Source organism: Heterodontus francisci, chromosome 2 (genome assembly GCF_036365525.1).
Source record: "Heterodontus francisci isolate sHetFra1 chromosome 2, sHetFra1.hap1, whole genome shotgun sequence".
NCBI lineage: Eukaryota > Metazoa > Chordata > Chondrichthyes > Heterodontiformes > Heterodontidae > Heterodontus > Heterodontus francisci.
In genome coordinates, this window is record NC_090372.1 from 16,574,478 (window position 1) to 16,692,605 (window position 118,128).

The window sequence follows — 118,128 nt, forward strand, 5'->3', positions numbered from 1 at the left end:
GCTTGCATATGGGTGAAGATGCCTTTTGCATAATTACACAAAATACAACTAGCTTCTTTTTAAACCACATTTCTGTAGTGTTTATCAGGTGTAACATCTGTTTGATACAATTATTGTCAGCAACACAGTGTGCTTTGGGATACCACCGAGAGCAACAACTCACAGGGATTGTTATTGGTGCATACTGACACTTAACAGATCCTAGGATAAGAAGCAACACAGATATAGAAGACTTTACTGTGAAGTTCAGCAGAAATAATTCTTGAAAGTTAAACCATCGGAATGAGCGAAGAGCTACATAATTACCACAATTCTATTATGCCACCTTTGTTCCATATCCTTTGAAACCCCTATGGAACAAAGGTCTACTGATCTCAGTCTTCAACTCACCCACCATCTACAGCCTGTCTGGGGGAGAGAACTTCAGATTTCCACGACATTTTGTGTGAAGAAGTGTTTCCTAATTTCACTCCTAAATGGCTTGGCTGGAATGTTAAGGTTATGCCTTCTCATTCTGGATGTCCCCACCAGAGGAAACAATTTCTCTGCACCTTCCCTATCCGATCTCTCATTACTTTCTTTGGTTCACTTTTTCGCTTTTTAGATCTCACTCAGTCTGCTGGATTTCCACCTTTCCTTGCGTCAGTCTAAGTCTTTTATTTTAACTCGATACTGTCTCTTCCCTCATTTGTTGATCGTGGTGCTTAACCGCACGAGCCTTTGCTTTTTAGTGTTATACTGATTCTGTGTCTAAGTACTAAGTACTGTATATGCATACTAAATAGTTCCTTGAAAACTTCCCAGTGTTGGTCTGTAGATTACTCATTAAAAGCTCAGCCCATTTTACTGTGGTTAATTTATTACTCATCCTTTCAAAGTCTGCTTTACTTAAATTTAAACCGTTAAATGTGCGACTCTTCCTTCTCCCTCTCAAACCTAATATCAAATTCAAACATATTCTGGTCACTATTTACATGATGCTTCCTAATGTCAGATTGTTAACTAATTTTGGTTCATTACTCGCACTATATCCAGTACGATCTGTACCCACCAGTTCTGAAACATATTGTTCTGGAAACTATCCATTGCCTTTACTACTTGAGCTGTTCTACTTCTATCAGTCGATGTGAAAATTAAAACCTCTCATTATCACTGCTCCATGCTTCCCTGATCTCTGTATTCAAACATTCCTCTGCGCCCACCATCCCCCCCATCAGCACTATCATTAATTCTTTTTTTTATTTATTAATGGCATATGGGCATCGCTGGCTAGGCCAACATTTATTGCCCATCCCTAATTGCCCTCGAGAAGGTAGTGATGCGATGCCTTCTTGAACTGCTGCAGTCCTTGGGGTGTAGGTACATCCACAGTGCTGTGAGGGAGGGAGTTCCAGGATTTTGACCCAGCAACAGTGAAGGAACGGCAATATAGTTCCAAGTCAGGATTTGGTGTGGCTTGGAGGGGAACTTGCAGGCAGTGGTCTTCCCATGCGTCTGCTGCCCTTGTTCTTCTAGGTGGTAGAGGTCGCAGATTTGGAAGGTGGTGTCGAAGGAGACTTGGTGTGTTGCTGCAGTGCATCTTGTAGATGGTATACACTGCTGCCACTGTGCGTCAGTGGTAAAGGGAGTGAATGTTTGTGGACGGGGTGCTAATCATGCGGGCTGTTTTATTCTGGATGGTGTCGAGCTTCTTGATTGTTGTTGGAGCTGCACCCATCCAGGCAAGTGGAGAGTATTCCATCACACTCCTGACTTGTGCCTTATAGATGGTGGACAGGCTTTGGGGAGTTAGGAGGTGAGTTACTTGCCTCAGGATTCCTAGCCTCTGATCTGCTCTTGTAACCACAGCACTTATGTGGCTGGTCCAGTTCAGTTTCTGGTCAATGGTAACCCCCAGGATGTGGGGATACAGCGATGGTAATGCCATTGAATGTCAAGGGGAGATGGTTAGATTCTCTCTTGTTTGAGATGGTCATTGCCTGGCACTTGTGTGGCACGAATATTAGTTGCCACTTATCAGCCCAAGCCTGGATGTTGTCCAGGTCTTGCTGCATCTGGACATGAACTGCTTCAGTATCTGAGGAGTCACAAATGGTGCTGAACATTGTACAATCATCAGCGAACATCCCCACTTCTAACCTTATGGTGGAGGGAAGGTCATTGATGAAGCAGCTGAAGATGTTTGGGCCTAGGACACTACCCTGAGGAACTCCTGCAGTAATATCCTGGAGCTGAGCTGATTAACCTCCAACAACCACAATCATGTATTCTGTGGTTTTGTAGCTGACTCCCAGCAGAGTCTTGCATCCTTTGCTGTTCCTCAACCTACCCATCGTATTTCCACTGCCTGATCATTCTCACTGAACTCCTTTATTTCCACTATGGTAATTTTGCCTTTTACCAGTATTGCTCCTCTCCTTCCTTTCCTAATATCCTGTCCCAACTAAGAATATTACAACCTGGAATATTTAGCCCCCAATCATGTTCAGGTTATAGCCATGTATCTCCAAAGGCTACTACATCAGAGTCGGGGCTGGTGGGAGGAGGGGAAGGTGTGGGAATGCAGCCTTCTGAGGAATTATGGAGAATGATTCTGGCTCTTTTATCCCTGCTGCTTTGTATGTTAAAATTAAACATCTTGTGTGATGCCTCACTAAATTACTCCAACTTTTCTCCTTCTGTTTCCTCCTTGACCTTTTCTTCATAGCATGGGAAGAGTGAATTTGGGAAATCCATTTCTTCAATCCAAAAAATGACTTTCTCCAGCACTCAATGTAACTGGCAAGAGAAAATCCAGTGCAGCAAAGAACAAAAGTCGAAGTCCAGGCAAAGCTTTCTCAACTGAGAAGGCCTCCTTGGGGATATACAAACATATGAATTAGGAGCAGAAGTAGGCCATTCGGCCCCTCGACCCTGCTCCACCATTCAATAAGAACATGGCTGATCTGTTTGCATTTCTAATTCTACAATATCATCTACCCCGATAACCTTTGATTCCTTTTACCTAACAAGAATCTATCTACCTCCACCTTAAAAATATTCAACGACCCCGCCTCCACCACCTTCTGAGGCAGAGAGTTCTAAAGTCGCACAACCCTCAGAGAAAAAAAATCTCATCTCTGTCCTAAAAGGGCTATTGCTACTCTGCCACTTATTGGGTTTAGAGATTGGCAAGGAAAATTGCACAGAAACCTTGCCATCTATTGCCAGGTACGTGTGACAGGGCGGGAAGTACTGCAGCCTGTTAGGTTCTATCAATAATTTGGGTGCAGCCTTTTCTAGTGCAAGGCTCACAAATGCTGCTCCTGGCACCAAAGAAATCTGCCAGCCTGTTGCCAGCACGTCTGCACAAGCCCGTTGTGTCAGCAATTATTACACCCCCACCACGCATCAGAGTCGTCTGAATTCCCGCCCACACCACCCCCAACTCTATCAACAGTTTGCCTGGAATAGCTTTCACAAATCAATGGCAGAGACCATTGGATCGCTTAGGGAAAAATTGGATCAATATTGTCAGCAAAAGGAAGACACAGGTTATGAGATGTTGCACGTGGTGCAGTGGGATTAGTCGTGGATTGCTCCAGAAAAGAACAGCATAGCCACAATGGGGTGAATGGCCTCTTCCTGTGCTGTACACTTGGATTATAATTCATTATTTCCTCTGGAATAAAGGACCACACAAAAAAAAACACACAGCCGTAGTTAAGAAAACCCTCGGGCAGATTTTTTGACAGTCAGCCTGCGGCCACCCCCCGCACCCCCACCCCCAACGGCTGTGATCCTTTTTTGTTTTAGATTTTTCAATGCTGCTGAGAGGGTTCCTCAAGCAGGTGTCTTCTCTCTCCCTTGTATGTAACAGAAGATTGCAGCTCCTCTGTGCTGGAGGGGCCTCCCATTGGCTCTCCAGCGTCAAGAGAGTGGCCGCCATCCTTAATTGGGTGACTAGCAAATCCTCTGGCCACTAATTAGCCAATTCAGGAAAATCGCTGTTGGGTGACTGCTCGCAACACAGCACAGGGTCGGGACCCCTATTTGACCCTAACTTTGGGGTCACGACCCAAAATGCAAAATCCTGCCAGTCATATCCCAATAACATCAAAATTTACTCAAAATTTAACCCACAAAACCAAAACATTGATTGCACCAATATCTAATTGTGGCTGTTTAATAATTCTTTCCACCTTGATGCTTGCCCTTTTTCGCACACTGATCTGGTGCTTTACCTAATTGGTTTTCCTGAGGCAGAAACCGGGCAGGAGGATGGGAGCTGTGTCACTGTGTCAGTGAGTTTGCACATCAATTGGGCGAAGCTGCCCCTGCCTGCTCTCAGATATCTCCTAGTCAAGGAGGAGAGACTGATGGCGGTGGATGTGGAGAGCCTACCAAAGCCCATTCTGCTCCAATCCGACATTCAAAATTAAGAACTATTACATAGGTAATAAAGTGGGAAAATTAAAAATCTTTCAGGGTTGCATAAAACATACAACAGGAAGTTTGATTGTAGTCAGGATTTATTATTTACATTCATCAATAATGTTACAATCATGCTCTGATTTTCTCCAACGATTATTTAAAAAAAATCAAAGAAAGGTAAATACTAATGTAACCAATGCAATCGTAATCACCCCAAAATCAGTTTCGTTTCTTGGCAATTTTTCTTCAAGCATTATCTATTACTCTATGGTCAAAGGCCCGTTGGGGTTTTCACCAATTTCATGAGCAGAGGGAAAGCTGTTGATCTGTACAAATGATTAAGCAGTTGATCTTTTTATTTCTTCCAATACAAGCCCAAGATGGTTCATAATTGCAGCATTGGTTATTGATCAGAAACTTGAATCAGCAAAGCAAAAAGTGACAGAATAGCATCAGCTTCTGTTAAAAGCAGCAAAAGGCACCATTCTCAATGCTTGTCTTCAAACACTAAGGCCAGAATTTTACGCCTCCAACCACCCCCATCCGGGAGTAGGCTGGGAGGCAGAGAGGGGTGTAAAATCGAGTGAGAGGCGGGTGGTGCTGTTCTCGTAGCCTCTCAGTCCCCACTGCTATTTTACCAGCGGCAGGGAGGTGACAAATGGCCCACCCACCTCAGGCTAATTGAGGCCCTTAAATGGCCAATTAATTGCCACTTAACAGCCTCCTCTTGCCGCTGCTAGTATTTTACCAGTGGCAGACATGCAGTTTAGCACCTGAGGAAGCCGCCCAGTAATACCTGGAAGCCTCCTTGCGGGCTGGGTGGGGGACCCTCCTGATCAGGCACCTTGTGCCCCTTGGACGGCTCCGCCAGCAATACGGGCCGGCCCCCATTAAAACTACCCCCCGCCCTGTTCTCCAGCTCCCACCCCCCTCACTGGGCTCCAGCCGATTGTCCCCAGAAATGCCCAAACCCCACCGACCTTCCTGAACAGCAACATCCATCACCCTCTTCTTACTGGGTGAAGTCCCAGCAGTGGCTACTGCTGTTGAGACTGTGGTAGCTCTTGGAGACATTCAAGGCATTTGGATATGTCTTTTATTTTTGTTATGCCGTGAGGCACTTGTTAATATCTCCTGCAGTTCTGTTCATAAGCAAAATGTAACCAATTGCGTTGTGGAGCAGCGTGTGGAGCGCACCAGCTGGTGAAGACGAAGGACATCGGTACAAAGGGAAGAGAATTCTGACCGAAGACATCATCGCTGGGGTTCATATTGGACTTTTTAAAAATAAAAGACAATGTAAGTGAAGTACAACTCCCACCTATACAAACAGACAGATGCATCAGAACATGCCAATGATGTAATATCCTGGGCTGTTAAAACATCAAACAGCCTGTCTATAATTACACTCATGGACAATGGCCTTTTGAAATATGTGTGAACGGTTTCCTTCGTGCCTCATCAAGTTGCAGATATCACATCCATGGATGGTATGCACCTAAGAACTCCCACTGCTGAGAGCAGGATATGACCACATGCAGGTGGTCTTGCATAGCCAGGGTGGGATTGATAAGGCACTGAAATGCAGTTGGATGACCCAACTCAAAACATTACCTTATATGTCGAGAGACCAGGGTCAGAAAGGGGTATAAAGCCACAGCGCACAAGGACATTGTTGCTGCAGCCGGAAAGTGTGACTTGGTCAGTCATAGGAGGTTGTGCGGAAGACATCATTCAGCGGACTTGATCACCCAAGAATAGGTTTCTGTACGTGGGTATACTAAGCAACTGGTGTTGTAAATATATACTATAGCTTGGTGAGTTAATAAAGGCGTTCCACATAAAGTGGAAATTGTATTCAAAGTCCGTTTCGTGTGATTTTTAAAAAAATATCTGATTGATACTCAGTACGGGGTCAGGGCCTTAGAGGGAAGTGAAACCCCTTATTAAAGAGACTTACAGGTGGGTCTTCCTGCATCAGAGGGGCAGAAGTCCCAACCGAGGCCAATTAAGGGCCTGGGCCACACAGAATTGCTGGATGACTTCCAGGCCTGGTGGAGGTGAGCTCACCCCCGACTTTTTAAGCCGGTGGGCATGGCCACGCAACAACGTAAAATTCTGGCCTAACCCTTCACTTCAGATCAATAATATTAAACATTTAGTTCATTCATGCCAAGAACGCTTTTTGAAAAGACTGCTGTGTATGTTAGTGTAAGCTGTTGTTCCATTCAAATCAGGGGTGTCCACAAATTCCACAGCGCAGGCTGCACTTGGATCTCCTCCACAAGGTGCATTCTCCAGCTCCAGCACCGTAATGTTGTTAACTGCAGAAGTACTAAGAATATGAGCAGGAACATAGAGAGTGATTTGGGGTCCTCTAGTTGGCCAGTAGCGACCCAGGTTGAAGCCATTGATCCACACTTGACCCTGCAAAAACAGTGAAAAACCATTACGACAAACCTCCTGATCGGTGGTTTCACAGTCACGAGATTCAGCACTATGTAAATTAATCAGGCTGTGGGGTAAATACCTCAGCTCCTGACTTTGGGCTGCATTTCGCCTATCTCGTGACAGTTTCACATTATTCACATCTCATCATAGCAAACCCCACTTAAACCACATTTTGCTACATTGCATTTGAAAGAACTCCAAATTTCCCTTAGAAAGATAATTCCTGTCTCAGAATATTCTGATGATGCTTGTGCACTTGTAGAAAAGGTTTCACTATGCCACTCTTGGTTCACTGACAACATTCTCACTTCTGAGTTAACAGACTGCAGAATCAAGTGTGACTCCAGAGGCTTGAGCACATACATTGACTACTTCAGTGCTGTACCCAGGGAGTGCTCCACTGTTGGAGGTGCCGTTTTCAGACGAGGCTCTAAATCCTCTGCCTTCTCAGTTGGATGTAAAAGATCCCATGGCACTTTCTGAAGATGAACAGGAAAGTTCTCCCGAAATCTTGGGTAACATTTAGCCCTGAGAAAACATTACTATAACAGATTATCTGACCGTTTTCTCAGTGTTGCTTGAGGGACCTGTCAGAGAAAATTGACTGCTATGTTTCCTGCATTACAACAGTTACTACACTTCAAAACATACTTTTTGTTTTATTTATTCATTCACATGATGTGGGTGTCACTGGAAAGGCCAGCATTTATTGCCTATCCTTAACTGACCTAGAAAAGTTGGTGGTGACCAACTGTGTGGCTTGCTAGGTCACTGCAAAGGATAGTTAAGAGTCAACCACATTGCTGTGGGTCTGGAGTCACATGTAGGCCAGACTGGGTAAGGACGGCAGATTTCCTTCCCTGAAGGACATTAGTGAACTAATTGGATTTTTACAACAATCTGATCGTATCTGTAATGGTGACCAGGAAACTAACTTTTTATTTTGGATTCATTTATTTAACTGAATTTAAATTCCCCAACTGCCATGGTGGAAATTGAACTCATGTTGAAATGGATGGTTAGTCCAGGGCTCTGGCTTACCAATCCAGTAACAACCACTGTGCTACTGGATCTATGTGCTTCATTGGCTGTAAAGCGCTTTGGGCACCCTGCGGGCATGAAACATACTAAATAATAAAAGTATTATCTTTCTATATTAAAAATTCAGATGGTGGAAATAACGGGCTGGAAACAGAATGTAGCACACTTCCGCCTGCCTATTTCTGCATGCCCGCTTCCACCTGAACTTTTGGTTTGGCTTCGAATTATATATTCACAAGTTCCTGCCCACTCACACGGCCAGTGTTTGGAGGATCACATACATGAGGCTGAAATCTGAGAGCTTGGTGGAGATATTTAATGGCCTGTCGCAGACTCCTCTTAACATGGAGAAGAGTCAGGGGTAGAAGAGTTCAAGGAAACGTGCTGCTGTATTAGGTGGGTATCAGGGTGGCGGTACGGTTTTGGATTCCAGGCACTTTTTGCCAGAGGATAGGTCAATTCTGAAAGAATGCACTACACACAGAACATAAGAAATAGGAACAGGAGTAGGCCATTCGGCCCTCTGAGCCTGCTCTGCCATTCAATAAGATCATGGCTGATCTTCCACCTCCACATCACCTTTCTGCACTATCTCTACATCCTTTAATACCCTTAAATATACTCAACAACTGAGCATCCACAGCTCTCTGGGATAGAGAATTCCAAAGATTCACAACCCTTTGAGTATCCCAAATGGCTAATCCCTTATTCTGAGTCTGTGACCCTGTGTTCTAGATTCCCAGCCAGGGGATATATTTTCTCAGCACCTACCCTGTCAAGCCCCTTCGGAATTTTATGCATTTCAGTCAGATCACCTCTCACTCTTCTAAACACCAGGGAATATAGGTCTAGTCTATTCAATCTCTCCTCATAGGGCAATCCCCTTATCCCAGGAACCAGTCTTGTGAACCTGCATTGCACTCCCTCCAGGGCACGTACGTCTTTCCTTAGATTAGGAGACCAAAACTGCACACAGTACTCCAGGAGTGGCCTCACCAATGCCCTGTGTCATTGTAGTAAGACTGCTTTACCCTTTGGAACATAAACTAGCATACCATTTGCTTTCCTAATTGCTTGCTGTATCCTTCTGACACCCAGATCCTTCTAAATACCAACATTTCTTAGTCCCTCACCACTTAAGAAATATTTCGCTTTTCCTTTTAAAGTGGATAATTAAACAGTTTGCCATATTGTATTCTATCTGCTATGTTCTAGCCCATTCACTATCTGACTATATCCCTTTGCAGCCTCTTTGCATCCTCCTCAAAGCTTACTTTCCCACCTAACTTTGCATCGTCAACAAATCTGAATATGTTATACTCAGTCCCTTATCCAAGTCATTAATATAGGTTGTAAATAGTTGCGGTAAATAGTACTGATCCTTGTAGTACCCTACCAGTTACAGCCTGCCAACCCAAAAATGTCCTGTTTATTGCTACTCTGTTTTCTGTCCATTAACCAATCCTCAATCCATGCTAATATTACCCTCAATTCCATGAGTCCTAATTTTATGTAATAGCCTTTTGTGTGGCATCTAATCAAATGCTTTTTGAAAATCCACACACACTACATTTACCGTCTTCCGTCATCCATCTTACTCATTACATCCTCAAAAAACTAACAGATTTGTCAAATACAATTTCTTTTTCAATAAGCTGTGATGACTCTGCTTAATCATATTATGCTTTTCTAAGTTCATGCCCTTAATAATAGACTATAGCATTTTGCCTACTACTGTTGTTAGGCTAACTGGCCTATAGTCCCCCATTTTCTTTCTTCCTCCTTTCTTAAATAGTGGGATCACGTTTGCTACCTTCCAATCCTTGGGAACTGTTCTAGAAACTAAGGAGTTCTAGAAGTTAAAAACCAATGCATCCACCTTCTCTGCAGCTCCCTCTTTTAAAACCCTAGAATGCCGTTTGTCAGGTCCAGGAGATTTGTCACCACTTAATCCCATTAATTTCTCCGGAACTATTTCTTTGCTTATACCAGCTTCTTTAAGTTCCTCATTCTTGCTGGACCCCTGGTTCCCTGTTATTTCTGGAATGCTTTTTGTGCCTTCTACTGTGAGGGAGATACAAAGTACTCGTTTAATGTCTCTGCCATTTCCTTATTCTCCATTATAATTTCAACTTTCTCTTCCTCTAATGAGTCCATGTTTACTTTCACTAATCTCTTCCTATTTACATACCTATAGAAACATTTACAATCAGTTTTCATGTCTCTTAGTCAACTCTCGTATTCTCTTTCCTTATTAATCTTTTGGTCCTCCTTTGCTGAATGCTAAAATCCTCCCGATCCTTGGGCTTACTACTCTTTGTGGCAACATTATAAGCCTCTTCCTTTAATCTAATACGATTGTTAACTCCTCTTGTTACCCAGGGATGGGCCAGTCTTTTTGTGGGACTTTTGTGGTGAACAGTTCTTAAAAACTTTAGGCTTTTGTGCGGTGGCTGTAACCATCCAGCACAGGCCTAGCCCTCACCAACTGCTGCTTAAAAAAATAAAAATAAAAGCTTAACAAATCAGTACAAGGTTTGTTAAGTGCAGCTGCTTTATTGATAATGCTCCATCAAGCAGTTCAAGGAAATAAACTTTAGGGCTATGGGGATCAAGCAGGGGAGGAGGACCAACTCGATTGCTCCACAGAGAGCTGGCAAGGACTCGAAGGGCTGAATGACCTCCCTCCTCTATGCCATAAATGATTTATTACAAATTATGAGCGTCAGCTGTGGCTGAGTTGGTAGCACTCTCACCTCTGAATCACAAGATTCTGGGTTTAAGGCACAATCCAGGGCTTGAGCAAAAAAAGAAATCAAAGCTGACATTCCAGTGCAGTACTGAGGAAGCACTGCACTGTTGGAGGCGCCGTCTTTCGGATGAGATGTTAAATCCCGGCCCCATCTGCCTGCTCAGGTGAATGTAAAAGATCCCATGGAACGATTTCAAAGAGCAGGGGAGTTGGCTCCGGTGTCCTGGCCAATGTTTATCCCTCAATCAAAATCAATAACATGTTGTTTGTGGATGTTTGCTGTATGAAAATTGGCTGTCATGTTTCCTACAACAGTGTTCAAAAGTACTTCACTGGCTGTTAGCACTTTGAGACATCCTGTGGTCATGAAAGGCACTATATAAATGCAAGTCTTTCTTTCTCTCTCTATTAATTCTTTAAATGCTAGCCATTGCCTGTCTACCAGCATATCTTTTAATGTAGTCTCCCAAACTACCTTAGCCAACTTTGTCCTTCATACCTAGGTGGTTTTCTTGGTTAGATTGAAGAACCTAGTCTCTGACTTAACTAAATCGCTTTAAAACTCAATATAAAATTCTATTATATTATGGTCACTCTTCCCGAGAGGCCCAATTACAACAAGGTCATTAATTAACCTTTCTTCATTCCACAATACTAGATCCAAAATAGCCTGTTCCCTAGTTGGTTCCTCGACATACTGATCCAGAAAACTATCCTGTAAACATTCCATGAACTTGTCCTCCACACTATTACTGCAAATTTGGTTTTCCCAGTCTATAAGAAGATTAAAGTCCTCCACGTTTACTATATTACCCTGATTACATGTGCCCCTTATTTCCTGGTTTATACTCTGCTACACACTACAAACTGCTGTTCGGGGCTTATAAACAACTCCCGATGTTTTCTGCCCCTTAGCTCTACCAAAATTGATTCTACTTCTTGATTTTCTAACTATGATCCTTTCTTTCTGCTGTCTTTATCTCATCCTTTACTCTCAGGGCTACCCCTCCTCCTTTTCCATTTTGCCTATCTCTTCTATTAAATATGTTCTTACGTTCTTATAATGATGAGCAGAGGCCATGCAGAGCAGGACAAAAGGCTAGAAAGGGAGAAGGGGAAGAGGGGTTCTTAGAGGGAGGCCATATCTGTCCAGGGAGCAATTCTCCTAACTGAACTGCAGCAACGACCAATGTTGAGATGTCTGCACTTCACTAAGGACGTTGTCACTGATATCTGCTAACAACTGCAGTCACAATGCTGACATCAGAGTAGCACAAGTAACACAATGTCATTGGCTGTGAAGGTGACCATGGTTATGAACATTTATGTGTATGGCTTCTTTCAGGATGTTGCTGGAAATATTAGCAACATAAGGGAGGTCACTGAGGCTCTCTATTCAAAGAAAGATAGAACCAAGAAACAAAACAGGAAGAAGGTTTCAGACTTGTAGAGAACTACGAGGATAAAACAACCCAAAGTGTCCAACACCAATTATTCATGCCACAAACTATCTTCTCAGCCTGTGACATTTCTACTGCTACCCTATGCAAAACACGTAGCCAAGTGACTCTTTCAATGCCTATTTTTAGCTTCAAAATGCAACTTTATGGTCTCACACACTCTTGCAACACTATGCAGCTACGTGCTCATTCAATCACGCACAATCGATTCAGGATAATCAGTCAGCTGTCAAAATTCTTTAAATCACAGCATCTTAACACTACTTTCTGTTTGCACGCCAAATTAGCTCGTGACAGAAGGGAAGTTGTACTAGAGGATACCCCACTAATCTAACAACATTGACATAAGTCATCATCAACAACTAGCACGCGTAGGGAGTGGGGCAAAGTGAAGTCAGAGGCCTCCCTCCAGCTGAGGATTATTATCGTGCCTCTTTTATGTTCGTTGCTCTCTACTTCCTACTATTACCACCCAATAGTGTTACGAAGTGCATGGTCATTGTAGCACTGTTTGAAGCACTGTTCCATCACTTCTTCCATTTCCACTTCAAGGCAAAAAGCAACAGAAGCTAAGTTCCAAATAAATGCCATTCATCACATAAGAGCAGCTACGAGGCTCACACTTGGGGAGTTTAGATAGTAAGGTTGAGGAGGGTATACCATGTCAGCACGAGTGAATGGAAGAAGAGGTGGAAGTGGAAGTGAAGGATCCTTCCACAGCCAGAGGGAATGGGGATTTAGACCTCACAGTGCCTGCTACTATCCAAGCTTGCTCTAGGCTGTGCAGTGATGTAGTCGGGTTTCTTCAGCATTGCAATTTACCATTGAACAAGGGTATCTACTGCTGTGCCCCTGCTGCAAAGATTCTATGCTCACATGGAATAGTTTTCATAGTAATATTTCACAGTCGCTTTCTCAGTTCTCCAGAAGTCTGAAACCTTCTTCCCGTTTTGTTTCTTGGTTCCATCTTTCTTTGAATAGAGAGCCTCAGTGACCTCCCTTATGCAACAGTGAGACGTTGCTCATATCTTGGACCAATATTCAAAGCACAACTTATCGCCGAAGTTTCCTCTAACTGTTACAAAACTTTCAATCTTTATAGAACATAGAACAGTACAGCACAGTACAGGCCCTTCGGCCCACAATGTTGTGCCGAACTTTTAACCTGCTCTAAGATCTTTGTAACTACCGACCCTTCATTCTACTATCATCCATGTACCTATCCAAGAGTCGCTTAAATGCCCCTAATGTATCTGCTTCTACTACCACCGCTGGCAGTGCATTCCACGCACCCACCACTCTGTGTAAAGAACCTACCTCTGACATCTCCCCGAAACCTTCCTCCAGTCACCCTAAAATTATGCCCCCTGGTGATAGCCCTTTCCACCCTGCGAAAAAGTCTCTGACTATCCACTCTATCTATGCCTCTCATCATCTTGCACCCCCCTGTCAAGTCACCTCTCATCCTTCTTCGTCCAATGAGAAAAGCCCGAGCTCCCTCAATCTTTCTTCGTAGGACATGCCCTCCAGTCCAGGCAGCATCCTGGTAAATCTCCTCTGCACCCTCTCTAAAGCTTCTACATCCTTCCTATAATGAGGCGACCAGAACTGAACACAATATTCCAAGTGTGGTTGAACCAGGGCCTTATAGAGCTGCAGCATAACCTCGCGGCTCTTAAACTCAATCCCCCTGTTAATGAAAGCCAACACACCATACGCCTTCTTAACAACCATATCAACTTGGGTGGCAACTTTGAGCGATCTATGGACATGGACCCCAAGATCCCTCTGTTCCTCCACACTACCAAGAATCCTGTCTTTAAGCCTGTATTCTGCATTCAAATTCGACCTTCCAAAATGAATCACTTCACACTTTTCCAGGTTGAACTCCATCTGCCACTTCTCAGCCCAGCTCTGCATCCTGTCAATGTCCCGTTGCAACCTACAACAGCCTTCCACACTATCCACAACTCCAGCAACCTTTGTGTCATTGGCAAACTTGCTAACCAAGCCTTCCACTTCCTCATCCAAGTCATTTATAAAAATCACAAAGAGCAGAGGTCCCAGAACAGATCCTTGCGGAACACCACTGGTCACCGAGCTCCATGCTGAATACTTTCCATCTACTACCACCCTCTGACTTCTATGGGCCAGCCAATTTTGTATCCAGACAGCCAACTTTCCCTGTATCCCATGCCTCCTTACTTTCTGAATGAGCCAACCGTGGGGAACCTTATCAAACGCCTTGCTAAAATCCATATACACCACATCCACTGCTCTTCCTTCATCAATGTGTTTTGTCACATCTTCAAAGAATTCAATAAGGCTTGTGAGGCATGACCTGCCCCTCACAAAGCCATGCTGACTGTCTCTAATCAAACCATGCTTTTCCAAGTAATCATAAATCCTGTCTCTCAGAATCCTCTCCAATAATTTGCCCACTACCAACGTAAGACTGACTGGTCTATAATTCCCAGGGTTATCCCTATTCCCTTTCTTGAACAAGGGAACAACATTTGCCACCCTCCAATCATCTGGTACTACTCCAGTGGACAGTGAAGACGCAAAGATCATCGCCAAAGGCGCAGCAATCTTTTCCCTCGCTTCCCGTAATATCCTTGGGTATATCCCGTCTGGCCCCGGGGACTTATCTGTCCTCATAACATTCAAAATTCCCAGCGCATCCTCCCTCTTAACCTCAACCTGTTCAAGCATATCAGCCTGTTCCACGCTGCCCTCACAAACGACCAGGTTCCTCTCACTAGTGAATACTGAAGCAAAGTATTCATTTAGGACCTCCCCTACCTCCTCCGACTCCAGGCACAAGTTCCCTCCACTATCCCTGATCGGCCCTACCCTCACTCTGGCCATCCTCTTGTTCCTCACACAAGTGTAGAACACCTTGGGATTTTCCTTAATCCTACCTGCCAAGACTTTTTCATGACCCCTTCTAGCTCTCCTAAGTCCATTCTTCAGTTCCTTCCTGGCTACCTTGTAACCCTCTAGAGCCCTGTCTGATCCTTGCTTCCTCAACCTTAAGTAAGCTTCCTTCTTTGTCTTGACTAGCTGTTCCACATCTCTTGTCATCCAAGGTTCCTTCACCCTACCATCCCTTCCCTGCCTAATCGGGACAAACCTATCCAGCAGTCGCAGCAGTGCTCCCTAAACAACCTCCACATTTCTGTCGTGCATTTCCCTGAGAACATCTGTTCCCAATTTATGCTCCCCAGTTCCTGCCTAATAGCATTGTAATTCCCCCTCCCCCAATTAAATATTTTCCCATCCCGTCTGCTCCTGTCCCTCTCCATGACTATAGTAAAGGTCAGGGAGTTGTGATCACCATCACCGAAATGCTCTCCCGCCGAGAGATCTGCCACCTAGCCTGGTTCGTTGCCAAGCACCAAGTCCAACATAGTCTCCCCTCTAGTTGGCCTATCTACATAATGAGTCAGGAAACCTTCCTGGACAAACCTGACAAAAACTGCTCCATCCAAACTATTTGCACTAAGGAGGTTCCAATCAATAGTAGGGAAGTTGAAGTCACCCATGACAACAACCCTGTTACTTCTGCACCTTTCCAAAATCTGCCTCCCAATCTGTTCCTCCATGTCTCTGCTGCTATTGGGGGGTCTATAGAAAACTCTCAACAAAGTGACTGCTCCTTTCCTGTTTCTGACTGCCACCCATAATGACTCAGTAGACAAACCCTCCTCGATGACCTCCCTTTCTGCAGCTGCAGTGATACTATCCCTGATTAACAATGCCACTCCCCCACCTCTTTTACCTCCCTCCCTATTCCTTTCGAAACATCTAAACCCTGGAAGATCCAACATCCATTCCTGCCCGTGATATCGACGTCTCCATAATGGCCACAACATCGTAGCTCCAAGTACTGATCCATGCTCTAAGTTCATCACCCTTATTCCTGACACTTCTTGCGTTAAAATAGACAGACTTCAACCCATCATACTGGCTGCAACTTTGCCCTGTCAACTGTCTAACCTTCCTCACAGACTCTCTGCACTCTGTATCTGCCTGTTCAACAGCTACCCCATCCACTAATCCGTGCCTCCGGTTCCCATCTCCCTGCCAAGCTAGTTTAAACCCTCCCGAAGAGCTCTAGCAAACCTCCCGCCCAGGATATTGGTGCCCCTCCAGTTCAGATGCAACCCGTCCTTCTTGTACAGGTCCCACCTTCCCCAGAAGGTATCCCAACGATCCACATATCTGAACCCCTCCCTCCTACACCAGCTCTGCAGCCACGTGTTCAGCTGCACTCGCTCTCTGTTTCTTGCCTCACTAGCACGTGGCACCAGTATCAATCCTGAGATTACTACTCTGCTCGTCCTGCCTTTTAGCTTCCAACCTAACTCCCTATATTTGCTTTTCAGGTCCTCATCCCTTTTCCTAGCTATGTTGATAATCTTAGAAAATTGAGCGGCTGGGAACACACGGACAATGATATACCTCTTGGGCCCTTTAAAGTTTAACCTGGGATACAGGAAATCAAAAGGATTGTTCCACTGATGAACAATTATAAAATAATAATAATGGTTTCCTGAACTCCACGCAGATGCTAGTCTCAAACTCTACCAAGACCGGCACCTATTACCAATTTCTTTATCTCGAAACAACCGTTTTTAGGACAAACTTGCCTCCTAATAATGGAAGAAAGACCAAGGGTATGCTTTAGTGGCTACATGAATATTCAGCTCAGTTACAATTAAAGAAATTTAACGTGACCAGTCACGATGATGCAATCCCTTTTAAGTTTGAGTAAATTATGTAGTGGGTCAGCTTGGCACAGTAGCACACTTCCATCTGACTCAGAGGCTGTGGATTCAAGTCCCACAGCAAGTTTTGAGCATGTAATTCAGGTTACCATTTCAATACAGCAATGTCCGACATTGTTAAAAGCGATTTAAACTGAGGCTTTATCTGGCTGTTCAGTTGGATGTAAAAAAGTGTTATTATTTACTTCTGCCTTTCTGACCAATGCCACCAAGAACAGAAAAACTATTTGTAGGAATGTGCTGTGCACACACTGGCTGCAGTGGTTTACCTACAGTGAAACAGTGACAACTCCTCACCCGTAATCCATTGGCTATGAAATGCTCGGGGACATACTGAGGATGTGAACTATGCTATAAGAATGCATTGGCTGGCATGATCCTGGCATAACTGCCTTGTTTTGATCTGAAGTGCACTCTAGTGCAATTTCTGGCATCACTTGCCAAATGCCAAGTAAATGCCATTCATAGCCCTGCCCCCGACCCTGCAAATTTTGTTGGGATCAGTAGCAGCGGTCGTGGGCAGACAAATGAGAGCAACAGATTTTTTTTTTCAATTAGGTAAGGGTGCCAAGGGGCAGGGTTCAAAGGTAAGTGGTACAGATTCGCCATGATCTAATTGATCAGGCTCGAGAGGCTGAGTGACCTGCTTTTGTTTCTCTGTGCCACAGATCTGCAGCCATTCATGGCGGAACAACCGGGCATCGATTCCCTCACTCCGTAGAACATTGCCCTGATGCGGGGGTGCTGTAGCGGAGACTCAATATGAGGAAGCAGGAGAACTGCTTCTCCTTTACAATTCAATGATCTCCATAGCAGGATGATTTGGATCCTCGGGTAAAACCACCTCTGGCTGTTTCGTTGTTGAGGATAGTTGAATTGAGGGGCAGCCATGGTACATGGTAGCCACGGCTGATGCCTCATCAACACAGGATCTGCTATATGCGAACAAGCTGGCACCCAAGACCAGAAACCCAGGAGATGCCTCCATACTTCAGGTGGAACTCAAATTTTGAGCCACAGAAGCCAACCTTGGTACGAGGATCTGAGCAATTCATCACAGAAGCTTCACCTATTTTTTTTTCATATTGGCTCATTCCTGACTATAGATGGAGCAAGTGATGTAGTTGGATGAGCACGAGTGAAATGTACGCACAAGCTCAGCTGCTCCAATACTTATGAGAATGCAGAGTGAGAGCGAGGGTGTACGGTTGCAGGTGGCAGAACCCTGAAATCCCGGGAATGCAGAGGTCAGAATGGCTGGAGCCCATTTATCATTTTTTTTATTTCACAGTTAGATCGAGAGACTGGCTGGCTGACGGACGGACAGGAAAGCCAGTGGTAGAAAACCAAAGCATGTAAAGATCAAGGAGTTGGATGATTATATCAGCGAGGAGGGGCCATGATCGGCCGAAGGTTTGCATGAGGAGTGCTCCTCCTAAGCATTCCTACTTCTCCCGAGCCACAAGCACGGCTATTAAATGCTGCTGTAGCTGGCTGCTCCTGTCTCGATATGGCTGCCACGTTTCTCGAGACTGTTCAGTGTTAAATATAAACCAGCCTCTCAACTGCATTGTGAGAGCCTGAATTAAATACTGTAATGAAGTACTCTGCCTCTCAACAGTGGGACACTGACACAAATGGAACTTGCCGCCCACAATGGTGGTGCAAGTGGAGACAATGAGTAATTTCAAAAGCTGCATGGCCACTTGAAGGAAATAAACTTGCAGGGCTATGGGGGTCAAGCGGGGGAGTGGGGACTGACTGGTTAGCTCCGTGGAGAGCCGGCATGGACTCGATGGGCCGAATGGCCTCCTTCTATGACACCATGGCAGTCTTCTGCCATAAAACAGGTGGTAGAAGGGTTTGGGCTACTTTTCACCTTTTTTAACTCCTACCCTCCCCTCAGACTCTCTCCCACCCATCACGGCGGGGGCGTGAGTTCACATCAACCCTAGGAAGTCTACTATGAAGTATTTCTTTGCAATGAATTCTATGTAGCATTTCGGTGCTTTAACTAATTCTTAAAAAGAACCAGGACTTCCCCTGGGGTGTACTGTCTGAATCTGAAAAAGGTACAAATGAGTCAGTTGGATTGACTGTGACGTTTTGAAAAGACTTTCTAGACAAATAGCCTGATGAGCGTCTGGATTTGGCAGTTTTACTCATAATAGGCTTGGCTAATGGAAAAAGCTCTATTACTGGGCCTCACACTACATTCCTGATTGTGCAAGTCTCTGGTGCTACCAGTGAACGTATTCCCAACTTTAACACAATTCCAGCATGGAACTCACTCAACAACAACTTGCATTTGTATATTCACCATAGCAAAATGTCCTAATGAACGTCATACGCGAGTTATCAAATAAAATTTGACACTGAGTCACATAAGGAGATATTAGGGCAGATGCCCAAAAGCTTGGACAAAGGTAGGTTTTAAGGAGCGTCTTTGGGGAGGAAAGAGGGCTGGGAGGGAATTTCAGAGCTTATGTTCTTCTGTAAGAGTGGTGGAAGCAGGTTCAATAGTAACTTTAAATGGGAATTGGTTATATACTTTATAAAAGAGAAATTTGCAGAGTTGTGGGAAAAGAGCAAGAGAGAGGGACTAATTGGATATGCTATTTTAAAGAGTAGATATAATGGGTAATAGCCTCTTTCTGTGCTGTACGGTTCTATGAATGTCTTCTGTACCTGTCTCTCGCCTGGGGTGGGGAGGAGGGGCAGTGATGGGTGGTCTAAATTCTGTGGTCTATGCAATATTTGGGCCTTCAGGTAGACACCCAGAAAAATTACACAGAACTGGATTCTGGAGGCTGGGCCCAGCCCTTTAAGATTGGAGGCTCTGAGATAAAGTCTCCAACCATCTCCTCACACTTCCAAATGAACAAGTGTTTCCTTTTCGACGCCAACAAGGAGGATCAGTGGGACGGAATCAGGCTCTATTTATTTTACCTGAAGCTCCTGAGTTCCAAACTCTGAATGTATTTCTAACCTTTCACTCTTCCAGGTAAATTCTTAATTGTCATCACCACTCAACTGTTCTGCGTGAACGTTGACATGGAGTAAACATTTTGCTGCAACAGGTTTGGGAAATCACTACATCACTGCATCATCCTTGTAGAATTCTCAGTAAATGCAGAACACATTAACCATTTTGGGATAGTGAGCATCAGCCGGTATTAAACCAAGCACGCGACAACATGTCACATAACGAAGTGAAGGATGCACACAGGAAAGCGACATATTGTACAGATAATTAGGTGTTTTCTAAATCCAGCTAAATCAGGAAGTCTGCAATATGTAACACATTCTATTTTGGATTCCTTTATACTGATTTCAGAGTGGTTTTTGCATATGTTTTAAAAAAAAAGAATAGTGCAAACTTGCAGAACAGGTAAATAGACAAGAGGTTGAAAGTAGGTTTCACTGTAAAGGTTGGCTTGTCTACCAGATCCAAAATTGATACTTCTGTATTTTTACAAATTATGAGAAATTATGAACTATGGCGATATTTATATATTTTCTATCATTGGGTAACCACTTTCTGTTCCTCAATCATCAGGAGACAAGAGTGAAGTCAACCGAAACAAGTCAAAACACATGGAAACTACAGTAATTGTAGTCTGGACAGCTAGTTGACTAAGTGGATAAGTTAAAAGATCAGTAATATCAAAAGTAAAAATTAGTAGACACCAAGAATGTTGTTTCATGATATTAGTCTGTTTTGTGATATTACTGTGTGCGAGTTGCATCACGGAAATAGGTGTTACCTTGCAGAGATGTGTGAAACCCAAATATTCTGAGGGTACAGTGGTGAGATGATATCAGATTTATTTCCAAGTATTTGAAAAACACCACCAGCCTTTATTAAGATAATTTTTTCCCATGCTAACACAGAGGTAAGACCTGGGACACGTTACAGAAAGCAGGGTTAGAGATAGAGAGTTTAACTGAATAAAGGTAGGGGAGCTTGGCCGATGAGGTGGGTTTAGAGAAGGGGGTGAGAGGTACAATTATAGAAGTTGGCAACACAGAAAGGAGGCCATTTCGCCCATCATATCTGTGCTGACTTTCCACTAGAGAATTTCAAATAACCCTACTGCTCCACACACTCTCCATAGCTCTGCATCATCCTCCACTTCAAATATTTATCTATTGCTCCTTTAAAGGATGCAATGGCTTCTGCCTCAACCGCTCTCTGTAGCAAAGCACTTCATACTCCAACAACCCACTCTATTTTTTTTTTGACTAACCTCTCTCCTCACTCTGAGTGGAGCTTTTAAATTGATTAGCCCTTGACACTGACTTCCCAATAAGAGGAAATAGTCGTACCTTGCTCACAATATCAAAGTCCTTCATAATTTTAAAATCCTCTATGAAATCTCTGCTCCAGTGCAATTAGTCCTGGCATGCAAGAGCACACAACTGGATGGCTGTTTCATCTGGTATTCTTCCGTCGATTGTGCCTTGGTGGGAGCATTCTCACATCTGAGTCAGACAGTTGTGGATTCAAGTCTCACTCCACAGAATGGAGCTTCAATGCAGTACTGAGGGAATGTTGCACTGTCAGAGATGCTGTCTTTCAGATGAGACATTAAACCAAGGCTCTGTCTTAACTATCCAGTGGACATAAAAGATCCCTTGCATTATTTCGAAGAGTAGGATACTCCTGGCCAAGATTTGTCCCTCAACCAACACTACTGTAAAATACTGATCATCTGGTCCTTGCGGGAGCTTGCTGTGCACAAATTGGTTGCCATGTACCCTACTTCAGAACAGGAAAGTACTTCACTGGCTGTAAAGCGCTTTGGGACAAAGACGTTATATTAATGCAAGTCTTTTCTTTTTTCTTCCTCAGCTAACCAGACAAAGCAGGGATTGGTGACTTCCTTTATACAGCAATGTACAGATAATTGGCTGATCTTTGAACCCCTGGAACAAGACTGTAAAGATAGAGCTGTGGGCAGTTTCTCTGTCACAATCAGAGCTGTCTTTGTTGTGGACCGTGGTTTCAGATCAGGCAACAACAACAAGCAGTGCTTTTCGATATGTTCATAACTAAAGTGCAACATACTGAACTGGATTTGTAGCCGAGGCAAATTTCCTGCACTCCACAAAGTTGCAGATACTGATATATGTACTTCCCTAACCCAGGAATTTTGGAGCCATTAAGTTCAGTTGCATACCCCTTCTATGAGGGTTACCACTTTACTTCTCAACTGAGAGGTTGAAGGCTCTCCTCAAAACTGACTGTTAATCGAGAGAATTCATGCACAACAACATATGGTTGAGGGTGACATGCAATAACCAGGTGCTAGATAAGGCAAAGAGTAAACAAAAATAAAACGTTACTCAAATAATGGAATAAGCGAAAACTTCCATCCAACCAGCTCTTATTTGAGACCATTATCAGTTCTTTTGTTATGATGACAATAGGCTGTATTTTCAGGATTGGTTTCCAGCTCCACTCCCATTTAGAAAGCCATAGATTGGGGTCCTGGATGTATGTACTGTACTGTTAAATGTTATAGATTGTCTTCCATTTCCATTGTGCCACAGTTTTTAACCAGTGACACTCGCCCAAGTCTGTAACCATTTCCAGTTTCTGTGCTGATTTTCTATTTCTTTAATATTGTAGTTAGATTATCAGTAGCTGAAAAGCTCTGGAAAACAAAAGGTTGCTCAAAGAATATTTATCTGATATTATCAATCTTATTGTAAGCGTAAGGAGCATAAAAAATAAAGAGAAATGGAAAAAAGAATTACATGGCAAATACAGAGTATTAATTGTCACTGGATTATTCCGCACTGGATCTAACTTAGTTGTTATCTGACTTGGGTGTGTTTGAATTCATCTCTGAATGCAAGGAAACTTTGGGGTAGATGTTCTTTTTTTTTATTAGAACATTACAGCGCAGTACAGGCCCTTCGGCCCTCGATGTTGCGCCGACCTGTGAAACCATCTGACCTACACTATTCCATTTTCATCCATATGTCTATCCAATGACCACTTAAATGCCCTTAAAGTTGGCGTGTCTACTACTGCTGCAGGCAGGGCGTTCCACGCCCCTACTACTCTCTGAGTAAAGAAACTACCTCTGACATCTGTCCTATATCTATCACCCCTCAACTTAAAGCTATGTCCCCTCTGTTTTACCATCTGTAGGGAGTGCAGAGGGGAAATCAGGCGAGCGGATTGCATGTTCATAACAGAACCTGCCCAGCCAATGCTCAATGCCCTGGTGGAGAAAACAAAAATTGGCTCATTACCAAGCATGGTGATAGACATTCAAATGTCAACACTTTCTGTTCTGAGTCACAGTTCATAGATGCAAGCCCCGCTCTAGGACCTGAACACAGAATCTGGACAAACAATTAGCATTGAGACATTAAAAGCAAAGGCCTGTCTGCCTGCTCAAGACGAAGTGGCGCAGTGGCTAGCACTGCAGCCTCACAGCTCCAGTGACCTGGGTTCAGTTCTGGGCACTGCCTGTGCGGAGTTTGCACGTTCTCCCTGTGACCGCGTGGGTTTCCGCCGGGTGCTCCGGTTTCCTCCCACAGCCAAAGACTTGCAGGTTGATAGGTAAATTGGTCATTGTAAATTGCTCCTAGTGTAGATAGGTGGTAGGAGAATGGTGGGGATGTGATAGGGAATATGGGATTAATGTAGGATTAGTATAAATGGACAGTTGTTAGTCAGCACATACTCGGTGGGCTGAAGGGCCTGTTTCAGTACTGTTTCAATAAATAAATAAACTATCTGAATAACAGCATGAAAGTACTTCATACATCCTGACAACCAAAAATAGATGAACAGGCCATTCAACTCGCTGCTGTTTGTGGAAGCTTACTGTGTAAAAATTGGCTGTTGCAATTACCCACAATAAAACTACACTTTAAGGAATCATTAATTGGTCTTGAAATACTTTTGGACATTCAGGGCATGAAAGGCACTAGATAAATGTAAGTAACTTTTCTAAAATCAAAATTCATGATAATGCACATTATAATAAAAAATAACTTGTGAAGTGGAACAGTTTGTGGATTCCTGTAAATCTAACGACGAGTTTTGGATTTAAACGTTTCTGTCTGTAGCCTCATTACCGAGCAGTGCAGAAAACATTTCACGTTTACTGCAGGGAATGCAACGATAAAACCTTGAAACTACCGAAGTAGAATAGTGCGTCAACTTTCCCAAACACTGCAGAACTTAAAAAAACCACAAGCTTTATCGGCTAAATCAACACATAAACCTCTTAGCCGTCTTAACACCTTGAAGGCACAACTGTGATAACATCTGTAAGTTTGCACCCTACTGTAAAAAGGGTTTCAAATTGAATCTTTTTACATTTTCCTCTACCTGCCATCAAAACTTGATGCTTTGAGTCAAAACTTTCTATTCATTTGATTTACTGTTAATGGGAACCTCACGTACACACTAGCTATCCAATCTTAGACAATCAGAGAGAAACCCAATGATCTTGAAATGCTAAAAAAAGGGGAAAAATTCTATTTCATGTTACAGCTCATTGCTAATGTGAGAAATAATTATGTCTGACCGGTGGAGAATGGGGAGCGCACCATCGATGCGGAAATCAACAGCTTACCCTTGTTAAATATATATGGATTTTAAAACAGAGATATACGTCTTAAACAATACACTGCAAGGCAAAATGCTGATATTGCAGAATGGAGACTGTTCGGCAAAGTGCATAAGATGCTAATCCTATTGGCCACAGTATACTTTCACTAACATGCACTCACCCCCTGACATAATGGGAGCTGAAGGCTGTTCGTGTATCATGGTTAAAAAAAACCCATACGCTCTGTGCAACACGCTCATCCGGTGAGGGAAATGGCAACAACAACCTCGATTTATCTACACTTAACGTAGTAAAAATTTCTAAGGTGTTTCATTGCAGCGTTATGAAAGTTTGACACTGAATCACATAAGCAGATATCAGGATAAAAAACTAAATGCTTGGTCAAAGAGGTAGTTTTAAGTATCTTAAAAGGAGGAGAGGCGGAGAGGTGGTGGTTTAGGGAAAGAATTTCAGAAATTAGGACTGAGGCAGCTGAAGGTTTGGTCATCAATGGTGGAATGGTTAAAATTGGAGATGGGCAAAATGCTAGAATTGGAGGAGTACAGATATTTTTGAGGGCTGTACAGCTGGAGGTTACAGAAATGAGGAGGAACAAGGCCAACGAGGGATCTGAAAACAAGGATGAGAATTTTAAAATTGAGGACTTGGTATTATGGAAGTAGGCTGTCTTGGTGATAGAGTGGATACATGGTCAGAAGCTCATTTCAGGATCAAATACCACACCAAGGTCGCAAATAGTCTGATTCAGCCTCAGACAGTGACCAAGAAGAAGGATGGACTCGGAGGCTAGGGAATGGTATTTGTTTGCAGGGATCGAAGACAATGGCTTCAGTCTTCCTAACCTTTAGTTGGAGGAATTGAGGCACTGTTTAACTGGGAGCCAATGTCGGCCAGCGAGCACAAAGGGAATAGGTGAATGGGACTTGGTATGGAAAACAACTGAGGCCTGTGACAGAGTCTGATTGATTTTTTTTTTTAGATTTGGCCATAGACGACCACCTCTCTCCAGTTTCGCATCATAATAAATCATTTCAAATATAGTTTTAACAGTTTTAATGGAATTGTTAAATACTCCAGAATGGTGTGTTTCCAGCAATCCCTGTGACCAAAGTATACTGTGCCCTATTTAGACAGCATCTTCAGTACTGTGTGCACTTCTAGTTGCCAAAAAACAAGGCAGACATTGTCCTCAGGGCTTTAGACTAAAGAAATACGAGCTTCCTAACCAGGAATGAAGGTGCCTGACAGGTGATATTAGAGGTGCATAAAGTAGCAAATTCTATTAAAAAAAAGATAATTCCAGAAAATTAATTTAAATTAAATTAAATTGTGTGAGTAGAACAAAGATATATGGGCTCAAACCAGTAGACTGATACCTGGAAGCACTTCTGCACACAAAGAATGATCAACACATGGTATGAATTCTAATGGAAGCGAAAACGGAATCTGTTCTGACAGAGCCATCTTCCATACCACAACTGGTGATCTGTTTTCCTTTGTGCTCAGCTGAGGATTCCCCCCCACTGTGGTTGACCAGGCTCTCAACCATGTCTATTTCCTTTCCCTCCCACCCAGAACCATGACAGGGTTCCCCTTGTCCTCATCTTCCACACCACCAAACTCCACTTCCAACAGATCATCCTCTGCCACCTCCAGAGTGATGCCACCCCCAAAAGCATCTTCCACCACCCCCTCCTTCAGTATTCAGAAGGAACGGTTGGTTCTGAGACACCATGGTCCACTCTTCAATGACCCCAAATGCCTCCTCTCCTTCCCATGGCACCAGTGTGTGCAAATGCACGAGATGCAACACCTGCCCTTTCACTTCCTCCCTCCCCACACTCCAGGGCCTCAAATACTCCTTCCAGGTGAAACATCGATTTACTTGTGCTAGTTTCAACTTAGCTTAATGTATTTGCTGCTCACGATGTAGTCTCCTCTACAATGGGGAGACCAAATGCAGGTTGGGCGACTACTTTGCAGAACTATTGCACACGGTCTGCAAGCCTGACCCTGAGCTTCCGGTTGCCTGTCATTTTAATTCTCCGTCCCACTCCCACCTCCCTGTCCTCGACATTGTACACTATTCCAAAGAAGCTAAACATAAGCTCGAGGGAAAGCACCCCATCTTTCAATTAGGCACTTTACAGCCTTCTGGACTCAACACTGAGTTCAACAATTTTAGATCAGAATCTTTACCCCCATCTTTTCAGGCAGCAGCTGTTGTTAATGATTCTGCTATTCCCATTTACACCTCCTCGAGACCCATCTTTTGTTTCTTTCCTTGTCCCATTGCCCTGCACCATCATCCCTTTAGTCATTTAATCTCTCCTGCCTTCCACCCTATCACAGATCTTCCCTTTTGTTCTTTCCTTGCCTCTGTACTTGCTTATCACCTGTTACATCTCTAATGTTTTCCAGTTCTGAAACGTTAACCCTGTTTTCCTCTAATAGATGCCGCCTGACCTGCTGAGTATTTCCAGCATTTTCTGGTTTTATTTCATTATTTCCTGTTGATCAACCAGCTGTCTATCCACGCTGCTACATTTCCTCTATATTATACAACTGAAATTAATGTATTTTGGAAATCCATAATCATTTAAGAAACAATTAAATGCTACAGTGGGGGGGGGGGGGGGGGGGGGGAGGGTGACTGCAGATTTTTTATGGATGGATAAACTAAGATGGGATGAATGGCTTTCTACATCCATAATTACCATGTGATCTTGTGAATTCCATACCCTAGCTAGCACACATATCAAATACCCAACTCCCAAATTTGATTCTTCCATTGATACCTTTTCAGAGTCAGTGGTATCAATCCCATCTTTATTAAATGCAGTCTATGAAGAAACATCAGAGCAGTTCATTAACATCTCACTACTTATTGTCTCAAATCTCCCGATTCTTTCACTTGTGAGAATATACTCGGCCTGACAACACAACATTTAAAGTAAGTTTTTTTTCCAACTCCTTCCTGTGAGGAAATGATCCTGAACCATGGCGCATCTGTCACCCATTTTTGTGACATCAGTAAACTACAATACTGTGCTCCTTTAGTCCAAATCAGCTAGGTGTACTGAAGACAAAAGGTAGACCGAGCACTGACCCTTAGTGCACACCATTTCCAACTCTCTTCTAATTTGAGCAAGACACATTTACCCTAACCCTTTGCTTCCTCTTGGTCAACCAACTTTTGATCCATTTCCACTCTAGCTTTTATGTAAAAAACGTCTTATCAAAATGCATTTTGAAAATTCATTTATATATGGTTTGTACTGAGTACTGTTCATTTACCTGCTTAATATTAAATAGTCGACTGATTTATAGCTGAATTTCAGTGCGTAAGTGTATATTCCATCCAACTATCAAAGATGAGCTTGGGTGATGGCTACTGATATATTCCAGTATGTGGGAGTATAATGACCAGGTTTCATTAACCGGGGGTTAGCCAATTTGAATAATTATCTGTCCATTTGTGGGCTGATTGGGGACGCATGGACGGGCCTTCCATTGATGGCCAAGCCTGGCATGAGGCCTTCTGTTGTTAGCCCCTCCCACTGGAGCAGCATTAAATTAGTGGGCCGCCCAGCTGCAGCCGTTGGCTATCCTGAGGAGATTCCCCTTCATAGGGGTGCCTGGCAGCTGTGGCTAAAGTTTATTTTTAAAAATGTCAAACCTCTTCAGAGGGCGCCTCAAGATGGAGGTGCCCTCGTGATCCTCATCCCACAGCAAGAGCAGCACCCACCTCAGCTGGTGGGGCTGCTGTCCTTCCAAGATTGCAGACCCTCTGATTAGGGCCTACAGCTTCAGGAAACCCATCATCCTTAATTGGATGGCATATTCGGAGGTGGCCAATTAGGAGGCCACCTCCTCGCGTCAGCTGGCATGTTGCCATCAAGTGCGGGGTCGTAACCCAGAATTGGTCCCACCCCTCGATTTTCTTTTAAAGGGCAAGATTCCGCCCTCAGAATGTGCAGATACTAAACCCAAGTCGATCATTCAGTGCCAAACTCAAGAACGTAACAGAACCTCTTCTAGAACACAACAATATTTAGGTCCACAAGCGGAGCCCCGATAGCCAAATGCTTTCCATCGGCAATAACAACAACTTGCATTCATATAGCGTCTTTAATGCAGCAAAATTCCCCCAAGGGGCTAAATATGAGCAAAAGCGATAAAATCTTGTTTATATTGTAATTTCTATGGAGTTGCCTGAAAAGGATCCTATAGGATAAAACGTTAACGTGTACCAATGACAGACACTATCTAAAGATCAAACTTCAACAAATAACACTGTGGAATCGCTGCCTAGACAGAAAACAGGCACTCGACCAATCCAATGAGAGCAGAGACAGACTCATTAGACTGACTGTAACTGGATGGGTGAACAAACAAATGGTATAACTGGATGAAATGTGTTGTATTACACACTGTTCCTGTATTACTGAATAAAGCCTACTGCATGCTCACTGCTTTTACCGAGATTTAATTCAAATCTTGTACCTACCTTGGACCATCCAGGAAATTTAAGGTATGTATCTTGAGGCAGGTCGGGAATTCCATTTGGAATCACAAAGGTACCTAAATAAAAGGATGGCACATTAGCCTCAGCTGGTGCAGTCAGCCTCTGGACTTTACTTAAGTAGCCACTTGCCACAGCTTCATCAATGTTTAATGAGTAGATGGTCCAGCCAGTCAGGATATTTGAAGCCAAAGTAAGATTTGTTACCAGTCCCTGTGGAGGAGAAAAGAGACTTTGGGTGATTTGCCCAGCAGTTCCTACTGATGCAGCTTTTGCCCTGCCACCCACTAACCAAATAGCCACGGACGTCCAAGTACTCAAAAAGAGGTCAGGGCCTTGTACTGAGAACAGGACCTGAAATGTAGATGAAAGCCAGATTGACTTCCATTTACCTTTACAGCTTCAAGCCCAGATTTAGGCTATAAATAGGGCCTATGCGCCTCCCGGCAGATACAGGTATTACTGGGGGCTCTCTGAGCCAAATTCTTGGAGAGACCAGAACGCTCCCCCTCATCAAGCCACTAAACTGCTGGAGCCATGTAGAGGGGGGCCAGGCAGAAGAATCATCGGTCCGTGGAGTGCAGTTTCACAGCTTTTAATCAGTAAGGTGGAAATTTTAGCTGATGCAGATGTGTCCAAATCACTGCCCGTTCTCCAACAATGCCCTAGTGCACCCCAGGCCCAATTGTACAATTTCCAGGCCAGAATCCTTATCAAATGGATTAATACTGCAAACATTCTACTTGGGCCCATGATCATTTACTGCTGAAAATCAAAAAGAGTTTGATTAGATCAGCAGTTCTGGAGGATAATATGAAGTATTTAGCATCAGTATATGAAATACATTATCAAAAGATTCATTGTTGCACCAATACCCTATTATAGCTACATTTTTGCCCCCAAATTGCAAGAGCCATGTTTCTGTCAGTTATAGCGGATCACACCTAGCCGTGCCCTTGAACCTGAAGCATGTAGGGTCAATGGGAGGTCTCCTGGTGGGCCCCAATCCCTGTACAGGTATCCGGCTATGCACACAGGCCAAAAACTCTGGCGCCTAAGGGAGAGGTGGGGTCCTGGCTCCCCTTGGGAAAAACAATTTCACACACCTTCAACCCAATTTGTCAGGGATCTAATAATAAAATATGCTGGGAAAATTTGGGTTTGAAGGGGTCCCTCCGCTATTTAAGAAAGGAGACAGAGGGAAACCAGAAATTACAGACCAGTTAGCCTGACATCTGTTGTCAGGAAATTATGAGAGTCTATCATTAAGGACAGAGTGGCTGAACACCTTAAAAGTTTCAGCTGATCAGAGGGAGCCAGTACGGAATTGTAAAGTGCAGGTCATACCTGATAAATCTGATTGACATTTTTGAAGTGATGACTAGAAGTAGTGGACAGTAGAAAGTCTATGGATGTTATTTATATGGGCTTCCAGAAGGCATTTGATAAAGTCTCTCATCAGAGACTGTTAGCTCAAGTTGAAGCCCTTGGAATTGAAGGCAAATTATTGACCTGGTTGGGAAATTGGCTGAGTAGAATGAGACAGAGAATAAGGATAATGGGCAGGTACTCCAACTGGCAGAATGTGACTAGTGGTGTCCCACCAAGGTCCTGTGTTGGGACCTCAACTATTCACTGTATTCATTAATGAATTGGATGATAGGACAGAAATTAACATATTGAAATTCGCTAATGACACAAAGATAGGAAGCATTGCAATCAGTGTTGACGCAAGCATAAAATTACAAAGGCATATTAATAGATTAAGTGAATGGGCAAAACTGGCAAATGGATTTCAATGCAGTTTTGTTTTTTTAATTCATTCACAGGACGTGGGCTCACTGGAAAGACCAGCATTCATTGCTCATCCCTAGTTGCCCTTGAGAAGGTGGCGGTGAGCCGTGTTTTTGAACCGCTGCAGTCCATGTGGAATATAGCTTTTCCTAGCAGGTTTGATGCAACTGAGTGGCTTGTTAGGCCATTTCAGAGGGCAGTTAAGAGCCAACCACAAGTTTCCTTCCCTAAAGGACAGTAGCGAACCAGTTGGAGTTCCAAGACCCCTCCCTCGGTCATGATCCAACATATGGTCAGCACAGACAGGCATACCTGGCTGAAGATGAGGGGTATGGTTCTGGTCCAGCTGGCACTTCTGGCCTTTTTGGTGAGGGGTTGGGGTGGGTGGAGCCCCAGATATGCCCTAACTGCCAAAGGTCTCATCTCCAACTCCATAAGCTTCAATAGGTTCATGGAGAGGCCACAAGCTTGCTCATCCCAGCACTTACACAGAATTGTGCTCACCATGTATTTTTGGCCAATATACACACCTGTCAGTACCTACACAGCAGGGAGGTTATGATGGAGCTGTATAAAACGCTAGTTAGGCCACAGCTGGAATACTGTGTACAGTTCTGGGCACCACACTATAGGAAGGATATGATTGCAATGGAGAGGGTGCAGAGGAGATTCACCAGGATGTTGCCTGCGCTGGAGCGTTTCAGCTATGAAGAGAGACTGAAAAGGCTAGGGTTGTTTTCCTTAGAACAGAGAAGGCTGAGGGGGGGGACATGATTGAAGTATACAAAATTATGAGGGGCATTGATACGTTAGATAGGAAGAGACTTTTTCCCTTAGCGGAGGGGTCAATAACCAGGGGGCATAGATTTAAGGTAAGGGGCAGGAGGTTTAGAGAGGATTTGAGGAAAAAATCTTTCACCCAGAAGGTGGTTGGAATCTGGAACACACTACCTGAAGTGGTGGTAGAGGCAGGAACCCTCACAACATTTAAGAAGTATTTAGATGAGCACGTGAAACGCCATAGCATAAAACGCTACAGACCAAGTGCTGGAAAGTGAGACTATAATAGTTAGGTGCTTGATGGCCGGCACAGACATGATGGGCCGAAGGGCCTGTTTCTGTGCTGTATAACTCTATGACATCAGTCAATCCTTGCACAAGCGCAGTATGTTCATTGGCCAGAATTTTACACACCCACCCCCTCCCCCCAACAGGAGTGGGCTGGCTGGGCAGGGGGTGGGGGGCAGTGGGGGTCATTCCTGTCATTTTCCCGCCCCCTCTGTAATTTTACGAGGGGCTGCGGTGGCGAGAAACAGCTATTGGCCTCAAGCCAATCAAGACCCTTGTGGCCAATTAACTTCCACTTAAGGGCCTCCTCCTGCCATTGCTGGTAAATTACTGGCAGGTGGAGGGTATCTCAGGACCCCAAGTAAGACCTGGCGGTCTCCTTGTGGGCTGGAGGGGGAGGGGGAGGGGTGCCCGCCTGATCGGGCATCCTGTGCTCCACGGAGGGGCCCCCACAGCACTACATTCCACCTCCTTCCCCCCCAACTGCCCCCACTTGCCTCACCGGGGCCCGGCCAATTTTGTGGGGCCTCACTGGGGACACTTACCCTTTTTCCCCAGGGCCGATGTTCCTCTTGATCCTCCCCCTGGCTGCAGTCCCAGTATTTATTTTTATTTTTTTTTAATTTTATTTTATTTTATTTATTTAGAGATACAGCACTGAAACAGGCCCTTCGGCCCACCGAGTCTGTGCCGACCAACAACCACCCATTTATACTAACCCTACAGTAATCCCATATTCCCTATCACCTACCTACACTAGGGGCAATTTACAATGGCCAATTTACCTACCACCTGCAAGTCTTTGGCTGTGGGGGGAAACCAGAGAACCTGGCGAAAACCCACACAGACACGGGGAGAACTTGCAAACTCTGCAGAGGCAGTACCCAGAATCGAACCCGGGTCCCTGGAGCTGTGAGGCTGCGGTGCTAACCACTGCGCCATTGTCCCTGCAGTGACCACTGCTCCCATGCCACTGCAGGGACCAAGTGCTGTCGGCCTGCTGATTGCCCGGCAGCTCTTGGAGGCGGGATTATCCTGCCTGAGAGGGGCGGAAGTCCCGCCCGAGGGCAATTAAAGGCCTCAGCCATGTAAAATGATAGCGTGGCTCCCAGGCCTGGCGAGGCGGGCTCATCCCCGACTTTTGGCCTCGTGCCCAACGTAAAATTCCAGCCATAAACCTGTCAATACCTACAATAGGTTCACTATGCATTTGTCAGCAATGTGCTGGCTTTACATTTGTTAATACCTACACAGGAACTGAATTACTCTGGGGAATAATGAAGCTCCTATGAATAGATAGACTGAATACGGAAGCACCATCCTTGCTATTATTCTTTTGGAAGCAATAAACTCAATTGGATGGGTGGGACTGGGGCTGGTCAGAGCTAATCGATTGGACATTACTTTCTCCTGCTATTGGCTGTGCACCAATTTAAGAGTGAACAGTTTTAAAATGAGCCGAATGTTTCTGGGAGTCACAGTAAAACAGTGGCCTTGAATTTCTGTAGTGTTGCTCCCAATCCTTTGCCATAACTCCGACAGGAGACTAGGAGAAGCCCCACAATACTGTTGCCTTATTTCTTCTCAAAACTGGAGGCGGCTGTGTTTTGAGATAAGACTGTTTCCTAGTGTGAGCTAACTTAATTGGGCAATCTCATCGCAGCACTTACAAAATTTTCAGGTTTTAGATGTTAAAATAAAAGGAAGTGGGATTATTTTGGCAATTCATTTTGCTCAATTTAAACCATTTGCGCCAATAGCCCCCATATTTAGGATTTTACTATAATGTACTACGATAAAGTTTGATGTAAACTGTTGTCTTTATCGAAGAGAGTCAGTGTTTGGGTACTTGTGCTGTAAGTTTACAAGATGTTTTCCGGTTGATAACATGCTTGTGCGAAAGCGCCCTTTGTTATTATGCAATAATCAGAGCGAACACCCACACTGTCTATATTAGGGTGATCAATGATATTCATAAATAAGAGTATTACTCCAGAGTGAAGCCGGCCTATCAGGTTGACTGGACAGCAACCATAAGTATTTTTCCAAATCATTTTTTTTTATAAAAGGCGCAGTGGTTAGCACCGCAGCCTCATAGCTCCAGCAACCCGGGTTCAATTCTGGGTACTGCCTGTGCGGAGTTTGCAAGTTCTCCCTGTGTCTGCGTGGGTTTCCTCCGGGTGCTCCGGTTTCCTCCCACATGCCAAAGACTTGCAGGTTGATAGGTAAATTGGCCATTATAAATTGCCCCTAGTATAGGTAGGTGGTAGGGAAATATAGGGACAGATGGGGATGTGGTAGGGATATGGAATTAGTGTAGGATTAGTATAAATGGGTGGTTGATGGTCGGCACAGACTCGGTGGGCCGAAGGGCCTTTTTCAGTGCTGTATCTCTAAGATAACTAAGATAAGAAAATGATTGCACAATGTAACAAGTTTTATTTCTATTGCAGGAATGGTTAGTATTGGAAGTAACCTTTCACGATAACAGTTGACAGACATTTAACATATTCATGTGGTATTTTTTGTCAGATATTTTAACAGAGGGCGATACATCATTTATTTTAAGCTTATCTTGTAAAGTGGTATTGAAGTCCGATTGCTACATTTTTATTCCTCTCTAAAGGATCTGTAAATATTCTTATTTTTGCTTGGAAGGCTATTACAGTAAGCTCCAAAAATACCAGAAAATTCTCCAAAGGGAGTGTCAAACATCAAAACATTTCTGGAGTGGGTACTCCCCCTAGAAAATAGATCACTTTTCTAAACCCATCACTGCTAAAAACTGTGCTTCGTGTGCTTTACGTTTCTTCCGCAATTGAGTGCAACTTGGGTGTCCTATTTGACTCAGATGGGTTTCCAGTGCCATATACTCTCCATCATCAAAACCGCCTACCTCCACCTCAGTAATGTCGCCCTTTTGTGCTCCTATTTCAGCTCATCTGCTACTGAAACCCTCCCCATCTCTAATCACCCCAGTCCTGCAATTCTGGCTTTTTGTGCACGCGACTTCCTTCCGCCCACTATTGGTGCATTCGGCTGTCAAGGCATTAAGCTCTGGAATTCCCTCCCTATCCCTCTCTCCTCCTTTAAGACACTGCTTAAAATCTGCCACTTTGATCAAGCTTTTGGTCACCTGTCCTAATATCTCATGTGGCTCTGTGAAATTTTTGTCTTTGATAATGCTCCTGTGAAGTGCCTTGGGATGTTTTACTACATGAAAGACGCTATATAAATGCAAATTGTTGTTGTTGTTGAGTTGCATATACCTGCAGCTTAAGTTATGACCAATGACCTTCAGTCTCACACCTGGTCTTCAAATGTCATCTACATTAAGGGAACTGTCAGCTTTCTTTGGAAGCTGCTGGTCTTATTTCACTAGTTTTTTGTTTTATTTATTCACAGGGTGTGGGCCTCACGGGCAAGGCCAGTATTTATTGCTCATCTATAAATTGCCCTTGAGAAGGTGGTGGTGAGCTGCTTTCTTAAACCACTAAAACTCCCCACAGTGCTGTGAGGTGGGGAGTTCTAGGATTTTGACCCTATGACAATGAAGGACAGGGCTGTGTGCGCCTTTGTCGTGTCTGGTGCCTAGGTTGATGCTGGGTGATCTGTCAGTTTTATTTCTATTAGACTTTTTTTTTTATAGCAGTTTAATACAGCTGAGTGGCTTGTTAAGCTATTTCAGAGGACAAGTAAGAGCCAACCACATTGGCATGGATTTGGAGTCACATAGGTCAGACTGGGTAAGAATGGCAGATATCTTCACTTAAAAGGACATTAGCGAGCCCGATGGGTTTTTAAACAACAATCCAGTAGCTCATGGTCACCATTACAGAGCTAGCTTTATATTCCAGATTTATTTAATTAGCTGAATTTAAATTTGCCAACTGCCATGTTAGGAATTGAACTCATGTCTCTGGATTACTTACTAGTCCAATAACATTGTCACTATGCTATTGTCATCTGGCAGGTGTGCACATCCAGTGCTCGGAAGAAAATTGTAACGCCAGAAAAATGTTGCCGCATCTTTCAATTATATTTCCACACTATTGCGGTAATGGATGAACTTGCCGGCATTCTGGAACAGTTCATCTTGCGCTGTCTTAAACAGGTGGGCCTGGTGGCTTCGCAAGTGCTTGCAAAATCACCCCTTGGTGCCTTGCGGGACCCAGAACCCAACAAATCAATGGCATCTGTTATTTACAGGGTCTCAAGCAAAGCAGTGACCCTAAGGATCATCTTAAATGAGATTTCAGCATCACATATGAGACAACATGTCCCAGCTGACAGTGCGCACTACTGCTCTGACAGATCTGCTTTAATGCAAAGCCTGCAGAGGCTTGCTAGTAAAAAGTATGGACGAGATGCAATTCCAGTCATTCCAGCTAACGAATATATTATGAACAAGCTCAAGCTTTGCAGGGCTTCTGAAATTGATGCAATATACTTTAGAATTTAAGAAAATAGATCTTCTTTCTTCTTTGGCCTCCTTATCTCGAGAGACAAATGGGTGAGCGCCTGGAGGTGGTCAGTGGTGTGTGGAGCAGCGCCTGGAGTGGCTATAAAGGCCAATTCTAGAGTGACAGGCTCTTCCACAGGTGCTGCAGAGAAATTTGTTTGTCGGGGCTGTTACACAGTTGGCTCTCCCCTTGCGCTTGTGTCTTTTTTCCTGCCAACTGCTAAGTCTCTTCAATTCGCCACGCTTTCGCCCCGCCTTTATGGCTGCCCGCCAGCTCTGGCGAACGCTGGCAACTGACTCCCACGACTTGTGATCAATGTCACAGGATTTCATGTCGCGTTTGCAGACGTCTTTAAAGGCGACATGAAGAAAATAGATCACACTCTAGTTATTATTCTTCGGAGCTCGGTGAATATTGTACCCCAAAGAACTGAAGGATAATACACATCCTGATATCCAGAGCAGGAGATATGAATAGTATCATAATGTCAATCTTTTGCTAAAATTATTAGACCTCTGGAGGGTTTGTCTAAGTACATGCGCACACATAGTTAAATGTTCCTCAAAACTACTAAATTAGTCCAAACTAACAGTAACTTAAGTCCTTCCGGTAGCATATGACAGGTACAGTTCTATAAAATGTACCTTAAAATCCCGGATGTCTCTCCCATAATTTATTCTGCCCATGTTTTCCACGAGTATATCGAGCTTTGATCCAGCCCGTCCAGTGACGTTGATGCTGGTGACATTATTTCTTTCTAGTATCCCTTGGAAAACCTAATGAACAAACAAAGACAAAACAGAGACACTTTGAACATAGCACAAAAAAACATGAATTAGAGAGTATGTTGGCCGTGACATTGGGTGTCGAAATTTCATAATGCACAAATAGCATTGTTACAGGATTGGGATGCATTTTCAAATCGTGTTTTTGTTGTGAGGATTTTAGGATTTGTTTCAGTCTCAAAGTTATTTGAGAAGCTCTATATGCTAATGCATCTACCACAGTCTTGAGAAGTTTTTTTTTAGAAGCTCTGTATTGTAATATGTCTGCCACAGTTCTGGGTAGCTCAAAACTGGAAAAACTAATTAGCATTGGAGGGAAAATATCATGCTCTCAGTAATTATTTCTATTTGTAAGAGTTTAGGGTACCTTGAAGCCTACCAGGCTTTTTGTGTTGATGTGATTGCCAAGGTGCATTAATCACAGCCACTTACAGTGCAATGTTTAGGGTGAGGTTTACATAGCTGCAGTAATTCTATCAAACAGAAATCTTAATTATGAAGAAGGTTAGTGAAATTAAGACTCCTCTTTGGGGAAGAGCAGTGCTCGGCTAAAATGATGTTTTCAAGATTATGAAAAAGAGGGGAAATTGGCCACAGTTAAATTTTCCATAGGCTAAGGAGCTCAAACCACAGGAGAAACAAGTTAGTTATTATGATTAGGACCAAGACTGGAAGTCAGATGGCCATAGAGGAACTGATAATGTGATTGCCAGCACCAATTGCATTATTACTCATATTACTGACTGCAGTTGCCCAAGGCCAAGTCCATGCCCCAGTGCTCTGTCTGTGCACAATGTGAGCTTGTGCACTAGGCTCATTACACCTAAATGTATTTGGATCGTGAGATGGCCCTTAATGCAATTGGAAGATAGTAGCAGTATCCTATAGGTTGAGTGCCTCTTTGGGTGCAAGATGAAGACCCTTCAGCTCCCTTCAGTTCTGTCCTTAATGTTAACAGTGCTTTGTCAATGAGCAAGTTATTGTTTTTCCATTCCTTTGGTCTTTTCACCTCAAGATACTTATTCTGCCCATCTTAATACATCAAACTCAAACAAGCCCCCTCATTATTGGATCAAATTATTTCTTTAATGATTCTAGAGTTTTCATTTTTACCTGGATGTCACTCTCTGCATGAAGTTAAAGTTACCATTTACTACTCACACTGTACAATTTAAAGTGATATTTGGATTAACCTTTTCTGTACCATTTACTATCTTCTACACCTTAGATCCCCACTCAAAAGCCTCCTTTCCAGCCAGGAAAGCCCAACGCCTACTTCAAAGAAGGACAAAAACTTGCATTTATATAGTGCCTTTCATGACCTCAGGATATAACCAAGGAAGTACTTTTGAAAGGTAGTCACAGTTGGAATGTAGGAAATGCAGCAGCCAATTTACACAGCAAGCTCCCTCAAACAACAATGATATACGACCAGGTAATCTGTTCCAATGATGTTGGTTGAGAGATAAATGTTGGCCAGGACAACAGGAAGAACTCCTTCCTCATCTTCGAATAGCACCTAACCTTTACATCCACCTGAGGGGTTTAAAATCTCAACTGAAAGGCAGCACCTCTAACAGTGCTGCACTGAAGGGAAAGCCTCTGCTCAAGTCTCTGGAGTAGAACTTAAACCCACAACGTTCTGACTTAGAAATGTGAACTTTACCACTGGGACATGGCTGACATTGCCTGGCACAAAAGGGGCAGCAGCGATGAAAAAATGCCCTTTTATATATGCAAATGCATGTCCCATGAGATTACTATCATCTCAGATGCAATTTTGAGATAGAAAACAGTGATTTGTACTTGTGAATGTCCCCACCCATTTATACTAATGTTATGTGGTCTAACAAGTGGTTCTTGAAATAAATTGCTGGAGGGTGTCATTAGAAAGTGGACAAAATTTATTTTCTAACTTTTATTTTTTGTTAGTCCATGTGAGCAGCCACACCTCTTCCCAAATTCCCCAAACCCCTGGATTGCCTCCCTCCACCCCAGGATCTAAGCCAGCTCAGAATGGGAGCCAGTCTTTTTCCCTGATCTCCCCAACTAATGAGCAGTTTAGAGCACTGGTTTGGCACGATTGCTTCTTGTGAATGAGGTCTGGGTGTCAAAACGTCCTCAACACAACCGTACTCCCATCCACCCTCATTGTTCATCAGTTACAGCTCCTCTCTTTGCATGGGGCACAGACCTGCACTTACCCTGGCACACGATTGGTTTTATCAGCTATTGCCAGATCTGACTGGACCATATCAAACATCATCAGCTCTGCTCTCTCTACCAAAACACGTTACTCCAGGATCATCCTGGAATGTAATGATAATCCTGGACTTCTTTTCTCCACTACTGACCATCTCATTAGACCCCTGCCCCTCCACCCTCATCTCCAACTAAATATGGTCAGAGCTCACAAACTTTGTTGTCACTAAGATTGAACTATCTGTTCAGGGGCTTCTGCCAGTGACCTTTCCCCTTGTCCATCAAGCCAAACATTCCCAAGGCTGCCCTTGCCCTGAATCTGCATCTTTTTCTAGTTTTTCCTCCTACCTCCCCTCATGCCCTTTCCAAGTTTATCTTGCCGATGAGACACGCCACAACCCCTACACTGCTGCCACCCGGCTCTCATCTAGTTGACATTCCTCTCCTCAGGTGCTGTACCCCTCCATTTCAAATCTGCCATCATCACCCCACTCCTCAAAAAACCCACCCACAACCCTTCTTGTCCTTGCAAACCAGCCTCCTCCCACCAACCTCCGTTTCCTTCCCAAAGTCTTTGAACATGTCGCTGCCTCTCAAATCCCCATCCTTCCTGTCTCTCCATGTTTGAATCTCCCCAATTAGGTTTCTACCTCTCCCACAGTCTGAAATAGTTCTAGCAATAGGAATTGCGAGACAGAAAAAGTCCACGATCCATCTAGTTTGTATCCTGAGCAGCACCAAATCCTATTGACACATCACCCGACCTCACATTGACTCTTGGTCCCCCAACAGCTCCAATCTTATCTTCATGTTCAAATTCCTTGATGGCTTTGTCCCTCCTCGTCTCCGTAACTTCCAACCCTGCAATCCTTTGAAAACTCTCCATTTCTCAAACTCTGGGTTCTTACACATTCCCTTTGCCCTACCACTGCCAGCCTGGCATTCAGCCATCTAGTCCTCCTCAAGCTCTGGAATTCCTTCCTTCAACCACTCCACCTCTCTCTCCTCCTTAAAGCCAACCTCTTTTACCATAATTTTGATCTCCTCTCCCAACATCTCATTCTTTGACTAGGAGCTGGATTTTTCTTCCGGGGTCAGGACCCTGATGTTAGGAGGACTTCCGGGTCCCGACCCCATATTGCGTCGGCACCTGAGGCCTGACGTGATTTTTGATCAGCTGGCCAGTGAGTGGCCAGGGTGCCTGCTCACTGGCCAATTAAGGACAGTGGGAGGGCTCCCAAGGCTGGAGGGCAATAAGAGGCCTGTCTGCCTCCACAACCATTTAAAGACTGGTCCCTTGGTGTCAATATTTTCCCCTTGGGACCTTTTTCTACATTAGAGATGCTATGTAAATACAAATTGTTCATTTTCTCAACTCGTTTACTGTATTTAAGCTTAATTTTAACTGTGTTTGGTATTTGATGCCTTTTTTATTGCATCTTTTATCTCTCCGCATTTTAATTTCAGTGCAGTGTGTCAAGTAAAAATAGAGAAAAACAAAGTTTAATTTGAACTATACTGAGGAAGTGGTCAGTCACAATTTCAAAGCAGCGGCCCAGGTGTTTAAAAAAAAAAATTCAAATCAAACATTTAAATGTCAGAAAGGTAATCAACAAACAACAAACTTTAAATATAATTTGCTCTACCTTTTTAAAATGACAAGTAGGCAGCTTTATCAATTGATTGGTTGTCGATGTTTCGAAAGCAGAAACAATCAACAGTTATATTTTTTGATAACTTTTAAACATTCAGTTGTAAACACTCTAACAAATATACCCCAAACTTGGTGCTGTTGACAATGCTGCAGCTATTTTTTGGTTAAGAAAAGCTAACTTTAAGATGTATGGAAAAGACCCCAGTGTGCCAGACACCAGGATCTTGATGTGCCTTTTCTGTATATTGTTTCAACAACTTGCTGTAATCTTTCCATAACTGAACATCTGTTATATTCCATTTGTCTTATCTTTTTTGACTTATGATGTTTTTGGATATGTATTTTGCAAAGTGAGTATAATTTTTTACCAATATTGAAATGAGTCAATTTTTTTAAAAAAAGGAAGAAAGGAAGGACTGATGCAACCCTACAATACAAAATAGGGAGAGGGGTGGGTGATCATTATGAGTAGGTAGAGGAAGGATGGGTGTGAAGTTGTGTTAAGGAAGGAAGGGGTGGGCGAGAGTACAGGGTAGATAAAAATGAATATCATGTATCCTTTCTTTGCCCCTCATAAATAGCCTCTCTGTTTAAAAATGCAATTTAAATTTAACTTGAATAATGCTAACTTAAAGAAATATGCCCCTCTAATTTTAGGAAATAGCTTTGAAAATTTTTGCACAAAGAAATGTATTATCATCAGTGCAGCTGACTGAATAGTAGCAAGTGCACTGGGCGAGGATGCCCAAAGGGAGTCCATGATAAAGGTGGAAATAGGAATTCATTGTAGAAAAGGTTGACCAGCAGTATGTGCAGATGTGATTTTTAATACATCACTAGCCCGTCTTCCATGATGGTGCAGCAGTATGTTAAATAATATCGTCACACTCTTGCCTATCTTTGATACCTGTTGCTGATTCTCCTCTTCAGCTTCGCTTTCTCTCCTTAACCCTTTTGCTCCTCTCTCTCTATCCTCTTCTGCATCTCTTTCCTTTTCTTTCCCAATATACTTTTGGATGGGATGGGAGATTGTGAGATGGGGAAAGGAATCAAATATATTAAAGGCGGACTTTGGGGTGATGGCAGTTCTCAGTGGCTTCCTTCCGATCTCCTCCCACACTCACTGCTTAATCTCTCCTCTTCTCTATCTCCATCTTTCTCTTCCTACCTCCTCTCCTTTTTCTTTACACCATCCTTTCTTATCCATTTCCCGCAGAGGATTGCTAAACTGTCAAAATTCCACAAAATAATCAAATTACAATAGAAAGGAGCAGTCTGCTTGATCTCCTGTCTATTTGTCGTTCTCTCCATCTCTCAGTGTCTAGTGTTCGAATTTAGAATCTCTTTCTCAAAAGGTGTAAACAATTAGCAAATACCTTTTTAAACTGTTCACAAAATGCAGGTGAGATCATCAGCTGCCTTCAACATTCAACTGGCAATTTCCTTAAAGGACTGCATAATGTTTAGAAAGTCCATCCGATCTTTAATCGTTAATAACTCAATGTACACAGGATAGAAACGAACTGTAAATTACTTTTTTTTTTTTAAATTCGTTCCTGGGATGTAGGCATCCATTTGAAATCGTAGTTCATAATGTTTTAACAGAATACAGTTCAGATTTCCAGGCTTCAAAATAACCACTGTCTTTCGTGATGCTTCGTTCAATCAGATTTGCCACTGTTTACCTTTTCTTCAACTGTTGCCATTTTCAATCAATCAGTTTCAGCATTAACAGCACAGCATTAACATTGAAATACTCTATGAATTATGCTTTCATATGCCGCTTACAGTTTACTTCTGTGCAGTGTTCATCCAAAGTTAATGTTTAAAGTTGCCCAAGGACTTCAGAAACATGCTGTGTTATTACCAAGGACACTGACCTTTCAGCAGAAACTGAATTGTGGAAAATTCTGTCAACTGCTCATCCACAAAATGTGCAACAACTTATATTTGTACAGCACCTTAACGTAGCAAAATGTCCCAAGGCATTTTACAGGAGCATTATAAAACAGGAAGTGACACCATGCCACATAAGGAGTTATCGGGCAGAATCTTATGAGACCCATGGAGGGGAATCCAAAAGGTTACCGTCGGGTAGACGGGCTGAGGCTTTCCCACTTCCGGGCGATCCTGCTGGAGGCAGGTGAGCGAAGGGAACAGCTACCTGCCTGGCAGCAGCAGGTGGATAATTAGTGCCAATTAACTGGCCACTTGCAGCCAGTTTGACGACATCACCGGTATCTGACTGGCAACAGAGGCCCCACCCTGCGGGCAAAGCCCAGGAGGCTCCCTGAAGATGGTAGGCTGGAGGACCAGCAATGCCTCCTTTGTTTAACCCCCACCCCGGAGCTGCTTTTGCTACCGAATAACAGCTGCGGCCACAGGCCACCCTGTGGAGGGCAATCTTCCTCCCCCACTGCCAACCCAAACGCCCCACGATAAAGGCCTGGCCATTGTGGCCACAATTAATTTTACACATCTGCCCCCTCGCATTCTCCTACCTGTTGAAGCAGCGCCTGCCTCTCAAGGAGGCTGCTGGCAGGACATCACTGCGGGCCCTCCCACTGGACCAATCAGGTGCCTGTGCCGCCTCGCTGTCCTTAATTGGACAGCGCTCCCAGATGCAGCCTCTTAATTGGCCGTTTCCAGTAAGATCGCACTGGTGGGCGGCCAGGCACCACTAGCAGAGTCCGCTCCCACTTTTGGTCCCAACCTCGGAAAACCTTTAAAGGCGGTGAGATTCCAACCATTAGATCAGACAAGTACAAAACTTGATCAAAGAGGTATACTTTAAGGAGGGTCTTAAAGGATTAAAGTGAGGTGGGGATTTCTAGGGAGAGTTTTCCAGAGTTTAGGGCTCAAAAAACTGAAGGTGTGGCCACCCAACGGTGTAGTGATTAAAATAGGGGATACTCAAGAGCCCAGATTTTGAGGAAAGCAGATATCTCAGAGAGTTGTGGGGATGGAGGAGATTAGAGATTGGGAGGGGTGAGGTAATGGAGAGATTCGTAAATCAAGATGAGAATTTTAAAATAGAGATGTTGCTTGACTGGGAGCCAATGTGGGTCAGCGAGCACAAGGGTGATGGGTGAACGGGACTTGATGCGAGTTAAGACATGGGCAGCAGAATATTGAACGACCTTAAATTAACAGAGGGTAGAATGTGGGAGACCAGCCTGGAATGTGTTGGAATAGTCAAGTCTAGAGGTAATGAAGGCATGAATGAGGGTACGGCAACAGATGAACTGAGATAGGAGAAGTTGGGCAATGTTACGGAGGTGGAAATAGGGGGTCTGAGTAATGGCGCGAATATGTGGTTGGAAGCTCATCTCGGGGGTCAAATATGACATCAATGTTGCAAATGGACTGCATTAGTCTCAGATTGTTGCCGGGACAGTGATGGAGTCGGTAGCTAGGGAACGGAGTTTGGAGCAGGCACTGTGAACAATGGCTTCAGTCTTCCCAACAGTGAAGGTGTTGAGAGAAGTGGTGGTGAGGTAGAGCTGGGTGTCAGCGTACACGTGAAAATGAACGCTGTGCTTTTGGACAATGTTGCCGAGCGGCAGCACATAGACAAGAAATAGGAGGAAGACAAGGATAGATCCTTGATAGTGCAGCACGATTAAAAGCTCAGCCTTAACCGTTGGAGTAAAAACAGACAGTTCAAGCCCAGGATTTTCATACAAGCCGAGGCCTTCAGGTTAAAAACTTTAATGGAGGCATTAAAAAACACTTCAATGATAAATTTATTGTGAAACTGGCAATTTTTCAATTTTGTTTAAACCTTTATTTTGGCCATGAGAAATTTCAGTTACTAAAATAAAACGTGGTATTGTCACTGGACCAGAGACCCAGGGTATTGCTCTGGGGACATGGGTTCGAATCTCACCACAGTAGAAGGTGGAATTTGAATTCAATTAATAAATCTGGTTCACTACTGTCCTTTACGGAAGGAAATCTTCTGGCCTACATGTGACTCCAGACCCACAGCAATGTGGTTGACTCTTACATGCCCTCTGAAATGGCCTAGCAAGCCACTCAGTTGTATCAAACCGCTACAAAGTCAATAAGGAATGAAACCGGACAGACCACTCGGCATCGACCTAGGCACCGGAAACGATAACGGCAAACCCAGCCCTGTCGACCCTGCAAAGTCCTCCTTACTAACATTTGGGGGCTTGTGCCAAAGTTGGGAGAGCTGTCCCACAGAGTAGTTAAGTAGCATAGTCATATTCACCGAATCATACCTTACAGACAATGTCCCAGACACCGTAAACACCATCCCCGGATATGTCCTGCCCCACTGGCAGGACAAGCCCAGCAGAGGTGGCGACACAATGGTATGCAGCTGGGAGGGAGTTTCCCTGGGAGTCCTCAACATCGACTCTGGACCCCATGAAGTCTCATGACATCAGGTCAAACATGGGCAAGCAAACCTCCTGCTGATTATCACCCACCGCCCTCCCTCAGCTGATGAGTCAATACTCCTCCATGTTGAACACCACTTAGAGGAAGCACTGAGGGTGGCAAGGGTGCAAAATGTACTCTGGATGGGGGACTTCAATGTCCATCACCAAGAGTGGCTCGGTAGCAACACTACTGACCAAACTTGCCCAGTCCTAAAGGACATAGCTGCTAGCCTGGGTCAGTGGCAGGTGGTGAGGGAACGAACAAGGGGGAAAAATATACTTGACCTCATCCTCACTAATCTGCCTGCTGCAGATGCATCTGTCCATGACGGTACTGGCAGGAGTGACCACCGCACAGTCCTTGTGGAGACCACGTCCCATCTTCACATTGAGGATACCCACAATTGTGTTGTGTGGCACTATCACTGTGCTAAATGGGATAGATTTCGAACAGATCTAGCAAAGCAAAACTGGGCATCCATGAGGCGCTGTGGGCCATCAGCAGCAGCAGAATTGTACTCAACCACAATCTGTAACCTCATGGCCCGACATATCCCCCACTCTACCATTACCATCAAGCTGGGGGTCCAACACTGGTTGAATGGAGAGTGCGGGAGGGCATGCCAGGAGCAGCACCAGGCAGACTTCAAAATGAGGTGTCAACCTGGTGAAGCTACAGCCCGGGACTACTTGCATGGCAAACAGCCTAAGCAGCATGCGATAGACAGAGCTAAGCGATCCCACAATCAACGGATCAGATCTAAGCTCTGCAGTACTGCCACATCCAGTCATGAGTGGTGGTGGACAATTAAATAACTAACTGGAGGAGGTGGCTCCACAAATATCCCCATCCTCAATGATAGGGAGCCCAGCACATCAGTGCAAAAAATAAGGCTGAAGCATTTGCAACAATCTTCAGCCAGGAGTGCCAAGTTGATGATCCATCTCGGCCTCCTCCTGAAGTCCCCAGCATTACAGATGCCAGACATCAGCCAATTTGATTCACTCCGCATGATATCAATAAACGACTTAAGGCACTGGATACCGCAAAGGCTATGAGTCCTGACAATATTCCAGCAATAGTACTGAAGACCTGTGCTCCAGAATTTGCCGCACCCTTAGCCAAGTTGTTCCAGTACAGCTACAACACTGCATCTACCCGGCAATCTGGAAAATTGCCCAGGTTTGTCCTGTACACAAAAAGCAGGACAAATCCAACCCAGCCAATTACAGCCCCATCAGTCTACTCTCGATCAGTGAAGTGATGGAAGGGGTCGTCGACAGTGCTTTCAAGCAGCACTTGCTTAGCAATACCCTGCTTAGTGACACTCAGTTTGGGTTCCGCCAGGGCCACTCAGCTCCTGATCTCATTGGTTCAAACATGGGCAAAAAAGCTGAACAAGTAGTGAGGTGAGAGTGACTGCCCTTGTCATCAAGGCAGCATTTGACAGAGTATGGCATCAAGGAGCCCTAGCAAAACTGGAGTCAATGGGAATCAGGGGGAAAACTCTCTGCTGGTTGGAGTCATACCTAGCACAAAGGAAGATGGTTGTGGTTGTTGGAGGTCAATCATGTCAGCTCCAGGACATCGCTGCAGGAGTTCCTCAGGGTAGTGTCCTGGGCCCAAACATCTTCAGCTGCTTCATCAATGACCTTCCCTCCATCATAAGATCATAAGTGGGGATGTTCGCTGATGATTGCGCAATGTTTGGCACCATTTGCAACTCCTCATATACTGAAGCAGTCAGTGTACAAATGCGACAAGACCGGGATAATATCCAGGCTTAGGCTGATAAGTGGCAAGTAACATTCACGCCACACGTGCCAGGCAATGACCATCTCCAACAAGAGAGAATTTAACCATCTTCCCTTGACATTCAATGGCATTATGATTGTTGAATCCCCCACTATCAAGATCCTGGGGGTTACCATTGACCAGAAACTGAACTGGAGTAGTCATATAAATACCGTGGCTACAAGAGCAGGTCAGAGGCTAGGAATTCTACAGTGAGTAACTCACCTCCTGATTTCCCAGCATTTACAAAGCACAAGTCAGGAGTGTGATGGAATACTCTCCACTTGCCTGGATGGGTGCAGCTCCAACAACACTCGAAGTTTGACACCATCCAGAACAAAGCAGTCCGCTTGACTAGCACCCCATCTACAAACATTCACTCCCTCCACCACCATCGCACACTGGCAGCAGGGTGTACCAGCTACAAGATGCACTGCAGCAACACATCAAGGCTCCTTAGGCAGCACCTTCCAGACTCAAAATCTCTACCACCTAGAAGGGCAAGGGCAGCAGATGCATGGGAACACCACAAGTTCCCCTCCAAGTCACACGCCATCCTGACTTGGAATTATATCGCCGTTCCTTCACTGTCGCTGGGGCAAAATCCTGGAACTCCCTCCTGAACAGCACCATGGATGTACCTACCTCACATGGAATGGAGCGGTTCAAGAAGGCAGCTCACCACCACCTTCTCAAGGGCAATTAGAGATTGACAATAAATGTTGGCCTGGCCAGTGACGCCCACATCCCTTGAATGTATAAAAAAATTCAAGTGATTTCTGAGAACTCAGAGATCAGATTATGTGATAAGAGTGACAACCTTACGCAAAGTTAGGAAATGGTAATGAGAAAAAAGGAACAAAGATTTCTTAAAATGTGACAAGTAGAAAGCAAATAAAACAAAGAGGAAGAGAGATGGCCCAATGCGCAACTTCCAAAAATTCCCCACCTTCCTGCCTTTGAGTGGCTGATAAGATTCTGCTCAGTGGATGGAATCTTCCTAGACCCCTCAGAAGGTGGGGCCAGGAGGAATTTCACAGAGGTTCGCATCGAGTCAGGGGGCTGCTGCGTTCCCACCTCTGGTGACCTTCCCAGAGATCAGTATCACTGGCAGAGACTACTCTCCCGGCAGCGGCAGGGAGCCAATCTGCATCATTAACAGCCCATTTGTGGGCTGGGCCCCCCACCTACATTAAGGGCTAAGCCTGGCAGGTGCCTGGAGGTGGCTTGCCAGTGGCTGGCCCGGAGGGCTCACGAGGCCTCCTACACTCACCTTTCTCCCAATGCAGCTGCAGCATTCAGTGGGCCACAGCTGCTGGCCTTCCTGAGGAGGGGTTTCCCCTCCACAAGGTTGGCCTCCCAGCTGTGGCCAGTGTTTTTCTTAAACAAATCCAGGCCTCTTCAGAGGATCCCTCAAAATGGAGGCGCCCTCGCATTCCCCCTCTGATAGTGGCAGTGCTGACCTCTGCTGTCCTTCCAAGGATCCAGGCCTTCTGATTGGGCTTCCAGCCTCAGGAACCTACCCGCCATCCCAGATTGGATGGTGGGCCTGGAGGTGGCCTCTTAATTGGCCGCCCTCGGGAAGGTCTCCCAGGTGGGCATGCCGAGTGCCAGTGCAATGTCGGGTCCCAGAAATGGTCCAGCCTCTCAACTACTCCTTAAAGTGCACTAGATTCCGCCCAATGTGTATATGGGATAAGACTAGATTCCACTCTTTTAAAAAAAAAAGCAACAGAACACGCAACAGTTGTGTTGCAAATGTGGGTTCCAAAAAAGAGAAAAGAATGTCTTGCATTTATATAGCATCTTTCACAACCACAGTACTTCCTAAAGCACTTTGCAGCTGATGAAATACGTTTTGAAGTATAGTCACTGTGGTAATGTAGGAAATGCGGCAGACAGTTCGTGCAGAAGTTCCCACAAGCAGCAATGTGAGAAAGACTCAGTAACCTGTTTTTGTGATGTTGTTTGAGGGATAAACATTGGTCAGGACACCAAGGGTAACACCCCTGCTGTTCTTTGACATGGGATCTTTTACATCCACTTGAGGGGGCAGATGGGACCTTGATTTTGAACGTTTTATCTGAAAGACGGCACTACCGACAGTGCGGCACTCAGAAAATTGTCAGTGGGGGAATAATTAATAATGAGAAGCAGGTCCAAAAATCCAACAAATATATACTTTTATGCGATCTTTGCAGAACATGTGATCACTAATACCATTATAGTTTTCAGACTCCAGCAAACACTTTCCTTATATTCATCTGCAAAGGGCACTCCCATAAGTGATTCCTCACTATCTCCAAACTGGAATGCCTGTCCAAGATGCATTATTGATAATACAGCATTGCCCAGGTTTGGACAGACCATGCTGCAATGTCAATTAACAGATACAATATCATATCATTGATCTTTAATACAAAGCAAGGTCAGCTCTGAAAAACCAGACATTAGGAATGACTGTACAAAATCATCCCTAATGTACATCTGTGGACTTTAGACCTGCAACAGTCTATAATAAGGCTGTAGCCCATAGGCCTGAAGTGATTGAATCAAGAATCAATACAGCGAAGGTAATTGCTTTGAGTCACTTGACTAAATAAGACAGACCAGCTCCTTGTTGCTTTGCCAGCCTCACACTCGCAACCCAGAGGATATAGGCTGACAATGAGCAAATTAAAGTGATGAGCAAAATCCTGCCACTTGATATTAAAGATGTAAGTATTGATAAAACATTTCCTCTATAATCATGTACAGAAGACCTGAGGTCCTCAATAGTCCAATGGATTCTGTACAGCACAATGCAGTCAATTAACACTAAAGGCATTGGGAGCTTGCACACAAATATGTGCAAAGCTTACCAAGACTGAGAGAATTGCTTAGATTCCAAGGCCTCAGAGCAGCACTCTAGTCACCACCACCTTTAAGGGTCAGTGAAGGAGAGAGCTTGATTGAAAAAAATTACCTGGCGCTCTCACCTCCCCCAACCCAATTGGCAATTAGGATTCCGTCATTGGCTACTGCAGTCCAAAATTATGAATCCGACCCACAGACATGCTTCGTACATCAGGTACTTTGCACTAAGAGCAGTAGAAAAATATTCGAGAATGAAGCTTGTTCACGTGCATAGAGTGTTTTATCAGCTGGTACCAGTGATGCCGAGTGGGGGCCATCAGCTCAATCAGGTCTTACCTAAAATTTAAAACGTGACCCATCTCCTCAGCAGTCACAATTCCCACCTGGGCAGCAAGGATCAATGGCCAAAAGGTTTAGGCACGCAACATTCGTACATCTCAAACACCGCAAATCGACCACTGTAACTGTGGCAGGAAATAAGCAAAAAGCCAAGAATGCAGTTTATGTGGAACCTCCACTGAAGTTACACCAGTTGAGCGGGAGAACCTCTGTGAAAGTTCAACCCCAAAACATTTGATGGTTTATCAATTTGTTCCGAGTAAACTGATACTGTTGTTGTGCATAATTAGCATATCTATGGGAGAGTAAAAATCTAACATTTTTACAGCACAGAAACAGGCCAGCTAATTGGTTCACGCTAGTGTTTATGCTCCTACCCCTCTTCATCTAACTTTCTCAGCATAACCTTCAAGTCCTTTCTGCCTAGTGTTAATCTGGCTTTCCTTTAAATTAATCTATGCTATTCGCCTCAACTACTTCTTGTAGTAGTGAGTTCCGCATTTTAACCACTCACTTCCAAGAAGTTCCTCCTGAATTCCTAATTGATATTTATGGTCCCGAGCTTTGGGCTTCCCCACAGGGAAGGTTCCTCAGCCATACAGCAAGGTGCTGAGAACATAGGCCTTATAAACCATCAGCTTGGTCCTTGGTGTTATCCCATGCGCGTTTCACGAGTCGGGCAAAGGTGGTAGCTGCTTTCCCTATGCGTGTGTCAAGCTCTGCATCAAGGGATAGACTGTCTGTCACCGTGGACCCAAGGGAGCAGCATTTGCTAATCACTTCCAATAGGGTGTTATTTAGTGTAATCAGGGGTGCAGGTGCAACACCTCATCCCATGACCACAGTTTTCTTGACACTTATAGTCAAGGAGAACAAGTTACAGAACCTTAGTTAGGCCACACTTAGAATATTGCGTGCAATTTTGGTCGCCACACTACCAGAAGGACGTGGAGGCTTTGGAGAGGGTACAGAGGAGGTTTACCAGGATGTTGCCTGGTCTGGAGGGCATTAGCTATGAGGAGAGGTTGGAAAAACTCGGATTGTTTTCACTGGAACGACGGAGGTGGAGGGGCAACATGATAACGGTTTACAAAGTTATGAGCGGCATGGACAGAGTGGATAGTCAGAAGCTTTTTCCCAGGGTGGAATAGTCAGTTACTAGGGGACATAGGTTTAAGGTGCGAGGGGCAAAGTTTAGAGGGGATGTGCGAGGCAAGTTTTTTTTTTACACAGAGGGTGGTGAGTGCCTGGAACTTGCTGCCAGGGGAGGTGGTGGAAGCAGATACGATAGCAACGTTTAAGAGACATCTTGACAAATACATGAATAGGAAGGGAATAGAGGGATATGGGCCCCGGAAGTGCAGAAGGTGTTAGTTTTGGCAGGCATCAAGATCGGCGCAGGCTTGGAGGGCCGAATGGCCTGTTCCTGTGCTGTACTGTTCTTTGTTCTTTCTTTGTTTGTACAGGAGAGACATTCTATGAGTCTTTGTAGCTGAGTTTCCATCTGAGCAACTAGAGCAGAATCACCAGCGTAGAGGAGTTCGCCGATCAGGACATGATATTTTTTGCCTTCGCTTTCTGCCTTGATATCTGACCTAGTGTGCAAATAGACTCCTTTCACATCTGCAGGGAAGGCAAAGGTCAGGAGCATGAAGAAGATGCCAAAGTGGGGGCTACGACACAACCATGTTTCACTCCATTCTTCACTCTGAAACTGTCAGAAGTGGAGCCATCAAACTGTACAGTGCAGTGCATGTTGTCCTGGAAGGAGCGGATGAGACTGAGGAGCTTTGGTGGACAGCCAATGTTTCCCAAAATCTTGTACAGCCCTGCTCTGCTGACGGTGTCAAATGCCTTAGTGAGATCTATTCTTCTTCTTCTTTGGCCTCCTTGTCTCGAGAGACAATGGGTAAGCGCCTGGAGGTGGTCAGTGGTTTGTGAAGCAGTGCCTGGAGTGGCTATAAAGGCCAATTCTAGAGTGACAGACTCTTCCACAGGCGCTGCAGATAAAACTGGTTGTCGGGGCTGTTACACAGTTGGCTCTCCCCTTGCGCTTCCGTCTTTTTTCCTGCCAACTGCTAAATCTCTTCGACTCGCCACACTTTAGCCCTGCCTTTATGGTTGCCCGCCAGCTCTGGTGATCGCTGGCAACTGACTCCCACGACTCGTGATCAATGTCACAGGACTTCATGTCACGTTTGCAGACGTCTTTAAAGCGGAGTCATGGACGGCCGGTGGGTCTGATACCAGTGACGAGCTCGCTGTACAATGTGTCATTGGGGATCCTGCCATCTTCCATGCGGCTCACATGGCCAAGTCATCTCAAGTGCCGCTGGCTCAGTACGGTGTATATGCTGGGGATGTTGGCCACCTCGAGGACTTCTGTATTGGAGATACAGTCCTGCCACCTGATGCCAAGGATTCTCCAGAGGCAGCAAAGATGGAATGAATTGAGACGTCGTTCTTGGCTGACATACGTTGTCCGGGCCTCTCTGCCGTAGAGCAAGGTACTGAGGACACAGGCTTGATGCACTCGGACTTTTGTGTTCCGTGTCAGTGCCCATGCGCTTGTTGATTTCTGCATTGAGAGACAGGTAACTGGTGATAGTTGAGCGTAGGTAGGTGAACTCTTGAACCACTTCCAGAGCGCAGTCGCCGATATTGACGAATGGAGAATTTATGACGTCCTGTTCCATGATGTTCATTTTCTTGAGGCTGATGGTTAGGCCAAATTCGTTGCAGGCAGCCATAATCCTGTCGATGAGTCTCTGCAGACACTCTTCAGTGTGAGATGTTAATGCAGCATCGTCAGCAAAGAGGAGTTCCCTGATTAGGACTTTCCGTACTTTGGTCTTCGCTCTAAGACGGGCAAGGTTGAACAACCTGCCACCTGATCTTGTGTGGAGGAAAATTCCTTCTTCTGAAGACTTGTAAGGTAAAGGGGTATACTGTTCCCTACACTTCTCTTGTAGCTGGTGTATGGAGAGGATCATATCCACAGTAGACCAGCTAGCATGAAAACTACACTGTACTTCCAGGTACACTCAGTCTGCAAGTAAATGGAGTCTTTTAAGTATGACCCCAGCAAAGGCCTTCCCCATGACTGAGATACCTCTGTAGTTGTTGCAGTCTCTTATGTCACTTTTGTTTTTGTATAGTGTGATGATTTTGGCATCACACATCTCCTGTGGAACACAGCCTACTTTCCAGCAGTGAAGGAGGTCATAAAGGTGTGGAAACAGATGGGACTTTCTATGGTTGAGCAGCTGGGCTGGGATTCAATCCTTGCCTGGTGCCCTTCTGTTCACTAGGCAGCCTATGGCCTTCTTGAGGCGATTGGTGTGTCCCTCAAGTTGGCACCTGCCGGCATCTCCTGCAACCAACATATAGGCGTGCGTCTTTCCTCTGGACACCAACCTACAGGGTCGAGAGGCGTGTGCAGATGCTGGGCAAGTCTACACCTCCTGAAACTATGCCTAGGCTACACAGCAAACAAAGAAAGGTCACTTTTCGTTTTGGAAGCTGGAATGTGAGGATGCTCCACAGCTGGTGTACGCAAGACAGCCTGATTGACCATGAGCTACATAGGCTCGGTGTCGACATTGACGTTCTACAAGAAACCAGATTAGCTGAGACAGGCTCTACGCGAGAGGCTGATTACACCTTTGACTGGCATGGAAAGAGTGAAGATCACCGTGAGAACGGTGTAGACTTCAGTGAGCAACTGGTTGACCGTCAATTGAGCACCTGTAGCAACCTTGGAGTGCCTCATCTCCCTGCGGTTATCACCCGATGGAGGCACGGTTAACATCATGTGCGTCTACGCACCAACTCCGAACGCCAGCATCTCTCCCCCACAAGTGGAAATATTTTCCCTACATCTACCCTATCCAACCCATTTGTGATTTTAAAGCCCTCTATCAAGTCACCCTTCGGTCTTCTTTCCGAGAGAAAAAAAGCCCCAGCCTGCTCAGTCTTTCCTGATAAGTATATCTATTCAGTTCTGGCACCATTCTTGTAAATCTTTTTTGCACTTTCTCCAGTGCCTCTTTTGAGAACTTGGAGACCAGAACTGTGTACAGTACTTTTAAGTATGTTGTTCCGTTGTACTATAAGGCTCTGAAAGTCTGCGAGTTGCAATCCTGGCCATTATACTGAGATGCCTCCAGCATCAGAGTTTACAGAGTCAGTGGAAGAGCATCTAATTTGTATGAGGCCAAGCAGGAATTCCTGTCACAACGGAGGCATCTCCAGTGCCTGTCTGCTGCATGAACTAGAAGAGAAAAAAAAAATGGATTGCCTGATCAGCATCAGCAGCTTCCAGGCATCCCCACCCTGCAGGCACTAGCTATGTCCCCTTTGGCCCTTTGCAACTGGGGCCCTGCAGTTTTACAGTGGAGCTCCCTAAGAAATTTGGGAGTTAATACTCCACTGCTCTACTATTCTCAAATACGATGCAATATTCGAATAACCTAATATCCTGGCTGATTTAGCTCATTAGTTTTGACCAGAATATGGGTTTAAGCTATCAGGAAGGAAGAAAAAAAGCAGCTTTAGATCATAAGCAGGTACAGCAACAGACACCTTACCCCGTCCACCATGATGTAGGCTCGGTCATGGACACCATTCTGGGGTGAAGCCAGTGGGGTGGCCTCAGTGCAATTCATTGGCAGGGTATTTCGATAAAGCATATATCCAAAATACTGTGAAGAAGGAAACAATACATTCAGCTCAGCAAAGTTGTAAAAAAAATTGTCCAGTTGCTTTATGACTAAGAGAAAGAGTAAGATGACAGCTGCACTGTGGAGCAGGTACCAGGGGAGGCACAATATCAGACACAACAGCCCCTTTGGGAGTGGAGGGTGCAGACAGAGGCTAAACAAGTGTACCACTGACTCAACTGAGGAAAGAAAACTATTAATATCTTAAGGTACTTTAAAAAATTGCACTTATTTGAATAAAATTGGGGTCAGCACATATAAGATAATCAGAGGGTTAGATAGGGTGGATAGTGAGCGTCTTTTTCCTCGGATGGTGATGGCAAACACGAGGGGACATAGCTTCAAGTTGAGGGGTGATAGATATAGGACAGATGCCAGAGGTAGCTTCTTTACTCAGAGAGTAGTAGGGGCGTGGAACGCCCTGCCTGCAGCAGTAGTAGACTCGCCAACTTTAAAGGGCATTTAAGTGGTCATTGGATAGACATATGGATGAAAATGGAATAGTGTATGTCAGATGGTTTCACAGGTCAGCGCAACATCGAGGGCTGAAGGGCCTGTACTGCGCTGTAATGTTCCAATTCTAAAGTGAAGCTTTGCTAAAACATTTAAACAATAGAACAATCAAAACCTAGAAAAGGAGAAATAGATTGCAAAAAGGTCTAAAATAAAAATAATCTTAAATTTCTAAACTGAAAATTCGGTTTAAAATTACTTACCTGTGAGTAAAAAAAAATTGCTTTGTGAAATGCAAAGTAGAGCCAGAGTTGGGATAGAAGGTTCAATTTAAAATTGAGAAGATCCACATTAAAATTGTGCCAATTAATATTTTTTTTAAAAAGATAAAGCAGGTCACCTGATTACATAAGATCACCTACTGTGTGAGACACGTGGCTCGGTATATCTGTGACAGGCAAGGTGCAACACAATGAAAGTTAACAGCGCCAGCTACAGGCAGGTGAAATTTTTCAACAACTGTACACTCCAATGTACAGAATATAGAATAGATTACAGATATTTTTCAACAGACTTGACCCTGAAACTGTTGAATCTGCATGTGGGTATGGGGGTTAAATAAGGCACAATGCAACATGTCATCTATCTATGGTGGGTTGCCCAATGCATTCCGCTCACTCAAATAACAAAGGTGTGTGAGGGATGGAACAAGACATCTCTAATTTTTGAAGGTTCATTTTCCAGTACTCGTAGTGCTGCTTTTTGTTCTTTTTTGCTTCATTTGTAGAGGTAATGGAGAGGGCTCATGCAATGTATATGGTCTTTTAAAATTCAATCTCCTTAAGCTCACTAACTACACTGTGAAATATCTGTTGCTGTGCTTTGTTTTGTAATTTTGCTGAGTGACAGTGAGCTGTTGCTTTGTTCCGATATGGCAATCTCCACAAGAGTTAAAGGCCTGTATTTCAGAGCCTCCTCCAGTGTAGGTCAGTTCCCAAGCAGAAACATACAGTTGGATTTGTCAAATGACGGGAAGCCCCAATGCTGGGGTCAAATGTGGGTCACAAGTCCGCACAGACGGGTGGCGGGATTTCCTCAGCGATCTCCCCATCTGCATCCAAATAACGCCGGGCAGGCAGGGGAGCCGGCCAATAACAGGTAGGAGAATGAAATTCCGGCAGGTCAATGGAAGGTGCATACTTACAGGCCAGTCTGCAGCCTTCATATAAGCTGCACACAAGAGGGAACTAGAAGGGGTGCAGAACTAGGGAGGCCGTGCAGGAATGGCTGGAATCAGAGGAAGGGTGACTCCATGGTTCAATTACACCTCCCTGGAGGTGAGGGAATGCAGAGAGGAGCTGTTCCCAGTGGACAGGAGGAGGACAGCAATCCTCATGAAGAAGGCATAGCTGAAGGTGGCCAAGGAATTCGGCAGCTGCAGGGTGGTCACACAAACATGGGTGCAGTACTGGCAATGTTTCAATGACCTGCTGCAGTCTGGCAAGATGAGTGGCATTCATAATTGCAAGCTCGCAGCCCAAGAATTGTGAGGCGAGGTGGCTGACCCATGCACCAGGCATGACCGGGGACCAGCGTCCACATTGAGACACAGAGTTGCCAGTTGCCTCATACCAGAGGCCCATGATCAGTCAGAAGTGATCACTGCATTGACAAGACTGAATGGCCCCCCCACCCCCAATGGTGCGATGCTGGACATGTAAAGTTGCCCAGGCTGCCGAGCAGAGCTGGGCTATAAGACAAGACTGACCTTGTATGTATGAGATTGCAGGAGAAGCACATTCACAATGCCAGGGAGAGGACAGTTATGGGAGGTGGTGAGCCATTCATAGCTGTAGTGACGCCGATGGAGGAGAAGGCAATGGAGGTAGGATGGTTTACAGTAGGGCAGCCTGTCGCTGATGGCAAGGTGGGTGTGGAGCCCATTGAGAGCGAGTAACGCGACATCTCCGGGCATTAAACCTTCTGACTAGTTTGAAGTAAGGCTTCTCTATGGGCCTTGATGAACACAGGAAGCTCCAGATCGAGGAGAGGCAGCAGGAGCTGGTTGAAAGTGCAATTCATTAACATTGCTCTTGTCATTCTGCAGGTCCAGTAGTGGATGAGGGACTGATGATGCCTCCAAGACTACCATGGTATGGCCTCATCCATGAGTTGTGTTGAGCGAAGGATAGACAAGATGGCCCCAAGAATCATGGGCCCATTGCCAGGTGTTGAACAATTCCAAGTAAGCAGGGAAGGGCAGGTGGACCTTGAAAGGGTCGATGAGCAGCTGTCTGAAGCCTATCAAGGCTCCTCTCAAGGTGCTCCTTGCATTGACCACATATCCTTGGCCCCTTTGACGGTGATACAAACATTGCAGCCCCGATGACAGAGGCGTCCCTGCACAGATGCAGATGGCCCTGAATGTGCTGGCCCCTCTAGGATCAGGCACCCAGAGGCCGTCTGCTGCGGCCACCTCGTGCACCGGAACAGAAAAGGAAGAAACCGGCTTCCATATTAACTGCAGGGGCTGGGAGGACAGAGCAGGAACCCAGAAGCCTACACATGCACCCACCTAGTATCATTAGAGTCTCACTGGGGGATATTTATTTGCTGAATGCCAAAGCCTTAGAACTTTATTCAACTTTTAAGGGCAATGGTGAATGTAGCCTTAGGAATGATGTAATGATGGGACCACTCAGGTAGTAATGGTGTTTAATGAAAGTCCACCCAGGCTACCTCAGGGAAAAGACTGAATGATTTCTAGGGACATTTAACAGCATTTCAGGAGAAACATGTGCTTATGAATGAATCATGTGTCTCCCTGGCATGCATGTCAATGCCTGTTGACATTGGATGCATGGGTGCATTTCTATTGGCCGTCTGGTCTCGGAGCTTCTCCAAATCATCCTCCGAGGCGGCAGTGCGCTCAATGTGGTCATCCTTCTCCAGTGCAACTCTCCTCTGGAACACCAGGTTGTGCAGGGCGCAGCATACCAACACGACACGAGACCCTCGGCGCATTTTGCAGGGCTCCCCCAGATCGATCTAGGCATCTGAACATCAATTTCAGAGGCCTATGGCCTGTTCAATGGTCTCCATTGTATTGACATGGCATCTGTTGCCAGGTCCTGCTGTGTGAGTGCATGGTGCTGACATTGGCCATGAGGCACACTGTACAGCTGTCCTCTGGGGACAGTGCCCTGGAATACCAAACAGGACAAACCTCCAAACACCCACCTCACGTAAAAGCACCTCCACTCCAACAACCAAAGAGATGCTACTCCATCAGCTTCCCATAGACTATTTCCACATTTTGCCAAACACTTCCTTTGTCCCATACAGACACTGAAAAGGCTGAAAAAATCATTTGCTCCCCTTTGCAGCCGCTTATCTTTAAGCCTTTTAATCTGGGCTGGAACTTAAATATAAAATATGGACAGAATTCAGCACCAGGACCAGTTATACTCAGTTCCCAATTAAATCTTCAGTTAAAATGCTATGAATTCTGAAATAATCAGAATGAGTTTGTTATTTCAATGGGGAATACTTAAATTATAGGCTAGTCCTTTTAATTGATATTTGGACATTCATAGGAAGCAGTTCTTAGATTATACAAACAGTATGCTTGTATTCCTTTGTGTATGGAAGATTAAGGGGTAATCTATTTGAGCTGTTTAAGATGATTAAAGGATTTGATAGGGTAAAGACAGAACAATTTCCTCCGATGGCAGAGTCCAGAACAAGGGGGCATAATCATAAATTGGAGCTAGACCGTTCAGACATGATACCAGAAAGGAATTCTTCGCTCAAAGGGTAGTAGAAATCTGGAACACTCTCTCCCCAAAAGCTGAAATGTTCAATTGACTTAGTCGCAACACTCTCTCCCAAGAATCTGTTGGGACAAAGTCAAATGGAAATTTCAAAGCTGAGATTAGTAGATTTTTTATTAGTCAAAAGTATTAAGGCTTACGGAACCAAGGTGGGTAGATGGAGTTTAAGATACAGATCAGGCTTGATGTAGTTCAATAGTGGAGCTGGCTCAAGGGACAGAATGACCGACCACTGGTCCTGACACTGCGATGGCTGAAGTGGTAAGGTATCAGACTGAGCTGATCATAGTGGATTGTGAGGTAGCCAAAATCCAACCAAATTATAGCTTAGGCACAGAATGGATAGGACGCTTAGGAAAATCATATGATGCTTATAAAAGAAAGATATCAAAATTAAACTTGTTGGGGAAATGCTGTTCTTCAGCATACCTTGCAAATGACCACAAAACACAAACAGATGACCTGCAAAAAAGGGGACAGTGTATGATTTAAAAAATATATATATAACAGAACAAAATTCTTGCGCTGGTCTACTCAGAAAACATGAAACATGCAGCCTTTTAAAAAATATTTGAGTAATCAGCCAGACGGAGGGGAGTGAGCAATGGAGGATTTTACATCATTAAGATTTCCCTTGTCTGAAATGGTAAGGTTTTGCTTCTGGTTGGTCGATTTTGATTATCTCTTCAGGTTCTGACCAATGTGCAGCCCCATTTTTCCATTATAAAAATAACAACCCAGCTTTGCTGCTTTCTGAGAATTGGATGCAGCTGCACTTTGGGTCTTTAACATTATTTTGGGCAGGTTTCCCAGCTGCCTCCAGGTTGGAGTGGAGGCCTCCAAGATGCCAGTAAAACTCGAGAAAAACGTAAGTTTTTTTTGTAATTTTTCTCCTGCTGGATTTAATAAAATTAAAATACCACCCCCCCCCCCCCCATTGCCACTGCAATATCAGGGACAAAATGGTTGTCCCACCTTGCTGGCAGGAAGTTGGGCAGAGCAACGATATAGGTAGGGGAGAAACTGAATGCATCCCGAATCCACTTCCCTTCTCAGTTTCAGCAGAAGATACTGTCCCCATCTCCACTAGACTCCCAGACCTAATGCCTGCTTTCTGCTGGGCTCTTAGCCCAACACTAAGAACCAGAGCTGCACGAATAGTAAGTACTACCAACTCCAGAGCACCTAGACAAGTGAGAAAAAATCATTTTAAAGCTCAATCACATTTTAACTGGAACGTGCAGAACACAAACTGCAACTCCCACATCTCAATTCGTGTAATCGTGAATGCAGATAGTGGGAGGGCAAATAATCAAGGTTCCTCTGTAATGGGGAAATTGTTAACGTGTTTTCTGTTTTTCTGATCGCAAGAATGAATTTGGATAAAATTAAGAACCAAAGCAATATAGTATCCTAACAGCTTTGTGTGCTGCGGGCTAGGGAAAGATAAGTTCCTTTTAAAATGAACATAAAATAATGCCATGTGATCTCAGGCAGCCGTATGTTGTGACTGTTGCTGTTTAATTTGGAAACTCTTGTGATCTGATGAACAGTGTGAAAGAATGAATTGTTTGTGTCTAATTCAATATGACTCACCACTGAAAATACAAAAAGTCTCACCTGTTTCATTTCCACAAATGTCAGCGGGTAAACAGACTTGACTGGGCCAGAGAACGACAGCAAGCTAATCAATTCTGCAACACTCTGCAACTGTAAAATATTCCCAGTCGTTAAAGACAACTTTTGTGTGAAGATTGAGATTATGAACAAAATTCTTAAAATTCAAATGGTAGCTAAATCGAAACAAAATACAAAGCGACAATTAAGGAGATAGATTTGATACAGAACCGCAAAAGATCAAAGCGTTCCATAAACAGAATATTTCACACAAACCACATGGATCCTACTGAGATAGCAATTGTTCCATGAAAGGGAGAAAGAGTGGCCAGTTTTGCCACTTTAGGAGAAAGCCTGGGCAAATTGAGGTGGTGGGCTTTGTGCCCACCCAGTCTGACTGCCACTGATCCTGAAGAATGTTCCTGAATCAGGTGCATTCACATGACCTTGGTGGCTCTTCTCAGATTCCCGTCCACCCTAAGGCGGGGTCATGTTCAGATCAGGCTGCCGCCAGGTCAGCTGAAGAGAAACAGGCTAGATTCTGACAAATTTTCACCACGTTGTGCAAGTGCAGTTGTTTGCCTCACGACCAAGAGAACCCTCCTTAACAGGGAGCCCCTACACCTCTGACACTCCACCTCACTTTCCTTCTTTAAGACTCCCCTTAAAACCTAGCTCTTTGACCAAGTTTTTGGTCATCTGACCTAATATCTCCTTATGTGGCTTGGTGTCACAATTTATTTTATAATGCTCCTATGAAGCGCCTTGGAATGTTTCAATACGTTAAAAGACGCTATATTTGTTGTTGTTATCTTTCAAAATTCAAATCTCTTCCTGTTCATAACAATGGCCAACTAAACATGCAGGCATTCCTTGTGCCAACAATGCTATGGCAGTAGTGACTGAATATGCCTGTCTATTTAGAAAATGGGTGTGAAATTGGTTTTTGCACAGAAAATGGGCAATAACAAATTGGCTTCACTGAGAAAGGAAACTGGGCAGAGTGACTGCCAATTCATTACTGCCACTTTGTGTCACTACACAGGATTAATTTTGCACCTATTGTGATCACATCCCAAGGTGTTTTACAGGAGATATTTGGGCAGATAACCAAAAGCTTGGTCAAAGAGGTAGTTTTTAAAAGGAGGTGAATGCACAGCCACCAACAGTGGAGCATTTGAAATTGGGGACGCTGGAGAGGCCAGAATTAGCAGGTATCTCAGACGGCTGTTGGGTTGGCGGAGATTACAGAGATAGCGAGGAGGCGAGGGTATGAGGGATTTGAAAATAAGGTACTTTCATAGCCACAGGCCACTTCAAAGATTTTTTTTTTTTTACAGTCAACGAAGTACCTTTCAAGTGTAGTCACTGTCATAATGTAAGAAACACAGCAGCCAAATTGCAAAGAGCAAAGTCTTGCAAACAGCAATAAGGAAGCACCGGAAAATCTGTTGAGAGATAAACAATGGCAAGGGCGAACTCCCCTTCTCTTCAAATATCAGAATCTTTTACACCCAACTAAGACAGCAACTGGGCCTCAGTTTAGTTTAGTTTAGTTTAGTTTAGAGATACAGCACTGAAACAGGCCCTTCGGCCCACCGAGTCTGTGCCGACGCAGAATTGCCTTGAACCCATAACCTACTAACTCAGAGGCAAGACTGCAAACACTGAGCCAAGGCTGATGCCTGTCACTAATTCACTGTTATCATATCATGTTTTTTTTTGTACATACATCACTACAAATTCAACCTTATACAACCTCATTAAACCTATACAATCTATTATTACCTTTTTAACTTGTATTAACCCATATGCAAACTTTGGGGTTGCAGGAAGTACTGGACCAGCAGGTAACTTTTTGTACTAATGAAGAAAAGAGAAAAACATGATGAGGCTTTTTACCTCCTTAACAAGTCGAATGCATTACAAGTACAACTCCTGTTACAACGGGCACATCACCATTGAAAAATCATTGAGCAGATCACTTCTATGCAGGCACACACTCCGAGGTAGCGCGAGAATAATGCAATCTTCCCCGTCCCACACGATATAAAGAGCCCTCCCTTTGCCCAGTTTCCCGTTCTTTTTGAAGGAGGCATCAGTGTAGATTCAGACTCTCAAGAATCTTTTTTTATTTCGGTCATGGGATGTGGGCATCGCTGGCAAGGCCAGCATTTGTTGCCCATCCCTAATTGCCCTCGAGAAGGTGGTGGTGAGCCACCTTCTTGAACCGCTGCAGTTCATGTGGTGTAGGTGCACCCACAGTGCTGTTAGGGAGCGAGATCCAGGATTTTGACCCAGTGACAATGAAGGAACAGTGATATATTTCTAAGTCAGGATGGTGGGTGGCTTGGAGGGGAATTTGCAATGGCTCAAGAATGAAATCCATCGCCATCTTCTCAGGCCAAGTAGGTATAAGCAATAAATGCCAGTCTTGCCAACGACACCATATCCAAGAAGGAATTTAAAACAAAATTAAGCAAGGAATTTCAGCTCATGGCTGACCATTCCTGTCCCTGCTTGCATCAGTCCTTTTCAATTAACGTTCTGTGATTACTAATACACCAATCTGAATGCCTGCTCACATATTGTGACTTAATCTGGCAAGGAGCCACATGCCAGCACAAACAGGAGGTTTCGACAGAACCCATAGTGAAGACAGCCAGTGTTATTTGGTGTCAGATACATTGATAATGTTGTGGACATTGTGGAATTGACCTGAAATGTGGAGCATTCTTCTTCAAAGGTGGAAAAAACTCCTGGACAGCTCTCAGACCTCTGTGAAATTATGCAACTCACCAGACTCCTACTTCCATTATCATTATTGGCCATTTCTCCTTCATTCAAAGTCCAGACATCCAGGGTGTGTTAAAGCTCAGATAGTCAGAGTTAGAAAAAAAAAGAGCCAAGTGAAGCTAGGGACCGAATCTGGGAGGTCACAGTTCCAAAATGCAGGTGTATATTCCAAAAATCCAGGAGCAGTTAGGGCCCACCATCAAACCAGGGGTAGTTGGAGCTCCCAGAGTTAGGGGCAGTCATACCTTTTTGATCCAGGGTTTAATCAGTACTTTTCTCACCTCAGAATACTGTGGATCCAAGACTGACTCAAGGAACTCAAGCAAAAATTAAGGCTGCCACTTCAGTGTAGTACTGAAGGAGTGCTGTACTGTTGGAGGTACTGTCCTTCAAATGAGCAAATGAGCTGTTAACCTGAGTTCCGGTCTGCTTTTTCAAGTGGACATAGAAAATCCAGAGGCGTTATCTCTCCCAGTGTTTTTATCAATATTTATCCCTCAACCAACACCACCAAAAACAGAGAAAACAGTCACTTATTGTAATTTGCCCCAGAGTGGCAAGTAGTGGGGAAAGGGCATCGTTGCCATCCAATTAAGGATGGTGGGCAGGCTCTCAAAGCTGGAGGGCGAATCAGAGGCCTTACAGCTTGTAAGCAGCAGCAGGATGCCATGACAGCTGTGTGTGTGAGAGACAGAGAGAAGTGCTTCAAAATGGAGACCCCTCTCTCCAAATGTTTAAAGAAAAAATGGCTTTTGCAGCCAGGCTGCTGAGGGGAACCTCTCTTATAGGGTGGCCTGCAGCTGCTGCTGCACCCAGGCTGGCAGGGAACCTGGAGGCTGACTGGCAAATCCCAGTTGGTCACCTTCAATTGGCCTTAAGTCACTCTTAAAGAGCCCAATCTGCTACTTGCTACCCCCACATCCTGCCTCCTGGAAAATGGTATGGGGTGGGATAGAGCTGGGGAAGCAGCACACAGGCTGCAGCACTATTTTTAGAGCTCGCCCATCTCTAATTCTGACCCCGACGTGGCCTAAAAATCAGGTCCAATGTTTCAGATCTGCGTCTGTCATCTGACGAAAGGTCACAGACATGAAACATTAACTTGGTTTCTCTCTTCAGACGCTGCCAGGCCTGTTGAGTATTTCTAGCATTTTCTGCTTTGACTTGAAGGGATTACAGTTATGAAGACAGACTTGAGAAGTTAAGAGTTTTTATTGGAACGGTGATGATGTTCAAGAGCATGAATGGTTATTGTTAAGGGACAGAGAGCAAATAAAGAACTTATTTTGGATTAAGCCTGAAGGCAGTCTTCACAGAGGTCACAAACAGCTTGAACAACACATAGATTATATTTAAATCTGAACTCTCTCACAAATTCATGAGAGATGTATCTGTCACGTAGCCATGATAAACACCTTCCATGCTTTGCTTACCCTAAACACCAACCTTCTGGACCTCGAGACCATGACAAATATTTAGAGAGCCTGGAACTTCTTGATAAAGACTGGTATAAGCTTGTGGTGAAGTAATTAAAAAGACAATAAAATTGCAAAATTGTCATCCAAGTTTAAAAGATCTAGAAAGTTGAGCTCAAGGACAGTAAGGTGATCTTCCACAGCAAAGCACAACCATGTGTTGTCTGTGTGTATGTTCATGTACAGCACAGTGGCGCAGTGGTTAGCACCGCAGCCTCACAGCTCCAGCAACCCGGGTTCAATTCTGGGTACTGCACTGTGTGGAGTTTGCAAGTTCTCCCTGCGTCTGCGTGGGTTTCCTCCGGGTGCACCGGTTTCCTCCCACATGCCAAAGACTTGCAGGTTGATAGGTAAATTGGCCATTATAAATTGCCCCTAGTATAGGTAGGTGGTAGGGGAATATAGGGACAGGTGAGGATGTGGTAGGACTTTGCGATTAGTGTAGGATTAGTATAAATGGGTGGTTAATGGTCGGCACAGACTCGGTGGGCCGAAGGGCCTGTTTCAGTGCTGTATCTCTAAATCTAAAATCTAAATAAATGTGTAGGTGTTTTGACTTCTGCATCTAGAGCTTTCATTTCTGGTACACAGACAACGACTCCAGCCTCTGCCTATCCTTAGAATTACGATAAGATAAACAGTGACATATTGTTTCCATTGACAAGTACATCAAGCACAAATTTAAGATAATCAGTAAACAGATTAAAAAGGAAGGCAAGGAAAAATTTCTTTACACAGGGCAATCAGAATTTTGTGCTACAAGAAGCAGATGCCAGATTTTTAAGAAGTAATTCGATAGTTTCTACAGAAAGAGGAATTTTTAAGGGTGTGAGGAGCAGCAGGAGATGGCATTAGATAAACAAACCTATACAGCAATTCCCACATCCACAGGACATCTCAAAGCACAATCAACAAATTATTTTTTTGAGGTAGAGTGACTTGCTTTGTTCGCAAATGCAGTCGCCAATTTACAGACAAAGTCACACAGACAGCAACCAGCTGACTGACCAGCTAATCTCATTTGGTTAGGATGCTGGCACAACTTAAATAATGCCAGGCGATCTTCTGTGTCTCATCTGAAAGACAGCACCTCTAACGATGCAGCACTCCCTCAGTATTGCACTGAAAGGTCATCTTCGACGAAGTGTACAAGACCTGGAGTGAGGCGAAAGTTCTATCACTGAGCCAGGCTGACTCTTTGCTTTGGATACAATTGAAGATGATGAAAATAAACATCAATAAAGACAATCAGATGTCCTGTGAACGGGTTCTCATGTTAGCGAAATCAAGGAAACAGCACCTGTGCAAAGCAATGGAAGACGACTGAAGAGTCAAGATCCGTTGACAGATGCATATTCTGATGATGTGCGAGGTCAAAGAAAATTTTCCCTGAACCTCAACTAATTGAACAAACAGGATATAATTTTGCACAGATTCCTGGTTCAGGGGACTGGCAAAAGAGAGGCAACCAGCCCAAACCCGTGACCTCTACCACAGAAAAGGCCAAGGGCAGCAGGCACCTGGGAACACCACCATCAGCAAGTTCCCCTCCAAGCCACACACCACCCGGACTTGGACATATATCCCGGTCCCTTCATCACACTGGGTCAAAAGCTTGGAACTCCCTACTTAACAGACCACACAGACTAAAGCAGTTCAAGAAGGTGGCTCACCACCACCTATTTAAGGGCTGTGAAGACTTAGCTTGCCAGTGACACCCACATTCCATGAATGGATAAAAAGGGTCAACCTAAAATATCTTATATTAGTGAAATTAATGTCAATTATAAAATGATTTATTTTCCAGGAGAGGACAGATTGTACATGGACTTGATCTTGGACACAGAGCACCTGACAACCTAAATGACCTTTTCTGGTCCCATTCTTGTGTTCCTATGTATATTCCACTTTTTATATATTTGCCCATATCCCTGCAAACTTTCCTATACATACATTAATACTTCCAGATCATAAGGAAGCATCCAAGATCATTTAAATTCTTTTGATGTCTTATTTCATTTATTCTCTAACTCTCCAATTTCTCCTCTGTGTGGCTTTACTCATCTTCTGTTTCTTCTTCCTTCTCTGCTATTCCTCTATTTTCCTCGCTCATTTCATGCAGATATAGGGGTGAATTTTCACCCCAATACGGAGGTGAGAACAGAGGAGGTAGGGCAGGTAATTTTGTGCTGCTGGCCAGCGTGCCTGTTGGACAGTGACATCCCTCCCTCAGGCCACTATCCTGGAGGTGGAATCGAGGGCGGAATTGATTAAAAGGCCAATTATCGGAGGCCGACTAGAATTTTCCGCATGCAGTGTCGGGAACTGGACAGATGCCTGGGAACAGCCTCCTGGTGGCAGACTCGGGAGAACCAGCATTCCAGGCAGGCTTTGAGGCCCTCTCCGCCTACCTGGCTGCAGCTGTGGCCAGAGACCGCCCTGTCGAGGGTGGGGGGGGGGGGGGGGGCGGGGAGGGGAGGGGAGGGGAGGTGGAGTCCGCCTCCACAATGGTGGCCCAGCAGCTGTGGCCATTTTCAAATTCAATTTTTTTTTTTTAAGTTGCTGAGGAGGCTTGTCAAGATGGAGGACGCATCCCTTACCTTTCCAATAACTTCCCGAATGCTGAAGTATTTGTCAGTTGGGTCCCCGGCCTCTGATAGAGGGGCGTCGTAGTCATAGCTCGTTGGCTGTGGCAAATAGGGAGAGTTTGCTCCTATAACAAATAAAATTAAAGGTTCAAAAATAGAAAAACATTTTTTTTGACAAATACACAAAGCTCCCATGCTGCTACTCATGTCAAGTTAGTGGATATAATACAAGAGCAAGAACATTATACCATGTAAAGCATGCAAATGATAATGGGCGGGGTTTGCTTCGGGGCCCTATTTCCCTCTTACACTGCCAGCAGGAAACACCATCTCCATACAGGAGGCATTGAGGCCTGTTACTGGCAGCCTGACAGCATTCCCCAGATTAAAGACATAAAGGATTTGGGACACACCCAATATTTAAGAATGTTCAAATTAAGTTTAAAAAAAAAGAATTGCGTTCTTTGATGTTTTTTCAAGAAGTTTCTTATTCCTTCATCAACATCTGCTCATTCGCAAGACATAGGGCAGGATTTTTGTTTTGGAGTTGGGTCCCGTACATCGGGATCATTTCCAACTAAGGACGGCGGCTGGGATCCTGATGCTGGAGGGCCAATAGGGATGCCATCCAGCAGTGAGAAAGCTGCAGCCTGCCAATGCAGGTAAGGGACAGTGTCATGGTCCTGTAGATTTTTTTTCCATGAATATGTGGTTTGCCTTTAAGGCTTACAAAGTATCAGTATTGCTTTAAGAAACAGCAAGCCTCAGGAGTTACAGGAAGGTGCATTTTCGTTGCCTCAGAAACAGCCATTTGGAGATTGTGATTCAAAGGGTGCATGCTCGTTACCACAGATACAGCCACTGGGAGTGAGTATCAAGCAATACATTTGTTACAATTCAATTTTGAATTGGCTTTTTAGTTGAAGACAGTTTGTTCTAACAGAACACAGACACAGGACACAGAGACAGACAGCTGTGGTGTTTAGCACCTGAAAAAAAAGAGCTCTCAACCATTTAAACTGAAGGGAATAGGATTTTAGTCTGTTTAATTATTATCTCTCCAAGTTCTTAAAAAAAAAGTCAAGCCAAAATAGAAATCTCTGATAATTTGAACTGAAGGAAGGGAAGTTAGACTGTGACAATCTTTTATCCCTCAAAAACTCTAAAAAGTCAGATTGATGCTATTGAAAGTGTTTGCAAGTTGTTAATTGCTGAAATTCGCTGGAGAAGGAAAGCATCACCTACTGCTGGAGTTAGACTATGGACTGTTCTACTGTGGAAGAATCTTTTTTCCGCATCGGACAACTGTGAGGACTTCAAGCAACATTCTGTGAGGACTTCAAGCAACATTGGACTATAAATTTGCAAGGACTCTATTTTTTTCTATTTTTAAATGTTTTATATCTTCATAGTGTTTAAGAATTTAGTTCTTCTAATTAAAGAGTTAATTTATTGATTTAAAGACACCTGGTTTGGTTAGCCTCATTCAGGGGTTAATAGATGGTACAATCTGGTTGGGTCTTTCTTTAATTTGGAAAGTTTTAAATGATACATAAGGCGATCTGTGGAATGACGGGATTGAATTAACAGTGCATTTATCCCACCACAATCAGAATCGTATATTTTGATTGGGGGGCTTTGACTGGAGCGGTTGGTCGTAACAGCAGGGAGGGCATCTCAAGTTGGAGATGCCCTCTCAGCACTTTTAAAATCGTTGAGAATACAAATAGCCACAGTTATCAGATGGCCTTTGTGGGTCCGGTGGGGGGGGGGGGGGTGGTGGTGGGGGGGTCCCCTCTACAGAACAGCTTTATGCCCATTTATAAGTCAGCTGCGGGGGGGTGGGAGGGAATGCTTAAACAGTGAAAAAGAGCATGCCCCCCCCCCCACCCCAGTGTGCCACCAGGAGGCTGCCTTCTTTCACTTGCCTTGTTTTGACCACTGCAGGGGGCCCACGTACCAATAGGAAAATTCCAGTCAACGTGGGAGAAAATGGCCTCTGTTGGTTACCTGCTACTTGTGGGCAGGTAGTCATCTCACTCCAGACATGGCCTCCTTAAAAATAGGTTGGAGGTGGGACCGTTCCAAAAAACTGGCACACCAGTGGGAAATTCCGGGCCCGTTAGCCTCCGCCCGACTTCCAAAATTCTGTCAATAAAGACAGACACTAAGGGAGGAGGCCATTTGGCCCATCTCACTTGGGTTGACATCCAGCAAATACTTTCACCCCGTGGGCGTGGGTGGTTCCCCCCTCACTATATGGGTGCGGGAGTCCATGAAACAGAATCGGCTGCTATAACGACAATCGCAGCCATGGAGGGAGCATTCACATGATGTCGGTCTGTCAAAGCTGTGTGACAGTCTGATAGACCCGGTCAGACTGTTAATCAGCCTGTGCATTCTTCCACTGTTCTGCAGGGGAAGAATGTGAAGATACACCAGCAAGTTTCATTGTCGCACCACAGTGCTACCGGAAACAGGACAAAGAGTCAAACTGAATTAAAAAAAGACACCCAGACCACTTCAGCAAGTGACTCATTCCACTGAACCTGAATGGGTACCTGTAGCAGATCCGGGTTTGTAACAATTGGTCCCAAATACCCAGTCTACAAAGTTACACTAATAACAAAGGTAATCCAAAACATTTAAAATCTGAAACAGCAATAAATAATGTTGACTAGATCAAAAAAGGCAGATTGGTAGCTGGGAAAAACCAGTCTCATCATCAGGCTCAGCAGTAAGACATTTCGGGTCAAAATGTTGAAATTGGAGGCAGAGAAAAAGCTGAACCCAAAATGAGGCATGCATGAGGGAGAAAGATCATTGAGAAACACAGTTCCACAGTGATTCCACTATACGAGAGTTCAGAAATCAAATCTTATTTGAAATTTTAAAGGGGGTGACTTTGATGGTTTTATTTGGGCGTTTCATGTGTTAGTCTGTCACCACAAATGCAACAAAAAAAAAAATGGATCAGCAGACTTCGTACATCATGAGGTTTGAAAAGTATTTTCTTGTGTTAATGCTGCCAATAGTACGGACTATGATATCCTGCCACTGTTAAGTGGCAAGATTTATGGAGCAACTCCTGAAGCAAAGAGGCAGAAATTTAAGGCACTAAGAAATAGTCCGGGGCAGCACTTGTAGGGAATGGTTGTTCCACTCGAAGACACTGGCAGATGTGGTTAGGAAGCGAAGGTGCAGCAAATTACCAGAGTCTTTATTATCTAATGTTAAAGACTAGATTCCCGGAAATAGCTCCAGACAATTTAAGAATCGAGAAACTTCATCAAGAGTGTAAAACCCGAGCAGATAGCCACAAGTACTGATCAATTTGCGCCCTCGCGAGCACAGGCAAGGCATCGGACGGCTGGAGTCCAGAAATCTCTCACCATTCTACTGACAAGTTGCTCAGCGAGCAAATGGTGAACCCACCCTGGATGGGAGATTTGCAGAAAGTGAGACTGGCGCCTGCAATTTTGGCAGGGATTTTCCAATCTCCCGCTTAGGCCATTCTTCTCGTGTTTCCGCCAATCTCTGACCGAAGTTACAGCAGGAGATCAGGAGAAGCTCTGTGGAATTTCTACCCCCATGTTTCTTGAATGTGGCAAGGCAGGTCACATGTTAAAGTAGCGCTGGTCACTTGAAAACCCTGCAATGCAAATCAACAATCCACATGAGCTTGTAAGATATGAAATGGCCTGTTATGTGGGTACTGTTGATGTACACAGATTGTCTCCTTCGCTCAGTCACTACAAGTGGGACACAAGCAAGAGGGTTGCAAGATACCAGAGGCTTTTGACAAGTAGCTCAAGGAAGAGGAGATCATTGAGCATGTCCAAGACAGAAATCTGGATACTAATGTCACCAAGGGATAGGGGGACAACGCGGGAAAGTGTCATTGAGGTAGATGATCAGCCATGACCTAATTGAATGGCAGAGCAGTCTCGATGGGCTGAATGGCCTACTCCTGCTCCTATGTATATATGTTGAGATCAGTGCAATGCAGGGCTGATTAGTTGATTAGTCTGGTACGCTTAGCTTCTGAAATAGCTGACTGAATTGCACAAGGTCTGAACAACCCACACCCGAGAGTACGCCAGAGGGAGAGCTTGCAGGTTAACCCCAAGCACCGAGCAGACTGGCAGCAAACAGCACCCCACACCTTGGATAAAGATTTCACAGTCCAGAGACACCTTAGGGGAAACGCTTGTCGATAGTGGTCAGCTGCTCCAGTCAGTCTCGTGTTGTGCAGTGGCAGTCATGAGGGGTTTTAAATGCGCAAATAGGTTGCTGTTTTGAGCCTTTGATGGCTGCCAGTCTTTGAAAAGAAGCCTTTTTTTTTAAAATCAGCACTGATATCAAAAAAAAAAGACAGTGGAAAGGCTATGAAAGGAGTCAAGGCAATAGTGCTGGAGAGAAATAACCTCAGGACTGTTGGCAGGAGAGATAGCAGAGTGAATCTATCTATGTTAAATAAGAATCCCTCCAAGTGGACTAGTGCATGGGGGTTCTTTGGTTTTATAAGGGCACAGGAACAGAAGTTAAACCAATTGCACCACATTGTGTGGGAGTCTTGCACCATGTGAAGCCAAGAGTGGCAATATGATAGCATTGAGCGCTGACTCATTCTGGCTGAGAAAGTGCTCCTGATGCTTTAGAGCTAGAGCTGCAGAAAATCAGGGCACTTCCTGCACCAGAATGAGGTGACCTCACATGATAATGAAGTTAGTTTATTTAAATATTTAAAAGGCACTCTCGACACATGTGCTGGGAGTATCCCGTGGATATTATCTGAAGATGGGGAGAGCATTCTAGGTGTCAACACTACTAAAACATTAACATCTCATTTATCTCATTGTTATTTATGGGACCTCGCTGTGTGTAAATTGGTTGTCGTGTGTCCTTCTAACAATGACTAACTTGAAAAAAGCTTTGGAGCACTTTGGAACATCCTAAGGCATGAAAGGTGCTACATAAATGCAAGCTCTTTCTTCTCTGGTCTTATTCAGTCTTTCTCACTGTTTGCCAAACCTCTGACTTTTGCATTGTTAGCAACTTGAGATTGTGCCCAAGTCTAAAGCACATGTTATAAGGAGGAATTTTACTTTTGCCAACTGAAATGTTTTCCGACCTTTTCGGTGTACTTGTAAACACTATTTATCGCCTGCTGACACTTTGCTTTCATGAGCCAGTTGTTAATTAACCTTCTGCCCTCGGGCGCCTTTCCAAGTAATTAGTACTAGTAAAATTATTTTTAAAACTCCTATTAACCCCAGTAATTAGTGATTGGTACTGTGGAAATTACCATTAGAAGCTCAATGATTTGTACTATTAGTTAAAGTTGTTGAGAGACTCTGTTACCAGTAATCGGTAGCATTAAATTTACTTTTAGACTCTCACCATTCCAGTAGCCAAAGTTTGTTCCACCTTCAAACATGTACCTGAAGAGATCAAAATAAAGATTAGATTTTAAAAGAGAATTGCAACAGTTTTGGAACATCTGAAACTCATTAGAGAGCTCAATGGTAATACTTACATATTAACATTGGCTCCAAGGGCAAGAATTTCATCCAGTGATTTAGCAACAGTTTCCTTCTTAATCACAGAGTGTTTTCGACCCCAGTGATCCAGCCATCCTGTATAAAACTCAGAGTTTACCTAATAAAAAAAAGTAACTCATTCATTACCTCAACATTTGACTCATACTATTTACCCTGAAAAAAATCCCACCTGTAAATGTCAATCACACCCCACTGCAAATTATATCCAAAAGTACATTACATTCACTTGTATATTACATTCATAGATACTTACATCATAAGACAACAAGTGACATATTATGCCAACTAATTGCACTCTCCCCATAGTCGTGCATCTTCCTCTGCTTCAAATATTTATCCAAGTCTCCCTTAGTCCAACTATTGGACTACTCCAACACACTCCTGGCCAGGCTCCCACATTCTACCCTCTGTAAACTTGAGGTCATCCAAAACTCTGCTGCCCATGTCTTAACTCACACGAAGTCTCGTTCATCCATCACCCCTGTTCTCACTAGCCTACATTGGCAATGCCTCAATTTTAAAATTCTCCTCCTTGTTTTCAAATTAACACTTGCCACTAACTTTCCAACCAGAGGAAACAATCTTTCCCTATTCACTATCAAAACTCTTCATAAAAGATAATATAATGGAGAAATGTTATGAAATATCTTTAATTTTTTTGTTCAAATCCATATTTTGCAGTTAGAATCAAAAGCAGTGGATGAAAAGGCTTCAGAAAGCATTTTGAAAGCATTTAAGGAACCCAGTGGTTAGACTGCACAGAGTAATAGGTTTACATTGGCATTTACCATTTTATATTTTGGAGGCAAGAATTTATACTGTTGCAAAGTTGATACAGTAAGCGTGAAAAAAAACATGACAACAGAAAGTTGAGTGGCTCTGACAGGAATTGCATGTAGAGACAGATATTAATATGCTCAGTAGTGCTTCACCCAGTGAAAACCCTTCTAACTCTCAGACAACTTGCCCCCAAGTTGGTGTCTGTGTTGCTGCTTGAACAGGTTAAGATGCCCTGACAGAGTTGGTGAAGAGGCAGCAATTGCAGTTCTGAAAATGGCTGGTGATCAATAGAGTAGCCAGGCTCTTGCTCCACGGCACGCCCCAGGGCTGTGAAACACAGAAGAGCTTGTTCAGCTGTACACACACAGTGAAACTAGACCTTGAAAAACAGGTATGAGAGCTGTGCAATATTTTGAAAAGGCGCAGTTTTCTTGAGAAAACTAAAACAGAAAAAGGTGGAAACATCCTGTAGGTCAGTCAGCATCCGTGGAAAAACAATAAATGCTTCAAGATATTGACCCTTCCTCAAGATCCTTATGGTCAACTTCGATGACCCTTTACGATAACCCTCGCCTTAACTTTACTAACATGTTGCCACCTTGACTCCATGTCCCATGGCCATTTGTCTCTATTATTTGCACAGCTTCACGTTCTCATGGACTGAGTGTTTGATGTTGATGTTCCTCCCCCAGTTTCAGTTCTCTGATCATGGGATGTTTCCCTTTTTCCCTGACACGCAAGTAAGGGCAAAAAAAAAAAAAGAGTATTAGAGGTAGGGAGATTAGTGAAGCCTCCATCAGTAGAAGAGGCTGTCGATTAAAATGAATGCATGGACTTCCCTTGGCCACTGTTGCAGTAATTTAACCTCATTCTGCAACTCTTTAAGATGGAGGAAGTTGCACTAACAGCTTCTGAAATCTCCCTCCAAATTGTCTTATACTGCTACCTGCCTTCAGTGCCCAAGAATTCCCTTCCCACCTTGATTTTTGACAGCAAAACCTCATCAAATGCAACCCAGAATCTGGGATCCCTTCCTACTGCTCATCCCTCCAAGCTTGCTGTTCCATCAGACCCTCTTGTAATTGTGCTTTCTACAGATCAAAACCCTTCAATTACCTTCAGATGAGACAAACTGTCTGGCTGGTTAGGTGGATATCAACGATCCCGTACCACTTTCAGAAAAACAGGGAGTTGCCCAGCATCTTGTTCAGGGAACAACTGCTCTCAGCAAAGATAGCTCAAGTATAATCAATGACATCACCAGATAGGAGATAGAATTTCTCAGCAAGCTAAATCAGCTTAAAACAAATCCCTTGATATAGACGGTATTTATCTCAGATATGAGATAGACAAAGGAGGAGATTTGAGAGGCACTAACTATTATCATGAGGGAGTCAATGGGCATTGGAAAGATACAACTATACTGGAAACAGACTAATGTGCCCATGGTTTGTTACAGCAACAAAACAGACACAGGCAACCAAAGACTCATTAGTCTTAATTCCATGGCAAGTAAAATAATGAAATCAATTATCAGGAGTAAGTTTAAGGATCATCTCTACCACTATAATTTAGTTAACAAAAGCCAGCATTGACTCAGGAAGTTCTGCCTGACCAACCTCCTCGACTTCTTTGAAAAAAGTGATGTCTTTCCACTGTGTCCTGGGTTATGACCGGATATACCTTGACTTCCAGAAAGCTTTTAATAAAAGTTCATTTCAAGCCATTCCCCAGAAATGCACAGGTCTTCAGTCCAATTCCCTTTGCCTAATGCCCCAGAACCAGGTAATCTCAGCAAATTACAAATGTTCAACTGCAAGTCAACTGAATACTGGATTAGGAGGAGTAGGCCATCTGGCCCCTCAAGCCTGCTCCGCTATTCAACCAGATCATGGCTGATCTTCTGCCTCAATGCCACGTACCTGCACTATCCCCATATCCCCGGATATCTTTAATATCTAGAACTATCAATCACTGTAACTCCCCAGCCATCTGGAGTAGCGAATTCCAACAATTCACCACCTTCTGAGTGAAGAAATGTTTCCTCATCTCAGTCCTAAATGGCCTACCTCTTATTCTGACACAATGCCCCCTGGTTTTAGACCCCCCAGCCAGTGGAAACATCCTTCCTGCATCAAACCTGTCAAGCCCTGTGATTATTTTGTATGCTTCAAAGAAGAAGAATTAGTTGAGCACACTATGTAAGTTCATAAAGAAATGATCAGCCTAGTTATAGGTTGTAAACGAGCAAGATATTGCTTCTCAAAGTGAAATGTGTTGGAACGCTGCCAGGAGCAATGTACTCATGGGACAAAGTGCATACTATCTATGCCACTTGAGAGGAAAACTTTTAATTTATTAGGTTAATGCAGAGCACTTTGAGGGGTGAAGGTCAATAAGCAGCAGTCATGGTCCATATCAGTACCAATGACACAGGTAGAAAGAGGGATGCGGTCCTGCAGGCAGATTTTAGGGAGCTAGGAAGGAAACTAGCAAGCAGAACCTCAAAGGTAGTAATCTCCCCATTAAAGGCCTGCTCAAGTGACAAAAAAAAAACCCCGACCAGAACCCGACGGAACCACATTGGACCAGAGCCCGACCCGGCCCGGGTCCCTGAGCCTGACCCGTCCCGCCCACTGGAACGTTCCCTTTACTTACCTTCCGACTCCCAATCTACCGAAAGCCGCAGCATGAGCGTGATGACGTCATAGAGACGCTCACTGCGCAGACTCAGTTTCCTGCTTGACGTCCCGGACTCCAGCTCAGGTAAGTTTTTAAACTTTTAACACTTACCTTGCTGCGTGTGTCCGACTCGGACCTGGCCGACCTGGTCCCGGCCCGACTCGGACCCGAGCCCGAAGGCTGGATCTGGAAGAGCGGCCCGACCCAACCCAACCCCGAAACGTCGTCGGGTTCGGGTCGGGTAGCAGGCCTTTACTCCCCATTACTCCCAGTGCCACATGCTAGTGAGTATAGAAATCAGAAGATAGAGCAGATGAATGCATTGGCTGGAGAGGTGGTGCAGGAGGGAGGGCTTTAGATTCCTGGGACATTGGGACCGGCTCTGGGGAGGTGGGACCTGTACAGGCCGAATGGGTTGCACCTCAACAGGGTCGAGACCAATACCTTTTTGAGGCGGTTTGTAAGTGCTGTGAGGGAGGATTTAAACGAATTTGGCAAGGGGGACAGCAACCAGGATGTAACATTACACAGGAAAAACAAAGTGCACAAAGGACTGGGAGAGCCAGATAGCACTAGAGTAAGAAATAGTAAGGCATTAGGTGGGGGTCGGAGTAAGAGGGAATGTAATGAGGTCTAAATTAGGTTTACAGTGCATGTATGTGAACATACAGTGCGGTAACTAAGGTTGGTTATCAGCAGACACACAGACACGGGTGGATATGTCGTAGAGATGACAGAGACCTGTCTCAATAAAGTATGGGACTTGGTACTAAATATTCCTAGATGCAAGGTGTTCAGGAAAGGAAGGGAAGGAAAGAAAGGAGAAGAGATTGCAGTATTGATTAAGGAGAACATACAGTGCTGGAGAAAGAGGATGTCTTAGAGGAGACAAGGACAGAATCTTTTTGTTTGGAGCTAAGAAACAACAGAACACTATTATACTACCGATTGTAATCTATAGGCCACCAACTAGTGGATTGTAAAGGAACAAATTTGCAAGGAAATTACAGAGAGGTGCAAAAACCCTCGAGTAGTTACAATGGGGGACTTTAATTATCCTAATATAGACTGGGATAGTAATAGATGAAGGGCAGAGAGGGGGTAGAGCTTCCAGAGGGTGTCCAGGAGAGCTTTCTACATCAGTATGTTTCCAGTCCACCCAGGAAGGAGGCTTTGCTGGATCTGGTTTTGAGGAACAAGATGGATCAAGTGTCAGAAGGGGAAACATTTAGGGGACAGTGATCATAGTATCATAATGTTTAGATTAGCTATGGAAAAAGAGCAATCTAAAGTAAAAAATAATTAATTGGGGGAGGGCTAATTTCAGTGGGGTGAGAACAGATCTGGCCCAATCAAATTAGAAGCAAAACTGGAACAAAACAATGGCTGCCTTGAAAGAGGAGATAGTTCAGGTACAGTTAAGGTACATTCCCACGAGGGGGAAATGCAAGGCAAACAAACTCAGAGCTCCCTGGAGGGTGAAAGAGATAGAAAGTAAGATGAAGCAAAAAAATGGTGTATATGACAGATGTCAGGTTGATAATGCAAGTGAGAACCAGGCCGAATGTAGAAACCTCACAGGGGAAGTGAAAAAAAGAGGAGCAAAGAGAGATTATGAGAAGAGACTGGCAGCTAACATAAAAGGGAATCCAAAGTCTTCCTTAGGCATGTACATAGTTAAAGGGCGGTAAAAGGAGAGGTGGGGCCAATTGGGAAACCACAAAAGGGATTTATGCACGGAGGCAGAGGGCATGGCTAGCTACTAAATGAGTATTTTGTATCTGTCTTTACCAAGGAAGATGCTGCCAAAGTCAGTGAAAGAGGTAGTTGGGACACTGGATGGGCTAAAAATTGATAAAGAGGAGGTGTTAGAAAGGCTGGCTGTACTTAAAGTTAATAAGTCACCAGGACCAGATAAGATGCATCTGAGTACACAGAGAGAAGTGGAGATTGCAGAGGCACTAGCTATAATCTTCCAATTCTCCATAGGTACAGGGTGGTGCTGGAGAACTAGAGAATTGCAAGGCTTACACCCTTGTTCAAAAAAGGGCGTAAGTATAAGCCCAGTAACTACAGGCCAGTCAGTTTAGCTTCAATAGTGGGAAAGCTTTTAGAAATGATAAATCAGCACAAAATTAACTGTCACCTGGACAAATGTGGATTAATTAAGGAAAGTCAGCATGGACTTGTTAAAGGCAAATCGTGTTTAACTATACTGATAGCGTTTTTGATGAGGTAACCGAGAGGGTTGATGAGGGTAATGTGATTGATGTGGTGTAACAGGACATCCAAAAGGTATCTGATAAAGTGCCACATAACAGGCTTGTCAGCAAAGTTGCAGTCCATGGAATAAAGGGGACAGTGCAGCATGGATACGAAGTTGGCTGAGTGACAAGAAACAGTAGTGGTGAACGGTTGTTTTCAGACTGGAGGAAGGCATATAGTGGGGTTCTGCAGGGGTCAGTATTAGGACCAGTGCTTTTCTTGATCTGTATTAATGACCTAGACTGGGTGTGCAGGGCACAATTGCAAAATTTGCAGATGACACAAAACTTGGAAGTATTGTGAATTGTGAGGAGGATAGAGATAGACTTCCAGAGGACATAGACAGGCTGCTGGAATGGGCAGACAAGTGGCGGATGAAATTTCATGCAGAAAAGTGTGAAGTGATACATTTTGGTAGGAAGAACGAGGAGAGGCAAAATAAGATTAAGGGTACAGTTCTAAAGCAGGTGCAGGAGTAGAGGGACTTGGGGGTATATGTGCACAAATTGTTGAAGGTGGCAGGGCAGGTTGAAAAAGCAGTTAATAAGGCATACAGATCCTGGGCTTTATAAATAGGGGCATAGAGTACGAAAGCAAGGAAGTTATGGTGAACCTGTATAAAACACTGGTTCAGCCTCAACTGGAGTATTGTGCCCAATTCTGGACACAACACCTGAGGAAGGATGTGAAGGCATTAGAGAAGGTGCAGAAAAGATTCATGAGAATGGTTCCGGGGATGAGAGACTTCAGTTATGTGGATAGATTGGAGAAGCTGGGGCTGTTCTTCTTGGAGATGAGAAGGTTGAGAGGAGATTTGATAGCGGTGTTCAAAATCATGAGGGGTCAGGGCAGAGTTGACATGGAGACATTGTTCCTATCGGTGGAAGGGTCGAGAACCAGAGGACAGTGATTGAAGATGACTGGCAAAGGAACCAAAGACGACATGAGGAAAATCTTTTTGTTAGGCAGTGAGTGGTTAGGATCTGGAACGCACTACCTGAGGAGTATAATGGAGGCAGATTCAATCATGGCTTTCAAAAGTGAATTGAGCAATTACCTGATGAGAAGAAAATTGCAGAGTTATGGGGAAAGGGAAGTGGAGTGGGACTAGCTGAGTACCTCTTACAGACAACTGGCATGGAAATGAAGGACTGAATGGCCTCTATCTGTGCTGTAACCAATGAAAATATTTTTCTTACTCAGCAAGAAACTTAAATTTTCCCATTCTATCTCCTCTTTCATGCTTTTGCTCCTCACTTTAAATATTACAATCTCCATCCAGTAAGCAGTATACAAAACGATAATAGAATTAACTAATAACTCTACCAAGTAGCATGCAAACTCCTTGCAACCAACTATCTTGCAGTAAAATCTGACTGGCCGAAAGTATGTCAGACAGTTGATGCTTACCATTGGTCCGTGAGGTTCTGCATATCTTTGAGCCTGAAATAATTTGGTAACATTTCCACCTGTCAATAGAAAATTGTACAAAGTGAGACATAAGAAGATTCAGGCAGGAATTTAATACAGGCGACGGGAGTCTTGACATCCGGAAAAAGCGAAGGCGAGTACCCCACGTTGCCTCTTCTGTGGCAGGCTCGCCGAATCTAGGACCCCAGCGACAGAAGTCCTGCCCTTGGAAAGCTGTTGGCCAATCAAAGGCCGGCAGCTCTTTCACTGAGCAGTGCCACCTCAAGGGCAGTGGGTGCTGCCGGTGGAGCACCCAACCGAGGCCCAGGAACGGTGCTGGACCCAGGCCACAGGTAAATCAGGGCAGCAGGGGTGGGAGTTGTGGGGGAGGCAGGTGTAGGGGGAGGGGTCGATAGCAAGGGCGGGGGGGTGGGGTGCGGGTGACTCTGAGGGCACCCCCCCCCACCCACCCGCCTTTCCTGATGCTGGGTCACTCATTCAGGCACTAAGTGCCTTTTAACAAGGGACCCACCCCAGAGCCAGGAAGCAGCCTGTACGGTTTTCCGTGCTGTGCTTCCCGTGCGGTGACAGGGCCACCCACTGCACGACTAATTGCAGCAATGGCAGGAGGAGTCCCTTAATTGGGCATTAATTGCCCAGTTAAGAGCCTCAATTGGCAGTGGGGCCAAAGGCCATTCACAGGCCTTCCCGCCCCGGACTTAATTTTGGTGGTGGCGGGAAGGTGGTGGGATCCCCCATGTCTACCCCCCCCCAACGCAGTCACCATCCCACCCAATTTTATGCTCTCCCCACATCCAAACTCACGGCGGGGTAAGAGCATAAAATTCCCCCTTTAATGTTTGATCACTGCACATGTCTCAATGCTTTAAAGTTAGAAGTATAATCACCGCTGCTTATAGCAGGTGTGTTCCCGCAAATGCAATTTGCCGACTATATGCAATGGCCATTGTAATGGGACAGCACTATTTCAGTTGTCAGCCCTGGCTAAGTTGGTAGCACTCTCACCTCTGAGTCACAAGGTTGTGGGTTAAATTTCCATTCCAGAACTTGAGCTCAAAAATCAAGGCTGACAGTCCAGTGCAGTACAGTGCGGCGCTCTGTCAGAAGTGCCGTCTTTTGTATGAGATGTTAAACCGATACCCCGTCTGCCCTCTCAGGTGGATGTAAAAGATCCCACGGTACTATTTCCAAGAAGAGCAGGGAAGTTAGCCCTGCTGTCCAGACAAATATTTACCCTTTCAATCAACATCATAAAAAAAAAACCCAGGTGATCTGGTCATTATCACATTGCTGTTTGTGGGAGCTTGCTGTGCACAAATTGTCTGCCATGTTTCCGACATTACAACAGTGACTACACTTTAAAAGTATTTCATCGGCTGTAAAGCTCTTTGGGACATTCTGAGGTTGTGAAAAGCACCATATAAATGCATGTCTTTCTTTTCTTTTTATTTAATGACAAGGGTCTGAACAGGTTATTGGTAGGGGTTACTAGAGCTCAGGGTGGGATCCTGCCCAAAACCAGGCCATGCTGCTGCCAAAAACTGAATCTAACAATCAAAGGCTCTTTTCTGTGCGTCCAATGGTGTCTGTGGCAGTGTTGGTTACTGTCTGCAGAGGGGCGTCAAGTTGAATTTATTGAATGGTTTTCCTCGTGGTATTTCTCAGCACCCTATCAGTCGTACTATTTCCTTTCTCTGTTAGCGGATCCTCTCTGCGTTTCCTCCCGTCTCAGACTCTGCTTTAACTTAGAGTCAGGGAGATTTCTAAACCCCTAAAGGTATCCTCAACACTCTCACAAGCATGTCAGGAGCAGCACTGACCCCCTCTCACAGTTTAAAATTTAATGTCTTCATTGATTTTAATCTCTCCTCCCTTTCCATATTCCTGCTGTTGGAGGACCAGAGGTTTTATCACAATTAAACAAAAATCCTACAAATTTTACACTGTTCAGAGACAGAGAAATTAACTTGTCTGCATCACAAAGCACATTTAACATAAACACACTTAACATTACTTCAGCCATTAACTTGCTAATTTATCAAATGCTGCCAGACTAGTACAGAATTTTGAACTTCATCCAGTGTCCTGACTGACAGCCCAGCAGAAACCTGCAAGTGGTAAACATCATTCCACATCTACAGTTGCCCAATTCAGAGTGAGACCACGTGTACCCAAGCACTCACCACATTACCTGCACCATTAAATATTTTATGCATCTGAAAGTTCCTTCCTTAAACTCCTTAGAACCTGAGTAAAGAGCTCCAAAAATCTAGCAAAGGTTACTCAGCAATTACAGATTCAACCTCCATCTTACCCGCATCATTGCCTTGCTGTTATTCATTATCTTTTCAGAAAAAAGCTTGCATTTATATAGCACCTTTGACAACTTCAGGACGTCCCACAGCGCTTTAAAACTAATGAAGTAGTTTTGAAGTGTAGTCACTGTCATAATCTAGGAAATATGGCAGCCAATTTGTGCACAACAAACTCCCACCAACAGCAATGTGATAATGACCAGATAAACTGGGGTTTTTTTTGTGATTTTGACTGAGGGATAAATATTGGCCAGGACACTGGGGATTTAAAAAAATTCTTTCACAAGATGTGGGCATCGCTCGAAAGGCCAGCATTTGTTGCCGATCCCTAATTGCCCTCGACATCGGAGTGGCTTGCTAGGCCATTTCAGAGGGCAATTAAAAGTCAATCACATTGCTGTGGGTCTGGAGTTACACGTAGGCCAGACCAGGTAAGGACAGCAGATTTCCTTCCCTCAAAGGAATTTAGAGAACCAGATGGGTTTTTACAACAAATCGATGATGGTTTCACAGCACCATTCGTGAGACTAACTTTCAATTCCAGATTTTTTAATTAATTGAATTAAAATTCCACCGGCTGCTGTGGTGGGATTTGAATCCGTATCCCCCAAGACATTAGCCTGGGCCTCTGGATTACTAGTTCAGTGACATTACCAATATGTCACCGTCTTCCCCCGAATAACCCCTGTTTTTCTTCAAAATAGTGCGATGGGATCTTTTACATCCACTTGAAAGGGTAGATGGGGCCTCAGTTTAATGTTGCTTTCAAACAAGGGCACCTTGTTGATGACTGTATATCTATTGCATGTCAGAGCAAGCAGTGCTACATACACAAACCAATGATACGTGGGACTTTGAAGAACTCTGCTATCTGAGAAAATAGCACAGGCCTCTCATCCTGCTGCCAGCAGTTCACAGAGAAAATGATGAAGGCATTTGTCTTAAAGTCATATCTGAATACACCCGTGCACAGCAGACCGACTGATGTTACTGATCTCCTTGTGCCAACCTAGTACAAATGTTCAGGGGTGCAACAATTATCATATACCTGTCCGGATTTTGGCTGTAGTTCCCAACACGGGAATTCTGAGGTCCCTGCTTCCAGGGACATTAAGAATCAGTATACTTCTGGTATAGACAGACAGAGAAAGGGAAGTCAGGGGTGGCAGGTAGAGGAGAGAAAGAGAGAAAAGGGGGACAAGAATAAGAAGTCCTGAGCCTTAGCTTCAAGTCTCACAGCCTCCCTCACTCACAAAGAAAAGATGAGACCTGTCTCTTTGAAGTACAGCCTTCTGTAGATAGACCTCTCCTGCAAAATAAAGACATCGAGGGTCAACTTTCATCCCTTTCACAGCTGATTGTCTTGAGGAATTTTGGGAATGGGAAAACATCCTCCACTGGCATGGCAGCACTCCCTGTTAACTAAGATCACGACATCCCCACCCCACCTCTGATTTTCATTCAGTACGTCCAGCACAGGAACATTCTTCAGATGTTAACTGCAACTGAATGCGCTCAATGTCACTCCACTGTCCAACACTTACTTCCTGCATTTTAAGGTCTATTAAGCCCAATAGCTGAAGTAGACAGCGTCTTCACTACCTGTTGGTCTCAATTTCCCTCTATTTTGATCAGTCTAAAAAAAAACTTTGCACGTCAGTTTTCACACTAGTTTCTACTTCATCAGAAGTTACTGCTTTTGGTACGTGTCATATCAACATATGAATTAGGAGCAGGAGTAGGCCACTCGGCCCCTCGAGCCTGCTCTGCCATTCAACAAGATCATGGCTGATCTGATTGTAACCTCGACTCTACATTCTCGCCTACCCCCAATAACCTTTCACCCCCTTGCTTATCAAGAATCTATCTACCTCTGCCTTAAAAATATTCAAAGACTCTGCTTCCACCGCCTTTTGAGGAAGAGAATTCCAAAGACTCACAACACTCAGAAAAAATTTTCTCCTCATCTGTCTTAAAGGGGCGACCCCTTATTTTTAAACAGTGACCCCTAGTTCTAGATTTTCCCACAAGGGGAAACATCTTTTCCACATCTGCCCTGTCAAGTCCTCTCAGGATCTTATATGTTTCAATCAAGTCGCCTCTTACTTTTCTAAACTCCAGCAGATACAAGCCTAGCCTGTCTAAACTTTCCTCATAAGACAACCTGACCATTCCAGGTATTAGTCTAGTAAACCTTTTCTGAACTGCTTCCAATGCATTTACATCCTTCCTTAAAAAAAGAGACCAGTACTGTACAGTCCTTTCTGCAAAATAAGACTGTGGAATTCAATCAGCGTGGGATAAAAGATGAGGAAAATATCTTTTTAAAACATTTATGGGATATAAATATGATAAATAAATTGAAATAAAGTAAAAGTAAACCTAAAATAATGAGAGGGGAGAGAAGGAAGAATGGAGAAATCAAAGAAAGGCACAGCAGAAATAGCAATTCTAATCAAAAGTATATATTTTACTTGTCGTCTTCTTTGGCCTCCTTGTCTCGAGAGACAATGGGTAAGCGCCTGGAGGTGGTCAGTGGTTTGTGCAGCAGCGCCTGGAGTGGCTATAAAGGCCAATTCTAGAGTGACAGACTGTTCCACAGGCGCTGCAGATAAAATTGGTTGTCGGGGCTGTTACACAGTTGTCTCTCCCCTTGCTCTTCTGTCTTTTTGCCTGCCAAATGCTAAGTCTCCGACTCGCCTTAGCAGTTTTACTTGTACAGGCTTAAATATTACAGTAACAAAGTCATTTTTGACATTGAACAGCATGATCGAAGCAGCAGTAGGGCTTTGTTTTAGCGGAAAGAGATGTAAACTGAATAATTTCCCCTCGGCCTACTAACAGTCAAAAGGGATTCAGTTCTTCCAGATAACTAAGTTTCAATGTACCTGGACCAAAATCCACTGTCGCATACAGTCCTTGCAGAGAGCCACACTTGAGGTAATTTTCCCCTGCTCCATCTGTTGTAAACAGAACAATCTCATCGCCCAGGTAGTACCGAAAGAGCTTCAGTAGATGCCGTAGATAGTCATAGTCACAAGCAAAGTAACTACCATATTCATTCTCCACCTGAAACAGCACAAGAATTCTTACCTGCTTGCCAATTTTACAGTTACATAAAAAAACATCCAATTGCACAACTACTGTTGAAAGCAACCAGTTTAAAAAAAAAACAAAAAAATGCCATTTACTACTCAAGTACATTAAGTTAATTAATATTTTGCCAGCTACTTAATTCATAACAATGGGACTGTGCAACACAAATGCTGCAAAACCATGTTGACATTTATGCAAAATGAGCTGCAACAATTTATTTCTATTTAGCACCTTTAACATAATAAAATTTCCCAAGGCCCTTTACAGGAGCATTATAAAACAAAATATGCCACCGAGCCACAAAAGGAGATATTAGGTCAGTGCGCCAAAAGCTAGGTCAAAGAGGTAGGCTTTAAGAAGGGTCCTAAAAGGAAGAAAGCGAGGTAGAGGCAGAGGGGTAGAGAGGGAATTCCAGAGCTTAGGGCCTAGGCAACTGAAGGCACAACCAGCAACGTGGAGCAGTTAAAATTGGGGATGCTGAAGAGGTCCAAATTACAAGAGTGCAGATATCTCGGAGGGTTGTGGGGCTGGAGGAGATTACAGAGATAGGGAGGGATGAGGACATGGAGGGATTTGAAAACAAGGATGAGAATTTTAAAATCAAGATGTTGCTTGACTGGGAGCCATCGATTGGGAGTCAGTGAGCACAGGGGTGATAGATGAACAGGACTTGGAGCGAGTTACGACATGGGCAGCTGAGTTTTGGACGGCCTCAAGTTTACGGAGAGTAGAATGTGGGCGAGCAGCCATGAGTGGGATAGTCAAGTCTAGGGGTAATGAAGGCATAAATGAGAGTTTCGACAGCGCACATTGTTGACAAGAATAAAGTTAAAAATGGTTTCTGCTGCTTCATTGAGTTACAGTATACACTCAAGTAAATTGCATTATCGCTGCATGAACGTATCCATATAATTAAACTCCTGTGTCTAGCACATGTTCATAGCATCAAGCTGAAAGTGAGGTCTCACAGGCATCAGATCTCAGGACATCAACGTGTCACACATCTGGAGGGGTTAAAATTCATGACTGCTCAAAAAATACACTCAAGTTCCATTCTGTTTAACTCAAAAATTCCGCAAAATATGAAACAAAAAAAGGTCTAAAAGGAACAAGAGGAATCTACCAATAAAAAAATGAGCAGGCATCACAAAACCATCCAATTTTTAAAATCCTAGCAATCAGCAGCTGCTGCAAAATAAGCCTGTCAAAATGCTCAGCTAATTTCTGTATCTGTTTTAAGCTGTCATTTTTTTTCTTCTTCACTCAGGTAAGTGCATACAGGCAGAAATAACAAAATACAAAACGTAATACAACTTTGGAAACAAAAATCACTGACATTATCCATAAATGGTTGGGTAAAGTTACAAACTGTGTCTTGGTGCTGGACATTTCCACAAACTGTGGGCAAACTCAGTGTGTGTGATAGAGAAATACATCATTGGACTTGCATTTTTTCATCTGTGAAATCGCTATATTCAGAGTATGTCATATGATAACAAATACCAAGTTTAAAAAAATATAGGGGGCAACTCATTTAAAACTGTGCTACCCATATTGAGCCCCACTCATCCATCACCCCTGTCTTTGTTGACCTACATTGGCTCCCAATCCCCAAAACTTCCAAATTAAAATTCCCTTCCTCATGTTTAAATCCCTTGATAGCCTCACTCCCTCCCTATCTCTAACTTTCTCAAGCCCTACAAGCCTCTGAGAACTGTGTTCCTCAGACTCTAGCCTCTCATGCATCCCTGCTCCTAACTCCTCCACTGGCAACAGTGACTTCAGCCATCTAAGTCCCAAATTCCGAAATTCCTGTCTAAGCCCCTCAGTCTCTCCACTTCCCGCACATCCTTTAAGACACTCCTAAAATCCCCCTCTTTGACTCCGCTTTTAGTTATCTCGCCTAATATCGCCTCCTCTGTCCTGGGGTCCAGTTTTGTCTTATTACACCTCCCTGAAGAACCTTAAGTCATTTTTCCAGGTTAAAATGTGCTATATAAATGCAAACTGTTGCTCTTCTTAACCAACTGCCACACCATCGCTAATCGTTTTCTCCTTCAGCACATCACCACCACCCAGCTCTGGGCTTAGCCGTCCACCATTTTCTGTTTGAATTCCTCAGTTCGTTATCTGCCTGACTCAGAAGCAAAATAGACCTGGCCAGAGTCACCAATGCCCTTTATGACTACAAGCAGAGCACATTGCCCCTTCTTTTTCTCTTAAACCTCTCTTTAACCTTTCAACATGGTCTACCACTCCACTCTCCTCCATCACCACTCTTCTACAGTAGCACCCCCACTTGACTCCATTCCTACCTGTCCCAATGCATCTATACAACTCCAGAAATATCTTGTCCTCCTCCCACAAAGTCCTAGCCTTGGCTCCTCTTTCCATGTTGTTACGACCAAGGTGGGAGGAGTGCACTGTTCGTTCTAGACCCACTTCTCCACAGGTCACAACATATATTTAAATTTTCCCACATCCGATACAGTCAGTCAATCATAGACTCTTTATTTTGCCCAGAATAAAATACAGCAACCAGGTTTCCTTAACAAAATGATCAGATTATAAAACTAGTCTTAACCTGTAATGGAGTAAAACATAAACACACAGATTGAAATATAAAAGCTCCTTTTTAAAAAAAAAACACACACACACACGGAAAAATAAAGGGATTTGTGTTTTGGAGCTCTATTACAAAAAAAAAGACCAAAAAACCACCAGGGTTAAATACTTGCTAATTCTTAAAAGAAGGAAGAGAAGATAAGGAAGATGTCCTTTGTTTTAGTTTGGCATCCCAAATGCGTATAGACGGCTGTCACTGGGATCTTCCTAGAACAGTTCTTTCCTGGCAATGTTGAAAATCAGTTTGGGTAGGCTTTCCAAGAAATGCAGCAGAGGTTTCAGATAGGCCTCATAGCAGAAATGCAGCAACAGGGATTTCAGTTCCCGCACATTCAAAACGTAGGGTATCTTCAAATACGGGAGGAAAGAGGAGACCAACTGGAGACGTAGGGTTTCTTTCCAAGGGAGAGAAAGAGATGAGCTGGGTTTCCTTGGGAGGCAAAGACCAACTATCTTTTGTAACATTTCAAAGTGAAACCAAAAACATTCCAGAAGTCAAGCCTCCTGACCTTTATAAATCTTGACCTGTCACTTCTTAGTAAACATCGCCCCAAGTCAATAACAAACCCTGATGGGTAATTATCTGCAGACTGATGCCTTCCAGTAATTGTTTGTTTTCAAGCTCAGTCCAAAGGCTTTCTGCTGACCTCCCTTAAAAAAACAAAGTTCCAGCATCTTCTCAAGCTTCCAGAAGAATCAATGTCTATAATTCAACCACAAGTCCTTAAAAAACATATTTTACAAAAAAAGTGCTCTTGTAACAATGTCTATATGTTGCCCTTGGCAAAATGATCAGCACACAGTCAGTTCACACATGTGTCTGGACAACAACCAACTTCATGGCTCTGCCATCACCACCAGTCTCAACTCCATGGCCACCACTGTACTGACTGACTGCATGTCCAAATTCAGGCTTTAGATGAACCAAGACAATTTAACCTTGGGAAGATCAAAGTCATCCTCTTTGTCTTCTACTAAAACTCCATATTCTCACCCGACTCCATTTCCTTCTTGTAGCTCCTGGCTGAGCTTCAAAGCCTACATCATATCCATTACTTTCATCCCTACAATATTAGCATGTCTATCCCTTTCTCAACTTCACTGTTGAGTAAACTTATTTCTACATTTTTGCTACCTCCATTTTAAACTTCTCGAACACATTACTTTCCCATGATCCTGAGCTCCACACTATAGTCCAAACCATCCAAAATCCATCACCCACATCCTGTCCAGCTCGAACCTGCTCCCCGTTCACAACAGCTTTCACTGGCTCCCCATTCTCAAAGCAGGAGTTTATGCTCTCCAGCAGTCTGCAACATCTGACTTCTGTCACCTCCTCCAGCTTGGGTCCTGCAGTTCTCCAATGTTGGTGTTCTGTGAATTCTCCCCTTCTTCCATTCAATTAGTGCAAAGCCTTCAGGTGACTCAGCTTTTCTCTTGGGGACTCTCTGAACCTCTCTTAGTCCCTCTGTCCCCACTTTAAAAAGCCTTTTTATAACCCATGTCTTTGGTCACCGCCTAAATCATCTCCTTCTGCTACTTGATGTCTATTCCTTATTTGTGAGCACCATGGTACATCATTATGTTAAAAGCACTGTATAAGTTCTTGTGTTTGTCATGGTCACGTGGTGCGACATGGGTGGTTCTCACTGTTCAACTCCCCACCTAACTGCAGCAAGTGCATTTGTATTCGAGTTTGGCCCTTTGGTGTTTTATTTTTCAAATAAAACAGACAGTCACAGGTTTTCTTGTAGTTTTTAAAAACAGAAAGTAAATTGTTAATTGATCAATACGCCTAAACCCGAAATTATCGCAACCACATTCACTCACGCACACACAAGAAACGGATAGAGAAGGGAAAGAGGTAGGTGAGTTTTAGTGGGGGAGAAGGGTTACAATAAACCTGTTGAATTCTCTTCAGACTCAAGTTCTAGATGGTTGCAGGCCTGAGATGATTGTAGATTTCTCTCTTGATTGAAGGTTCTGTTGAAGATGGTGGGTCACTTCCAGCTCCACTGTATAATATTGATGTCATATTTTTTCAACAGGGCACATGCTTTCTGGGTTGCTGGAATGCCAGCTATTATAAGTAGCTTCACCTCTGGGTCAGTCTCTCTCTCTCTCGCTCTCTCTGGCTGTCTTTTTTTTTAAAAAAGGTAAAACTGTGTCACTTCTCACCTCCTGTTAGGAAACATTCTGGTCTCTTTCCCATGGTGATCGCACAAAGTCCCCAAGACGTGGCTACTTCGCACCTCCTTTGTTTTGGAGGAAGACATTCAATTCTGGAATGTTTTTAGGATGGGTGTATGATGGGTTTCTTTAGCACCTTTTGGCTTTGAAGATTTGCCCTTTGTCTTTGTCAGACTGTATGAATACACAAAAGGCTAATCCCCTTTTTCTTCAGTGGCCATTTTGGACATTGCCTTTTAAAATAAAGGTTCATTTTTAAAGACAAAGTCCGTTTTGTCATAATTCTTCAGAGTTAGTCCGATGTGCGTGACAGATCCTCCTAACTCAGCCTCCAAAAATTTAAGATCAGTTTCCATTGCATCCATGTTTCCTGAAAATGGAATGTTTTCGAGATGCAGCCTGGCTAGAGCCTCACAGAGCTACAAAATGACATTAAACTCTCGCGCAACCAATCTGACAATATAGTTCAGTAATCTGTTTGCTTTGTTGACTGTTGCTCTGCAACGATAGCATATGGTTGGTGTGGAGTCTTTCACTCCCAGATTTCCTTCAGCCTCGCTCAACACAATTTGTTGAGTGTATCCCATTTTTCTGGAGTATCTAACACTTTGTATTCATCTGTATGGCAGTTAATCTCACAGAATTCTGTCTACTTACGAATTTTGTCGCGCACCTACTACTCTTCAGTTACCCATTACACTGTGCTCGCTGACCTACGGTGGCTCCTTGTCCAACAACACCTCAATTTTAAAATGCTCATCCTTGTATTCATATCCCACTATGGCCTCCTTGTCCCTATCTCTGTAATTTCCTCCAGCAAAACAACCCTCCGAGAACCCCGTGTTCCTCCAATTCTTGCTACTTGCACATCCCCAATTTCACTTGCCCCACCATTGGTGGCCATGCCTTCAGCTGTCTAGGTCCCAAGTTCTGGAATTCCCTCCCTAAACATCTCTGTCTCTTTACCACTCTCTCCTCCTTCAAGATGCTCCTTAAAACCTACTTCTTTCACCTGTCCTTATATCGCATGTGGCTTGGTGTCATATGCTGTCTGATAACCCTCCTGCAAAGCACCTTGAGATGTTTTACTATGTTAAAAGATGCTATATAAATGCAGGTTGCTGTTGTTACTGCATATCAGGCTGGATTACACCCCACCCCCTCCCCACCCAACCCCCATCTATACTGTCAATCATTGGTCAATATGACTGATCAGTTCAATCATACGTTTCAACATAAAACACTCTGTACCTGTACTGCAATAATTGGTCCATTATTCTGATACAGAAATGGTCTGATCTTGGGCAAGAAAACATGCATCCATCTGTCAACAAACTGGAGATAATCTGGAACCAGAACAACATACATCAGGAAATATATAGAATTGTCCTAATTTTCAGTAAAATTACATGATCAGGTGTGGGATTGGGAGAGGAAACCACCTCAATATGCTGGTCCCTAAACTTAGTGAGGTGCAGTTTTCTTTTATTACTCATTCTCGGGATGAGGGCATCGCTGGTGAGACCAGTATTTATTGCCCATCCCTAGTTGTCCATGAAGGTGTTAGAGGGCCTTCTTCTTGAAACACTGCAGTCCATCTGGTAGAGGTTCTCCCAAAATGCTGTTAGGTAGGGAGTTTCAGGAATTCTACCCAGTGACGATAAAGGAATAATGATCTATGTCCATGTTAGGGTGGTGTGTGACTTGGAAAAAACCTGAAGGTGATGATGTTCCCAGGAACCTGCTGCCCTTGTCTTTCTAAGTGGAGGTCGTCACGGGTTTGGGAAGAAACTTTGGTGAGTTACTGCAGTCCATCTTGCTGATGGTACAGACTGCAGCCAATGTTCCACTAAGTTGCGCATGTGCGCGGCAACGCAGTAGCCTGGAAGGTACCGCGCAGGCCTTGTTCTGTGTTAAATACCGAGCAGGCAAAAAACATTTCAAAGATACTGCGCATTGAAAAAATGCGGCCACACATAGCATCAAAATTTCAAAAGGGACATTGACTGAGGCCACAATGCGCCAGTGAGGGAGGACATCGATGCTTAAGGCGGTGGTTGGGCTGCCAATCAAGCAGGCCAACGTCGTGTCAAGTGTGAGTGTTGTTGCATCTGCACACACCCAGGCAAGTGGAGAGTATTCCATCACACTGTTGACTTGTGCCTGATAGATGATGGAGTCAGGGGGTAGGTTTTGCATGATACCCAGCTTCTGACCTGCTCTAATAGCCACGGCATTTATGGAGCTGGTCCAGCTGAGTTTACAGTCAGTGGTCATCCACAGGATGCTTGTCAATGGGAGGAGGTTGGATTTTCTCTTGTTGGAGATGGCCGTTGCCTGGCACTTGCGAGGTTTAAATGTTACTTGCTACTTATCAGCCCGAGTCTGGATGTAATCCAGGTCTTTCTGCATGCAGGCATGGGCTGCTTCATTATCTGAGGAATTGCGAGTGGAGCTGAATACTGTGTTATTACCAGTGAACAGCTCCGCTTCTGAACTGATCATGGAGCAAAAGTCATTGAGGACTCAAGTTGTGAGAAAGTGTACTGCTATACGGAGTGAAATGCAAATAGAGTGAAGACTTTAAAATAGGAATGTGCTGAAAGTGGGAATTCACTGGTAAATCATGGGGCAAGTGTGTTTTCAACAAACTTGAATTAAACTTTGTTTGCTTACTTTAAAAAAAAAACTGCAAATCATTTGGCAGTTAACTACAATCAATTGGAAGGAGGTCACTGACCTACTGTTTGGCTCGGCATTGACACATGATTCAGAGCCCAATAGAAGGTACATACCAAGCTTACACAAATTTCAAGTCTACTCTAAATACTCTCTTGGATAAATAAGTGGATCCCATTCCCATATGCTCCGGTGTTCTCCTACACTACCTGACATCTGGTTATGTGGCTACATAACTACAGCAGTGTAGTGTGCTATCTCTTCTGGTTCCCAGAAGTTAGAAATAATCACACTTTAGACTTAAAAATGCTGGAAGCTCATTGTGTATTTCCATACAGCTCTCCATGCTGTTTGCTGAAACTGGTATAGACCAGTGCAGTGTAACATGTCACATGACTCCAGTGCAACAGTGAATGTTGCACCCTTGAACACCACTTACACATAACAATTAGTTCCTAGCTCTTTACGAACATAACAATCTACAACATCATAGTTATCCGAATTGGATGCTATAGCCTCCCTTACACACTGACCTCGTAGCTCGTGGGTCATTATTCTCTAGTTCACTGTCACACAGAAAGTTGTTTCCTGTACCCCATCAGGGGATTGGTTAATAAAACTATCAAGCCTGTTGCCTGCTCACCCACACACCCACTTTCCTTCTTTGAAACTTGCTTCATGCTAAGCTAAGAGTGGAGGGAATAGTCCAACCCCATAAAGCAGGAACATTCATTGGGGTTACGTCAGAAAAAGCAACAATGTCCCTACTGTCCCAGTAGTTCTAGTATGTAACTTTAAGGTGGGATTTAAATTTTAGTGAGTTTGTTATAATTTTAAAAAAGCAACATTTCAAAATAAATCAAATCAAAATCCTTCTCCATGGCAAACTGGCTAAAAATCCTGAGAAAGCAAGTCTGATACAGTGCATAAGACTCTTTTTCAATGTAAAAAAAATCATTGATTATTTCTCTCATCTGGCAATTTTCCAGTGCAAATTATCACTTCCAGTGTTTTAAGTTTTCATTTTATCAATTCATAACAGGTGGAATCTATGATTTGATATCTTACCTGGATCTGAAGATCGAAGGACAACTGACTTCTTCTGTAGCAGCCAGGCAGGAAGACCACCCTTTAAAAATGAAAAACACTCAAGCTTTTCAAACCACTTTTTGTAAATTAAAGCGATGATTTCTCAAATGAATTTAACCGCACTCACCATGTCCCATTCTCCACAAATAAAGGGCCCAGCTCGTAAGATGACCAGCAAACCAATATCATTGCATAACTTCAGGAAGGATTCCAAATCTCTATTTCCAGTGAAGTCATATTTTCCTGGTAGGGTCTCATGATAATTCCATGGCACATATCTATATAATCAAAATAGGATTATGAAGAAAAATTATGTGTGCTCACAACTCGAGCAGATTAGTGAGAGAGAATATTAGGATACCAACTGTACATACGGCTTTCCTCATTCTTTAAATATTCTTTGGTCTCAACATGGAAACAAAGCAATCAACAAAACAGAGTCTCACCTGGGACACTAACCCCGAGTTTGAAGCAGAATAGGAATCCCAAAATCAACTGCTGTTCCCTGGCTCTTATCCCAAATAAATCCTCACTCTGGAATGGTACTTTTTTTCCCCCAATGGAGTCAGCAGCATAGAGAACAATTTGATATAGAGATTAAAAAATGCATATAAAAAAATGGAACTAGAGTGGTGCAGGTGGCTGAAAGCCAAGACATTTAAGGAAGAAGCTTTGTGGTTTAACAACAAAGAACAAATGCTGTAACTACAGTGATAACCCAACATTTGTATCCCTTTACCCCAATCAAAAAATGGTTTAAGCCCAAGTGGCTGAGAAAAAGGATGGTGGGTTGTGGATTGGGTGGTGTGGGGGAGTAGGGGTTTGGGTAAGAGAAAGAAAGGAGAAAGGAAAGAAACAATTTCATTAATATGGCACTTTTCACAGCCACAGAAAATCCTGAAGTATTTCATAAGCCATTTCATTACTTTTTATTTTTTTTTTTAAATGGAGTCACTGTTGTTTTGTAGGCCAATTGCTAGACCAGCCTGTAAAACATATACTTATAATTTAGCTTGGAATTTTCAATGAAGACACATGCAAAATAGTCCTTTTTAATAGGCCATATTGCGAGGCAAAAACCCTACAGAAACAGAACGTAGTAAAGTCCTGTAAACAAGCTATCAGCCATGGCTCGGTCAGTCGCATTTTAGCCTCTGAGTCAGGTCTTGGGTTCAAGCCCTACTCCTGAGACATGAGTACATGATCCAGGTTGACACTCCAATGCTGTACTGAAGGAGTGCTGCACTGTCAGAGGTGCTGTCTTTCTGATGAGACATTAAACAGAGGGCCCGTTTTCCCTCTCAGGTGGGAATAAGAGATCGCACATCACTAGTTCAACGAAGAGCAGATTAGTTCTCCCTGTTGCCCTGGCCAATATTTATCACTCAACTAACATCAGTAACACAGATGAACTGGTCATTATCACATTGCTGTTTGTGGGCGCTTGCTATGCTGTGCTTCACACAGTACAACAGTGACTACATTTCAAAAATTGGCTGTAAAACACTTTGGGACATACTGAAGGCGCTATATAAATGCAAATTCTTTGTTTCTTTCTTAAAATCAAAGAACAGATCCTCTTCTGGGAGACACAAGTTCTCTTCCACGTACCTTTGGATGCACTTGCTGGAGCCAATCAAAATCTCTCCTATTAATCTCTGTTAATTCCCAAGTTTCTCTGAAATCCTCTATCTCTCCAGTGCATTAATTCCTACATTCCAATTTTATCTACCTTATTGGTACATCAATTGTGCATTCCAGTGCTAGTTCTACATTCTAATGCATTAGCACAATGACCAAGAATTTGTTGACAAAATAACGGTGAGGCTAATGGCACGTGCTGTAATTTATACGCAAATTGTACAACTTCAGACCAAGGAGCACATGCGCAATTAAATGCCGAATTTCCAAAAGTTGCTGTCCAAGTTGCGCCTCTCTACCGTTACTGTCACGAAAATGCCATCTTGCTGTCTGCCTCACCTTTGAAATGCATTGAATGTCATAGAGCTTCTGTATTTGCGTGGTAGATTTGGATAACTAGACTAAAAGATATGGCGGTAAACAAACAGTAGGAAACAGTTAAACAATTCAAAAGTTCCACAAAAATACATTACATTGAAAATAAAAAAAATTCAGCAAGAAAGACCCATCTGTGGCTCACTCAGGAAGTTAAGGATAGTATTAGATTAAAAGAAGAGGCTTACAATGTTGCAAAAACCAGTAGCAAGACTGAGGTTTGGGAGTGTTGTAGAAACCAGCAAAGGGATACCAAAAAGTTGATAAAAAAAGGGAAAAAATAGAATGAGAGTAAACTAGCCAGAAATATAAAAGCAGATTGTGAAAGCTTTTATAAGTATATCAAAAAGGAAGAGAGTAGCTAAAGTAAACGTTGGTCCCTTAGAAGCAGAGTCAGCAGGAATTACGTTGGGGAATGAAGAAATGGCAGAGGCATTGAACAAATATTTTGCGGCTGTCTTCACAGTAGAAAACATAAGTTTCATCCCAGAAACAGCCAGTAACCTAGGGACTAAAAAGAGTGAGGACAATAATATCAGCAGAGAAAAAGTATTGGAGAAAATTAAGGGACTAAAATCCGACAAATTTCCAGGACCGGATGACCTACATCCTAGGGTTCCAAAAGAGATAGTTGCAGAGATAGCGCATGTTCTAGCTATGATTTTCAATAACTCCTGAACTTCGGGAACAGTCCCATTGGATTGGAAGTTGGTAAATGTTGCACCACTTTTCATGCAAGGAGGGAAAGAGAAAATAAGGAACTACAGGCCAGTTAGCCTAGCATCAGTCATTGGGAAAATGCTGGAAACTATTATTAAGGAAGTCTTAATGCACTTAGCATAGCATAGTATGATTAGAAAAAGTCAATGTGGTTTTACTAAAGAGAAATCCAGTTTGACAAATTTATTAGAGTTTTTTTTCAGGATGTAACTGGTAGGGTAAATTAAAGAAAACCAGTAGATGTAGTATACCTGGATTTCCAAAAGGCATTTGATAAGGTGCCACATAAAAGGTTAATATGCAAGATCAGCGCTCGAGGAGTTGGCGGTAATATATTAGCATGGATAGAGGATTGGTTAACAGACAGAAAGCAAAGAGTGGTTATAAACCGGACATTTTCAAGTTGGCAGGCAGTGAATAGTAGAGTGCTGCAAGGATCAGTGCTGGGGCCTCAGCTATTTAGGGAAGTGTTAAGTTGATCGCAAGAAGAGAAAAGTGCTGCTGCTCAAAGAGACTTGGGTGTGCTCGTACAAGAAATGCAAAAAGTTAGCATGCAGGTACAGCATGTAATTAAGGCGGCAAATGGCATGTTGGCCTTCATTGTAAGGGGATTGGTGTACAGGAATAAAGAAGTCTTGCTACAATGGTACAGGGTTTTGGTGTCACCACATCTGGAGTAGTATGTGCAGTTTTGCTCTCCACATTTAAGAAAGGATATACTTGCATTGGAGGTAGTACAGCAAAGGTTCATTAAATTGGTCCCTGGGATGGGGAGGTTGTCCTATGAGGAGAGGCTGAGTAAATTGGGATTATACTCTCTGGAGTTTAGAAGACCATGAGACGATCTCATTGAAACATACAAGATTCTGAAGGGGCTGGATAGAGTAGAGTTTCCGCTGGTCGGGGAATCTAAAACACAGGAGCACAGTCTCAGGATAAGGGGCTGATCATTTAAGAATGAGATAAGGAGAAGTTACTTCACTCAAAGGGTTGTGAATCTTTGAAATTCTCTACCCCAGAGGGTTGTGGGTGCTCCATTGTTGAATACAAGGGGAGCAGGTGGGAAAGTGAAGTTGAAGCCCAAGATCAGCAATGATCATATTGAATGGAGGAGCAGGCTCAACTGGCCATATGGGCTACTCCTATTTTTTGTGTTCTTTTGTAGATACAGACTAAAACCACTACAGATATTTAGGGCTGGTAATTAGAAGCCAAGTATACTTTTAACAATGTGATTACTGTTAACTATTGCCAATCATCCTTTTTGGCACTGAAAATTATCTCGTACACATGTGGAGTCTCATCTTCAGATTTTGACTTTTTCAGAGATTTTAAAAATATCAAATTTTAATTGTTTTCTTACTTTTTCCTCTCTTTTTCTATCGCAATCTATTCTTTCTTCTCTCTTTTATTGTCTGTCTCTACCTGATTTAACACTGAATTCACCCCCTTTAATTCACCTTCCTTCACAGTCCTTAATGTGTTTATTTCCCAGTCTTAAATGTGATTGGTTAAGGAGATACCCTGTTGGTTTCTCTGTTCACTCAGGTACCTGATTCCTTCGATGTGTCATATCAGCTCGCAGTTTCAGCAACTTGGTTATTTTGAAAGGTGCAGAGGCAAGTCTAACTATTGGTAGACGCCCTTAGACGCACTGTAACAGCAAACTCTGGCCCCATTATGTTCTACGCATTAATTAAATATTCTTCAAAACAGGGCATCAATTTGCACACAGATTAGTCCCACAAACAGCAATGAGATAAATAACCAATAAACAATGGCGGTCCTGGCTAAGGGATGTCATGCTAGGCCCCCACCTGCCAAGAATGAGGCACATTAATTTTGTCATGAGCATTGATTTTAAACTGTTATGGAGTGAAGAAAGAACTTGTTAAACAGATCAGCCATGGCTAGAAAAGACATTTGCATATTAACAGATGGTGCCTGGAAGGACAAAGGACCATTCCCTGACACATTCAACCCACAATGGACCTTGACCAGCAAGTATTGTGTGTAAGAGGAGTATTCCAGAGACTGCTAAGGTGATACAATCCAAGACGCGTTTGTGCTGGTTTCTTTGCCTTAAAATTGGAAAGCAGTGAACGAGGATTCATCAAGGGGGAGCTAAAAACACCGTGTGTTTAAAATTAAACCCTGTTACAGTAAGACCAGGCGAAGACTGAGAGGGACCACTAGACACATTTCTCACCTGGTCGTAACAGGGATAAATGGTGGCCAGGACCCCAGAAGAACGCTGTAAACTTCAGGTCATCCAAAATTCTGCTGCCTGTGTCTTTATACACACCAAATCCTGTTCACCCATCACCCCTGCGCTTGCTGACCTACATTGGCTCCTGGTTAAGCAATGTTTTGATGTTAAAATTCTCATCCTTGCTTTCAAATCCCTTCATATCCTCACCGCTCCAGATATCTCTAATCTCCTCCAGCCCCACAACCCTCCATGACACTTGTGCTTCTCTAATTATGGCCACTTAAGCATCCCTGATTTTAATTGCTCCACTATTGGTGGCCCTGCTGCCTAGGCCCGAAGTCTCTCCGCCTCTCTACCCTCCTTTAAGGTGCTCCTTAAAGCCTACCTCTTTGACAAAGCTTTTGGCCATCTGTCCTAATATCATCTTGTGGTTCAATGTCAAGTGCCTTGGGATGTTTTATATTAAAAGTGCTATATAAATACAAGTTGTTGTTTGCCTTCGAATAGTGCCATGGTATCTTTTACATCCATGTCAGTGGGCAGCCAGGCCCTGATCTCACCAGAAGACCAACAACTTACATTTATGTAGCGCCTTTAATGTAATAAAATAGCTCAAGGTGCTTCACAGGCCCACACCTCTGACCATGAGCTGCAAATCCTGCAGCACAAAGTATCAAAATATAAGAAAGCGTAATTCTAAGTTGTCACACTCACGTTTGAATAGCATTCAGTCCTGCCATGTACATTTTCATAAGGCGGTCCTTCCAGTAGTAGCGAGGTACACGAGAGTAATGTATGCTCCCTGAAATATAGCGGAACTGTTCACCGTCCTTTCGGAAACAGTCATTGTCGTAATCAATCTGAAACATTCTGCTGGCTGAACCCTGCAACAAAAACAGACTGGATGAAACCTCCTGAACCTAATCAGAAAAGATCACATAGTTAGACTCTTATTTACAGAAAATACTTGAACCAAAAAAAGCTTTATATGAAGGAAACATTGAGTGTGGAATTATAATTTACCCTGTGGGAAGGGGTGTGACGCAGGCTCCCTTGCACTGGTGGCACAGGAGCAAGTGTAGCTCAGAGGGAACAGAGAATCAGGATATCTATCCCTGCACCAGTTCTGCACTGGGAGAAAGAGAGCTGCACTACTCCAAGGAGTAAACCGCATTACTATATTTTTATCTGGGGTTTATTTTGCCTCTCCCAGGAAATAACACATCTTCTGACAGATGAAGAGTCTTGGGGCCATGTTGTCTTGTTGTAACAACTGAATGGGACAGACTCGATGGACCAACTAGGAACACAGGAACAGGCGGAGCCCATTTAACTCCTCCAATCTGTTCTGCCATTCAATTAAATCATGGTTGATCTGTGATCTAACTCCATATAGCTACCCTTGCCCATATCCCTCATTATCTTTAGTTGACCAAATCTGTCAATTACAGATTTAAAAATTAACAATTGATCTAGCATCAACTGCCATTTATGGAAGAGAGTTCCAAACTTCTGCCACCCTTCGTGTGCAGAAATGTTTCCTAACTTTACTCCTGAAAGGCCTGGCTCTAAATTTTAACAATATGCCCCCTCGTCCTAGACTCCCCAACCAGAGGAAATAGTTTCTCTCTAGCTACCCTATCTGTTTCCCTTAATATCTTCCATCAAATCACCCCTTAACCTTCTAAATTCCTGGGAATGCAACCTTAGTTTTGTAATCGCTCCTTGTAAATGCAACCCTTGGAGTCCAGGTATCATTCTGGTAAACCCACACTGCACTCCCTCCAAGGCTTCCTAAGGTGTGATCCCCAGAACTGCTCACAGTACTCCAGGTGTGGTCTAACTAGGGCTTTGCATAGCTGAAGCAAACTTGTACCCATTTGTATTCTAGTCCCCTGAGCTTTTTGTCCATCGTGATACAGACACAGCCAAACAGACAGAGACAACTCAGTGTCTGATAGAGAGATATATAGAGAGAACTCAATGCCTGATACAAAGAGAGAGAGAGTGCAGGAACTCAGTGCCTGATAGAGACAAAGTACGTTTTAATGTATCTTGGCTGTTCTGGAGGTGCATTTACACCCAACAGTCCTCCCCTTCTCCCAAAAATTGATTCTGTAGCTTAATAAAGCTGAAATAAATCAATTTCTCTTATTCATCTTTAAACACACGTAGCCAGAAATTGTGCTTGTTCCCAGCACAAGGGCAAAACTGTGCAGGCAGCCACACAGTATTCTTCAAATGAAATGCAGTGCAAATCTCAGAACAGTCAATGTACGTCTGCTGTAGGGAAAAATTTCTTGTACCGGGGCACGGTTTAAGGTACGTGACAAGCAAAATGATCTTGTCCAAAATTTAGTTTTTGACCAGAGTCCAGTGAGGCTGCCTGGTCCGCTGTTGCCAGCATATTCCACTTTTGTTTTGGATAGTGAAGGAACATACAGCTGAATATAAACAGAGAATGAGGGAACAAAAGCTAAATACTACAGATACTGGAAATATAAAATCAAAACAGAAAATGCTGGAAACGCCCAGTAGCATCTGTGGAGAAAGAGGCACATTTCAGGTCAGTGACCTTTCATCAGAACTGGAAGCAGTGAGATTTTATGCAAGTACTAGAAGGTCTCACACTGAAGAGTGCCTGCAGAGTCTCATCGACAGGTTTGCGTCTGCCTGCAATGAATTTGGCCTAACCATCAGCCTCAAGAAAACGAACATCATGGGGCAGGACGTCAGAAATGCTCCATCCATCAATATTGGCGACCACGCTCTGGAAGTGGTTCAAGAGTTCACCTACCTAGGCTCAACTATCACCAGTAACCTGTCTCTAGATGCAGAAATCAACAAGCGCATGGGAAAGGCTTCCACTGCTATGTCCAGACTGGCCAAGAGAGTGTGGGAAAATGGCGCACTGACACGGAACACAAAAGTCCGAGTGTATCAGGCCTGTGTCCTCAGTACCTTGCTCTACAGCAAAGGGCCTGTACAACGTATGCCAGCCAAGAGCGACGTCTCAATTCATTCCATCTTCGCTGCCTTCGGAGAATACTTGGCATCAGGTGGCAGGACTATATCTCCAACACAGAAGTCCTTGAAGCGGCCAACATCCCCAGCTTATACACACTACTGAGTCAGCGGCGCTTGAGATGGCTTGGCCATGTGAGCCGCATGGAAGATGGCAGGATCCCCAAAGACACATTGTACAGCGAGCTCGCCACTGGTATCAGACCCACCGGCCGTCCATGTCTCCGCTATAAAGACGTCTGCAAACGCGACATGAAATCGTGTGACATTGATCACAAGTCGTGGGAGTCAGTTGCCAGCATTCGCCAGAGCTGGCGGGCAGCCATAAAGACAGGGCTAAATTGTGGCGAGTCGAAGAGACTTAGTAGTTGGCAGGAAAAAAGACAGAGGCGCAAGGGGAGAGCCAACTGTGCAACAGCCCCGACAAACAAATTTCTCTGCAGCACCTGTGGAAGAGCCTGTCACTCCAGCATTGGCCTTTATAGCCACTCCAGGCACTGCTTCACAAACCACTGACCACCTCCAGGCGCGTATCCATTGTCTCTCGAGATAAGGAGGCCCAAAGAAAACTAGAAGGTCCTGCTTGTGGGCTGCACAGAGGTATTTAGCAAAGTGATCACTCGAGTTGCATTTGGTCTCCCAAATGCAGAGGAGACCGCATTGTGAGAAACAAATACAGTATACAAAGTTGGAAGTAATATGAGAAAAATCACTTTCACCTGGAAGGAATGTTTGGGTCCCTGCACATTGAGAAGAGAGAAGGTGAAAGGGCAGGTGTGAAAATGCAGGAACTTAGTGCTAAATATAGGAGACTACGAGACAGAGAGAGAGTGAAGGAACCCAACGCCTGATGCAGACAAAGTGAGAGTGTGTGTGAATGAGGGATTTCATTGCTTGATGACTGCTAGTGAGGAAACGTAGTCCAGGACGCAAAAAGAAAATAAGAACACTTACTGCCGAATAGAGGCCGAGGCTAACAGCCAGCAGCAGCCACAGACCCGCTCTCATACTTCTTGTTGCTTCCTCTATCAGCTGATTGGTAACGTCAATCATCATCACGTAGCCCTGCTGCTGCAGTGCTGACACGCCCTGTACCCCAGCCAGTGATCAGCGGAGGAGGAACCGTCCTCGTACTGACCATGTATCGCTGTTTCAGATCCTGCAGCCTTGCTGATCTGCTCCTTCCTGAGGATAGTCTGCAGAATCCCTACCTCCCTCCCCCTTCTGGTTAATACAGGCAGAAATTGCCAGTCGAGGTTAGAGTTTACTCTTCCCCAGCACTCAAATGGTACACTTTAAGACAACTTGCACTGAAATTTTAATTAAACTCAAGATGGCTCATTCCCAACATAAACTGTATTTCTCCTCTCGCAACAGCGCCACTGTAAAATTTGCTGTTGACCATTCTGCACTTTTTGTGCTATTTTCTGGTTTAATACAGTGTTTAGTAGGATAGGACCGCTCAGGGTTGAAGGAGAAGGTTTAATTGTGAAGGTTTGAGGTGTGGGGTGGTTTAAATGATTCGTTTTATCTCCATTTGTACAAGTTATGGTGGAAGTGAAGACATAAATCTACTGCAGACAAATGTAGAACAATTGATGGAACTAACTAGAATAGCAATCAGTTCGGCGAATACGTCAATGGACGCTGATGGACTGCAACCTGCATTGTCGAAAGAAGTCTAAGAGGGGATTACAGAGTCTCTGGCAACTATTTGAGAACCTGGGTATTGCTGAAAAATAGCTGTTGTTGATGCTTTCCGTCTTGCACTCATTAGGACAATCCGCAAGAATACCAATGTAAGGGAAAACAATGACTATATTGCATGAGAAAAGAGTACTGATTGGTTGGCAAGTGAAAATTTGAGCAGCAGGTGAAGCTAGCTGTTTCACGCTGCTACTATGCAGTAGCAACACGTGTGGTGTTCCCCACTAACAGGATGCTGCCGTCAAGCCAAACATAAGTCCTGCCTATCACACAAATGAGTAATGTGATACATGAAATTTCAATGCCAGTGTGATGCTAGGTAAATAGGTCGTACATCCCAAAGACTGGCGGATCGTATCAAACAACATGTCCCTTCCGCTGTTCACAACGGGCAAGTTACAGGCCGTACCCAATCAGCCCATGCTTACAAAATTCAAAGCACAGTGTCCAACATTAGATGTGATTCCACAATTGAACAACATTTGCTAAATAATCCTCAGTGTGCTAAGAATTACGACGACAACCAATTTAAGTTTGTCAGTAGGGCTCACAGTGTGGCACATTTGTGCATACTGGAAGCTACATATATTAATACACAGGGCCTTGTTCTATGCAGACAGAAAGACATGTACAAACATTGCGCCTGTTCCAGCTAAACAAAATAAGTGACAGCCATTCGCTGGTTCATTCCTCAGGGCAATGCCTTGACCAATCAGAGTCAAACTGCCTGGTTTAAATTTCAAACATAGCTTGGCAGTTAACTGTCCATCACCATAACCTGGTGCATTCTCCATGGCAACACCTCTACCAATCAGAATTCACTTGCCAACCAATCAGCACTGTCTTCTCATACAGTATAAAGTTGTTGTTTTCCCTTACATTGGTATTCTTGCGGCTTGTCCTGATGAGTGCAAGATGAAAAGCTTCAACAACATTTCTCTATTTTCAGCAATACTCAAGTTCTGTTCTACCAAACAACTATTTATTTGAGAACCATTGTTGAAGAAGGAAGAATATAGCAAATAATGATATACCATTTAGTCCAACATAAACTGTGGGCAAACTCTTAGGATCTACAACTTGACATAAAATTTGTAAGCAATTTGAAATGCATGTGTTTATTAAGGACAGCCAGAACAGATTTGTTAAAAGGAAACTTTGGTTGACAAATTTAATAGAGTTTTCTAAAGAGGTGACCAATTGGATAGATAAAGGGAATAGTTGTAGTATACATAGATTTCTAAAAACATTTGATAAGGCATCTCAAAAGAGGCTTGTTGAAACAAAAATCAGTCTTATAAGAGAAAAAGAAGTGGCTTAGATAGAAAGTTGGTCAATGGACAGGAGACAAAGAGTTAAGATAAATGGATGTTGTTTGCATTGAAGAAGGGTTAGAAGTGGTGTACCTTACGGGTCAGTTTTATTCTCAGTGTTATACTGATATTTTTAATTCGGGTGTAGGAAAATTTCAAAACTTCCTGATTACATAAAAGTTGGAGTTTCACAAATGGTGAAGAGAATTGTAAAAGACTTGCAGAAGACATAGATGGATTAGAGAAATGAGCAGATATGTGGTGAATTCAATTGATTGTATATAATTGTGAAGGAATACTTTGGAAGATAAAGCAAGGATGGAAAGATATTGAAGCGTGTGGATGAATGGAGACACCTCGGGTTTCCAATCATAATTTCCTGAAAATGTAAACCCAAGTAGATACTTCCATTAAAAAAGGATAGTACAATTTTGAGCTTTATAAATAAGGGCATAGAGTACAAGAGTAAATAAGTAATGTGGCTTTGTACAAAACATTGTTAGACCATAGTTGGAGTGCTAATGCCATCATTAAAGCAAGTGACATTGGTGCCAGGCAATGGCCATCTCCAACAAGACAGAATCTAATGATCTCCCCTTGATATTCAACAGCATTACCATCTTAAGCTGTCTTAAGTAATTTTAATCACTCCACTGTTGGCAGCCGTGCTTTCAGCTGCCTTGACCCCTCTGGAACCCCCTCCTAAACCTCTCTGCCCCTCTACCTCTCTTTCACCTCTTCAAAGATGCTTCTTAAGACCTACCTCTTTGATCAAGCTATTGGCCATCTGTTCTAATGTATCTTTCTGTGGCTCAGTGTTTTTATTGATAATGCTCTTATTAAGCGCCTTGGGATGTTTCACTGTGTGAGATGCGCTGCATAAATGTTGTTGTTGCTATCTGAGTGGTAGAGGATATGTATTGGTAAGAGTACTAAAGCATACCTTGGCTGTCTTTGTTTGATCATTGAACCTCTTCCTTCACTGTGTGACAGTTGTTGGAAGGGTGGAGGTAGCACTAACTGCCTCACGTTAGTCTGCACCAGCCTCTTATGAGGTTTCCTGCCTTCAATGCCCAACAATTTTTGCTTTTTTGGCCTTGAATTCTGTCAAAGGAACATCCACAGATGTCTTTTAAAGGTCGCACCAGAACTATATTTCCGTTTTTTCTACTGGCAGTAAAACCTCCAGCAACATAGGAACAGGAGGAGACCATTCAGCCCCTCGAGCCTGTTCTGCCATTCAATTTCATCATGGCTGATCTGTACCTGAACTGCATTTACCTGGCTTGGTTCCATATCCATTAAAAACCTTGCCTAACAAAGATCTACCCTTCAGAGCTTTTTAGTGGGTGGGGCTACTTTTAGTACTCCAATGTCTGCATAGCAATTGAGGGCCCTTGGAGGAAATTGCAGCAGGTTAGTGGTGGATGCAAATTTGTGAATGGAATCCCCACTCTGCCATGAATCTGCCAATGTAAGACACAGGCCAGTACACCTGCCTCGAAGAAAGCACATAAATCACGGAAGACAAAAATACTTGTGTGAAAAGACAGGAGTATATTCTTGAAAGGCATAGGATTATTGCATGGTGACAAGAATACATCGTTCATCTGAGCCACCTACTAGTCAACTCAGGAACTGCGCTGTTATTGTCTTCTGCAAAGTGAATGCACGTGGACCACACTTTTGTCTGAAATTAATATCGGTAGGATCTCAGAATGCCACTTTCCCCGCTAAAGTCAGTGTGACAAAGGAAATATTTTCAATGTTTACAGAACAACGTCTTCAAAAAGAACTGCAAAATTAATTTCTGCCTTTAAAATATATACTGATGAGAAAGAAGCAAAGTTCCAAATGAAACCTCATTGCACCATGGCTTGTGATAAGGGTTGATTAACCAGGACAAATAGTTTTTCAGATATCCTGAACAGCAGGGGAAAGACAGAAGAGAAGTAGAATCTACTAATAACCTGCTGTTAATTAGTGTTCTTTTGGATTAGATGTTCCAGAAATATAAAGATTGACTTTAGTTTTAAACGTTTGCAAAACCTGCCAAACTCTGAAGTGTCTGCCTGCAGGTTTCTATGTATAAGTTCAGTTTCAAACTTCAAAATGCAAATAAAAACTTAAATTTAAGCCACCTCAAGCGTTATGAAAATGTAAATATAGTGAGAGTTTGGTAAATATGCAGGCACCAATTGAAGCTTAGTTTTAACTTAGAAAGGAAGAATTTTTATTCGTATCAGCCTGTAGTCCTTGCTAACCTACCGCCTACCCAAGCTTGGCGTGCAAACCCGACATATACCTGCACGCTGGGGCACGAACACATACTTCTTCACTGGCTCCTGAACTGGTATCGCTGCCCTGCTCGCTAATGTCACTCCAACTGCTGCTCTCCCACCTCTGAACTTATATTGCTGCTTCACTTGCATCTTGGTCTTCCTGCTGCTCTGCTGTTTAATGCTCTCTGTGCCTTTTTCTGGATCTGCTCATACCTGGGGACGCTTTCCTGCTTGTGCTTCGTACTTTTCCAGCTACCAGTTTGAGACTCTTCTGCCACCTGGTGGCTGCCCCCTCTACCACAAGGACTGCGACCTGAGCCTCCAGAATGCCTCTCTGACATCAAATCCCACAATTTACAACATATTGCTGTAACTGCTGCTGAACTCCACCTAAGCTGAATTCTGCCGTTCTGATTGTCCCTTGACTGAGTTCAACACCTCCATTAGCTTCAGCTGATATCCACTAGCTCCTGAGCTGTTTCCATTGCTCCCAAGTTCATTTCTGAACCAAACTCTGCTCCTCAGTTGGCTTCTGATTCATAATTCAGTACTCCACAGGCTTCTAGATAAGATCCTGCTTCTTCTCCAACACGTCCAGACCACTGACTCCTGAACTGGACTTCACTCCTCTGCTGACTCCTAGCCTAATTTCTGCCCTTCACCATCTCTGAGCAGGACCTTCACTTCTGCCCAGACTTTGCAGCTCCATTGCCTCTTGTCCAGAGGTATCCCCTTCAAGGGAGATCTCAAGCTATTGGACTGGTTACCTTCTGATATTAGTAACTGTTGTAAGAATATCCCTTGACACCCCTAGCATTCTGTCAATGGTTCATGCAATCTATATGCTGCATTCATGATCTTTCACATACAAATTTTACACCATTCATGACCCAGGCCCCTTTATGTCCCTTTTACTCAGGCTGTTTCTGGCCTCCTCTTCATCTGTCCTACCCATTCTCCCTTTGATCTTCCCCTTCTCCAGCAACATGTTCCCTGCAAGCTCTCTTCTCATTCTTGGTTCGTCATCTTCCCAGACTTTCGTACCTCTTTCACAATCTGGTGGCCTTAATCTGCTCATCAATTGTTATTCTCCTTTGTAACCATTGTGGGATCCATCACTGGCTGTCCCAGAGAGGTTGTTCCAACTGTCTCATTCCCTCTACTCAGTGACCATGCTGACAAGCTAATTTCTTTGTGGTTAATCTCTCGAACATCTTCCCTGTCCCTCTTCCCTCTTCCACTGCTTTTCCCTCTGATCCCACCAGTGGATCAAGAAAACTTAGTTGCCCAAATCTTGTTCTGCACTTTAGAGAAAAAAAATCAGACCCACAACCCGAGGGAGTTACGCACAGGCATCCTGAGTTTTCTCACTTTGAATTCCCATAAGTGTAGTGTTGTCATTGATGCAAGATGCGTGCAAAATGGGTGCAAGCGGCTGAACTGCAAGGAATGCTCTTTTAAAAGGACAGTTCAGCCTGCCATCATCTGCATCAAACTGAGAGACAAGCAGGTATGAAAGTGTTGACTTTCACTTCACTCACTACTAATGTGATTGCAAGCCTTAGCATATTTTTATTCTACTTGTACAAAAGTAGATCTAGACCGACACAGTCTTGAGCCGAAGGGTAGCAGGACATGGTACAAAACCCGAGAGGAAGAGTGAAATAAAAACAGAAAATGCTGGAAATAACTGGCAACGGTTAGAAATGTAATGGATTTTAAGCAGGTAAAGCGGGGTTGGGGGGGGGGTGGGGGGGGGGGTGGGGAAGAGAACAAAAGGGAAGGTGTGTGATAGGACAGAGGGCCGGAGAGATTAACTGACAAGGAGGTCATGGGGCAAAGGCAAAGAGAATGGGCTAATAGTGTGGTGAAAGACAAAGCATTAGTGCAGAGAGAGTGTTATTGACAGAATAATGAACAGCCCTAGCCAAAAGCACAAATATGAAAAACCCAGTTTAAGGCAGGCACATGGTAAAATAAAATAAAATAATAATAGTAAAAAAGGGGCCAGTCACGCTTTGAAATTATTGAACTCAATGTTCAGTCCAGAAGGCTGTAGAGTGCCTAATCAGAAAATGAGGTGCTGTTCCTCGAGCTTGCGTTGATGTTCACTGGAACATTGCAGCAGGCCAAGGACAGACATGTGTGCATGAAAGCAGAGGGGTGTGTTGAAATGGCAAGCGACCGGAAGCTTGGGGTCATGTTTTTGAATTGAGTGGAGGTGTTCCACAAAGCGGTCATTCAATCTGCGTTTGGTATCCTCAGTGCAGAGGAGATTGCATTGTGAGCAGCGAATACAGTATACTAAATTGAAAAAAGTACAAGTAAACCGCTGCTTCACCTGAAAGGAGTGTTTGGGGCCTTGGTTGGTGAGGAGCGAGGAGGTAAAAGGGCAAGTATTACACCTCCTGCGATTGCATGGGAAGGTGCCGTGGGAAAGAGACAAGGTGTCGGGTGTAATGGAGGAGTGGACCAGGGTGTCACGAAGGGAACGATCCCTTCAGAATGCTGACAGGGGAGGGAGGGGAAGATGTGTTTGGTAGTGGCATCACGCTGGATGTGGTGGAAGTGATGGAGGATGATCCTTTGGATGTGGAGGCTGGTGGAGTGGAAAGTGAGGACAAGGGGAGCATTGGCGCGGTTCTGGGAGGGAGGGGAAGAGGTGAGGACAGAAATGCGGGAAATAGGTCGGACACGGTTGAGGGTCCCGTCAACCAGAGTGGGGGGGGAATCCTCTGTTGAGGAAAACGGAAGACGTATCAGAAGCGCTGTCATGGAGGATTGCAGCATCAGAGCAGATGCGTCGGAGACGGAGAAACTGGGAGAATGGAATGGAGTCCTTACAGGAAGCAGGGAGCGAGGAAGTATATTCAAGGTAGCTGTGGGAGTTGGTGGGCTTATAATGAATATTAGTGGAGAGTCTATTCCCAGAGATGGAGACAGAGAAGTTGAGGAAGGGAAGTGTTGGAGATGGACCATATAAAGGTGAGAGAAAGAAGGAAGAACGTTGAATTTTGCTGATTCAGACCTCCAAGTCCTCCTTGAGGATATCAGAGGCAAGAGGCACAGACTCCAGGGCATGGGTGGCACCAAGGCACTGGCAATGCAACACTGGAACTGAATGCCAACACCTTTACCCTGCAGTATAGTGCTGGAGAATGTTCAACAACCTCACCCGTCCTAGCAGTGACAGTGCTGGGGTGGTAATTATTTGTGCCTCACTTTAGCACTCCTTTGCTGCAGTTCAGGTAACTCTGAGCCATGGGAGCAAGGGGTATGCTTTTAGCTGTCATCTGCATATCTGATTCTTTACCCTGACATGCAATTGAGGCAGTGGGATCGCGGTGGGGAAAACTTATTTTACTAATCGTAAATGGAGAAATTTGTATGCAGGTTACCTGAGGCCTACTGTTTTGTTAGGCAGATGGCAAACTTGGTGGAGGAATCCACCAGCCACCTCCTATCTAAAATAATGCCTCTGCACGCAGTCAAAATACAGGTAGGAGCCACTGCCTGTATTGTCTGGTGCAGTCCCCCCATGTTGGCCTCTCTTCCATAAAGCAAAGGTACAAGAGAATCCCCAAAAGAAAACTGAAAAAATAGTGGGGAGTAAATGGCAGTCCCTCATCAAGTGACACAAATGTAAATGGCAAAGTGGCAGGCAACAGCACAACAAAACAAAAACAACGTGAATAAAAATAATATCATTAGAAGGTTTCACCAGCAGTTGTAATTGAATGAATTTGTTCTTTTAAACTTCCGCTGCCTCCACAGTGGCATTTGTCAGCCTTAAATGATAGTTTTATGCCAACATGATTAAGCCTGAATTGTATGAGTATGATATATCCCCACGGTTACTCCTTCATTTGCATATCCCTGCCCAAAATTGGGCAGATTTTTCTGTTACACATTAGGAAAACAAATACCATCAACTTCAGCCTCCTCTACAAACTCCATTTCTTCACCGCTGATTGCATCTCCTTCCCTGCTACTGTCACGACCCAAATCAGGCTCTTCAGGCGTCCTGTTTGATCCCAAACTGAATGTCCAATCGGAAAAATCGTTCACTTCCACCTCTCTAAAATATCACTCACTTCCACTCTTATGTCAGCCCAACTCTTCTGCAACTGCGATCACATTCACTCCAATGCTCGTCTCGGCAGCCTCCCAACCTTCAAAAACTCCCACTCATTCAACACTCTGCTGTTTTCATGCTACGCAGCAACTAAGCCTCACTAACCTACAAGGACCCCTGGTTCCTCAGCTCCTCAAATTTAAATTACATTTCTGATCTGCAAGTTCCTCCATTGCCTTCCTATCTCCCTAACCTTCTCCAGCTCTATGATGTCCCACGGCCCTACATTCCCCACCAAACTCCATTCCTGTAGCTCTGATCTCTTTGCATCACCCCCTTCACCCAACCATTGGTGAGGTCTTGGAACACCCTCACGAAACTCTTTCTCCTCTCCACTGCACCCTGCCCCTTTACCATCATTTTAACACCACCCCCACCCTCCGCACATTCCTCTTCAATCAATATTTTGGTCTTCTAATCTCTCCTTTCTTTGATTCAGCAGTCATCTTGCTCAGTTTTTCTTGAAACGCTGTGGAATGTTCTTCTAAATTAAAGGGGATATTTAAATGTAAATTCTCTGCCAGAAAGTGTGGTAAAATATTGGATGGGCAAGTGAGGATTATCTTAATGTGACAGATATCTGCCTTTCACTCCCCATCCCAACAGATTATTACTCCAAAAAGTGGGTCAATATAGCAGGAAATCTAGTCTTTGGCATTTAATATTTTGCAGTGAAAAAGGAAAAGACATTTGCTTGAATTTATTTAATCCCTATTTTCAATTTGTGACTGATTTTGGTCTTTATATTTTGAAATCTCTTTTTCCCAGTAGTAAACCGCAGATAATTTATGAGGGAAAAGTGTTTTAATTAATTTTTCTTTTAACAAATTGCCTTATTGCAAATAAGGGTTTCAAACATGGTTTTACTAATTATAGGATTATTACAATGAGGACGTAAAAGCAGATTTAGAATTGCACACTATCCTTCCCTATCAGCTCACCTTGCCCCACATCCCCATGCAGCTTGTGGTCCAATTTAGGGTGCATTCCTCTAGATAAGGTTGAATATTTATATCATGAATTGGTGCATTCTGATTAAATTTAAACAGTGTGACATTCAGATAATCAGTAGACCATCAGTTCCCCAAGTACAGGCAATGTCCCACCTGCACACTCCCGCAGGACTTAGAGGCACTCTCTTCCTCTAACCCATTCAGTTCAAGCTCTCAGTCGTCTTCCATCATTTCAAGTTGGTGCTCTTCTCCATTCCACTACCCCACAGCACACAGTTTATATTAGCACTCGTCCCCTCAACTAAACCTAGCACTTCCCTTGCCCCCAAGATAGGACTCTTTTTTCACATCAAGTTAGTGCTGTTTTCCCCCTCCAACACCCACAGTTTATGCTGATTCCTTCTTCCTTTCTCCAACAATCCAACCTGGCACTCCTCTCTGCCAATACTCTTCTTCTATCTTCCTTTCAGGATTATACGCTCCCTCTCCCTACTGCAGCCTGGCATTCTTTTCCCTCTTCCCTCCCAGTTCAGCCTGGTACATATCCATCCCACTACTATCACCAGAGGTCTGGAGCATTGTCAATACAACATTTATGTTTAAAAAGGGAGAAAGGATAAACCAGGTTATTATATAGACTGGTCAGCCTAACATCAGCAGCGAGTAAGCTACTAGAGGTCATATTGTATATAAAAACGTAATATTCTTAACTTAATAGAAAGACATGGGTTAGTTAAGGAAAATATGCATTTGTAAAAGGCACAAGGTGTCTTTTGAGGAGTTCTTTAAGGAAATAATATAGTGTATTAATAAAAGAAATGCCATGGATATAAAAGCAAAATACTGCAGATGCTAAACTAAATCAGCAGGGGAATGGGAACCTAAATTGCAGTGCCAGTGTACAGGCTGTTGAGAGTAGTGAGGTAGGGGATAAGGTTACAGGGACGCAAGAGGGCACTGGCAAGCAAGAACTTGGTTTAAAGTGTGTCTACTTCAACGCCAGGAGCATCCGGAATAAGGTGGGTGAGCTTGCAGCATGGGTTGGTACCTGGGATCCTGATGTTGTGGCCATTTCGGAGACATGGGTAGAGCAGGGGCAGGAATGGATGTTGCAGGTTCCGGGACTTAGATGTTTCAGAAAGAACAGAGAAGAGGGTAAAAGAGGGGGGGGTGTGGCATTGTTAATCAAGGAAAGTATTACAGCGGCAGAAAGGACGTTTGAGGACTCGTCTACTGAGGTAGTATGGGCCGAGGTTAGAAACAGGAGAGGAGAGGTCACCCTGTTGGGAGTTTTCTATAGACCTCCGAATAGTTCCAGAGATGTAGAGGAAAGGATAGCGAAGATGATTCTCGACAGGAGCGAGAGTAACAGGGTAGTGGTTATGGGGGACTTTAACTTTCCAAATATTGACTGGAAATACTATAGTTCGAGTACTTTAGATGGGTCTGTTTTTGTCCAGTGTGTGCAGGAGGGTTTTCTGACACAGTATGTGGACAGGCCAACCAGGGGCGATGCCACATTGGATTTGGTACTGGGTAATGAACCCGGCCAGGTGTTCGATTTAGATGTAGGTGAGCACTTTGGCGATAGTGATCACAATTCGGTTAGGTTTACCTTAGCGATGGGCAGGGACAGGTATATACCGCAGGGCAAGAATTATAGCTGGGGGAAAGGAAATTATGACGCGATTAGGCAAGATTTAGGATGTGTAGGATGGGGAAGGAAACTGCAGGGGATGGGCACAAACGAAATGTGGAGCTTATTCAAGGAGCAGCTAATGCGTGTCCTTGATAAGTATGTACCTGTCAGGCAGGGAGGAAGTTGTCGAGCAAGGGAGCCGTGGTTTACTCAAGAAGTTGAAGCGCTTGTCAAGAGGAAGAGGGCGGCTTATGTTAGGATGAGACGTGAAGGCTCAGTTAGGGCGCTTGAGAGTTACAAGCTAGCCAGGAAGGATCTAAAGGGAGGGCTAAGAAGAGCAAGGAGAGGACACGAGAAGTCATTGGCGGATAGGATCAAAGAAAACCCTAACCCTATAGGTATATCAGGAATAAACGAATGATAAGAGTTAGAACAGGGCCAATCAAGGATAGTAGTGGGAAGTTGTGTGCGGAATCAGAGGAGATAGGGGAAGCGTTAAATGAATATTTTTCGTCAGTATTTACAGTAGAGAAAGAAAATGTTGCCGAGGAGAATGCTGAGATTCAGGCTACTAGGCTAGATGGGATTGAGATTCACAAGGAGGAGGTGTTAGCAATTTTGGAAAGAGTGAAAATAGATAAGTCCCCTGGGCCAGATGGGATTTATCCTAGGATTCTCTGGGAAGCCAGGGAGGAGATTGCAGAGCCGTTGTTGTTGATCTTCAAGTCGTCATTGTCGACAGGAGTAGTGCCGGAGGACTGGAGGATAGCAAATGTTGTCCCCTTGTTCAAGAAGGGGAGTAGAGACAGCCCTGGTAATTATAGACCTGTGAGCCTTACTTCGGTTGTGGGTAAAATGTTGGAAAAGGTTATAAGAGACAGGATTTATAATCATCTTGAAAAGAATAAGTTCATTTGCGATAGTCAGCACGGTTTTGTGAAAGGTAGGTCGTGCCTCACAAACCTTATTGAGTTTTTCGAGAAGGTGACCAAACAGGTGGATGAGGGTAAAGCCGTGGATGTGGTGTATATGGATTTCAGTAAGGCGTTTGATAAGGTTCCCCACGGTAGGCTATTGCAGAAAATACGCAAGTATGGGGTTGAAGGTGATTTAGAGCTTTGGATCAGAAATTGGCTAGCTGAAAGAAGACAGAGGGTGGTGGTTGATGGCAAATGTTCATCCTGGAGTTTAGTTACTAGTGGTGTACCGCAAGGTTCTGTTTTGGGGCCACTGCTGTTTGTCATTTTTATAAACGACCTGGATGAGGGTGTAGAAGGGTGGGTTAGTAAATTTGCGGATGACACGAAGGTCGGATAGTGTCGAAGGGTGTTGTAGGGTACAGAGGGACATAGATAGGCTGCAGAGCTGGGCTGAGAGATGGCAAATGGAGTTTAATGCGGAGAAGTGTGAGGTGATTCACTTTGGAAGGAGTAACAGCAATGCAGAGTACTGGGCTAATGGGAAGATTCTTGGTAGTGTAGATGAGCAGAGATTTCTTGGTATCCAGGTACATAAATCCCTGAAAGTTGCTACCCAGGTTAATAGGGCTGTTAAGAAGGCATATGGTATGTTAGCCTTTATTAGTAGGGGGATCGAGTTTCAGAGCCACGGGGTCATGATGCAGCTGTACAAAACTCTGGTGAGGCCGCACCTGGAGTATTGCGTGCAGTTCTGGTCACCGCATTATAGGAAGGATGTCGAAGCTTTGGAAAGGGTGCAGAGGAGATTTACTAGGATGTTGCCTGGTATGGAAGGAAGGTCTTACGAGGAAAGGCTGAGGGACTTGGGGTTGTTTTCGTTAGAGAGAAGGAGGAGGAGAGGTGACTTAATAGAGACATACAAGATAATCAGAGGGTTAGATAGGGTGGATAGTGAGAGTCTTTTTCCTCGGATGAGGATGGCAAACACGAGGGGACATAGCTTTAAGTTGAGGGGTGAAAGATATAGGACAGATGTCAGAGGTAGTTTCTTTACGCAGAGAGTAGTAGGGGCGTGGAACGCCCTGCCTGCAACAGTAGTAGACTCGCCAACTTTAAGGGCATTTAAGTGGTCATTGGATAGACATATGGATGTAAATGGAATAGTGTAGGTCAGATGATCGGCGCAACATCGAGGGCCGAAGGGCCTGTACTGCGCTGTAATATTCTAATTCTAATTCTAATGCTGGAAAACTGAAATAAAAACAAGAAATGCTGGAAATACTCAGCAGGTCTGGCAGCATCTGTGGAGAGAGCAGTGGAGTTTACGTTTCAGGTCAGTGACCCTTCATCAGAACTGCCATGGATGTTGTCTATATTGATTTTCATAAAGTGCCATATGCGGGTCGCTGATAAAGTGAAGGCACCCAGCGCTGTAAGTACCCCTGTGCGGACATAGACAGGTTAGTAGACTATGCAGATGAAATTAAGTGGGGTGTAATGCAAGTTGCTAAATTTCGGGAGGATGGATTCGGAAAGAACACTAAATGAAAAAACTTTAAGAGGGCAGGTGGAGAAGAAAGACGTATTGGTTTGCACACCAATTTCTTTACAATTGGAAGACAAGCTGACAAAGCTGTTAAAAAAACGCATGGGATCCTTAATTTTTATAAATAGGGGTATAGAGTATAAAAGCAAAGAGATAATTCTAAACTTAACCAATTAATTTATTAGGTCATAGATAGAATATTGTGCCCAGGTTTGGGATGCCTTACATTAGGAAGGATGTCAAGGCAATGAAGTGGTTGTAGAAGTGGTTCACTCAGGTGATACCAGGAAGGAGAGGTTTAAAATATATAAGCAAAGACTGCAAAAACTGAGGCTACTTTAATTAGAATGAAATGGGCTAGAGGAGATCTGATTGATCTTCAAAACTATGAGGGTTTTTGATGTTCAGAGTGTTGTTAGGATATAGACTGTATTCCAGAAACTGTGATGGAAGCATGATCCAAAATATCTTTTTAAGAGGGAAGTGAATAAATATTTGAAAAAGAAAAGTTTGAAAAGATGGGGGGAAGGACAGAGTATTGTGGCTTAAGTAGGTAACGGTTTCAGGGAGATGGCATAGCTAAGTATATCAGGTCAAATGACTTCCTCTTATACTGTACAATTCGGTGATGCTATTCCATTAATGTTGGGACCCTCTTTCCTCCTTAACCACATGTTCGGCTTCTCTCTGTGCCTCACCCCCTAATCTCAGTTCCAGGTTTCTCTCCTCCTCCTTTTCCTCCCCCAGCTCTATTCTGCAACTGCTACCTAAGACCTGTTGTTGCAAATACTGTAAGCAGTTACCATTCGTGCATTCCATGAGTGGCAAAGAAAGGATTTGCACTTATATAGCGACTTTCACAACCTTCTAGATATTAAAGATATAAAGAGATACGGGGATAGTGCAGGAAAATGGCGTTGAAGTAGAAGATCAGCCATGATCTAGTTGAATAGTGGAGCAGGCTCCAGGGGCCGAATGGCCTACTCCTGCTCCTGTTTCCTATGTTCCTATGTCCTATGATATCCCAAAGTGCTTTACAGCCAATGAAGTGTAGTCGCTAT

The 118,128-nt window shown here is 43.9% G+C and overlaps 1 protein-coding gene across 2 annotated transcripts; it reads right to left on the reverse strand.

The window, feature by feature from the left end:
• Positions 1–4,493: 4,493 nt before the first annotated feature.
• glb1 (galactosidase, beta 1) lies at positions 4,494–103,791 on the reverse strand. Of its 2 annotated transcripts, XM_068055106.1 has the most exons (16): positions 103,527–103,783; positions 100,263–100,432; positions 94,728–94,878; positions 94,580–94,640; positions 92,084–92,178; positions 85,810–85,990; positions 80,586–80,644; positions 73,424–73,545; positions 73,288–73,328; positions 67,897–68,009; positions 62,814–62,888; positions 61,029–61,118; positions 54,991–55,104; positions 37,006–37,137; positions 29,022–29,249; positions 4,494–6,840 (listed from the first exon to the last, which is right to left on the reverse strand). In XM_068055106.1, the coding sequence occupies exons 1-16, from the start codon at positions 103,626–103,628 to the stop codon at positions 6,577–6,579; spliced, it is 1,998 nt and encodes a 665-aa protein (XP_067911207.1). In that variant the 5' UTR covers positions 103,629–103,783; the 3' UTR covers positions 4,494–6,576. The 2 variants fall into 2 exon arrangements, with proteins under 2 accessions (XP_067911207.1, XP_067911216.1); XM_068055115.1 differs by lacking the exon at positions 54,991–55,104 and having other exon boundaries at positions 103,527–103,791.
• Between the last annotated feature and the right edge of the window lie 14,337 nt (positions 103,792–118,128).

Excerpts from the sequence above, each read along its gene's own strand:
- glb1 (XM_068055106.1), bottom strand. The coding sequence starts at position 103,628 with ATGATGATTGACGTTACCAATCAGCTGATAGAGGAAGCAACAAGAAGT. Across the intron at positions 73,329-73,423 it reads CTTGGAGCCAATGTTAATAT|GTACATGTTTGAAGGTGGAA; the intron begins GTAAGTATTACC and ends TGATCTCTTCAG. Across the intron at positions 68,010-73,287 it reads AAACTTTGGCTACTGGAATG|GAGCAAACTCTCCCTATTTG; the intron begins GTGAGAGTCTAA and ends TATTTGTTATAG.